We start from the raw sequence: 143,424 nt of genomic DNA, 5'->3' as shown, positions 1-143,424 counted from the left end.
GACATCTCCCTCAGCTCTCCCCCCTCCCCCACCCGCTCCCTAATGCCCCGACATCTCCCTCAGCCCCCCCTCCCCTACCCGCTCCCTAGTGCCCCAACATCCCCCGTCAGCTCCCCCCCTCCCCCACCCGCTCCCTAGTGCCCCGACATCCCCCTCAGCCCCCCCCACCCGCTCCCTAGTGCCCCGACATCCCCCTCAGCTCCCCCTCCCCCACCCGCTCCCTGGTGCCCCGACATCCCCCTCAGCCCCCATCCCCTCCCCCACCCGCTCCCTAGTGCCCCGACATCCCCCTCAGCCCCCATCCCCTCCCCCACCCGCTCCCTAGTGCCACGACATCCCCCTCAGCCCCCATCCCCCCCCACCCGCTCCCTAGTGCCACGACATCCCCCTCAGCCCCCATCCCCTCCCCACCCGCTACCTAGTGCCCCGACATCTCCCTCAGCTCCCCCCCTACCCCACACGCTCCCTAGTGCCCCGACATCCCCCTCAGCTCCCCCCCTCCCCCACCCGCTCCCTAGTGCCCCGACATCCCCCTCAGCTCCCATCCCCTCCCCCACCCGCTCCCTAGTGCCCCGACATCTCCCTCAGCCCCCATCCCCTCCCCCACCCGCTCCCTCGTGCCCCGACATCCCCCTCAGCCCCATCCCCTCCCCCACCCGCTACCTAGTGCCCCGACATCCCCCTCAGCCCCCATCCCCTCCCCCACCCGCTCCCTAGTGCCCCGACATCTCCCTCAGCCCCCCCTCCCCTCCCCCTCCCCGCTCCCTAGTGCCCCGACATCCCCCTCAGCTCCCATCTCCTCCCCCACCCGCTACCTAGTGCCCCGACATCCCCCTCAGCCCCCCCCTCCCCCACCCGCTCCCTAGTGCCCCGACATCCCCCTCAGCCCCCATCCCCTCCCCCACCCGCTCCCTCATGCCCCGACATCCCCCTCAGCTCTCCCCCCTCCCCCACCCGCTCCCTAGTGCCCCGACATCTCGCTCAGCTCCCCCCCTCCCCTACCCGCTCTCTAGTGCCCCGACATCCCCCGTCAGCTCCCCCCCCCCCACCCGCTCCCTAGTGCCCCGACATCCCGCTCAGCCCCCCCCACCCGCTCCCTAGTGCCCCGACATCCCCCTCAGCTCCCCCTCCCCCACCCGCTCCCTAGTGCCCCGACATCCCCCTGAGCCCCCATCCCCACCCCACCCGCTCCCTAGTGCCCCGACATCCCCCTCAGCCCCCCCTCCCTCACCCGCTCCCTAGTGCCCCGACATCCCCCTCAGCCCCCATCCCCTCCCCACCCGCTCCCTAGTGCCCCGACATCCCCCTCAGCCCCCCCTCCCTCACCCGCTCCCTAGTGCCCCGACATCCCCCTCAGCCCCCATCCCCTCCCCCACCCGCTCCCTAGTGCCCCGACATCCCCCGTCAGCTCCCCCCTCCCCCACCCGCTCCCTAGTGCCCCGACATCCCCCTCAGCCCCCCCCACCCGCTTCCTAGTGCCCCGACATCCCCCTCAGCTCCCCCTCCCCCACCCGCTCCCTGGTGCCCCGACATCCCCCTCAGCCCCCATCCCCTCCCCCACCCGCTCCCTAGTGCCCAGACATCCCCCTCAGCCCCCATCCCCTCCCCCACCCGCTCCCTAGTGCCACGACATCCCCCTCAGCCCCCATCCCCTCCCCACCCGCTACCTAGTGCCCCGACATCTCCCTCAGCTCCCCCCCTCCCCCACCCGCTCCCTGGTGCCCCGACATCCCCCTCAGCTCCCCCCCTCCCCCACCCGCTCCCTAGTGCCCCGACATCCCCCTCAGCTCACATCCCCTCCCCCACCCGCTCCCTAGTGCCCCGACATCTCCCTCAGCCCCCATCCCCTCCCCCACCCGCTACCTAGTGCCCCGACATCCCCCTCAGCCCCCATCCCTTCCCCCACCCGCTCCCTAGTGCCCCGACATCCGCCTCAGCCCCATCCCCTCCGCCACCCGCTCCCTAGTGCCCCGACATCCCCCTCAGCACCCCCCTCCCCCACCCACTCCCTAGTGCCCCGACATCCCCCTCAGCCCCCATCCCCTCCCCCACCCGCTCCCTAGTGCCCCGACATCTCCCTCAGCTCTCCCCCCTCCCCCACCCGCTCCCTAATGCCCCGACATCTCCCTCAGCCCCCCCTCCCCTACCCGCTCCCTAGTGCCCCAACATCCCCCGTCAGCTCCCCCCTCCCCCACCCGCTCCCTAGTGCCCCGACATCCCCCTCAGCCCCCCCCACCCGCTCCCTAGTGCCCCGACATCCCCCTCAGCTCCCCCTCCCCCACCCGCTCCCTGGTGCCCCGACATCCCCCTCAGCCCCCATCCCCTCCCCCACCCGCTCCCTAGTGCCCCGACATCCCCCTCAGCCCCCATCCCCTCCCCCACCCGCTCCCTAGTGCCACGACATCCCCCTCAGCCCCCATCCCCCCCCCACCCGCTCCCTAGTGCCACGACATCCCCCTCAGCCCCCATCCCCTCCCCACCCGCTACCTAGTGCCCCGACATCTCCCTCAGCTCCCCCCCTACCCCACACGCTCCCTAGTGCCCCGACATCCCCCTCAGCTCCCCCCCTCCCCCACCCGCTCCCTAGTGCCCCGACATCCCCCTCAGCTCCCATCCCCTCCCCCACCCGCTCCCTAGTGCCCCGACATCTCCCTCAGCCCCCATCCCCTCCCCCACCCGCTCCCTCGTGCCCCGACATCCCCCTCAGCCCCATCCCCTCCCCCACCCGCTACCTAGTGCCCCGACATCCCCCTCAGCCCCCATCCCCTCCCCAACCCGCTCCCTAGTGCCCCGGCATCTCCCTCAGCTCCCATCCCCTCCCCCACCCGCACCCCAGTGCCCCGACATCCCCCTCACCTCCCCCCCTCCCCCACCCGCTCCCTAGTGCCCCGACATCCCCCTCAGCTCCCCCCCTCCCCCACCCGCTCCCTAGTGCCCCGACATCCCCCTCAGCTCCCCCCCTCCCCCACCCGCTCCCTAGTGCCCCGACATCCCCCTCAGCCCCCACCCCTCCCCCACCCGCTCCCTAGTGCCCCGACATCCCCCTCAGCCCCATCCCCTCCGCCACCCGCTCCCTAGTGCCCCGACATCCCCCTCAGCACCCCCCCTCCCCCACCCACTCCCTAGTGCCCCGGCATCCCCCTCAGCCCCCATCCCCTCCCCCACCCGCTTCCTAGTGCCCCGACATCTCCCTCAGCTCTCCCCCCTCCCCCACCCGCTCCCTAATGCCCCGACATCTCCCTCAGCCCCCCCTCCCCTACCCGCTCCCTAGTGCCCCAACATCCCCCGTCAGCTCCCCCCTCCCCCACCCGCTCCCTAGTGCCCCGACATCCCCCTCAGCCCCCCCCACCCGCTCCCTAGTGCCCCGACATCCCCCTCAGCTCCCCCTCCCCCACCCGCTCCCTGGTGCCCCGACATCCCCCTCAGCCCCCATCCCCTCCCCCACCCGCTCCCTAGAGCCCCGACATCTCCCTCAGCCCCCATCCCCTCCACCACCCGCTCCCTCGTGCCCCGACATCCCCCTCAGCCCCATCCCCTCCCCCACCCGCTACCTAGTGCCCCGACATCCCCCTCAGCCCCCATCCCCTCCCCCACCCGCTCCCTAGTGCCCCGGCATCTCCCTCAGCTCCCATCCCCTCCCCCACCCGCTCCCCAGTGCCCCGACATCCCCCTCACCTCCCCCCCTCCCCCACCCGCTCCCTAGTGCCCCGACATCCCCCTCAGCTCCCCCCCTCCCCCACCCGCTCCCTAGTGCCCCGACATCCCCCTCAGCTCCCCCCCTCCCCCACCCGCTCCCTAGTGCCCCGACATCCCCTTCAGCCCCCACCCCTCCCCCACCCGCTCCCTAGTGCCCCGACATCCCCCTCAGCTCCCATCTCCTCCTCACCCGCTACCTAGTGGCCCGACATCCCCCTCAGCCCCCATCCCTTCCCCCACCCGCTCCCTAGTGCCCCGACATCCGCCTCAGCCCCATCCCCTCCGCCACCCGCTCCCTAGTGCCCCGACATCCCCCTCAGCACCCCCCTCCCCCACCCACTCCCTAGTGCCCCGACATCCCCCTCAGCCCCCATCCCCTCCCCCACCCGCTCCCTAGTGCCCCGACATCTCCCTCAGCTCTCCCCCCTCCCCCACCCGCTCCCTAATGCCCCGACATCTCCCTCAGCCCCCCCTCCCCTACCCGCTCCCTAGTGCCCCAACATCCCCCGTCAGCTCCCCCCTCCCCCACCCGCTCCCTAGTGCCCCGACATCCCCCTCAGCCCCCCGCACCCGCTCCCTAGTGCCCCGACATCCCCCTCAGCTCCCCCTCCCCCACCCGCTCCCTGGTGCCCCGACATCCCCCTCAGCCCCCATCCCCTCCCCCACCCGCTCCCTAGTGCCCCGACATCCCCCTCAGCCCCCATCCCCTCCCCCACCCGCTCCCTAGTGCCACGACATCCCCCTCAGCCCCCATCCCCCCCCACCCGCTCCCTAGTGCCACGACATCCCCCTCAGCCCCCATCCCCTCCCCACCCGCTACCTAGTGCCCCGACATCTCCCTCAGCTCCCCCCCTACCCCACACGCTCCCTAGTGCCCCGACATCCCCCTCAGCTCCCCCCCTCCCCCACCCGCTCCCTAGTGCCCCGACATCCCCCTCAGCTCCCATCCCCTCCCCCACCCGCTCCCTAGTGCCCCGACATCTCCCTCAGCCCCCATCCCCTCCCCCACCCGCTCCCTCGTGCCCCGACATCCCCCTCAGCCCCATCCCCTCCCCCACCCGCTACCTCGTGCCCCGACATCCCCCTCAGCCCCCATCCCCTCCCCCACCCGCTCCCTAGTGCCCCGGCATCTCCCTCAGCTCCCATCCCCTCCCCCACCCGCACCCCAGTGCCCCGACATCCCCCTCACCTCCCCCCCTCCCCCACCCGCTCCCTAGTGCCCCGACATCCCCCTCAGCTCCCCCCCTCCCCCACCCGCTCCCTAGTGCCCCGACATCCCCCTCAGCTCCCCCCCTCCCCCACCCGCTCCCTAGTGCCCCGACATCCCCCTCAGCCCCCACCCCTCCCCCACCCGCTCCCTAGTGCCCCGACATCCCCCTCAGCTCCCATCTCCTCCTCACCCGCTACCTAGTGGCCCGACATCCCCCTCAGCCCCCATCCCTTCCCCCACCCGCTCCCTAGTGCCCCGACATCCGCCTCAGCCCCATCCCCTCCGCCACCCGCTCCCTAGTGCCCCGACATCCCCCTCAGCACCCCCCCTCCCCCACCCACTCCCTAGTGCCCCGACATCCCCCTCAGTCCCCATCCCCTCCCCCACCCGCTCCCTAGTGCCCCGACATCTCCCTCAGCTCTCCCCCCTCCCCCACCCGCTCCCTAATGCCCCGACATCTCCCTCAGCCCCCCCTCCCCTACCCGCTCCCTAGTGCCCCAACATCCCCCGTCAGCTCCCCCCTCCCCCACCCGCTCCCTAGTGCCCCGACATCCCCCTCAGCCCCCCCCACCCGCTCCCTAGTGCCCCGACATCCCCCTCAGCTCCCCCTCCCCCACCCGCTCCCTGGTGCCCCGACATCCCCCTCAGCCCCCATCCCCTCCCCCACCCGCTCCCTAGTGCCCCGACATCCCCCTCAGCCCCCATCCCCTCCCCCACCCGCTCCCTAGTGCCACGACATCCCCCTCAGCCCCCATCCCCCCCCACCCGCTCCCTAGTGCCACGACATCCCCCTCAGCCCCCATCCCCTCCCCACCCGCTACCTAGTGCCCCGACATCTCCCTCAGCTCCCCCCCTACCCCACACGCTCCCTAGTGCCCCGACATCCCCCTCAGCTCCCCCCCTCCCCCACCCGCTCCCTAGTGCCCCGACATCCCCCTCAGCTCCCATCCCCTCCCCCACCCGCTCCCTAGTGCCCCGACATCTCCCTCAGTCCCCATCCCCTCCCCCACCCGCTCCCTCGTGCCCCGACATCCCCCTCAGCCCCATCCCCTCCCCCACCCGCTACCTAGTGCCCCGACATCCCCCTCAGCCCCCATCCCCTCCCCCACCCGCTCCCTAGTGCCCCGGCATCTCCCTCAGCTCCCATCCCCTCCCCCACCCGCACCCCAGTGCCCCGACATCCCCCTCACCTCCCCCCCTCCCCCACCCGCTCCCTAGTGCCCCGACATCCCCCTCAGCTCCCCCCCCTCCCCCACCCGCTCCCTAGTGCCCCGACATCCCCCTCAGCTCCCCCCCTCCCCCACCCGCTCCCTAGTGCCCCGACATCCCCCTCAGCCCCATCCCCTCCCCCACCCGCTCCCTAGTGCCCCGACATCCCTCTCAGCCCCCACCCCTCCCCCACCCGCTCCCTAGTGCCCCGACATCCCCCTCAGCTCCCATCTCCTCCTCACCCGCTACCTAGTGGCCCGACATCCCCCTCAGCACCCCCCCTCCCCCACCCACTCCCTAGTGCCCCGACATCTCCCTCAGCTCTCCCCCCTCCCCCACCCGCTCCCTAATGCCCCGACATCTCCCTCAGCTCCCCCCCCTCCCCTACCCGCTCCCTAGTGCCCCAACATCCCCCGTCAGCTCCGCCCTCCCCCACACACTCCCTAGTGCCCCGACATCCCCCTCAGCTCCCATCCCCTCCCCCACCCGCTCCCTAGTGCCCCGAAATCTCCCTCAGCCCCATCCCCTCCCCCACCCCCTCCGTAGTGCCCCGACATCCCCCCTGAGCTCCCATCCCCTCCCCCACCCGCTCCTTAGTGCCCCGACATCCCCCTCAGCCCCCATCCCCTCCCCCACCCGCTCCCTAGTGCCCCGACATCCCCCTCAGCCCCCATCCCCTCCCCCACCCGCTCCCTAGTGCCCCGACATCCCCCTCAGCCCCCATCCCCTCCCCCACCCGCTCCCTAGTGCCCCGACATCCCCCTCAGCTCCCATCGCCTCCCCCACCCGCTCCCTAGTGCCCCGACATCCCCCTCAGCTCCCCCCCTCCCCCACCCGCTCCCTAGTGCCCCTACATCCCCCTCAGCCCCATCCCCTCCCCCACCCGCTCCCTAGTGCCCCGACATCCCCCTCAGCTCCCCCCTCCCCCACCCGCTCCCTAGTGCCCCATCTCCCTCAGCCCCCATCCCCTCCCCACCCGCTCCCTAGTGCCCCGACATCCCCCTCAGCCCCCATCCCCTCCCCCACCCGCTACCCAGTGCACCGACATCCCCCTCAGCTATCATCTCCTCCCCCACCCGCTACCTAGTGCCCCGACATCCCCCTCAGCTCCCCCCTCCCCCACCCGCTCCCTAGTGCCCCGACATCCCCCTCAGCTCCCCCCCTCCCCCATCCGCTCCCTAGTGCCCTGACGTCCCCCTCAGCCCCCATCCCCTCCCTCACCCGCTCCCTAGAGCCCCGACATCCCCCTCAGCCCCCCCCTCCCCCACCCGCTCCCTAGTGCCCCGACATCCCCCTCAGCTCCCCCCCTCCCCCACCCGCTCCCTAGTGCCCCGACATCCCCCTCAGCCCCCCATCCCTCCCCCACCCGCTACCTAGTGCCCCGACATCCCCCTCAGCTCCCCCCCTCCCCCATCCGCTCCCTAGTGCCCTGACGTCCCCCTCAGCCCCCATCCCCTCTGCCACCCGCTCCCTAGTGCCCCGACATCCCCCTCAGCCCCCCCTCCCCTCCCCCAGCCGCTCCCTAGTGCCCCGACATCCCCCTCAGCTCCCATCTCCTTCCCCACCAGCTCCCTAGTGCCCCGACATCCCCCTCAGCCCCCATCCCTTCCCCCACCCGCTCCCTCGTGCCCCCGACATCCCCCTCAGCCCCCATCCCCTCCCCCACCCGCTTCCTCGTACCCCGACATCCCCCTCAGCTCCCCCCCTCCCCCACCCGCTCCCTAGTGCCACGACATCCCCCTCAGCTCCCCCCCTCCCCCACCCGCTCCCTAGTGCCACGACATCCCCCTCAGCCCCCATCCCCTCCCCCACCCGCTCCCTAGTGCCGCGACATCTCCCTCACCTCTCCCCCCTCCCCCACCCGCTCCCTAGTGCCCCCACATCTCCCTCAGCTCCCCGCCTCCCCTACCCGCTCCCTAGTGCCCCGACATCCCCCTCAGCCCCCCCCACCCGCTCCCTAGTGCCCCGACATCCCCCTCAGCTCCCCCTCCCCTCCCCCACCCGCTCCCTAGTGCCCCGACATCCCCCTCAGCCCCCATCCCCTCCCCCACCCGCTCCCTAGTGCCCCGACATCCCCCTCAGCCCCCCCTCCCTCACCCGCTCCCTAGTGCCCCGACATCCCCCTCAGCCCCCATCCCCTCCCCCACCCGCTCCCTAGTGCCCCGACATCCCCCTCAGCCCCCATCCCCTCCCGCACCCGCTCCCTAGTGCCCCGACATCCCACTCAGCCCCCATCCCCTCCCCCACCCGCTCCCTAGTGCCCCGACATCCCCCTCAGCCCCCCCTCCCCCACCCGCTCCCTGGTGCCCCGACATCCCCCTCAGCCCCCATCCCCTCCCCCACCCGCTCCCTAGTGCCCCGACTTCCCCCTCAGCCCCCATCCCCTCCCCCACCCGCTACCTAGTGCCCCGACATCCCCCTCAGCTCCCCCCCTCCCCCACCCGCTCCCTAGTGCCCTGACATCCCCCTCAGCCCCCATCCCCTCTGCCACCCGCTCCCTAGTGCCCCGACATCCCCCTCAGCTCCCCCCCTCCCCCACCCGCTCCCTAGTGCCACGACATCCCCCTCAGCCCCCATCCCCTCCCCCACCCGCTCCCTAGTGCCGCGACATCTCCCTCAGCTCCCCGCCTCCCCTACCCGCTCCCTAGTGCCCCGACATCCCCCTCAGCCCCCCCCACCCGCTCCCTAGTGCCCCGACATCCCCCTCAGCTCCCCCTCCCCTCCCCCACCCGCTCCCTAGTGCCCCGACATCCCCCTCAGCCCCCATCCCCTCCCCCACCCGCTCCCTAGTGCCCCGACATCCCCCTCAGCCCCCCCTCCCTCACCCGCTCCCTAGTGCCCCGACATCCCCCTCAGCCCCCATCCCCTCCCCCACCCGCTCCCTAGTGCCCCGACATCCCCCTCAGCCCCCATCCCCACCCGCTCCCTAGTGCCCCGACATCCCCCTCAGCCCCCATCCCCTCCCGCACCCGCTCCCTAGTGCCCCGACATCCCACTCAGCCCCCATCCCCTCCCCCACCCGCTCCCTAGTGCCCCGACATCCCCCTCAGCCCCCCCTCCCCCACCCGCTCCCTGGTGCCCCGACATCCCCCTCAGCCCCCATCCCCTCCCCCACCCGCTCCCTAGTGCCCCGACTTCCCCCTCAGCCCCCATCCCCTCCCCCACCCGCTACCTAGTGCCCCGACATCCCCCTCAGCTCCCCCCCTCCCCCACCCGCTCCCTAGTGCCCTGACATCCCCCTCAGCCCCCATCCCCTCTGCCACCCGCTCCCTAGTGCCCCGACATCTCCCTCAGCCCCCCTCCCCTCCCCCTCCCGCTCCCTAGTGCCCCGACATCCCCCTCAGCTCCCATCTCCTCCCCCACCCGCTCCCTAGTGCCCCGACATCCCCCTCAGCCCCCATCCCTTCCCCCACCCGCTCCCTAGTGCCCCGACATCCCCCTCAGCCCCCATCCCCTCCCCCACCCGCTCCCTCGTGCCCCGACATCCCCCTCAGCCCCCCCCTCCCCCACCCGCTCCCTAGTGCCCCGACATCCCCCTCAGCCCCCATCCCCTCCCCCACCCGCTCCCTCATGCCCCGACATCCCCCTCAGCTCTCCCCCCTCCCCCACCCGCTCCCTAGTGCCCCGACATCTCGCTCAGCTCCCCCCCTCCCCTACCCGCTCTCTAGTGCCCCGACATCCCCCGTCAGCTCCCCCCTCCCCCACCCGCTCCCTAGTGCCCCGACATCCCCCTCAGCCCCCATCCCCTCCCCCACCCGCTCCCTAGTGCCGCGACATCTCCCTCAGCTCTCCCCCCTCCCCCACCCGCTCCCTAGTGCCCCGACATCTCCCTCAGCTCCCCGCCTTCCCTACCCGCTCCCTAGTGCCCCGACATCCCCCTCAGCCCCCCCACCCGCTCCCTAGTGCCCCGACATCCCCCTCAGCTCCCCCTCCCCCACCCGCTCCCTAGTGCCCCGACATCCCCCTCAGCCCCCATCCCCTCCCCACCCGCTTCCTAGTGCCCCGACATCCCCCTCAGCCCCCCCTCCCTCACCCGCTCCCTAGTGCCCCGACATCCCCCTCAGCCCCCATCCCCTCCCCCACCCGCTCCCTAGTGCCCCGACATCCCCCTCAGCCCCCCCTCCCCCACCCGCTCCCTGGTGCCCCGACATCCCCCTCAGCTCCCCCCCTCCCTACCCGCTCTCTAGTGCCCCGACATCCCCCGTCAAATCCCCCCTCCCCCACCCGCTCCCTAGTGCCCCGACATCCCCCTCAGCCCCCCCCCACCCGCTCCCTAGTGCCCCGACATCCCCCTCAGCTCCCCCTCCCCCACCCGCTCCCTGGTGCCCCGACATCCCCCTCAGCCCCCATCCCCTCCCCCACCCGCTCCCTACTGCCCCGACATCCCCCTCAACCCCCATCCCCCCCCACCCGCTCCCTAGTGCCACGACATCCCCCTCAGCCCCCATCCCCCCCCCACCCGCTCCCTAGTGCCACGACATCCCCCTCAGCCCCCATCCCCTCCCCACCCGCTACCTAGTGCCCCGACATCTCCCTCAGCTCCCCCCTCCCCCACCCGCTCCCTAGTGCCCCGACATCCCCCTCAGCTCCCATCCCCTCCCCCACCCGCTCCCTAGTGCCCCGACATCTCCCTCAGCCCCCATCCCCTCCCCCACCCGCTCCCTAGTGCCCCGACATCCCCCTCAGCCCCATCCCCTCCCCCACCCGCTCCCTAGTGCCCCGACATCCCCCTCAGCCCCCATCCCCTCCCCCACCCGCTCCCTAGTGCCCCGGCATCTCCCTCAGCTCCCATCCCCTCCCCCACCCCCTCCCCAGTGCCCCGACATCCCCCTCACCTCCCCCCCTCCCCCACCCGCTCCCTAGTGCCCCGACATCCCCCTCAGCTCCCCCCCTCCCCCACCCGCTCCCTAGTGCCCCGACATCCCCCTCAGCTCCCCCCTCCCCCACCCGCTCCCTAGTACCCCGACATCCCCCTTAGCCCCATCCCCTCCCCCACCCGCTCCCTAGTGCCCCGACATCCCCCTCAGCCCCCACCCCTCCCCCACCCGCTCCCTAGTGCCCCGACATCCCCCTCAGCTCCCATCTCCTCCTCACCCGCTACCTAGTGGCCCGACATCCCCCTCAGCACCCCCCCTCCCCCACCCACTCCCTAGTGCCCCGACATCCCCCTCAGCCCCCATCCCCTCCCCCACCCGCTCCCTAGTGCCCCGACATCTCCCTCAGCTCTCCCCCCTCCCCCACCCGCTCCCTAGTGCCCCGACATCTCCCTCAGCTCCCCCCCCCTCCCCTACCCGCTCCCTAGTGCCCCAACATCCCCCGTCAGCTCCGCCCTCCCCCACCCACTCCCTAGTGCCCCGACATCCCCCTCAGCTCCCATCCCCTCCCCCACCCGCTCCCTAGTGCCCCGACATCTCCCTCAGCCCCATCCCCTCCCCCACCCCCTCCGTAGTGCCCCGACATCCCCCCTGAGCTCCCATCCCCTCCCACACCCGCTCCTTAGTGCCCTGACATCCCACTCAGCCCCCATCCCCTCCCCCACCCGCTCCCTAGTGCCCCGACATCCCCCTCAGCCCCCATCCCCTCCCCCACCCGCTCCCTAGTGCCCCGACATCCCCCTCAGCCCCCATCCCCTCCCCCACCCGCTCCCTAGTGCCCCGACATCCCCCTCAGCCCCCATCTCCTCCCCCACCCGCTCCCTAGTGCCCCGACATCCCCCTCAGCTCCCATCCCCTCCCCCACCCACTCCCTAGTGCCCCGACATCCCCCTCAGCCCCCATCCCCTCCCCCACCCGCTCCCTAGTGCCCCGACATCCCCCTCAGCTCCCATCGCCTCCCCCACCCGCTCCCTAGTGCCCCGACATCCCCCTCAGCTCCCCCCTCCCCCACCCGCTCCCTAGTGCCCCGACATCCCCCTCAGCCCCATCCCCTCCCCCACCCGCTCCCTAGTGCACCGACATCCCCCTCAGCTCCCCCCTCCCCCACCCGCTCCCTAGTGCCCCATCTCCCTCAGCCCCCATCCCCTCCCCACCCGCTCCCTAGTGCCCCGACATCCCCCTCAGCCCCCATCCCCTCCCCCACCCGCTACCTAGTGCACCGACATCCCCCTCAGCTATCATCTCCTCCCCCACCCGCTACCTAGTGCCCCGACATCCCCCTCAGCTCCCCCCTCCCCCACCCGCTCCCTAGTGCCCCGACATCCCCCTCAGCTCCCCCCATCCCCTCCCTCACCCGCTCCCTAGAGCCCCGACATCCCCCTCAGCCCCCCCCTCCCCCACCCGCTCCCTAGTGCCCCGACACCCCCTCAGCTCCCCCTCCCCTCCCCCACCCGCTCCCTAGTGCCCCGACATCCCCCTCAGCCCCCCATCCCCTCCCCCACCCGCTACCTAGGGCCCCGACATCCCCCTCAGCTCCCCCCCTCCCCCATCCGCTCCCTAGTGCCCTGACGTCCCCCTCAGCCCCCATCCCCTCTGCCACCCGCTCCCTAGTGCCCCGACATCCCCCTCAGCCCCCCATCCCCTCCCCCACCCGCTACCTAGTGCCCCGACATCCCCCTCAGCTCCCCCCCTCCCCCACCCGCTCCCTAGTGCCCTGACATCCCCCTCAGCCCCCATCCCCTCTGCCACCAGCTCCCTAGTGCCCCGACATCCCCCTCAGCCCCCCTCCCCTCCCCCACCCGCTCCCTAGTGCCCCGACATCCCCCTCAGCTCCCATCTCCTCCCCCACCCGCTCCCTAGTGCCCCGACATCCCCCTCAGCCCCCATCCCTTCCCCCACCCGCTCCCTAGTGCCCCGACATCCCCCTCAGCCCCCATCCCCTCCCCCACCCGCTCCCTCGTGCCCCGACATCCCCCTCAGCCCCCATCCCCTCCCCCACCCGCTCCCTAGTGCCCCGACATCCCCCTCTGCTCCCCCCTCCCCTCCCCCACCCGCTCCCTAGTGCCCCGACATCCCCCTCAGCCCCCCTCACCCGCTCCCTAGTGCCCCGACATCCCCCTCAGCTCCCCCCCTCCCCCACCTGCTCCCTAGTGCCCCGACATCCCCCTCAGCTCCCCCCCTCCCCCACACGCTCCCTAGTGCCCCGACATCCCCCTCAGCTCCCCCCCTCCCCCACCCGCTCCCTAGTGCCCCGACATCCCCCTCAGCCCCCATCCCCTCCCCCACCCGCTCCCTAGTGCCCCGACATCCCCCTCTGCTCCCCCCTTGTCACGGAGTATTGGGGGACTCAGGGCCCTGCACCCCCGGCTTCCTGCGATTCACCATGACTCTCAGCCAGCCAGTAAAGCAGAAGGTTTATTTGGATGACAGGAATACAGTCCAAGACAGGTCTTGCATGCACAGACAACAGGACCCCCTCAGTTAAGTCCAGCTTGGGGTCCCCGGGCATTCCAGCCCGCCCCCCTTCGGGGGGGGGTCAGAGCCATCTCTGTCTCCCAGCCATCTCTCCAGCTCGCTACCAGCACTCTCCCTTCAGCGACCCCTCCCACAGCCTTTGTTCAGTTTCCTGGGCTCAGGAGTCACCTGGCCTTCAACCCCTTCCTGGGTTCTCATGTTACACACCCAGGAATGCGCCCCCAGGCAGATCCCATCCTCCAATGCAGACTATCCCAGCACACTCCCCTGTCAGCATTCACAGACCACAGTGAGAACAGGCCCAGTTCGTCACATCTCCCCCCTTCGAGACCGAACTGAGCAGGGTCACTTTAGCCAGTGACCCGGGGAAGTTCGAACCTACCCCCGTTCCCATGGATGCCCCCGCATCCCTCCCATTCCTTGGTGAGAATTACACCAGGCCCCTCCAGTTTCACGTCCCCCCTTAGGTTGGGGTTGCTTGATGGCACTCGCAGTTCGCATGTGGGAAGGTTTATGCGGCCTGTGCCCTTTTCCCACCCCCCTACCTCTGGGGCTCCAACTGGGCTGTGGTCTTCTCCCAGCGCTCCAGTCTGGAGGTCTGTGCTTTGGGCTCTCTTGGTTCAGAGCCGCCCTTTTTACCTTGGCCACCCTCCGGAAAGGCTCCTCTATGCTGGGCAAGGGTCCTAAAGCTGTTTTCCCCTTGTCCCAGGCCTTCCTCCCCCTCTGACAGGGGTCACAGGATCCGCAGTACTGTCGGACAGTAACAAAGACCCCAGGCCAGTAAAAGCTCCGTAGCAGCCTCTGCTGGGTACGCCAGGTTCCCTGGTGCCCTGAGAGAGGAATGTCATGGGCCCGGCACAGCAGCTGGCGGCGATACTTCTGGGGTACCACCAGCTGCCTCCTGCTCCCCCCTGACTCCATTTTCCCTGGGGGAGCCCATTCTCGGTACAGGAACCCCTTCTCCCACAGGAACCTTTTCCGGCCACCTCGTCCCATGGTCTGTACCGCATTGAGGTCGGCCAGGTCCCTTATCTTCCGCAAGGAGGGATCTTTCTGCACCTCGGCCTGGAACTCAGCAGCTGGGACAGGGATGGCCACCTGCTCTTTCTCGCCCGCTGGGTCCGAAGCTGCAGCCTCCCTGAGCCGCGTCCCTGGGCGTTCCCTCCCCACCAGGTTAGGGTCCTGCGCCTCAGGCAAGGCACCCCCCCCAAGGCCAGGGCGCAGTGCCCCTCGCCGGCTCTGACCGCGGGTCACAACTAAGGCGGTCTGGGGGCTGCTTGGCCAGTCCTCTAGGTCCCCCCCCATCAACACCTCAGTGGGCAAATGGTGGTGCACTCCCACGTCCTTGGGGCCCTCCTTGGCCCCCCATTTCAGGTGTACCCTCGCTACGGGAACCTTGAATGGGGTCCCGCCCACCCCGGTCAGGGTCAGGAAGGTGTTGGGCACCACCCGATCTGGGGCCACCACCTCGGGCCGGGCCAGTGTCACCTCTGCGCCCGTGTCCCAGTAACCATAAACTTTCTTCCCATCCACCTCCAGGGGAACAAGGCACTCGCTCCGCAGGGACAGCCCCGCGCCAACCCTGTAAACGGAGAACTTTGAATCCGGAGCATCTGGCCCCCCAGAGAAGCTGGCCTGGGGCTCTCCTCCCTCCTTAGCAGGTGGTACTCTGCCAGCCCCCCTTTCCTGGGAATGCTGCCTCTCGCCGGGCTGGGTCTCTACCCAGTCAACCCTCTGTGGGTTCGGCCTGCTCAGTCTGTCCCTGAGCCTGGGGCACTGGGCCCGTATGTGGCCCTTTTGGCCACAGTGGTAGCAGCCCATGTCCCATGGGTCCCCTTGAGTGGGTCGGATGGTCCTGATGCCGGATGTTCCCCTCTGATGGGGTTTTTCTGTATTTTCCCACGGGGAGGTCCCATGGTGACTCTCTCTGTGCGTTGTGGTGGGATTGCTCCTTTGGGACTCCTCCCTTTTATCTCCTGACCGGCTCTTTACGAACTCATCGGCCAGCCGGCCTGCCTGTCGCGGGTTCTCTGGCTTTCTGTCCACCAACCACAGCCTCAGGTCAGATGGGCACCGCTCATACAGTTGCTCCAGTACCAGCAGTTTGACCAGGTCCTCCTTCGTCTGGGCCCCATCAGCCCACTTGCTGGCGTATCCTTCCATGCGGGCGGCTAGTTGCAGATATGAGATCTCAGGGGTTTTATCCTGACCCCGGAACCTTTCCCGGTACATCTCAGGAGTCAGCCCAAACTCTCGTAGCAGGGCCTTTTTGAATAGTTCGTAGTCCCCTTTCTCTGCCTCTTCCAGTTGGCGGTACAATGCCACGGATTTGGGGTCCAGTAAGGGGGTAAGGACCCGGAGTCTGTCCGCGGGATCAACCCGGTGCAGCTCGCAGGCCGTCTCAAAGGCCTCCAGGAAGTCATCCATGTCCTCCCCCTCCTTGTATGGGGCCATGATGCACTTATCAAAGCTCCGTGCAGTCCTGGGTCCCCCCTCACTCACCGCAGCCGGGGGTTCGCTGCCCTTCAATCTCGCCAGTTCCAGGTCATGCTGACGCTGTCTCTCATTCTCCTCCCGTTCATGCTGTCTCTGTCTCTCTTCACGCTGATGCTGTCTCTCTTTCTCCTCCCGTTCACGCTGATGCTGTCTCTCTTTCTCCTCCCGTTCATGCTGTCTCTGTTGTTCACGATCCTCCAGCTCTCTCAGTTTTAGCTCTTTCTCCCATTCCAGCCAATTCCGCTCCACGGATGCCGAACGTCGCCGGGGGGATCCCCTGCTGGACGGGAGGGTCACGGCGCCTTCGGTATTTGCTGGGCTCCTCCCCACCCTTCCCCTAGGCATAGGAAGGAGGGGTCTCGGGAAGCCCTCAGCAGCCGGCTGACCACTCCCAGCTGGGACAGACTCTGGTGCCTGCGCTGCATTTGCCAGGCTGCTTCCCTGAGACACAGGGATCAGTTCATTCGCGCGATCTTCCGCCTCCAGCCGGGCAATGAGCTGTTCTTTGGTGAGCCTCCCAATGCGCAGCCGCCTCTGCTTGCACAGCTCTCCAACCAGGTCGCTCTTAAGCCGCTTGGCATACATCTTCCTGCTGGCCACTCACCGGCCTGTGTGCTCACAGCTCCCCACAGTTCCCAGGGGGACCCCTAGTGTGCCAGCCCTTCTCGAGGTCACCACCTCTCTGCCAGGGTCGAGCTGCAGACTCCTCCGCCCCTGGGACCACTCGCTGCGATCCCCCCGGGGGACCCTGTTACTGCAAAAGTCCTTCTCGCTGGTCACACACTCCCAGGGGTAATAACCGTCTCTCTCCCACTCTTCAGCAGGCCTGGTCCCCGTCAATCCCCCTTCGTTTTACTGCTCCCCAGTCACTTACTGCAGGAAGTGCCGTCCACGGGGTGCAGTAGATCCCACCGCTGCCACCAGTTGTCACGGAGTATTGGGGGACTCAGGGCCCTGCACCCCCGGCTTCCTGCGATTCACCATGACTCTCAGCCAGCCAGTAAAGCAGAAGGTTTATTTGGATGACAGGAATACAGTCCAAGACAGGTCTTGCATGCACAGACAACAGGACCCCCTCAGTTAAGTCCAGCTTGGGGTCCCCGGGCATTCCAGCCCGCCCCCCTTCGGGGGGGGGTCAGAGCCATCTCTGTCTCCCAGCCATCTCTCCAGCTCGCTACCAGCACTCTCCCTTCAGCGACCCCTCCCACAGCCTTTGTTCAGTTTCCTGGGCTCAGGAGTCACCTGGCCTTCAACCCCTTCCTGGGTTCTCATGTTACACACCCAGGAATGCGCCCCCGGGCAGATCCCATCCTCCAATGCAGACTATCCCAGCATACTCCCCTGTCAGCATTCACAGACCACAGTGAGAACAGGCCCAGTTCGTCACACCCCTCCCCTCCCCCACCCGCTCCCTAGTGCCCCGACATCCCCCTCAGCCCCCCTCACCCGCTCCCTAGTGCCCCGACATCCCCCTCAGCTCCCCCCCTCCCCCACCTGCTCCCTAGTGCCCCGACATCCCCCTCAGCTCCCCCCCTCCCCCACACGCTCCCTAGTGCCCCGACATCCCCCTCAGCTCCCCCCCTCCCCCACCCGCTCCCTAGTGCCCCGACATCCCCCTCAGCCCCCATCCCCTCCCCCACCCGCTCCCTCGTGCCCCGACATCTCCCTCAGCTCCCCCCCTCCCCTACCCGCTCCCTAGTGCCCCGACATCCCCCGTCAGCTCCCATCCCCTCCCCCACCCGCTCCCTAGTGCCCCGACATCCCCCTCAGCCCCCATCCCCTCCCCCACCCCCTCCCTAGTGCCCCGACATCCCCCGTCAGCTCCCATCCCCTCCCCCACCCGCTCCCTAGTGCCCCGACATCCCCCTCAGCCCCCATCCCCTCCCGCACCCGCTCCCTAGTGCCCCGACATCCCCCTCAGCTCCCCCCCTCCCCCAACCGCTACCTAGTGCCCCGACATCCCCCTCAGCCCCCATCCCCTCCCCCACCCGCTCCCTAGTGCCCCGACATCCCCCTCAGCCCCCATCCCCTCCCCCACCCGCTCCCTAGTGCTCCGACATCCCCCTCAGCCCCCATCTCCTCCCCCACCCGCTCCCTAGTGCCCCGACATCCCCCTCAGCTCCCCCCTCCCCCACCCGCTCCCTAGTGCCCCGACATCCCCCTCAGCCCCATCCCCTCCCCCACCCGCTCCCTAGTGCACCGACATCCCCCTCAGCTCCCCCCTCCCCCACCCGCTCCCTAGTGCCCCATCTCCCTCAGCCCCCATCCCCTCCCCACCCGCTCCCTAGTGCCCCGACATCCCCCTCAGCCCCCATCCCCTCCCCCACCCGCTACCTAGTGCACCGACATCCCCCTCAGCTATCATCTCCTCCCCCACCCGCTACCTAGTGCCCCGACATCCCCCTCAGCTCCCCCCTCCCCCACCCGCTCCCTAGTGCCCCAACATCCCCCTCAGCTCCCCCCATCCCCTCCCTCACCCGCTCCCTAGTGCCCCGACATCCCCCTCAGCTCCCCCCATCCCCTCCCTCACCCGCTCCCTAGAGCCCCGACATCCCCCTCAGCCCCCCCTCCCCCACCCGCTCCCTAGTGCCCCGACACCCCCTCAGCTCCCCCTCCCCTACCCCACCCGCTCCCTAGTGCCCCGACATCCCCCTCAGCCCCCCATCCCCTCCCCCACCCGCTACCTAGTGCCCCGACATCCCCCTCAGCCCCCATCCCCTCTGCCACCCGCTCCCTAGTGCCCTGACGTCCCCCTCAGCCCCCATCCCCTCTGCCACCCGCTCCCTAGTGCCCCGACATCCCCCTCAGCCCCCCATCCCCTCCCCCACCCGCTACCTAGTGCCCCGACATCCCCCTCAGCTCCCCCCCTCCCCCACCCGCTCCCTAGTGCCCTGACATCCCCCTCAGCCCCCATCCCCTCTGCCACCAGCTCCCTAGTGCCCCGACATCCCCCTCAGCCCCCCCTCCCCTCCCCCACCCGCTCCCTAGTGCCCCGACATCCCCCTCAGCTCCCATCTCCTCCCCCACCCGCTCCCTAGTGCCCCGACATCCCCCTCAGCCCCCATCCCTTCCCCCACCCGCTCCCTAGTGCCCCGACATCCCCCTCAGCCCCCATCCCCTCCCCCACCCGCTCCCTCGTGCCCCGACATCCCCCTCAGCCCCCATCCCCTCCCCCACCCGCTAGCTAGTGCCCCGACATCCCCCTCTGCTCCCCCCTCCCCTCCCCCACCCGCTCCCTAGTGCCCCGACATCCCCCTCAGCCCCCCTCACCCGCTCCCTAGTGCCCCGACATCCCCCTCAGCTCCCCCCCTCCCCCACCTGCTCCCTAGTGCCCCGACATCCCCCTCAGCTTCCCCCCTCCCCCACCCGCTCCCTAGTGCCCCGACATCCCCCTCAGCTCCCCCCCTCCCCCACCCGCTCCCTAGTGCCCCGACATTCCCCTCAGCCCCCATCCCCTCCCCCACCCGCTCCCTAGTGCCCCGACATCCCCCTCAGCCCCCACCCCTCCCCACCCGCTCCCTAGTGCCCCGACATCCCCCTCAGCTCCCCCCCTCCCCCACCCGCTCCCTAGTGCCACGACATCCCCCTCAGCCCCCATCCCCTCCCCCACCCGCTCCCTAGTGCCCCGACATCTCCCTCAGCTCTCCCCCCTCCCCCACCCGCTCCCTAGTGCCCCGACATCTCCCTCAGCTCCCCCCCTCCCCTACCCGCTCCCTAGTGCCCCGACATCCCCCGTGAGCTCCCCCCTCCCCCACCCGCTCCCTAGTTCCCCGACATCCCCCTCAGCTCCCATCCCCTCCCCCACCCGCACCCTAGTGCCCCGACATCTCCCTCAGCCCCATCCCCTCCCCCACCCCCTCCCTAGTGCCCCGACATCCCCCGTCAGCTCCCATCCCCTCCCCCACCCGCTCCCTAGTGCCCCGACATCCCCCTCAGCCCCCATCCCCTCCCCCACGCGCTCCCTAGTGCCCCGACATCCCCCTCAGCCCCCACCCCTCCCCACCCGCTCCCTAGTGCCCCAACATCCTCCTCAGCTCCCATCCCCTCCCCACCTGCTACCTAGTGCCCCGACATCCCCCTCAGCTCCCCCCCTCCCCCACCCGCTCCCTAGTGCCCCGACATCCCCCTCAGCCCCCATCCCCTCCCCCACCCGCTCCCTAGTGCCCCGACATCTCCCTCAGCTCCCCCCCTCCCCTACCCGCTCCCTAGTGCCCCGACATCCCCCTCAGCCCCCATCCCCTCCCCTACCCGCTCCCTAGTGCCCCGACATCCCCCTCAGCCCCCATCCCCTCCCCCACCCGCTCCCTAGTGCCCCGACATCCGCCTCAGCTCCCATCCCCTCCCCCACCCGCTCCCTAGTGCCCCGACATCCCCCTCAGCTCCCCCCCTCCCCCACCCGCTCCCTAGTGCCCCGACATCCCCCTCAGCTCCCCCCTCCCCCACCCGCTCCCTAGTGCCCCGACATCCCCCTCAGCTCCCCCCCTCCCGCACCCGCTCCCTAGTGCCCCGACATCCCCCTCAGCCCCCATCCCCTCCCCCACCCGCTCCCTAGTGCCCCGACATCCCCCTCAGCTCCCATCTCCTCCTCACCCGCTACCTAGTGCCCCGACATCCCCCTCAGCTCCCATCCCCTCCCCACCCGCTCCCTAGTGCCCCGACATCCCCCTCAGCCCCCATCCCCTCCCTCACCCGCTCCCTACTGCCCCGACATCCCCCTCAGCCCCCATCCCCCCCCACCCGCTCCCTAGTGCCCCGACATCCCCCTCAGCCCCCACCCCTCCCCCACCCGCTCCCTAGTGCCCCGACATCCCCCTCAGCTCCCATTACCTCCCCACCCGCTACCTAGTGCCCCGACATCCCCCTCAGCCCCCACACCTCCCCACCCGCTCCCTAGTGCCCCAACATCCTCCTCAGCTCCCATCCCCTCCCCACCTGCTACCTAGTGCCCCGACATCCCCCTCAGCTCCCCCCCTCCCCCACCCGCTCCCTAGTGCCCCGACATCCCCCTCAGCCCCCATCCCCTCCCCCACCCGCTCCCTAGTGCCCCGACATCCCCCGTCAGCTCCCCCCTCCCCCACCCGCTCCCTAGTGCCCCGACATCCCCCTCAGCCCCCATCCCCTCCCCTACCCGCTCCCTAGTGCCCCAACATCCCCCTCAGCTCCCATCCCCTCCCCCACCCGCTCCCTAGTGCCCCGACATCCCCCTCAGCCCCCATCCCCTCCCCCACCCGCTCCCTAGTGCCGCGACATCCGCCTCAGCTCCCATCCCCTCCCCCACCCGCTCCCTAGTGCCCCGACATCCCCCTCAGCTCCCCCCCTCCCCCACCCGCTCCCTAGTGCCCCGACATCCCCCTCAGCTCCCCCCTCCCCCACCCGCTCCCTAGTGCCCCGACATCCCCCTCAGCCCCCACCCCTCCCCCACCCGCTCCCTAGTGCCCCGACATCCCCCTCAGCTCCCATCCCCTCCCCACCCGCTCCCTCGTGCCCCGACATCCCCCTCAGCCCCCATCCCCTCCCCCACCCGCTCCCTAGTGCCCCGACATCTCCCCCAGCTCTCCCCCCTCCCCTACCCGCTCCCTAGTGCCCCGACATCCCCCGTCAGCTCCCATCCCCTCCCCCACCCGCTCCCTAGTGCCCCGACATCCCCCTCAGCCCCCATCCCCTCCCCCACCCCCTCCCTAGTGTCCCGACATCCCCCGTCAGCTCCCATCCCCTCCCCCACCCGCTCCCTAGTGCCCCGACATCCCCCTCAGCCCCCATCCCCTCCCGCACCCGCTCCCTAGTGCCCCGACATCCCCCTCAGCTCCCCCCCTCCCCCACCCGCTACCTAGTGCCCCGACATCCCCCTCAGCCCCCATCCCCTCCCCCACCCGCTCCCTAGTGCCCCGACATCCCCCTCAGCCCCCATCCCCTCCCCCACCCGCTCCCTAGTGCTCCGACATCCCCCTCAGCCCCCATCTCCTCCCCCACCCGCTCCCTAGTGCCCCGAGATCCCCCTCAGCTCCCATCCCCTCCCCCACCCGCTCCCTAGTGCCCCGACATCCCCCTCAGCTCCCCCCCTCCCCCACCCGCTCCCTAGTGCCCCGACATCCCCCTCAGCCCCCATCCCCTCCCCCACCCGCTCCCTAGTGCCCCGACATCCCCCTCAGCTCCCATCGCCTCCCCCACCCGCTCCCTGGTGCCCCGACATCCCCCTCAGCTCCCCCCCTCCCCCACCCGCTTCCTAGTGCCCCGACATCCCCCTCAGCCCCATCCCCTCCCCCACCCGCTCCCTAGTGCCCCGACATCCCCCTCAGCTCCCCCCCCCCCACCGCTCCCTAGTGCCCCGACATCCCCCTCAGCCCCCCCACCCGCTCCCTAGTGCCCCGACATCCCCCTCAGCTCCCCCCCTCCCCACCCGCTACCTAGTGCCCCGACATCCCCCTCAGCCCCATCCCCTCCCCCACCCGCTCCCTAGTGCCCCGACATCTCCCTCAGCTCCCCCTCCCCTCCCCCACCCGCTCCCTAGTGCCCCGACATCTCCCTCAGCTCCCCCTCCCCTCCCCCACCCGCTCCCTAGTGCCCCGACATCCCCCTCAGCCCCATCCCCTCCCCCACCCCCTCCCTAGTGCCCCGACATCCCCCTCAGCCCCCATCCCCTCCCCCACCCGCTCCCTAGTGCCCCGACATCCCCCTCAGCCCCCATCCCCTCCCCCACCCGCTCCCTAGTGCCCCGACATCCCCCTCAGCTCCCCCCCTCCCCCACCCGCTCCCTTGTGCCCCGACATCTCCCTCAGCTCCCCCCCCGCCACCCGCTCCCTAGTGCCCCGACATCCCCCTCAGCCCCATCCCCTCCCCCACCCCCTCTCTAGTGCCCCGACATCCCCCTCAGCCCCCCTCCCCTCCCCCACCCGCTCCCTAGTGCCCCGACATCCCCCTCAGCCCCATCCCCTCCCCCACCCCCTCCCTAGTGCCCCGACATCCCCCTCAGCCCCCATCCCCTCCCCCACCCGCTCCCTAGTGCCCTGACATCCCCCTCAGCCCCCATCCCCTCCCCCACCCGCTCCCTAGTGCCCCGACATCCCCCTCAGCTCCCCCCCTCCCCCACCCGCTCCCTTGTGCCCCGACATCTCCCTCAGCTCCCCCCCCTCCGCCACCCCGCTCCCTAGTGCCCCGACATCCCCCTCAGCCCCATCCCCTCCCCCACCCCCTCCCTAGTGCCCCGACATCCCCCTCAGCCCCCATCCCCTCCCCCACCCGCTCCCTAGTGCCCCGACATCCCCCTCAGCCCCCATCCCCTCCCCCACCCGCTCCCTAGTGCCCCGACATCCCCCTCAGCTCCCCCCCTCCCCCACCCGCTCCCTTGTGCCCCGACATCTCCCTCAGCTCCCCCCCCTCCGCCACCCGTTCCCTAGTGCCCCGACATCCCCCTCAGCCCCCGTCCCCTCCCCACCCGCTACCTAGTGCTCCGACATCCCCCTCAGCTCCCCCCACCCGCTCCCTGCTCCCTAGTGCCCAGACATCTCCCTCAGCCCCCCAACTTACCCCACCCCCTCTGCCCCCGCCCCCCATCCACCCCATGCCCCCAGCCCCGCCCTGTGCCCCATCCACCCCCTGCCCCCCCACCCGCTCACTAGAGCTGTGACATCCCCCTAACCCCCCAACCTGCCCCGTCCGCCCCTGCCCCCAGCCCCCCATCCGCCCCCTGCGCCCATGGGGACCCCTCAACCCCTGCATTCCCTCCCCACCTGTTCCCTGGAGCCGCAACGTCCCCCTGAGCCCCCATCCCCTCACCCACCTGCTCCCTAGAGCCCTGACATCCTCCTCAGCCCTCCAACCTGCCCCGTCCCCCCTGCCCCACCACCCCCATCCACCCCATGCGCCCCATCCACCCCCTTGTCCCCTCCCCCACCCGCTCCCTGCTCCCTAGAGCCGTGACATCCCCCTCAGCCCCCAACCTGCCCCGTCCCCCCCAGCCCCCAACCACCCACTGCGCTCAGGCCCGCCCTGTGCCCCTGGGGACCCCTCAGCGCCCCCATCCCCTCCCCCACCCGCTCCCTGTTCTGTAGGGCCCTGACATTCTCTTCAGCTCCCCAACCTGCCCCGTCCCTGGGCCTCCCCAGCCCCCCCTCCACCCCCAGCCCTGCCCTGCGCCCATGGGGACCCCTCAGTCAGCAGCGAACCAGCTGAGCGGCGAACAGCAGAGGCTAACAGCAGGAGTTTGCCTGGGAGTTCGCGTGGGGAGAGCGCACTGAGGCTTTCATCTGCAGGTTTCTCTGAGTAGTTCCTGCAACAGTTGAGGAAGCTTCTAAGAGGACGGTGATATGGAAGGTGAGCGATCAGCTGTTGTAACCTGCACAGGTTGTGCCATGTTTGTCTTTCTTCCGCAGGACAGAAGTGACTTTGTCTGTACAAAGTGCAAGCTGGTCTCCATATTGGAGGAGAAGGTTCGAGGGCTGGAGAAACAAGTATCGACTCTGCGTTGCATAAGGGAAAATGAAGATTTCCTGGACAGACGTCAGGAGATGCTTCTACGGCCACAATGTTCTGAAGATTCAGAGCAGGCGCAGCAGAGACAGAAGGATTGTGAGGAGGTTTGGCAGCATGTGACCTCCAGAAGAAGAAAGAGGAGCGTCCATGAACCAGCAATGGAGATACAGGTGAGCAATCGTTTCCATGTTCTCTCTACAGGTACTAATGCGGAGAGTGGCCTAGATGGCCCATCTGAGGGAAGGGAGCAGAAGGAGACTCCACCGATTGGAAGGCAAAAGATGCACTGTCCTAGGGATGGGGGTTCCACGACCACCACTCCCAAGAGGAGGAGGAGGGTGGTGGTGGTCGGGGACTCCCTCCTCAGGGGGACTGAGTCATCTATCTGCCGCCCCGACCGGGAAAACCGAGAGGTCTGCTGCTTGCCAGGAGCTAGGATAAACGACGTGACGGAGAGACTGCCGAGACTCATCAAGCCCTCGGATCGCTACCCCTTCCTGCTTCTCCACGTGGGCACCAATGATACTGCCAAGAATGACCTTGAGCGGATCACTGCAGACTACGTGGCTCTGGGAAGAAGGATAAAGGAGTTTGAGGCGCAAGTGCTGTTCTCGTCCATCCTCCCTGTGCAAGGAAAAGGCCGGGGTAGAGACCGTCGAATCGTGGAAGTCAACGAATGGCTACGCAGGTGGTGTCGGAGAGAAGGCTTTGGATTCTTCGACCATGGGATGGTGTTCCAAGAAGAAGGAGTCCTAGGCAGAGACGGGGTCCACCTAACGAAGAGAGGGAAGAGCATCTTCGCCAGCAGGCTGGCTAACCTAGTGAGGAGGGCTTTAAACTAGGTTCACCGGGGGAAGGAGACCAAAGCCCTGAGGTAAGTGGGGAAATGGGATCCTGGGAGGAAGCACAAGCAGGAGAGCGCAAGAAGGGAGGACTCCTGTCTCATGCTGAGAAAGAGGGACGATCATTGAGTTATCTTAAGTGCCTATACACAAATGCAAGAAGCCTGGGAAACAAGCAGGGAGAACTGGAAGTCCTGGCACAGTCAGGGAACTATGATGTGATCGGAATAACAGAGACTTGGTGGGATAACTCACATGACTGGAGTACTGTCATGGATGGATATAAACTGTTCAGGAAGGACAGGCAGGGCAGAAAAGGTGGGGGAGTTGCGTTGTATGTAAGAGAGGAGTATGACTGCTCAGAGCTCCGGTATGATACTGCAGAAAAACCTGAGAGTCTCTGGATAAAGTTGAGAAGTGGGAGCAACAAGGGTGATGTCGTGGTTGGAGTCTGCTATAGACCACCAGACCAGGGGGATGAGGTGGACGAGGCTTTCTTCTGGCAACTAGCAGAAGTTGCTAGATCGCAGGCCCTGGTTCTCATGGGAGACTTGAATCACCCTGATATCTGCTGGGAGAGCAATACAGCGGTGCACAGGCAATCCAGGAAATTTTTGGAAAGCGTAGGGGACAATTTCCTGGTGCAAGTGCTGGAGGAACCAACTAGGGGCAAAGCTTTTCTTGACCTGCTGCTCACAAACAGGGAAGAACTAGTAGGGGAAGCAAAAGTGGATGGGAACCTGGGAGGCAGTGACCATGAGATGGTCGAGTTCAGGATCCTGACACAAGAAAGAAAGGAGAGCAGCAGAATATGGACCCTGGACTTCAGAAAAGCAGACTTTGACTCCCTCAGGGAACAGATGGGCAGGATCCCCTGGGAGAAAAACATGAAGGGCAAAGGGGTCCAGGAGAGCTGGCTGTATTTTAAAGAATCCTTATTGAGGTTGCAGGAACAAACCATCCCGATGTGTAGAAAGAATAGTAAATATGGCAGGCGACCAGCTTGGCTAAACAGTGAAATCCTTGCTGATCTTAAACGCAAAAGAGAGGCTTATAAGAAGTGGAAGATTGGACAAATGACCAGGGAGGAGTATAAAAATATTGCTCAGGCGTGCAGGAGTGAAATCAGGAAGGCCAAATCACACTTGGAGTTGCAGTTAGCAAGAGATGTTAAGAGTAACAAGAAGGGTTTCTTCAGGTATGTTAGCAACAAGAAGAAAATCAAGGAAAGTGTGGGCCCCTTACTGAATGAGGGAGGCAACCTAGTGACCGAGGATGTGGAAAAAGCTAATGTACTCAATGATTTTTTTGCCTCTGTCTTCACGCACAAGGTCAGCTCCCAGATTGCTGCACTGGGCAGTACAGCATGGGGAGAAGGTGACCAGCCCTCTGTGGAGAAAGAAGTGGTTCGGGACTATTTAGAAAAACTGGACGTGCACAAGTCCATGGGGCCGGATGCGCTGCATCCGAGGGTGCTAAAGGAGTTGGCGGGTGAGATTGCAGAGCCATTAGCCATTATTTTTGAAAACTCATGGCGATCGGGGGAGGTCCCAGATGACTGGGAAAAAGGCTAATGTAGTGCCCATCTTTAAAAAAGGGAAGGAGGAGGATCCGGGGAACTACAGGCCAGTCAGCCTCACCTCAGTCCCTGGAAAAATTATGGAGCAGGTCCTCAAGGAATCAATTATGAAACATTTAGAGGAAAGGAAAGTGATCAGGAACAGTCAGCATGGATTCACGAAGGGGAAGTCGTGCCTGACTAACCTAATTGCCTTCTATGATGAGATAACTGGCTCTGTGGATGAGGGGAAAGCAGTGGATGTGTTATTTCTTGACTTTAGCAAAGCTTTTGATACTGTCTCCCACAGTATTCTTGCCACCAAGTTAAAGAAGTATGGGCTGGATGAATGGACTGTAAGGTGGATAGAAAGCTGGCTGGATCGTCGGGCTCAACGGGTAGTGATCAATGGCTCCATGTCTAGTTGGCAGCCGGTTTCAAGTGGAGTGCCCCAAGGGTCGGTCCTGGGGCCGGTTTTGTTTAATATCTTTATTAATGATCTGGAGGATGGTGTGGACTGCACTCTCAGCAAGTTTGCAGATGACACTAAACTAGGAGGCGTGGTAGATACACTAGAGGGTAGGGATCGGATACAGAGGGACCTAGACAAATTAGAGGATTGGGCAGAAAAAAACCTGATGAGGTTCAACAAGGACAAGTGCAGAGTCCTGCACTTAGGACGGAAGAATCCCATGCACTGCTACAGACTAGGGACCGAATGGCTAGGTAGCAGTTCTGCTGAAAAGGACCTAGGGGTCACAGTGGACGAGAAGCTGGATATGAGTCAACAGTGTGCTCTTGTTGCCAAGAAGGCTAACGGCATTTTGGGCTGTATAAGTAGGGGCATTGCCAGGAGATCGAGGAACGTGATCGTTCCCCTTTATTCGACATTGGTGAGGCCTCATCTGGAATACTGTGTCCAGTTTTGGGCCCCACACTACAAGAAGGATGTGGAAAAATTGGAAAGAGTCCAGCGGAGGGCAACAAAAATGATTAGGGGTCTGGAGCACATGACTTATGAGGAGAGGCTGAGAGAACTGGGATTGTTTAGTCTCCAGAAGAGAAGAATGAGGGGGGATTTGATAGCAGCCTTCAACTACCTGAAGGGGGGTTCCAAAGAGGATGGAGCTCGGCTGTTCTCAGTGGTGGCAGATGACAGAACAAGGAGCAATGGTCTCAAGTTGCGGCGGGGGAGGTCCAGGGTGGATATCAGGAAAAACTATTTCACTAGGAGGGTGGTGAAACACTGGAATGCGTTACCTAGGGAGGTGGTGGAGTCTCCTTCCTTGGAGGTTTTTAAGGCCCGGCTTGACAAAGCCCTGGCTGGGATGATTTAGCTGGGAATTGGTCCTGCTTTGAGCAAGGGGTTGGACTAGATGACCTCTTGAGGTCCCTTCCAACTCTGATATTCTATGATTCTATGATTCCCCAAACTCCCCCTAGTTCACCCTCAGCCCCCCGTCATCCCCCAGTGCTCCCCTCCCCCACCTTGTCCTCTCTCCTTGGCCTTTCCCTTTGCCCTGCCGATGTGCTGCCTCCCCCAGCGTCCTCCTCCCACCCCGCCCCAATCGACTCCAGCCCATTTCTCCAGTGCTGGGCCCCACGTCCCTGTCACCCCATTGCCTTCTCCATCCCCAGTGTGCGAGTCCCTTATCTCCACTCTCTGCTACCCCCCAACCTGACGGATTCCCCTTTTCAGCCCCCGTGGGGCCCTCCAACTTGCCCCACCCGTCCTCTCTGGGCTCTCTAAATCCCCCAGTCCCACAGTGCACTTGGTAACCCTACTCTCCTATACTCCTAATCCCCCTAGGCCCTTACCTTGGGTCCTCCTGGACACCCCAACCCCACTGTCCCGCCCCCACATATATCCCAGTCCTTCATTCACACGCTGAGCCAGTCCCTCGGGGCCCCCACTGCCCACCAAACTTCTCCATCCATGAGGCCCGGGAAGGGGGGGCAAGCTCCCAATTTGGCTGGGCTTGGTGTGTATGTGTGTGCTGGGCTCACAAAGGCGTTTTGCTCCTTTGGGGTGGGGTGTGGTTTTTGGCACAAGGTGACATGGTTTAGTAGCCCTGTGGATGCCATGTGGTGTCTGGAATGGGGCATGTGTGTTCCCATGATGCCCCTTCCCCTCTGCCTGCAGAGCTGAGGACAGACAGGTCTGAGGAGCAGAGCAGGAGTTCTGGGAAGGAGAAGAGCAATATGAAGATGGAGTCTAAGATGACATCAGGTGACTTCTGTGGAGGGAGACATGCTGGACAGTGCCAAGGACTGGGGAGACAACCAGGTGTGAGCCCAGGGCGCAGAGAGAGCTGGGGGAGGGTCTCTGTGTCTGTAACACTTCCCAGTCCTCTCTCACAGATGGAGTCCAAGAGGGATAGGAAGGAGAGGACGAGAGCCCCAGTACTAAAGAAAAATAAGGTGCATCCTAGCTGGGCCTGGGGCTCTGTGGGGTTAAGACTAGTGGAAGGGACAAGAGTCTCCTGTGCCGAGTGATTATGTTGGGTGCAGGTGCAGTGGGGTGCTTTCTAATTGTAGCTCTGACAACATCATGGGAAGGGGGTTCAGGGTAGAGCCCTGGGGTGTGGGAGATGCGAGAAGGAGAGCCTGGCCATCACGGCAGATTGTGATGATAACTTTTGTTTTTCCTTCTTGTGTTGTGTTTGGCACCAAGGGAAAAGAAGTGTGTGGTGGGGGTGGGGGACAGAGTCCATCTCGGTGGTGAGATGGAAAGCGAGCGAGAGCGCAAGCGTTGTTGATGCCAGGCAAGACCTGTCCAGCTGGGAGCGGAGCAGCTGTCACTGTCTGTGAGATCAGTGTCTGGTTTGGTGAGGGCTCTGGTCACAGCCCCCCTGGCTCCAGGCAGGGACTTCCCGTTAGCTGGGTGTGGGTTTGTTTAAAAAAAGAACAAAAAAACAAGAAAAAGGGTTTCCTGACTAGCTGTGGATTCAAGGGAGTTGATGTTGCCATTTGCGGGGGCTGTTCATCTCTCTGGCCAGCAGTGGTGTTTGCTCCCTAGCAGTAGTTGGGTTCATGAGGGTGACTCCTTGTTCTGAGTTTTGTTCCTTCCTCCTAGGTTTCTCTCTCTCTCTCTTCTCTGTGTTGGCCAACTGACACTCCAACACTCTCTCTCTCCTTTCATGAGCACCTGTCATGTTCAGTTGCCTGCATCCTCTTCCTCTGCGCCTCCCCTCCCCCCCCCCCGTCTCCTATGGACTAATCTGGGTCTATCTGCCTATCAGGGTTGGAAGAGCCCTCAGGAGGTATCTAGTTCAACTCCCTGCCTAAATCAGGACCAATCCCCAACTAAATCATCCCAGCCAGGGCTTTGTCAACCCTGACCTTAAAAACCTCTAAGGAAGGAGATTGCACCATCTCCCTAGGTAACCCATTCCAGTGCTTCACCACCCTCCTAATGAAAAAGTTTTTCCTAATATCCAACCTAAACCTTCCCCACTGCAACTTGAGACCATTGCTCCTTGTTCTGTCATCTGCTACCACTGAGAACAGTCTAGATCCATCCTCTTTGCAACCCCCTTTCAGGTAGTTGAAAGCAGCTATCAAATCCCCCCTCATTCTTCTCTTCTGCAGACTAAACAATCCCAGTTCCCTCAGCCTCTCCTCATAAGTCATGTGCTCCAGCCCCCTATTCATTTTTGTTGCTCTCCACTGGATTCTTTCCAATTTTTCCACATCCTTCTTGTAGTGTGGGGCCCAAAACTGGACACAGTACTCCAGATGAGGCCTCACCAATGTCGAATAGAGGGGAATGATCATGTCCCTCTATCTGCTGGCAATGCCCCTACTTATACAGCCCAAAATGCCGTTAGCCTTCTTGGCAACAAGAGCACACTGCTGACTCATATCCAGCTTCTAGTCCACTGTAACCCCTAGGTCCTTTTCTGCAGAACTGCTGCCTAGCCATTCGGTCCCTAGTCTGTAGCGTTGCATGGGATTCTTCTGTCCTAAGTGCAGGACTCTGCACTTGTCCTTGTTGAACCTCATCAGATTTCTTTTGGCCTAATCCTCTAACTTGTCTAGGTCCCTCTGTATCCAGTCCAGCCCCGGCCGAGCACCTCCGGCACCAGCAGCTCCGACCCTGGGGCGCCGGTCCGGCCTGCTCGGCTCGGCTCCGGCCCAGGCCCCGCGGCCCGGTTCGGGCCCGGCCCGTGTCCGACCCCCCAGCTCGGCTCCGTCCCGGCCCCCGCAGCTCAGCTCGGCTCCGGCCCGGCCTGGCTCTGCTCAACTCCAGCCCGGCCCTGGCTGAGCGGCTCGGGCCCAGCCCCCACGGCTCGGCTCCGGGTCTGGCTCTAGCCCGGCCCCGGCTGAGCGGCTCCGGGTCCGGCCCGGCCCCCGCGGGCCCGGCCCGGCCCCCGCGGCTCGGCTCCGGGCCCGGCCCCCGCGGCTCGGCTCCGGGTCTGGCCCGGCTCGGGCCCGGCCCCCCAGTTCGGCTCCAGCCCGGCCCTGGCTGAACGGCTCCGGGCCAGACCCAAGCCCCACGACCCCGGCTGGAGCTCCGGCCGGAGCGGGGCCCGATTCCTGGGGGTGGGGCTTGCGGCAAGCCATGCCCCCAGGAATTGGGCCCCGCTCTTGCTAAAGCTGGCCCTGGGGGGAAGCTCCCCGCAGTGAGGCTTAAAGGCTCTCTGCTGCAATCGGGCCTGTGAGATATTAGTCTTGCAGTATTTGTTCAGTGCTGATGGATTGGCTGTAGGAGCTGTGTCTGGGGAGTCCCCACAGAACTGCCCGGCGGAAAGAGGGGGCTGTTCAGTTCTGCTGACTTTGCAGCTGGACGCAGCCTTTTGGGTCCTAGTGCCGGTGGTGTTCCCCGTCTGTGTGCTGGGAGGGGCCATCCTGTTCTCTGTACAGCAGGGAGTGCATGTGCTGGGGCGGGGTGGGGAGACTGGGGGAAATAAGCAGTAGGGAAGGAAGGGGGTGGGATGGGGAGGAGATGGGCAGTGGGGAAGGGGTATGGGATGGGGAAGAGAAGGGGATGAGGGATGCGGGGACAGGGGAGAACCGGGAGCCCAGCATGCAGCATCCCCTTGGCAGCAGCTGAGGCTCGCCCATTAAGCAGCCCCATCGAACCCTCCCCCTGACTAGCCCCACCTGCCCTGCATCTGTACCACCCACCCACAGAGCCCCAGCTAGCTTCACTTGGACCCCCACCCCAATGAGCCCCACCTCCCCTGCACCCGCCCTCCCACTGAGCTCCCCACACCTAGACACCCCCTGCTGAGCCCCAAGCACCTTCACCTGGACCCCTCTACAGAGTCCCACTGCCCCATCAACCCCCAACGAGCCCCTGTGTATCCAGATCCCCCACTGAGCCACCTGCACCCCGACTGCTCCACCCAGAACCCTGTTAGCCCCACCTGGATCCCCCCACACTGAGCCCCTCCACACTTGGATCCTGACGGGCTGAGCCTGCCTCCCACACCTGGTGCACCTGGCGCAGAGGGGCAGTGCCCAAAGGTGTTTCTGGGGCAGGCCCATCCCTTACAATGTGTCAGGGTCGGGTGCAGCCTCACTGTCGAGTCCCTGTCCTGGGAAGGGAGGTGGGAGGCTGCAGGGTGATCTCCCACCTCCAGGCAGCCAGTGGCCTGGGCTCCCCCTGCCAGGCTGCAGCTTCCACGTTTATTTATTGACAAATAACATTTGCAGAATTTTAAAATAGTGCACAGAATTTTTAATGTTTTGGTGCTGAATTCCCTCAGGAATATGGAGTGCTGGGCAGTTGTGGGGGGGCTGTGAGAGGGGCACTAGGCAGTGGGGGGTGCTGGTTATAGGGCTCTGTGGGCCAGAGGGGCACTGGGCATGGGAGTTGCCAGGCATAAGGGGGAGGGGGGAATGGGCAGGGGGTAGTATGGCAGAGCACACTGACAGCTGACAGCGCACTGGCGTGGCCACATTTGCGGCACTTGCAGCAGCATTGGGAGTGGTGCATTATGGGCAGCTATCCCAGCATTCAAGTGACTGCAACGTGCTTTTCAAATGGGAGGGGTGGGGTGGAGTGTGACAGGGAGTGTGTTGTGTGTATGTGGGGGGAGAGAGAATGGGGTTTTGGGGGGCTGAGCACGTCAGCATGCTGTCTTGTAAGTTCAGACAGCAGCAGACCCCCCCTCTCCCCTGCGTCTCTCTCTCACACAGCATTGCACAGTAACGGCTTGCATGCCGGCTGTCAGAAATGGGGCTTTGAAAGGGCATTTCCGCATTCCTACAGGAATTCAAAACAGTGACAAGAGTGGCCACTTGACTTAAGGGGATTATGGGACGCTCCGGAGGCCGATCAGAGCGCAGTAACGCAACACCTCGTTCACACTGATGCCCGGGCGTTGTAGCCAAGGCGCAGCAAACGTTATTCCTCTCACCGAGGTGGAGAACCAGGCGCGCTGTAGCCACAGAGTCAGAGCGCTCTACGTGCCATGCCAGTGTGGACGGGGAGTGAGCTAGTGCACCCAGGCTCCTTTATTGCGCTGTAACTCGCAAGTGTAGCCAAGCCCTGAGTGAGCAGTCTGTGCGTCAGGGTCCGCACTTGTGAACACACCTAGCCAGCAAAGGAATTCCTGTAAGCAGGAAGTTTCCGTTTTCAACCTTCTAGGCAAAAGGTGTGTGTGTGGGCGGGGGGGGGGGGGGGGGGAGGGGGAAGAACAACCCAATCCTGCTAAAGGGAAGAATGACTGTCCAGCCTTGAAATTGGTAGCAGCTGAGAATCTAAAAGCTAGTGTCTGTGTTGATGCAAATTACCTGGCTGGCAGGGAGAAAAAAGACTTGCTAATAGCTATTAGCACAGAGAGCCCACCCAATCAGCCAGTGAATTCTGTTAAGCAAGAAAAATCAGGGTTTGATCCTTCAGGACAAGGAGGAAAAAGAGTACTTGATTTTGCAAAGGAAAGCCACAGGTTAACCCTAAAATGCCAAAAACCCAATGGTTTTGGGCCAAAGGTGTGGCATGACAAAAATGATTGTAAATGGACACTTGCAATGGATTTGTTGTTATTGCTAATGGTAATTTTTGTAACTAATGTCTTGCTATTAGCAAGAACTGAAAAATGTACAATGTGCCTAATCTTTTGGAAAATCCCTTGAACACGTTAAGAGTAATACATAAGAACATACTTTATGTTCAAAGACCTTGTTATCCTAATGTTTCACAGTTAATGCCTGTAAACAGCATTGGAACTTTTCACAGGGGAAAAGACATTCCAGATCTGATGTGCTGTATGAAAAGGGAAACTAAGGCACACTACCATATTGCTTTCACGGCTAAATGCCAAGATTCCTATGCTACGAACAACATTAATATCTACATTGGCTTGATGTTAATTGGGTTCCAAACGTTTGCCAGAGCTTTTATGAATAAAGTAGCTATGTTCTTTAGCTCTTGGCAAGATCACATGAGACATACAGGAACCATGCTGCAAGAGCAGATTCAATCCACTATTGTTCTAACCAAGTTTTACCTTGAGTTTGTAAAGAGATTCAATCATGTTATTGAACATGACTTTGATAAACCATTTCTGTTATACACTGGTACGGCTTCTAACCCAAGACTAGCTGTAGTGAGACAGAACCCAGGATGGGGAGCTCTTGGGATGCAGTTAGGGATGTTTGTCATCCCTTCCTGCATCAACTTTGCATTTGGGGTGTGACGTTCTTGACATAATCTGTAACTGTATAGATCACTGTTGCAACCACTGTTCTATATCTGCAGCAAATATTGTATAAAGGTTGTCGTGTAAGGGGTCTATGGAGAGGTTATGGTTTGTTGGTTATGATTATGCTGTCTATATGTGTGTTTCATTTTTGTAGTTGAAGTTATGAATATTGGCTTTATATTGTCTGTATTTCAAACTTATGCTATGCTTCTGGGAGACACCCCAGACAAGTTGGTGTCAGCTCTGCCTAGCCTGCTTGATGGCCCATTAAGGACCATCAGCTATACAACTGACCCATTGAGAGAAGGCAGATACACCTTGTGACTCAGCAAAGTATGCAGGGACTTGCCCATGTGACTCCAAACTCCATTTTGCTGTAATTTTCCACAGTAAGGACAAAGAGGTGTCCTTGCACCTGGAAGAGACTATAAAAGGCAGATGCCTCATCTCCATCTTGTCTTCAATCCTGCTTCTTACCCGTGGAGGGACTTTGCTACAAATGGAAGCTCTACACAAAGGACTGATGACCCATCCCAGCTGGGGATGTTCCAGAGACTTGATTTGAACCTGCAGTTTATTCCATCATTGCTACAAGCCTGAACCAAGAACTTTCCCATTACTGTGTGTGTAATTGATTCCATTTAACCAATTCTAGCTCTCATCTATATCTTTTTCCTTTTATGAATAAACCTTTAGATTTTAGATTCTAAAGGATTGGCAACAGCGTGATTTGTGGGTAAGCTCTGATTTGGACGTTGAGCTGGGTCTGGGGCTTGGTCCTTTGGGATTGGGAGAACTTTTTTCTTTTATTGGAGTTGTCAAGGCTGGATCCCCACTTTGAACTTTAGGGTACAAATGTAGGGGCCTGCATGAAAACTTTTAAGCTTAACTACCAGCTTAGCTCTGGTTCCGCTGCCACCATTTTAATTTTTCCCTTTCTGAGAAGCCTTGAAAAACCTTCACCAATTCCCTGGTGAATACAGATCCAAACCCCTTGGATTTTAAAACAAGGAGAAATTAACCATCCCCCCTCCTTCCTCCCACCAACTCCTGGTGAACACAGATCCAATCCCCTTGGATTTAAAACAAGGAGAAATTAACCATTCCCCTCCTTCCTCCCACCAACTCCTGGTGAACACAGATCCAATCCCCTTGGATCTAAAACAAGGAGAAATTAACCATTCCCCTCCTTCCTCCCACCAACTCCTGGTGAATTAAGATCCAAACCCCTTGGATCTTAAAACAAGGAAAAATCAATCAGGTTCTTAAAAAGAAGGTTTTTAATTAAAGAAAAAGGTAAAAATTATCTTTGTAAAATTAGTATGGAAATTAACCTTACAGGGTAATTAAACTTAAAGAGCTTAGAGGATTCCCCTCTAGTCTTAGGTTCAAAGTACAGCAAACAAAGATAAACACTTTAGTAAAAGGTACATTTACAAGTTGAGAAAACAAAGGAAAACTAACACGCCTTGCCTGGCTATTTACTTACAAGTTTGAAATAGGAGAGACTTGTTTAGAAAGATGTGGAGAACCTGGATTGATGTCTGGTCCCTCTCAGTCCCGAGAACGAACACACTCCCAAACAAAGAACACAAACAACAACCTTCCCCCCCCCCCCAAGATTTGAAAGTATCTTGTCCCCTTATTGGTCCTTTAGGTCAGATGCCAGCCAGGTTACCTGAGCTTCTTAACCCTTTACAGGGAAAAGGATTTTGGAGTCTTTGGCCAGGAGGGATTTTATAGTACTGTACACAGGACAGCTGTTACCCTTCCCTTTATAGTTATGACACGCCCCCCCAAATCACAGATAGTGTTGGACGTTTGGTTTCACACTGGCTGTGATTTTTTTCTGGAGTTTTAGGAGAAAACAGAGTTAATAAGACACATGTACCTTTAGACATACTACTGATTATATAAAAACTAACAATATGTTTTATTTTAAGAACAATTGTTAATCAGTTAACTCTGGGAAACTTTTCCGGGAGAGTGCATTAGCCACTTTGTTAGAAGCTCCTGAAATGTGTTGTATTTTAAAATTAAAATTTTGGAGAGCTAAACTTCACCGAAGAAGTTTTTTGTTATTTCCCTTGGCGGTATGAAGCCACTGTAGCGCAGCATGGTCTGTTTGTAGTTGGAAACGCCGTTCCCAAACATATGGGCGTAGCTTTTCCAGCGCGTACACAATGGCATAGCATTTCTTTTTGCTGATTGACCAATGGCTTTCCCTCTCAGACAGTTTCTTACTGAGAAACACGACAGGATGGAATTTTTGATCCGGTCCTTCCTGCATTAAAACTGCTCCCACGCCTCGCTCGGACGCATTTGTGGTTACTAGGAACAGTTTGTTAAAGTTTGGGGCCCTTAGTACAGGGTCAGACATGAGTGTTGCCTTAAGCTGGTTAAAGGCCTTTTGACACTCATCAGTCCACTGAACTGCATTTGGCTGTTTCTTTTTGGTTAGGTCTGTCAGCGGGGCGGCGATTTGGCTGTAGTGGGGTACAAATTGCCTATAATATCCAGCCAAGCCTAAGAAGGATTGGACCTGTTTTTTAGACTTTGGAACCGGCCACTTTTGGATAGCATCCACTTTGGCCTGTAGGGGATTTATAGTTTCTTGACCCACCTGGTGCCCCAGGTAAGTTACTCTGTTTTGGCCTATTTGACACTTTTTAGCCTTAACAGTTAGTTCTGCCTGCTGGATGCGCTCGAAAACTTTTTTCAGGTGCTCCATGTGCTCTGCCCATGAATCAGAAAAAATGGCCACATTACTGAGGTAGGCAACTGCAGATTCTCCCAATCCCGCTAGGAGACCATCTACAAGTTTTTGGAAGGTGGCGGGTGCATTTCGCAACCCGAAAGGGAGTACATTGAATTCATACACCCCTGCCTGGGTGACGAAGGCTGACCTTTCCTTAGCGGGTTCATCTAGTGGTACTTGCCAGTACCCCTTGGTTAAGTTTAAAGTAGAGATGAATTGGGCATGTCCCAATTTCTTCAATAGCTCATCTGTGCGTGGCATTGGATAGTTGTCAGGACGAGTTACAGCATTTAGCTTACGGTAGTCCACGCAAAAGCGTATTTCCCCATCTGGTTTGGGAACTAGAACCACTGGAGATGCCCATGCACTCTTAGTGGGGCGACTTATACCCATCTGTAGCATGTCCTGGATCTCCTTTGTATAGCAGTTTTGGCATGAGGTGACTCCCGGTAGGGTGGGGTTCTAATAGGGTGAGCATTACCTGTGTCAATGGAGTGGTATGCCCGTTCTGTCCAGCCTGGAGTGGCTGAGAAAATTGGTGCAAAGCTTGTGCACAGCTCCTTGATCTGCTGTCGCTGCAGACGTCCAAGGGTCGTGGAGAGGTTCACCTCTTCTACGCCACCATCCTTTTTTTCTTCGTAGTAGACACCTTCAGGCCACTCCACGCCATCTGTTTCCTGGGCTGTAAACTGGCAAACGTTTAATTCTCTGGAATAAAAGGGCTTAAGGGAATTAACATGGTATACCTTAGGCTTTATGTTGGAGGTGGGGGAGGCTATGAGATTGTTAACAGCTTCTAGGCGCTCCTGGACCGTGAATGGTCCTTCCCACGATGCTTCCATTTTATGGGCCTGGAGCGCCTTTAAGACCATGACTTGGTCTCCTACTTTGAAGGACCGTTCTCTGGAATGTTTATCATACCAGGCCTTTTGCTCTTCCTGAGCATTCTTTAGGTTTTCTTTAGCAAGGGCTAAAGAGTGTCGGAGGGTGCTTTGTAGGTTGCTTACAAAGTCTAGAATGTTAGTTCCTGGAGAAGGCGTAAACCCCTCCCATTGCTGCTTTACCAACTGTAATGGCCCCTTAACCTCGCGGCCATACACAAGTTCAAATGGTGAAAACCCTAAACTGGGATGTGGTACAGCCCTGTAGGCAAAAAGCAACTGCTGCAACACTAGGTCCCAATCATTGGAGTGTTCATTTACGAATTTACGTATCATGGCCCCCAAAGTTCCATTAAACCTCTCCACCAGGCCATTGGTTTCATGGTGGTAAGGGGTGGCAACCAAGTGATTCACCCCATGAGCTTCCCACAGGTTTTCCATGGTCCCTGCCAGGAAATTAGTTCCCGAATCTGTAAGGATGTCGGAGGGCCAACCTACCCTGGCAAAAATGTCTGTTAATGCCTGGCACACACTTTTAGCCCTGGTGTTGCTTAAGGGTACTGCTTCCGGCCATCGGGTAGCAAAATCCATGAAAGTCAGTACGTACTGCTTTCCTCTGGGTGTCTTCTTTGGGAAAGGACCCAGAATATCCACAGCTACGCGCTGAAATGGGACCTCAATTATGCGTAGTGGCTGGAGAGGGGCTTTAACCTGGTCTTGGGGCTTTCCCACTCATTGGCACACCTCACAAGACCGGACATATTTAGCAACGTCCTTGCCCATTCCCTCCCAGTGGAAGGACTTCCCCAACCGGTCTTTGGTTCTGTTCACCCCAGAATGACCACTGGGATGATCATGGGCTAAGCTCAAGAGCTTTACCCGATACTTAGTGGGAACTACCAACTGTCTTTGAGGATGCCAATCTTCCTGGTGCCCACCAGAAAGAGTCTCCTTGTATAAAAGTCCTTGTTCTACAACAAACCGGGATTGGTTCGAAGAGCTGAGAGGCGTTGGGGTGCTCCGTGCCGCCACCCAAGCTTTCTGAAGGCTGTCATCTGCTTCCTGCTCGGCCTGGAACTGTTCCCTTGATGCTGGAGACATCAGTTCCTCCTTGGACTGTGGACTGGGGCTTGGTCCCTCTGGAAGTGATGCAGGTGCTGGGGCTGTTTCCATTGACTGTGGTCCGCTGGTGCACTATGTGGTATCTCAGGCTCTGGCTGAGCCTCTTGGGTAGGGTTATCTGCTGCTTCCGCCAGGTCAGGCTCGCTGGTGCCCTCTGGCGTTGGAGTTGTAGACGGGTTTGCAAGCGCTGGACTCAGTGCTGGCAATGGTCCTGGTGCTGGTTGCGTTGCCAGTTCCGGTTCTGGGACTGGCTTTGGCTGGGTCTCTGGGATTGGATCCACTACGGCTGTTGCAGTCGTTGGCAGGGGATCCTGTTCCACCACCTTTGTCTGGGTCTCTGGTAACCCAGACGGGGCCCTGGTGGACGGCTTAGGAACAGGGATGGGGGTGAAAGCTTGCTTAGCCTTGGCTAGTTCCAGTTCATGTTTCCTTTCTTTTTCTCTCTCCTCCATCTCTTTTTCTTTCATCTCCATCTCTCTCTTGTGGGCCTCCTCTTTGGCTTTCTCTTCTCTGTCTCTCAGCTCTATCTCTTTTTCTTTCAGCTCCATAGCTCTCTTGTGGGCCTCCTCTTTGGCTTTTTCTTCTTTTGTAGTCATTTTCCTGTTTTTTTGTGCTGGGTCACCCCCTCTGCAGTTGACTGAAACTGGGAAGCTCTCAGCTCTGGCTGCTGCTGAGTTAACAGAGACTTTCTAACTAGCTACTCCCGAGGATGTAAAAAGAAAAAAAAACAATTCAGCTTCTAAATTCCCTTTCCCTTTGTTTGCCCATTTGAACACTTCTCTTAACAAAGGACCTGTTAAAAAAACTTAACACCTCTGCCTTCAGGCAAGGAGAGATAAGATATGCATCTATCTACCTCCAGCTCGGCTTTCCAAGCAGCTAGAAGGAAAAAAAACCTCACTGGCTTTTGGGTTTAAAATGATCCCACCACTCTACCACCATGTCAAGGCTGGATCCCCACTTTGAACTTTAGGGTACAAATGTAGGGGCCTGCATGAAAACTTCTAAGCTTAACTACCAGCTTAGCTCTAGTTCCGCTGCCACCATTTCAATTTTTCCCTTTCTGAGAAGCCTTGAAAAACCTTCACCAATTCCCTGGTGAATACAGATCCAAACCCCTTGGATTTTAAAACAAGGAGAAATTAACCATCCCCCCTCCTTCCTCCCACCAACTCCTGGTGAATCAAGATCCAAACCCCTTGGATCTTAAAACAAGGAAAAATCAATCAGGTTCTTAAAAAGAAGGTTTTTAATTAAAGAAAAAGGTAAAAATCATCTCTGTAAAATCAGTATGGAAATTAACGTTACAGGGTAATCAAACTTAAAGAGCTCAGAGGACTCCCCTCTAGTTTTAGGTTCAAAGTACAGCAAACAAAGATAACCACTCTAGTAAAAGGTACATTTACAAGTTGAGAAAACAAAGGAAAACTAACACGCCTTGCCTGGCTATTTACTTACAAGTTTGAAATAGGAGAGACTTGTTTAGAAAGATGTGGAGAACCTGGATTGATGTCTGGTCCCTCTCAGTCCCGAGAACGAACACACTCCCAAACAAAGAACACAAACAACAACCTTCCCCCTCCCCCCCCCAAGATTTGAAAGTATCTTGTCCCCTTATTGGTCCTTTAGGTCAGATGCCAGCCAGGTTACCTGAGCTTCTTAACCCTTTACAGGGAAAAGGATTTTGGAGTCTCTGGCCAGGAGGGATTTTATAGTACTGTACACAGGACAGCTGTTACCCTTCCCTTTATAGTTATGACAGGGGTATTGGTTTTCATAACCATTCATCCCCATAACGAGTGGCACTGGTAGTGATACTGGGAAACTGGAGTGTCTAAGGGAATTGCTGGTGTGACTTGTGGTTAGCCAGTGGAGAAAAACCAAAGTCCTCTCTGTCTGGCTGGTTTGGTTTGCCTTAGAGGTGGGAAGACCCCAGCCCTGGGCTGTAAGTGCCCTGCTTGAAGCGATTTGTCCTGAACTGGCACTCTCCGTTGGGTCCCGCCAGAATCGCCTCGTCACAGCCTGGCTGAGAATTCCCAGCAGCAACAACTGAAGGGCAACACAGTCAGACTCCCCAATAGGCAGCGTTGGTTCTAGGAGCCCTGGCCAGGGTGTTCTCCTGGGTTCGATGGTAACCCTGCCCCACCGTGCAGGCTGGGGCAAGTCACGGAGCTCTCTGGGCTTCAGTTTCCCCAGGTGTCCAATGGGTAGAATTCCTACCTCCCAGGAGGGCGGTGGAGCTTCATTAATCAGGGGGAGTAAGTGATGCCAAGAGTCTCCTACCCAGGGGACGTAGAAATGAATTCTGCCAGAGATCTCCCTAGGCCAATCTAATTCACGGGGGAGGCACTCAGGTCTGTGGGGATGGGCAACAGGATCAGAGCTTGGGAGAGACAGAGAGAAAAGTGCAAAGCCAAATTCCCAGTTTGACTTTTTCTGTACTCTCCTGCAGCTTCACCTCCTCTGACTCCACCTGGGTCTCAGCTGCTTTATTCTTCAGGGACAAGTGCGTCCACCTTCTTGGTGAGGAAACTGTTCTCTCCTCATCGCTATCTGCCATCGAGGTGTCAGATTGGCTACAGACACAGAGTCTTTTCATGCCTGATAGGATGGTCCATGAGAATTTGCTTCTCTGGGGCTTCTCTGGCAAGGCCTGTTCTTGCTGGCTGAGGACAGAGCATGCCTCAATTGCTGCAGGTTGGACGAACACTTTGTGCACGTAGATCTCTCTCTGCAACCTAGAGGCGAGTCTTTGGAAAAAGGAACGAAGCCTGGAGTAGAAAGAAGGAGGAAATGGGTTTTTCTGTCATTCTCTAAAGGAAGGGAATTAGTTTGCCCAGGATTCACAGATCCAAGAGACTGGTCTTTTGAATCCATCTGCGCCTCTAATAGCCAGCACTGGTTCATACAACCAAGAACATAAGCAACACAAGACCGCCCAGACTGGGTCAAACCAAAGGTCCATCTAGTCCAGTATCCTGTCTTCCGACAGTAGCCAGTGCCCCAGAGGGAATGAATGATTTAGTTGGGAATTGGTCCTGCTTTGAGCAGGGGGTTGGACTAGATGACCTCCTGAGGTCCCTTCCAACCCTGATATTCTATGATTCTATGAATGAACAGGGAATCGTCAAGTGATCCATTCCTGTTGCTCATTTCCGGCTCCTCGCAAACAGAGGTTAGGGACACCATCCCTATCCATCCAGGCTAATAGCCATTAATAGACCTCTCCTGCATAAATTTATCGAGGTCATTTTTGAAAGCTGTTATAGTCTTGGCCTTCACAACGTCCTCCAGCAAAGAGTTCCACTGGTTAACTGTGCGTCGTTTGAAAAAATACTTCCTTTTGTTTGTGTGAAACCTGCTGCTTATTAACAAAGACTTCAAAGGGGGCACTAGGATGTGAACCAAGGACCACTCGATCTGCAGTCAAACACTCTACCCCTGAACTCTACCCCAGCTGAAGGTGAAGACACATGGGACCATGGTGAAACAGGAATTCTTCTGGGGACGTTCTAGGGCCTGAGTTATGCAGGGGGTCAGACTAGATGATCAGGGCTGGCCTTAGAGCCGTTGAAACTATGAATTTATGAAGCTAAAGTTGGCTGTAACTGCTAGTGTGAAGGTTGCTGCTCCTCTCCAAGAGGAGATGCTTTGTCTGAGGTTTCCTTGGGGAGAGGCACCAGGATCCCTGTTCCCTCTTTCTCATAACCTTCCTTGGACAGAGCACATCACAGGTTCTCCCCTTTTGTTCTCTAACAGGAAACCTCCATCCACCAGATCTGTAATTCCTCCCATCCTAGCACAGTCGCTGGCTACATTTCCTAGCCTGACTCTCACCCCATGGATCTCACACCTCCTCTGCCATTGGGCAGACATTGAAACAACAAAGGTCAGTTTCTATTTTCTTTGGTCATTGCCTGAGTCTAGTTGCAAAACTGCTTCATTATTAACCCCACTCCTTTGTGCACAGAATGTTGGGACTCTGGGAACAGATAGGGCCAAGCTGAAAACCAATAAACCTCTGTTCCCAGAGAACCCAGGAAAAGGAACAAAAGATTGTCATCCAGAAGGTTTGAGGGTCTGGAAGGATGGATTAGCAGCTGCAAATATGTTGACTGATTTTAGTAGCGTGGGGAAAATAACCAGTAAACTTTAAATGTAGAACTTCCCATACTATTTATAACATCCAGTCAGAAGTTGGGCCACCAACACAATAACAAAGAAATCACACCGAGACCCATGACAAATGTAGGCTACAGTTTATTTAAACCCCGTTCCTGGAAAGGAATTGCAGGGGGGAATTTACACATCTATTGTATATAGCCCAATGGGGGCATAGTAGAATTTGTAGAGAGTTTTGAAGTCTATCTCCATGAGATTATTTCTGAGAGAACTGCCAAGATGACAGCCAGGGGATGGGAGTGGAGCCGTATCACTTTCAATAGCTTAAGATTTCTTTCTTCTGCATTATTTGATCTCATTTATGTGTGTTTCAGTCATGTAAATTCTGAGATAGATATTGTCTCAATACACATACATTAGCCAATCATTACATGAGACAAAAGGTTTAGATTCACAACTTGAAGGCAAGGAGTGTATTGAGGCAACTCCAAGGAAAATACTATTTATGGAGATATCAATCTAAATTCTACACGAGTTTTGTTATCTTCCCTTTAGGTTCTATCCATGGAAATTCACCCATACTCGTCTGCTGAAAGATCAAATAATGGAAATCTGCCTCCAGAGAACGTGGAAGGCTAACGCAGAAGGGGAACTGAAAGATGCCCACATTCAAATCAAAACGGGATGTTGAGAACTGACTGTTGCAACGCTGGCCCCCACCAGTCCCTAGGACAGGGGTGGCCAACCTGAGCCTGAGAAGGAGCCAGAATTTACCAATGAACATTGCCAAAGAGCCACAGGAATATGTCAGCAGCCCCCATCCACTAACCCCCTCCAGCCCCCAGCACCTCCCGCCCACCGCCAGCCCCGCCAATCACCCGCAACAATCAGCTGTTTTGCAGTGCACAGGAGGCTCTGGTGAGGAGGGGGGAGGAGCGAGGGCATGGCAGGCTCGGGGGAAGGGGCTGGGGCCTTGGGGGAAGGGGTGGGGTGGTGGCAGGACCTGGGGCAGAGCAGGGGGTTGAGCAGTGAGCACCCCGCAGCATATTGGAAAGTTAGCAGTTGTAGCTCCAGCCTCGGAGTCAGCGCCTATGCACGGAGCCACAAAGTAACCTCTGAAGAACCGCATGTGGCTCCGGAGGCACAGGTTGGTCACCCCTGCCCTAGGAAAAGGAGACACCAACCTGTCGTGTGCGATCTAATGAGCAGGAAAAGAATCTGGGAGCCTAGAGCACCCAGAAGGAAAAATTAGTGGGTGTTTAGCACCCACTGGCAGCGAAGCTCTGCCCTGCCCGCAGTGCATCTCGCCCGCCAGCGGCCCCACTGAGCAAGTCCTCCCGCTCCCTCCCAGCACTTCCTGCCCACTGCAAAACAGCTCTTTCATGGAATTCAGGATGCTCCGGGAGGGTAGGGGAGGAGCGGGGACATGGCATACTTGGGGGAGGAGATGGGGAAGAGGCGGGGTGGGGGTTGGGGAAAGGGGTGGGATAGAAGCGGGACGGGGGTGGAGCAGGGGCAAGAAGAGAGGGGGCCGGGGGTTAGAGGAAGAGGTTGATTTGGGGGTGCGGCCGGGGCAGAGCAGGGGCGGGAAAAGGTGGGGCGGAGCTTTGGGGAAGGGGTGGAGTGGGGGCGGGGCCTGGGGCAGAGCGGGAGTTGAGCACCCACTGGCCAGAGGGGAAGTCGGTGCCTACTGAGGGGATGGACAAAGGACTGATAGAATCATAGAATATCCGGGTTGGAAGGGACCTCAGGAGGTATCTAGTCTAACCCCCTGCTCATGGCAGGACCAATCCCCAACTAAATCATCCCAGCCAGGGCTTTGTGAAGCCTGACCTTAAAAATCTCTAAGCATGGAGATTCCACCACCTCCCTAGAGAACCCAGTCCAGTGCTTCACCACCCTCCTATTAGGAAATTGTGTTTCCTAATATCCAACCTAGACCTCCCCCACTGCAACTTGAGACCATTGCTCCTTGTTCTGTCATCTGCCACCACTGAGAACAGCCGAGCTCCATCCTCTTTGGAACCCCCCTTTCAGGTAGTTGAAAGCAGCTATCAAATCCCCCCTCACTCTTCTCTTCTGTAGACTAAATAAGCCCAGTTCCCTCAGCCAATCCTCATATGTCATATGCCCCAGCCCCCTAATCATTTTCCTTCCCCTCCGCTGGACTCTCTCCAATTTGTCCACATCCTTTCTGTAGTGAGGGGCCCCAAACTGGACACAATACTCCAGGCGTGGCCTCACCAGTGCCGAATAGAGGGGAATGATCACCTCCCTCGATCTGCTGGCAATGCTCCTACTAATGCAGCCCAATATGCCGTTAGCCTTCTTGGCAACAAGGGCACACTGCTGACTCAAATCCAGCTGCTTGTGCATTGTAATCCTCAGGTCCCTTTCTGCAGAACTGCTGCTTAGCCAGTCAGTCCCCAGCCTGTAGCGGGGCATGGGATTCTTCCGTCCAAAATGCAGGACTCTGCACAACCTCATCAGATTTTTTTTGGCCCAATCCAGTTTGTGTAGGTCACTCTGGACCCTATCCCTACCCTCCAGGGTATCTACCTCTCCCCCAAGCTTAGTGTCATCTGCGAACTTGCTGAGGGTGCAATCCATGCCATCATCCAGATCATTAATGAAGATGTTGACTAAAACCAGCCCCAGGACTGACCCATGGGAAAGCAGGGGAGGGAGTGGAGGAGAGGAGGCACAGGGTGAGCGGAAGGGACTCCACAGAGCGGCAGTGTAGTGCAGGAGAGGGGGAACTCAGCCTAGCAGCGATGGGGGCTGGGAGAAGGGGCTAAGCAGATACAGGAAGAGATGGAGCACAGGAGCTGCCCCCCCCCCAGCCCTGTGCTCCTCGCCGCACCCCCGTGCCGCCCCAGCCCTGGGCTCTCCCCCCACACACACCCTGCCACCCCAGCTCTGGACTCCCCCCTACCCCTCCACCATTGCCCCCCACACACCTCCTGCCGCCCCAGCCCTGGGCTCTCCCCCCGCACCTGCATCTTCCTTCCGCCACAGCCCTGGGTCATTGGTAACTCGCTCCCAGGGCAGGTCATTCAGCAGGAATTTTGGATGTGCACAGAACACAGACAGGATTGGTTCCCATATGGTTACAGAACTGCAGTAAAGTGGAACAATTTTCAGCTTGTGTGATTGGAGGATATCTGGATGCATATTATAAGACTGTCCTACATAAATGAGGAAAAGTTGAGGTGCCTTTATTATTCTTTTGTTCCACTCTTTGATTCTATGGGGAATTTGCCAATGCAATATCACTGTCTTCCTTTTAAACAAACAAACAAACAAACAAACAAAAGGCAATGGCTGTTGAAAATAGCAATTCCAGTCCTAATAACCACTGGGAAGCATTTCTTGCTCAATTTTATCCTACTTTCTCTACAGCAAGTTCCAGTGGATCAGTATATTTGATTTGGGAGAAATGAAGTAACAGCTGCCCAAACTGAGCTTGAGCACTCCTGAATTTTGAGGTATTCAAATCTGGAAGGCAGGTGCTGGGGACAGGAGGGCTGTAGCTCCACAGGGGAGCACGGCAGCATGTATGCAGCAGCGTGTCTGGCGCTGCGCTAAGCCAGACATACTGGTCTGAGTGGCACAGTAAGGGGGCTGGGGGGTTGGAGAAGGGGTAGGGGGCTCTGGGGGGGGCAGTCAAGGGACAGGGAGCGGGGGGGTTGGATGGGTTGGAGGTTTGGGGGGGCAGTCAGGGGCAGGGAGAAGGGGGGGTTAGATGGGTCAGGGGTTTGGAGGGGCAGTCAGGGGGACAGGCAGCAGTTGGATAGGCATGGGAGTCCCAGGGGTTTGTCAGGGGACAGGTAGGGGGTGGGGTCCTAGAGGGGAAGTTGGGGGGGTCTCAGGAGGGGGCAGTTGGGGACAAGGAGAAGGGAGGCTTAGATAGGGGGTAGGGTCCCGGGAGGGGGCAATCAGGGGACAAGGACCAGTGGGGTTTAGATAGGGGGTGAGGTCCTGGGGGGCAGTTGGGGCAAGGGTCGAATGGGTTGGGGTTTCTGGGGGGGCAGTTGGAGGGAGTGGATGGTGGCAGGGTGGGGCTACCTTCCCTCCCCGTGGAGTGTCCTATTTTTTTGAATGTTAAAATATGGTATCCCTACTCCCAGTGCAGCTCTCCATTCATAGCAGGCTGCAGTATGAGGTCTCAGCTTCCTCACTCCCTCCCCCTCTTTCCTGTTGGTAGTGGCCAAGGGAATGCTGGGAAATGTAGTTCTTTCCCTGCTCCTGGGCTGGCTCTATAGGCAGGGAGCTAACCAAGGAACTACAGCTCCCAGGGCCCCCTGCTGGTTCTCAGCTCCCAGGCTGGCTCCCTGCCGCCCCTGCAAATGGGCTGCCCCAAGCACCTGCTTGCTTTGCTGGTGCCTAGAGCCGCCCCGGCCCGGGAGCATGTAACAATGAGTAGATTTGTTTATGATTGGCATAGTCAGGAGGATTGAATTCCCCCTGTGATCCCTGAGGGCTGATGGAAGTCTTGGTTGTTGAAGGAAGGGTCTGTCCACCGAAGTGGGTGTATCGAAGGACCAAGCTGGTCACTGGATTTCCCACTTCAGTTCCAGGGACTGGTTAAGCAGCCAAAGCAGTTCTAGGGGGTTCTCCAGCAGCTCCTAGAAAAAGCAGAAGGAAGTGCATGCACAGCAGCAGCAATACCTGTGAGAGATCCTGCAAAGGGAAATCAACCCAGGGTCTGCTATGCCAATGGACAAAAAGAGCAGAGAAGGAGAGCGCGCCTGGGCTGTGCCGAGAAGGTTAGCCCAGGGAGAAGGGCATGAGAAAGTGTACAAGCATGGCCTAATACCAAGATGGGGACAAGAGTTCTTTGTTTTGGGTGCAGAGAAACAGGCCATATCAAAAGACAGGGCCCGCTTAGGAAATTGCTGAGTGGCAAAATGAGGGGCCAAAGCCCCAAGAAGGTAGAAAGAAAGGAGGTGTCCTCTGACACAAACCCACATGCGGCAGGCAAGGTGGAGGTGGCAGGGATGGCCGTGAACCTTGCAGACCCTCCACCAACACACCCTGTCGAGTGCTGCAAGGGGTGAAGGACGAAATGGTTGGCCCAGAGATGAAGCAGACTGAAGTAGGGACAAACACAAGGATGGAGCAGTCCATGGTGGGTTTTCAGACCCTGTGACAGGGTCTGCTTACCCCGCACTAGCCCAGACAGGGTTAAGCCCATATTATTGACAGCGGAAGTCCCGCCTCCCCGGCGAGACTGGGTGTGCTCCAAGTGCTCTAGCAGTAGAAAGGGAGGAAGCCCAGCTTATTCTGGGCTGGAGGCTGCAGGGGAATGACCTGTCTGGGAAGCTCCTGCGAAGGGCCAGCCACAGCCCCTGACTGCGCCAGGATTCAGAGCCTCCCTGGGCCCACCTGCACCCCGGCGACTGGAGGAGCCACCGGAGGTGACCAGACCCACTGACCACAGAGAACCCAGCATCTCATGGGAGATCCCAATACAGACTCTGGTAGGAAGTGACTCAGGGAGGGTGACGGAGTGGTACCTCCCACCCAGGAAACCTCAGCATGTTTCGGTAGGCTGAGTCAGTGGCAAGTCGCTATGCTACTGTTAGGGCCCTGGGTTGGTGTCTGGTGGAGTTGGGGGCCCAGGCCCCGCTTCCGGGGCCACCACAACCCTTGGTGGGTGCCCCACCATTATAGACTCTGGCCGTTAGGCCCCACTGCCCCGCACCGAAGGGCGGCTTTATAGACTCTGGCCACTAGGCCCCGCTACCCTGCACCGAAGGGTTTCTTTATAATCTCTGTGTGGGAGATGATGTTGCCCCTCTGTGGGGAATCCCTTCCTTGCAGATGGTGTGCTTTGGTTCCTGGACTCTGCCAGGAAGCCCAGCTCCCATCCCTAGCAGCTTGGCTGTTCCCTATCATGCTGTGCACCAGGCCCTCTGCAGAGAGCTGCTCTGGGCAAGGACTGCAGAGCCAGCTATCATCCTGGCCGGTGTAGCTCCAGGTTCCATAACCCTGACCCATGGTCTCCCTCCGCTGACAGGCTCTGAAGAAGGCCTGCCCAGAGACATGGATGACATGCTGAAGAGCTTGCTGACAGCAACCCCCAGCACAGACAAACTCCAGCACATCTTGGAGATGAGCAGAATGGGCAGGGGCAGCAGGACTTTTACCTTAGCCATGTGGAGGCCCGGAAATGAGCGACTGGATGATCCATGTTTCTATTGTGTCCTGCTGCCTGAGAGCCATTGGGCCACCGTGGTCAGGGCAGTCAGTGCAGAGCAGTGTTGGGGCCCTTCCTCCTTCAGGGACAGAGGGAAGGCGCTGGTGCTTGACAACAGGTCTCTGCCTGGTTCTGTTGAGCACTAACTCCAAGGCTCCAGGCAGGCTTGCAGAGTGAGAGCATCAGACCCCTGTGAGGTCCAGGAGAAGGTCCTCAGAGAAGAGCACTGGCTCCTTCCTAGGAAGCTGCTGAGATTCTCAAGGAGGGATTCATCTCTTCTCTCCCATGGACACAGAGGATTGTAAGGAGCAGGGCGTTGTCCTTTGTCCAACAGAGACCTGTCCTCGCTCTAGCCATTGATGGACCTATCCTCTATGAACTTACCTAATTCTTTGTTGAACCCTGTTATAGTCTTGGTCTTCACAACATCCTCTGGCAAGGAGTTCCACAGGTTGACTGTGCGTTGTGTAAACAAACAAATACTTCCTTTTTTTAGTTTTAAACCTGCTGCTTATTAATTTCATTTGGTGACCCCCAGTTCTTGAATGATGAGAAGGAGTAAATAACACTTCCTTATTTACTTTCTCCACACCAGTCATCATTTTATAGACCTCTATCATATCCCCCCTTAGTCGTCTCTTTTCTAAGCTGAAAAGTCCCTGTCTTCTTAATCTTTCCTCATTTGGCCGCTGTTCCATACCCCTAATAATTTTTGTTGCCCTTTTCTGAACCCAATTCCATTATATCTTTCAAAGACGGGGAGACCACATCTGCACACAGTGGGAGTACCATGAATTTATAGAGAGGCAATATGATATTTTCTGTCTTATCTATCCCTTTCTTAATGATTCCCAACATTTTGTTCAAATTTGTTGACTGCCACTGCACACTGAGTGGATGTTTTCAGAGAACTATCCACAATGACTCCAAGATCTCTTTCTTGAGTGATAACAGCTCACAGGAGCAGCCACACTCCAGCACTCCACCTGGCAGCCTGCTGAAAATTGCTTAGCGAGGACCCATGAAGTTCAGCCCCAGTTTAAGGCTCCACTCCTGAGGTCCTATTGGAGGAGTCCCAGAGAAGCTAATTGGCCCCTGGCCCTGCTTAAGGCAGCAGCAGGAACAGGAAGCTGACTGAACACCAGGACTGCTCCCTGTTCTGGACCGTGCGCTGCCCCTTTCTGCTGCCGCTCCCCTGGCTTGATTTCCTGGCATCTGATTTGTGGTTGTGTGTATTATCCACCAGGCAAAGTATTAACAACTTCAACAGAACTTTATTTACAGTGCAAGTCTCTTCTCCAAGCTGTAGCTGCACACTCTGTAACTCTCCCAGCCTCCTCAACTCCTCCCCCCTCCTTCCTGATTCCTGTCCTTTCAGACTCCCAACAGCCAGTGCTCCCAGTTCTAATAATTACAAGCAGCATCTAAACACCACATTCCCTCCTCTCTTAAGAAACTTTCCAAATTAAAATAAACATTGTTGTTCTAACCAGAGGAACAAATATGAAACAAGACACTATACTGTTGGCAGGAATATTACACTGAAAACACTGTAGATACTACATAACATAGTCTTTAGTCCAGGCAGGTGGTCGTCTGGGTCTGACAGGCCGTCTCTCAAGCCCCGGTTCCAGTGCAATGTCTTGTTGTGTTGGTTCTACAGTGAAGTCATCCAATGCAGACTGGGTATTGGCATAATCTCCTCTTGGTGCATGGGCAGGTGCAAGATAAGAAGCATTCCATACCTGCCCATCAGAAAGTCGATAGGTGTAAGGTCCCTTCTTCTTTATGATTTTAAGAGGAGCTGTGAATTTATGGTTCCCTTTGCGTAAGATTCCAGGTTTTCGTATTCTAACGAAGGAACCACACTCAAACTTTGGTTCCTTAGCACCCCGCCGTTTGTCTGTGAAAGCCTTAGACTTTGCTTGGTTTTGTTCAATTGTCTTTCTCACATCACCCCTGTTTGGGGCATCAGGTCCAGCCTGTGAAATTGTATGCCCCAGAAAGGAGAGTTCAGTTTGTCTAAATTTGCATTTGGACCTATTGAGCTTGAGGCCTGCTTTGCTGATGCAGTTTAGTACAGACTGCAGTTTATTGTCATGCTCCTCAGTAGTATTTCCAAACACAATAATATCATCCAAATAGCACTGAACTCCATGTTGATTCTTCAGAATCAATGACATCATTTTTTGAAAGGCACTTGGGGCTCATGCGAGACCGTATGGAACACGTTTAAAACGAAATAGTCCCTCATGTGTAATAATTGCTGTGAGGTCTCTGCTACCTTCATGCAACATAACCTGGTGGTATGTTCTACTCTGCAAATCAAGAGTAGAAAACATCTTTGCTCCGCGGAGTTCTGCAAATACTTCCTCTATGTGAGGAAGAGGATGACTGTCAATCACAATAGCTTTATTTGGCTCCCTTAAGTCCACACAAAGGCGAATGTCTCCACCCTTCTTCTGCATCATTACTATAGGTGAAACCCATTCCGAGGAGTTAATCTCTTCAATAATGTCCTTTTGAACAAGTTTTCTACGTTCCTCTGAAACAGCTTCCCTGACTGAAAATGGTAAGCGCCGTAATTTCTGTCGTACAGGCAACACATTATTCCGCATTTTAACTTTATGCAGAAACCCATAAGCACAGCTGAGTTTCTCCTCAACCTGGAGTTGGGTCCCAGCTGAAACTGGTGTGTGTACCGCAAGAGTGCTTTGCTGAGGAAGATCAATTCGTCCATTAACTACCCTGAGATTTAAAGCAGCTAATAAATCTCTGCCAAGGATAGCAGTGCCTTTGTGGACAATGTAGAACTCCACAGTTACACAGCGATCACCAAAAGTACCTATTGCTGGCAGGCAGCCATGTACTGGAATATGGTTTTTCAAATAGCATACCAAGTGAAGTTTGGGTTCAGTAAGAGGCACATCTTTAACGTAATGCAAATAGATGGAATCAGGTAGTATAGATACTGCTGAGCCAGTGTCCAACATTAGCTGAATAGAGTGTGATTTGCCTGAAGGTATGGCAGAAACATTTACAGTGCACTTGATCTGTTCTGGAATATGTGCAGTAGTGATTTTGTCTACACTCAGCACAGTAACATCTGGCATTGTAACTGCATGCACCTGTTGATTGAACTGGCTACTGCAACATACTTTAGCAAAATGCCCAATCTTTTTGCAATGATTGCACCGAGCTACTTTTGCTGGACATCCTGTGTAGCTTGCAAGATGTCATGGGGATCCACAGCGAAAGCATGCTTTTACTGTATTTTGCATTCGCTGATTCAGTGGCTTTTCATTAGTTTTCCTTTTGCAATTGTTTGTCTGCAGTGATAGTGAACTTTTCTGCAAAGGAGTCACAGCCTGGACTGGGCCTCTTGTACCCTGACTCATTATTTTGGCTTCAGCTGTAGCTGACTCAATCTGAGTAGCAATGGTTATTGCTTTTTCTAGTGTAAGTTGTGGTTCTAGAAGTAAGCGTTCTCTTACATGAAGCACTGTTGTTTTCTCAATGAGCTGGTCTCTAATCATCTCATCTGCCATATTCCCAAAGTCACAAGTTACAATCAGACTCCTCAGGGAAGCCATATACTGCATTATAGTCTCCCCTGGTTTCTGCTCACGCTGGCGAAATCTATAGCGATTAGCTACTACATTCACTTTTGGCACAAAAAAGTTCTTTAATGCAGTGAGTGCAGTCTCATATTTATCATCTGCAAGGGGAAAAGTGTAAAATATACACTGCCCTTCTGCTCCAAGGCAGTGGATTAGCAGAGCACGCTTTCTTACTTCAGAAATCTCTGTAGCACTGATTGTAAGCAGATAAGTCTCAAACATACGGATCCAGGCAGTAAAAGCAGTTGGAGGCTCACCTGGGCTTTGCAGAAAGGGTGCAGGTGGGTTCAGAGGCAGAAGATCCATCCTCATCGCCAAAATGTTGTATCCACCAGGCAAAGTATTAACAACTTCAACAGAACTTTATTTACAGTGCAAGTCTCTTCTCCAAGCTGAAGCTGCACCCTCTGTAACTCTCCCAGCCTCCTCAACTCCGCCCCCTCCTTCCTGTTTCCTGTCCTTTCAGACCCCCCAACAGCCAGTGCTCCCAGTTCTAATAATTACAAGCAGCATCTAAACACCACATTGTGATCACAAGTTTCTTTTGCTTCTGATCTTCCAGTATCCTGACCGAGCTGACTCTCGACTCCTGTCATGTGAGTGTGGACTCTGGCTCTGACCAGTAGGTCTGGCTGCCCTTGACCCAGCTGTGACATTGACTTTTGTACAATTTCTCCAATGCCCTTTTCTGCTCTCCAGCAAGATACACCAGTACCTTGCCTCCCAAAGTCCTAGTTGCCGGCTATTCAAGGGTGAGAGGGGTAGTGCTTGTATTTCCCCCACCCCCAGCCCAGCGGCTTTTCCTATGGGAATCTCCCTAGAGCAGAGGAGAAATGTGCTCTTCTCTTAGGATCAGTCCCAGCAGTAATTCCACCCACCCTGGCCTCAGCTCAGCTACTGTGTTTACCTGGGATCAGGGACCAATTTTGAAGCCCTTACTGTTAGAGGTGGGAGCAGAGCCTGAAGCTCCAGCAGTTTTCACCAAAGCACACCATCCAGTCTTTCTGTGGTCTGACTAGGGCTCCCCATCCATCTTGGAGCTGAACACCAGATGGGAGCTGATCAGGGCCAGCTCCAGGCACCAGCCGAGCAAGCTCGTGCTTGGGGCAGCAGATTCTAAGGGGCGGCATTCCGTCCGCCTTTTTTTTTTTCTTTTTCGTTTTGGTTTGCCGCTCCAGCCGCCCTGTAGGGGGCGGCGGCGTGGAGGAGGGGAGTGCCCTGCAGCAAACTCGGCAGGGCAGCCCGCGTCCTTCCCTCCCAGCCGACTGGAGTGGCGCAGAGCCCTCCCGGCAGGTGGCGCGGCAGGAAGGGCCGCGTGGTGAGTGCCCCGCTGAAGCCCTGGCCGCCCCACTTCTGTCTCTCCCCCCCACTCCCTCTCCTTCCCCTCCCCGCTAGACCAAGCGTGCACTCTGCTGCACGTCTGCAGCACAGGGAATCCTCCTGCACCCTGGCTCCGGCTGCCCTGCCGTTTTGGGTTTTTTTTTTTCTGCTTTGCTGCTCCGGCCACCCCACAGGTGGTTTTTGTGTGTGTGTGTGTGCTTTGCCGCTCTGGCCACCCTGCAGGGGTGTGTGTGGGGGCGTGCGCGCTTGGCCGGTCCGCAGGTGTGGTTTTTTTTTTTTTTTTGCTTCGCTACTCCGCCCACACACCCCCGCAGGTTTTTTTGTTTTTTGCTTGGGGTTGCAAAAAAGCCAGAGCCGGCCCTGGAGCTGATAGATTGTCCTTGGTGGGCCATGTTCTTGTGTGTGATGGTGCTGTGTGCCAGAGAGGGCCAGGAGCAGATGCACCACGCATGGCCAGGACCGGGCTAAACAGCCTGTAATGCTAGGTGAGTCAACCATGGCCACATATAGACACCTTGGGCATCCATGGGGACTGAATCTGGGTGCTTCACTGCTAAGAGCACAACTCACCCCAGTTTGAGTCATTACGGTAGTGACCCCTGCCAGCCCCTCTGAGGGGGGTCCGTATTGTCTCTCTAAGCTGGCGCACTGGGATGGAAAGCAATTGGCTGCAAGGTCACACACAAGGTCATGCCAGAGGCAGGAACGAAGCATGGTACTGATACCAGTCCAGCTCCAACCACTAGATACCACCCACTTCCAAAGCCAGAGAACCCAGGAGCCCTGACTCGGACAGCTAGGCCTTAAATGACAAGACCAACCCCCCTCCCACTCAGGAAGCCATAGAAGGGACCATCTGCTGAGCTCCCCTTTGCAATGCTGCTGTCAGAGACCATTGCTAGTGGATGCCAAGTGACTGAGCAGGGAACTCCTTGAGAGACTCCTAGAGACTTGCAGGTGTTTCACTGTGACCCTCTGGGAGCCATGGAAAGAGCGCTGCATTGAAGAGACTCTCCTGCTCTAACAAAGGGTTTCTGTTCTCCTAACTAGTCAGCCAGTGAGGCCAGTTTGCAGAATGTGGAAGAGCTGTTTGGCGATGGGTTGAAGGATTCACTGTGTAGATGGCAGCAGCTGCAGTGCCTGGGGTGTCCATGGGCCAAGCCTCCACTCCTGACACTCCAAGCTAATTTCCCACTGCTCTCAGTGGGGCTTTGGCTTTAGCTGCTGGGCCTGCGTGCCTAGACAGAAGACTCAGGTATTTCCACAGGTTGCTCAATGGCAAATGCAGCCACCCAAAGAAGTGAAGAAGAATGGAAATGAAAGAGCAAAGCTGGACCATCCGCTGAGCTGCTGCAATCAAGTGAGCAGAGCCGGGGAGAGAAGAGGGAGAACTCGAAGGTAGCTGGCAGCAGTAGGGAGGAAAAGCCAGGAGAGTAGAAATAAAGAGTTAATGATGCGGGCTTTGTCTTGTGTGGTGAAGGGTTGAAAACGGGTCTCTACTATCACACTAAACTTTGAAATAGCCGTGTGTGATGAAAGGGCAGGACTATAAAGGGAAGAGGTAACTCTAGGGGCTTGAATTCCCAGATCCTGTCGCTATTGCGTGCTTCTACCAGCCGATCTCAACCCAACAAATCCCTGAGGTGGTAGCAGTAGTGAGCTCTTGTCCTCTTTTTCTGGACTAGCCACCAGAAAAAGAACACGATACATGTGGCCAAGGAAATAGAGAGGCATGGGGGTCACTTGCAGTGTTGCCTGTTAACATGGCTCTTGTGGGGGAGCACCGCAGGTTATATTAGACTAGGTAGGAGCCACATGTCTCCAAACCTGCACATCCCGAGACTCCAGAGACCTCTCTCCAGATCCCAGAGTTTCCTCAGAGTCCTAAGGAGCCAGATGGAATCTGGCCTCTCCCCTCTCCCCCCCACCCCCCAGCTCAGCAGTCCAGAAAAAGCTATTTGTAGACATGTTGTGTGTCCTCTGCCACACTCACCTGTTGCTGACTAATGCAGTCACAGAGTCCAGGCTCAGTGTCATGCATTCCTCTGGGCTGTGACAAGCAGGAGGACGTGAGCTGCAATGGATCCCCCTGTGCATTGGCTGAGTGGGTAACCTCTCTACTGCCATATCTGGTTTCCAGCCCACACGCACTAAGGAGGAGGGTGAGGGACTTACCCCAAAAGTGGGTGTGGGAAGAAGCAGAGTGAAGAGGTGATCAGAGAACCATCCCATAGCATTCCTCCTAGAGTCACTCCAACAACCCCCTGGCTCCTTCCTGCCGTAGGCCACAGCCCCTAGGTTCCATAGGGAATTTCTGAATTAACCCTCTAGAAAGCTGCCTCTGGCTCTACAAGCTCTCACACAGCCCTGTCACCAGAGGTAAGGAATAAGGTCCTGCCCCCCGCAACTGCTTGGGGGAATCCGCTCAGAGAAATCAGTGCAGGGCTTTATGCATCTCTACAAACAGATCACTTTGTGTGGTGTTGTCAAGAAGCTGCACACTCCTTGGCAGCTCTTTTTAGAGCAACATTAACTCCCACAGGGATTTCTGCTCTAAATGCTCTGGGCCTGAGGGAAAGATTCTGTGGAAAACAGGCCTTTCCCTTGCTCCAATCCAGGCTCTGCTGTTCTGATGCTGCAGAGCCGATAGGGAAGGTGTGAGGGTTCCTGGGCAGCATGGTTCTCTTTCTTTCCCGGTACTTTCCAATGGAGGGAAGAAAGGGAGACATGAGATGGAGTCTCTCCCTGGCTTACAGATAACCCATTCTGCAGTAACACAAGTGTGGACTCAGGGGAATGCTGTGCTGCGGAGCATGTGCCCTGCAAGATATCACTCATGAAGGGAAGCAACACTGCTCTTGGCACTGGAATCTGGGCAATAAGGAAGAGAAGTTGGAAATTCTCCCTGGGGAGGGGAAATGGGGAAACCCAGTGGGATGATGTGTATGACTGGAATGTTCGTGTCGCTGTGACGTTCCCTTCTGGTGTTATCTGGACCAGTGATATACTAGGCCACTCCAATCCTTGACTCTGGGAGCCAGCCTTACCCTGCTCTGCAGTGAAAACCCCACTCCTGGGCTTTTCACCCACAGCCTCTCGCATGTAAGCTGCTCCCAGCTACTCGCAAGCGAATGACACCAGCCAATATCTCCGGTCCCAGACGCAACCCTAGAAACCTCCATCTTGCAGTGTCCAGTTATGCCCACTGGATGCTGCAAGGTTATATAAGTTCGTCAATTTAACAAAGAAATTGATATGCACCAGGCTTGCTATCACAAGGGGAGCCTCCGACACACTTCAAACCAAACACACTGCTTCACGTAGAATAAACAAACAGATTTATTAACTATAAGTGATTATAAGTCAAAGCATAACAAGTCAGATTTGGTCAAATGAAATAAAAGCAAAACGCTGATCTTAACACTTTCAATGTCCTTAAAAATGCTTCTCACCACAGGCTGGCTGATTACTTTTCAGTCAGGCTCTCCCCTTTGATCAACATTTCAGTTGCTTGATGGTAGTGGTGTCTGTAGATGTAGGTGGAAGAGAGAGAGCATGGCCTTTCTTTCCTTCTGACTTTGCTCCCCGTCCCCTTCAGAGTCAGGTGAGCATTACCTCATCGCAGTCCCAACCTGCCTAAAGGAACAGGGTGACTCCCTTGAGGGTCTAATAACAGATTATTTTGTTGCTGCCTGCCTAAGCCAGTTTCCATTGTTCCTGTGAGGCTGGGCTGGAGCTATCTCTAGACCAGATCCTGCATTCCCTGGGCACTCTAATTCCCTTTGGCTTTGGGAGGTGCACAAGGAAAGTAGGTGCAGGTCTGAAAAGCAAATTCATATTCCCCCAGCAACACCAAAACCACAGCAGTACTCAGAAATTCGAAAGCCACTAACAGTGGGGAAACCTCGGGAAAAGTTCCCCAAAGCCCTAGCTACAAAATAAAATATTGATCATTATTAATGCAGTTTGTTAAAGAACAAAGGCCCAGTGAGGAATCAACTGCAGGAGACATAAGCCATTCAAAACTACATAAAGTACAGTGAATATGATCCAGGCGTAAATCAACATCTCTTCATTTCCATGGCATTAGCATGATTTACACCCGCTGAGAATCTGGCCCATTATGTGTTTGCACATGTTTGATGGGAGGTTGGATTGGTAAACAAAAGCACAATGTTGTCAAGGGGGTAATAATTACTAGGAAATTACTAGTTCTAAAATACATGGCTGGCAATGTGCTCCCTTGCCTCTCTTAACAGCTGTATGGAACTAACAAATCTTAAAAAAAGGCAACATATCAGTGAAATCAGTCGGGGGGAGGGTCAAAAGTTATCCAAAAAAACTGTTTTTTGATGGAAACAGGTTTTCAACTAATAAGCATTTTTCACAAAAAGGATCTGCTTTCTGTGGAAAAACTCAAATACTGCAAACTCAAAAGATTTTGGCCCAAAAACAGATGATTTTGGGCGTGGATCAAATTTTGGGAGGGGTTTCAGCTGAAAATTATCAGGTTTTGAATTTTTGCAGGAAAAAATATCAAAATTTTCTGCAAGAAGCAAACCAGCCCATTTTTCTTTCAGACAGGGCTGGCTCTGCCCAAGTGCTGGCAAAGTCCACAGTTCCCACTGACTTCAATACGACAGTGGGCACTCAACTCTGGAAAAATCAAGCCCTTAGAGCTGCTCCTAGAGCTGCTCCTGTATCTAAACCCGCTACGGTTTTCTAGCCATGTATTTTTTTAATGAGAAAATAAAAAAAATTTGCAAGGAAGGGAGCTTGCAGGGACCGCCCCACGAGCCCTGAGCTCAGCGTTACGCGGGGGCTCGCTGTCTGCCAGGGAACTGAGTCTTTGAGTTCACTTGGCTGCTGCCAGGGGGACGGGACAGCTCCTCTGCACTGGGCATCTCTGGAGCTGCAGGCGCCTGGCGTGGCCTTGGGGCTCTGGCTGCCCCTGGCTCCCGGCTCTGCCTGGCCCTGGGGCTCTGGCTGCCCCTGTGTTCTCCACACGTTGGGTGGCCCCCGCTCACCTTGAAGCCTGGCGGCTCCCGCAGGTCCCACCGGCAGGCACAGCAGCAGGATGCCCATGATGCCGGTCACCTTCCTGGCCATGGTGTTCAGTCCCCGCAGGACTGGAACCCGCCGGGCTGGGGCTGGGCCTGGGGCTGCTGCATTAGCAGGCGGGGCTTCCTCCTCCTTCCTGGTGCGCTGCCCGGGGCCTGAGATGGGCCAGGAGCCCGGATGCTGCGGCAGGGGGCACAGGTGATCGGCCCATGGCTCCTCCTCCCGGGACTGCTGCAGCGTCGGTGTTTGACACAGGCCATTGGAAATTGGAAAGGTGCAGGAAAGAGCCACAAATACGATCCAAGGGGCTGGAGAAAATGTCTGATGGGGAGAGATTTACAGAGCTGAATCTATTGAATATCACAAAAAGAAGATCAGAAGTGACTTGATTACAGAGCATAAATACCATCCCAGGGAGAGACTCCCGGGTACTAAAAGGCTCTTTAGCCCAGCAGAGACCACCAGAACAAAAACCAATGGCTGGAAGTTAGAGCCAGACTAATTCAAATGAGAAATAAGCATATACGCTGACTTTTATTTTTCCTGGTGGGTGCTCCATCCTCACTGCACCCCAAGGCCCCCCCACTCCACCTCCTCCCTCGAGGCCCCGCCCTCACTCTGCCTCTTCCTGCCTCTGCTCTGCCCTCTCCTCCGAGGCCCCATGCCAGCTGCCAAACAGCTGAATGGCAGCCCAGCTGTGACTGGTGGGTGTTGACCACCCCTGCTATTTTTTTCCATGGGTGCTTGAGCCCTGGAGCACCAATGGAGTCAGTGCCTATGCCTGATTCTCTTCTCACTTGTAGCCGTGTAAATCAGGAGCAACCCTAAGGAAATCAGTTAATGAACCCCAGCGGTTCACCAGCCTGGGAAGAGCCTAATGAGTGGCTGTGGTTCAATAACAGATATAAACCCAATCTGACAAGCCAGAGAAGGCACGTCAGACTGGCAGTGCCAGCAGGAATCTGAAACACACTTCTTGAGTTGAAGAGGGTACTCAGCAGGGGTAAGGCTGACTGGCATAGCTATACTGGCAAAGACGCTATAGTGTAAACAAGACCTGCATTAACCACGTTTTCAGGCAGTTAATTTCCCTTGTTTCCTGAGGAAGTGGTGTTAGTGAGGGGGCATGATTGGAGGGCACCTGTGGGAGGGGAATGATCTGCCACTTTAGCTACCAGCTCTGAGCAGAGCAGCTTGGCACGCACAGAATTGGGGAAAGGCAGTGGCAGTGAGTCTGCATGCCCCCCACCCCCAAACTGCACCCATGGTGGAACTCCCCATCCCCCCCCAACACTGCAGCATCACCACCCCCGCCAGGCTCCCTCTGCCTGAAACAGGACTCACCTAGTGGTGCCTGCAGTTGGCACTGGCTGGGAGCTGGAGCTTGCCCAGGAGATCTAGGTAGCAGGCGGGGCGACCCAGGAGAGCAGGGTCTCACCACTGCTGATCAGACTGGGTTTTTGCAGAGCAGAGGGAGCCTGCTGCTCCCCCCTTACCCACCTCTAACCCTAGCTGGAGCAGTGGAGCAGCTCCCTGAGGCTGCTGGAGGAGGAGCCCCACCCTCCACCGAAGTCTGACTCAGGCCTGGGTCAGCCTTTGCTGCAGCAAGCCCAGGGGGGCTACAAAAGTTGAACAGCTAATAGGTGATTAATGCAGCCATCTACCAGCTGATCGGTGGGGGTGGGGCTACTTATCCCTGGCTGGGGCTGCAGCTCTATTGCTGGTGGGTGTTAAGCACCCGCTAATTTTTTTCACTGAGTTCTCCAGCTCTGGAGCACCCATGCAGTTGGCACCTATGGAAATAAGGCCCAACATTATGACAGTGGGGGGTGATTAACCACTAGAACAACCGGCCAATGGAAGCATTTGATTACCCAGATTCTGATTCCTCCAGATCCAACCTGGAAGCCCTGCTGGAAGGTGCTTTCGCCAAACATAAGTCATTGGGTCAATATAGGGGTAACTGGGAGAAATTCTCTGACCTGTGCTATACAGGGGGTCAAAGTCAATGTTCTAATGTTCCCCTCTGGCCTTCAAATCTCTGGACCTATGAAGCTGCTGCCAGGCAGCACTAGGTATGACGGCTTGAGTGTGTGCCAGGCGCTGGGAACAGGCCTGCTCAGTGCATGGCACAGGCCCACATTGCAGAGACTGGGGTGTGGAGCTGAGAACAGAGAGAACTGTCATTGTAGGCTGTGTTCAGGATGGGATTGGAAGGGACAACAGGTGTCTGGAGTTGCCCGTGTCTGGGGTCTTGGACAGACAGCAGAGGGGAAGCTGTGTGTGGTGTACATTGCCCTGGTACAGTTTCTAGTAGCAGGGAAGGGAGAGAGATGAGGAGCCAGAGAGGGTTTCTGGAGGCAGGTTGGGTGGGGACTGTGAACCTGGGACAACAGGGGGTGTTTTCATCAGAAGGATGTGAGTTGTGTCAGGTCCTTCCAGAAAGATCCAGACTGCTGACCCCAGCTTTGTGACCTGGGATCTTTCTGTGTGGGACACAATTCCTCATTTCTCAGTCTAGTCATCTAGACATCTGAATTCCCATCACAATTAAAAACAGACTGTGTCTCCTGTTCATAGAATCATAGAAGATTGGGGTTGGAAGAGACCTCAGTAGGTCATCTAGTCCAACCCCCTGCTCAAAGCAGGACCAACACCAACTAAATCATCGGAGCCAGGGCTTTGTCAAGCCGGGCCTTAAAAACTTCTAAGGATGGAGATTCCACCACGTCCCTAGGTAACCCATTCCAGTGCTTCACCAACTTCCTAGTGAAATAGTGTTTCCTAATATCCAACCTAGACAGGCAGGAGTATAAAAAATATTGCTCGAGCATGCAGGGATGTAATCAGAAAGGCCAAAACACAACTGGAGTTGCAGCTATCATGAGATGTGAAGGGTAACAAGAAGGATTTCTACAGGTATATTAGCAACATGAAAAAGGTCAGGGAAAGTGTGGGACCCTTAATGAATGGTGGAGGCAACCTAGTGACAGATGATGTGGAAAAAGCTGAAGAACTCAATGTTTTTTTTGACTTGGTCTTAGCAGACAAGGTCAGCTCCCAGACAGCTATCCTGGGCAAAACAGTATGAGGAGGAGGTGAGCAGCCCTCAGTGGTGAAAGAACAGGTTAAGGACTATTTAGTCGATTTAGTTGGTGTTGGTCCTGCTTTGAGCAGGGGGTTGGACTAGATGACCTCCTGAGGTCTCTTCTAACCCTAATCGTCTCTGATTCTATGATTGTTTTTCTATTTTTCCCAGTCATCCTCCACCCCTTTCTAGTCAATGTCATTTTACTGGTGCCAGGGGCAGTGTCTTCATGTGACCAGACCAGGCTCCACACTGAGATTTCTGGGATTACACTCGGCTGTTTGCAGACTACGAATAGTGTCATGATACAAATCACTCACCTATATTACCATCATAACTGGAACTGGTATCACAGATCCTAGTGAGTGCTCCTTCCTGGCTACCCGCTAAGGCTGCTGTCAGGGCCGGCTCCAGGTTTTTTGCTGCCCCAAGCAAAAAAAAAAAAAAAAACAACCGGAGAGCCACCGCCGAAGCAAAAAAAAAATCTACACAAAACCCCCCGGAATGCCGCCCCTTGAAAAGTGCCGCCCCAAGCACATGCTTGGAATGCTGGTGCCTAGAGCCGGCCCTGGCTCTGTATTCCCAGGGGTGTTTCAAGCTCATGGAGCATGAGCAGAGTCCAATCACACCCCCAGTTTTGGGGTCCTTGGCGCAGTCTCTTGCCACTTAGGACTTGGTCAGATAAAAGAAAGACTTTGAAGCTTCTCCATTCTGATTCTCCTTCCATATGTTTGTGTTCTTCCAGCATCCAGCGAGTCTCCTTTTGAGCCTCCAAGGAGAGGCATGTGTGTAGTAAAGGTTGGCTTTTCAGCCTGGATTATCACACACACATCGCCAGAGGAGCAGAGGGGAGTGAAAAAGTCAACAGACAGATTGGAAACATTGTTTGTTGATGTTTTTTAACTCTCATGGTTTGTGGGGCCAATCTGATGGTTTTTTAGGATCTGACTCATGATTTTTGATCTCTGAGGCTGACAGTCCTGCCCCAGTGTGTCAGAAGTGAGTGAAATCTGCTCTCCAAAGCAGGAGTAAAGGAAGAAAATGGCCAGAGTGGTGAGTGAGTGGGGACAGTGGCGACTCAGGGTGGAGAGCTGTGGGAGCTGCAGCAGGAGGAGGCAGAGTCGTGTCTCAGCGCAGCACTGCAGTCCCTAGTGCAAACGGCTCTGCGACAGAAATGTGATTGTGGCAAATCAGGCAGCTGGTCTTGCTGGAAGCAGAGATTTGAGCAATTCCAGACGACTGCTGGTTTAATAGAGGAAGCCCAAGAATACCAGGTAAATGCCTGGCCATTTGCCATGGGTGATGCTGCTGATGACATCCTGTGTGCCAGACTCCTCACTCTGAGGAGAGGAAAGACTACGCCAAAGGGAAAGAGGTGTTTAAGGCCCATTTCCTGGGCACATAGAATGTTATCTAGGAAAAGGCCAGTTTGAATAGCAGGTGCCAGGAACCAGAGGAAACAGCTGAGATTTTCATTACTGCAGTTCATAGTCTGGCTGAACGTTGGAAATATGGAACATTTAAAGATGAACTAATAGGAGATGGGCTAGTTATAGGGTGACCAGACGTCCCGATTTTATCGGGACCGTCCCGATATTTCCTTGTTTGTCCCGCGTCCCGACCGACATGCGGTCGGGACAACCGGACAAACAAGGAAATGCCCCGGAGCCTGGAGCCCGGAAGTGCTCGCACCCCACCCCACGCCCCGACTCCACCCCCTCCTCCCCCGATTGGCTCCCTCCCCGAATCCCCACCTCTTCCCCAGGCTCACCATTCCTCCCCCCTCCACAAGTGCTGGAGGGAGGCCCGGGAGACTCAGGGGAAGCGCGGGACCAGGGTGAGTAAGAGTCCGGCCTGGCCCCGAACAGGCAGGACTCAGTCGGGTGGTAGGGAGAGGAGGGGGGGCGGCCCGCGGGGCCAAGCGGCGGCTGTTGTTCTCCCCCCCGGGCAGCGGGACACAGGAGCAGCTGCTGCTGCAGCTCCCACTGCCGCGGGGGGAGGAAGCGGCCATGGCGCTCGGCGGCTGCGGCGCCCCCGAACCCCCCGAGCCCGGGCCTGCTGCGGGGACCCAGCAGCGCGCACGCTGGGCCCAGCCCCTGGCCAGTCGCGTCTGGGCTGCTGCCCAGCTGGTGCTATCCCGCGGAGGCATCGGCAGCCCAGCCCCGTTCGTTCCCCTGCGGGACCCGAGCGAGACGGGGGGGCTGGGGCCTGCTGCCCCCACTCCGGGGCCGCCGCGGGATAGCACCAGCTGGGCAGCAGCCCAGACGCGACTGGCCAGGGGCTGGGCGCAGCGTGCGCGCTGCTGGGTCCCCGCAGCAGGCCCGGGCTCGGGGGCTTCGGGGGCGCCAGAGCCGCGGAGCGCCGTGGCCGCTTCCTCCCCCGCGGCAGTGGGAGCTGCAGCAGCGGCTGCTCCCGAGTCCCGCTGCCCGGGGGTGAGAACAGCCGCCGCCTGGCCCCGCGGGCCGCCCCCCTCCTCGCCCTACCACCCAACTGAGTCCTGCCTGCTCGGGGCCAGGCCGGACTCTCACTACCCCGGCCCCGCGCTTCCCCTGAGTCTCCCGGGCCTCCCTCCAGCGCTTGCGGAGGAAGGGTTTTTTTTTTTTTTTTTGGCCCCGCCCCCCGCCATGCCCCCCCCCACGTCAGCCCCCCCCCGCGTCCCGATATTTGTCTTTGGTGATCTGGTCACCCTAGCTAGTTATAAGAGACACTGACTGATCAACACAGCTTGAGTTAGACCCAGACTGCACACCAGCAAGTGTGATAGCAAAAGTGAGAATGGTGATGTAAGCAGAGTCTGAATGAATGAGCTCTTCTCTGATTTCTAGTGATGAGCTGGAACAGGAGTAGTCAATTATTTTTTGTCAAGGGCCAAATTTCTTGGTCAAGGTATAGTCAAGGTCCAGACTCCGGAGAAAATAATAAAGACATTATAACAACAATGATAATTATAAGATTTTGGGTCTGTTCAAAAACATCTGGTGGTCCGGATTTGGCCCGCCATCATCTGCCCATTGACTGCTCCTGGGGGGAAAAGACTTCAGGAGCAGATTGTATTTGCACAGACACACCTACACTGCCTAGGCATGCAGCAGAGGGAGCTGCTCTGCCAAAATGATCAGTTTTGGCTGGTTTTGGGTTACAAATCACTCTAGTATTTGAGTGGAAGGGCAATGAAATGTTGTTATCCTGAGTGTGTGAGCAAAGGGCATCAGAACTGTGATTTGCAGGCCCCTGACTGAGTGGGTCACGCAGGGATTCTCACTTGCTAAGCAGGGGGTAGAGTTGCCAAATCCCAGTGAAAGAGAGACAAGGGTGGAGGCGGGAATTCTTTTCCGGTGGTGTGGGCTCTGGCTAAGAGTGGTCTCTCCCTTGTTTAAAGACAGAGCTGGTTAGTCTCAGTGGTGAGCCCTTGTTTTGTTCCGTGGTCACTACCCCTGCAATCACTGCTAACCAGCTGTAGGTGCTGAGCCTTAGACCTGGTGTGGGGCCATGTTACAGTGAAAGGGACTGTCCAGCCTGCACCAGCAGGGAGGTTCCCCACTACTGGCTGAAATCCCTGAGAGCTGGGTAAGTGACAGAACCTCCGAATGTGGCAGCGGAGAAAGTGGTGGCAGCAGCGGGCCATGACAAAAATGGGTGGAGCAGCAGAGTGAACAACAGCAGTGGTGGGTGACAGCAGCGAGTGAATGCTAGCAACTGTGAGCCAATTGCAGAGGCAGCAGCTGAAGCATTGCTCAATGCCTCCCCCCACACCCATGGTGGGAGGTTGTAACGGGGTCCCTGAGGTGTAACGTGGACTGTGGGACTGCTGAGCCCTCCAACCCCACCTGCCTGGGCCGTCCCTCACACTGCGGTGCTAATGTCAAGCTACAAGCCTCGGACAGGCCCTGCACTCACACAGCCATCCACAGGCAGGGACACACCTGTTACCCGAAATTGGGTCAGCTAGTGAGCTTAGGGAGGACTAATGACCCACCAGAGTTTGGCAGAAAGCAGTACGTTTATTATATTGATAGCTAAGCTCAAAATAGAGGGTGGTGTCACATTCACACTTGCATACTCATGCTCCCAGGACAGGCATGGCACTGGAGATGTCAGGATCCTTCAACGTAAGTGTCCCACAGCATAGCGATGGATTGTGCGATGAAGGTAAGTCTTCCCGAGGCATGATGGAATGCAATGCGGTGAACCACTGGCCAGGCGGTCCGGGCGAAGGGCCTTCACGGGAGGTACAAGCTTGTGAGTGCACTGCTGAGCACATGGCCCCTTCCCCTTTTAAGGACCTGCTCCTCATGGCCTGTGACTAGAGATGACTTGGCTGCATCTGGTTGGTCACACTCCACCTCAGCCAGTGTCCATGCAGTGTCCATGCATTGGGTGTGTGAACGCTGCCTAATTAGAGTCCCAGACACCTTGTGGAGCTTGGGGGCGGAGGCTCGACTGATTAGGGGGCCTATAAAAGCGGCCGCCCAGCCAGGCAGCGGCACAGCTGTGAGCAGCGGCACAGGAGGCTGCTAACAGGGGAGTTTGAGTGGGAGTCTCATTGGAGGAGAAGGTATCTGTACTTGTGTCTGTCTTTGTAGTGCTTGTGTGTGTAGAGGCCTGTAGGGGCACTGTGCTGGGAGGGCAGCCGAGCCCTGAGTAGGGGGCGGAGCTTGGCTGATTAGGGGGCCTATAAAAGCAGCCGCCCAGCCAGGCAGCGGCACAGGAGGCAGTGAACAGGGCTGCTAACTGGGGAGTTTGAGTGGGAGTTTGCAGGGGGAGGTGGAAGGGGAGGCAGGAGGGCGCGGTGTCCCGTGTGCTCTGTTTCCCCAGGTGCACTGGGCAGAGACTACAGCGGCCATGAGCCAAGCAGCAGGGGACACAATGCAGATGATTGCATGTGGAAGCTGCGGTATGTACATGGTACTAGAAGGGGGAAGCCTAAACAGAGGTATGTCTGTATGAAGTGCCGTCTAATAGAGCTGCTGGAAGAAAAGATCCGAGGGTTGGAGATGCAGGTAGATACCCGGGTAGAGTTTAGAAGGGGGTTCGAGCAGCTGATGGAGGAAAGGCAAGGAGGGGCTGAAGGGGAATGCTCAGGGGTTCAGGTGGAAGCAGGGGCTAAGGTCTGTGAGGGGGGAATATCTGAGGGAGAACAAGGGCAGTGGAAGCATGTGACCATGAGAAGCAGGCCAAGGAAAAGGAGGGCTAGTGAAGGGGAAATAGAACTCAGGAACAGGTTTGGGTGTTTGGATAGCGAGGAGGGGGGGCAGCAGGTGGTAACTGAAGGTGGGAGGGTGAGGAAGAAGAGAAGAGCAGCTAGCCCAATAGAGAGAGGGGAGGAGTTGATGGAGACAGCACCAAATCTGGGCCCCGGGAGGATACAGGATGGCACAAGGGGGAGTATAAAGGAAAATAGGAACGGACACGGGTTACGACTAGAGGGAACAGAGGATAGATTAGTAGATCGCACTGTTGCCAGGCAAAGGCAGGTTTACGTGATTGGGGACTCCTTACTGAGGAGGCTAGACAGGCCTGTGACCAGGGCGGACCCAGAGAACAGAAGGGTGTGCTGTCTACCGGGTGCTAAGATACGGGATGTGGACCTGCGGTTGAAAACGATCCTCAAAGGAGCAGGTAAGAACCCCTTGATAATCCTTCACGTAGGAACAAATGACACAGCTAGGTTCTCGTTAGAGAGAATCAAGGGAGATTATGCCAGACTGGGGAAGACGCTCAAGGAAATCGAGGCTCAGATCATCTTCAGTGGGATTCTGCCTGTTCCTAGAGAAGGGCAGCAAAGGGCTGACAGGATTGTGAGGATAAATAGCTGGCTAAGGGAGTAGTGCTATAAGGAGGGCTTTGGGATGTATGGTCACTGGGAGGCTTTCGGGGACAGACAACTGTTCTCACGGGATGGACTTCACCTGAGTAGGGAAGGAAATAGACTTCTGGGAGGGACGCTGGCTCATCTCATCAAAAGAGTTTTAAACTAGGAATCTGGGGGAGACGGTTGGGAGATGTCCAGTTAAACTCCACGCCAGATTCCAACATTGAAAAGGAGGGTGATGAGATAAGAACAGATATGTCCAAACCCTTCCCCCCGGCTATAAGAAGGAGAGGGGGGATGAACAGCAAGGGGTCCATACCAAATTGCATAACTGATGGGAGACAGGCTAAACGGCATACATTAAGATGTTTATACACCAATGTGAGAAGCCTAGGTAACAAAATGGAGGAATTGGAGCTCCTGGTCCGAGAAATGAAACCGGATATCGTAGGAATAACCGAAACCTGGTGGAACAGTAGTCATGACTGGAGTACAGATATGGAAGGGTATGAGCTGTTTAGGAACGATAGGAACAAAGGTAAAGGTGTGGGGGGGTAGCATTGTATGAGGTAAACTGTAAAGAAATAATAACTGATGGAATGGATAAGACGGAGTCTGTCTGGGCAATACTCACACTGGGTAAAAGAACTACTAGAGCCTCCCCGGGATAGTGCTTGGGGTGTGCTATAGACCGCCGGGACTACCCTGGATATGGACAGAGAACTATTTAATGTTTTTAGGGAAGTAAATACTAATAGGAACTGTGTAATCATTGGAGACTTTAACTTCCCGGATATAGATTGGGGGACAAATGCTAGCAACAATAATAGGGCTCAGATGTTGCTAGACGTGCTAGCTGATGAATTCCTTCATCAAGTAGTAGCTGAACCGACGAGGGGGGAGGCCATTTTAGATTTGGTTTTGGTGAGTAGTGAGGACCTCGTTGAGGAAATGGTTGTAGGGGACAACCTTGGCTTGAGTGATCATGAGCTAATTCGATTTAAACTAAATGGAAAGATTAACAGAATTATATCAGAGACTAGGGTTTACAATTTCAAAAAGGCTAATTTTAATAAATTAAGGGGACTGGTAAGGGAAGTGGATTGGGCTAACATATTTATGGATCTAAAGGCGGATGGCGCCTGGGATTATTTTAAGTTGAAGTTGCAGGAGCTGTCGGAGGCCTGTATCCCGAGAAAGGGAAAACGGTTAGTAGGAAAGAGATTTAGACCAAACTCGGGGGTGGTACCGTTGGACTGGAGAATAGCTAATGTGGTTCCTATTTTCAAGAAAGGGAAAAAAAGTGACCTGGGTAACTACAGGCCTGTTAGTTTAACATCTGTAGTATGTAAGGTCCTGGAAAAAATTTTGAAGGAGAAAGTAGTTAAGGACCTTGAGGTCAATGGCAATTGCGACAAATTACAACATGGTTTTACGAAAAGCAGATCGTGCCAAACCAGCCTGATCTCCTTCTTTGAGAAAGTAACAGACTTTTTAGATAAGGAAAATGCAGTGGACCTAATATACCTCGATTTCAGTAAAGCGTTTGATACGGTACCGCACGAGGAATTATTGGTTAAATTGGAAAAGATGGAGATCGATATGAAAATCCAGAGGTGGATAAGGAACTGGTTAAAGGGGAGACTGCAGTGGGTCATACTGAAAGGTGAACTGTCAGGTTGGAGGGAGGTCACCAGTGGAGTTCCTCAAGGTTCGGTTTTGGGTCCCATTTTATTTAATGTATTTATTACTGACCTCGGAACCAAATGTAGGAGTGGGCTGATAAAGTTTGCGGATGACACAAAGTTGGGAGGTATTGCCAATTCGGAGAAGGATTGGGATATTCTGCAGGGAGACTTGGATGACCTTGTAAATTGGAGTAATAGAAATAGGATGAAATTTAATAGTGAAAAGTGTAAGGTGATGCATTTAGGGATGACTAACAAGAATTTTAGTTATAAGCTGGGGACGCATCGGTTGGAAGTAACGGAGGAGGAGAAAGACCTCGGAGTCCTGGTTGACCGCAGGATGACTATGAGTCGGCAATGTGACGTGGCCGTGAAAAAAGCTAATGCAGTCTTGAGATGCATTAGGCGAGGTATATCTGGTAGGGATAAGGAGGTGCTGCTTCCGTTATACAAGGCACTGGTGAGACCTCATTTGGAGTACTGTGTGCAAGTTCTTGTCTCCCATGTTTAAAAGGGAACTCAAACTGGAATGGGTACAGAGAAGGGCCACTAGGATGATCAGAGGAATGGAAACCTGTCGTATGAAAGGAGACTCGAGGAGCTCGGTTTGTTTACCCTAACCAAAAGAAGGCTGAGGGGGGATATGATTGCTCTCTTTAAATATATCAGAGGGATAAATTCCAGGGAGGGAGAGGAATTATTTCAGCTCAGTACTAATGTGGACACGAGAAGGAATGGATATAAACTGGTGGTGGGGAAGTTTAGGCTTGAAATTAGACAAAGGTTTCTAACCATCAGAGGGGTGAAATTTTGGAACAGCCTTCCGAGGGAAACAGTGGGGGAGAAAGACCTCTTTGGCTTTAAGATTAAGCTTGATAAGTTTATGGAGGGGATGGTTTGATGGGATAACATGATTTTAGTCAATTAATCAACAGCGTGCCATCACTGGTAAATAGTATCAATGGTCAATGAGGGTCTGGCTAGAGAATCTTGCCTGCATGCTTGGGGTTCTACTGATTGCCATATTTGGGGTCGGGAAGGAATTTTCCTCCAGGGTAGATTGGCAGAGGCCCTGGAGGTTTTTTGCCTTCCTCCGCAGCATGGGGCGGGGGTCGCTAGCTGGAGGTTTCTCTGCGACTTGAAGTCCTTAAATCACAGGATTCGGGGACTTCAACAGCTGAGTCAAGGGAAAGGGGGTGGGTCAGCTTTTGTGGCCTGCATCATGCGGGAGGTCAGACTAGATGATCATACTGGTCCCTTCTGACCTTAAAGTCTATGAGTCTACCTGGGAGCTCTCCTGATCTTCCAGCTGTTCAACCAATCCATTCATCCCACAAGCATTCCAGGAGGGAGGGGTGGGGGAAAGTGTAACAGACCTTTTGAGCATACAGGTTATACATAGCATACAGATCACTGCTGCTCCTACAACAACACCCAACTGCATTACATGAATACTCTCCCAGCCACTCATGAGCCATAGTAGGGAGGCTCCAGTCAATTCCCCCCAGCTCCCCAGCCTTGCACCCCAGGATTGTACCATTGTGCACTTGTCAGCAGCCTAGCCAGTGTAAGCTCATTACCTAGTTCACCACACCCTCAGTGTGGAATGGACACACATCAGCCTTTGTAGTCTGAGCTGCAATTCCCCAAGCACGTCAAACAAAACACACTGTTTGAGGTAACATATCAAACAGGTTTATTAACTACAGAACAGTTGATTTAAGTGATTATAAGTAGCAGATGCAGAGGTCTTAATTCTAACTTAAAGAGGCTAAGCAAGATTTGAATCAAGCAGTGTCTCACCCTAAGAGCTGGTACAAGCAGCTTCCACTTCTCCAATACACAGACTGAACCCCTTTCCAGCTTGGGACCAAACTCCCTCCTTCAAAGTCTTCGGCTACACTACGGACCTTACAGCGGCACAGCTGTACCGCTACAGATGTGCCGCTGTAAGGTCTCCCATGTAGCCACGCTTTGCCGATAGGAGAGAGTTCTCCTGCTGGCATGATTAAACCGCCCCCAATGAGCGGCGTTAGCTATTTCTGCAGGAGAGCCTCTACTGCCAACATAGCGCTGTCCATATCAGCACTTCTGTCTGTGACAGTTGTCTGTCAGGGCTTTCTTTTTTCGCACCCCTGACCGACAGAAATTTTACCAACAGAAGTGGTGTTGACAAAGCCTTTGTCTTTCAGACAATCTTCCAGGTGTTGAGCTGAGCGGGGAGAGAGGCCAAGTAATGATGTCACTCTTCCTCTTTTATACTTTTTTCCGGCTGCTCGAAAGATTCTTGCTGTGACGTGGGTTAGCGTATCCCCATGGCATACGTGCCTTCTCCGAAAAGTCTCTGGGATAGTGGATTGAGTGTTGATGAGCCCTTAACTCCTGTCTGGCCACTGATGGCTGCTCCTTTGTCCCTACTGAAAGGCTGGCTTTGGGCATCTCCCAACCCCATGACCTATTTCAGTAACACAAAAGGCAATACCTCATAACTTCACACACAATGATAGCAGAGACAATCCAACAGGATATTACGGTTCAACAGATCATAAAGTAATCGTTCTAGATTACTACATTTTTAATTGACTGAAACAAAGACATTATTTTAAATTAATCAGTCACAGAGGTTTAGTATGTTCATAACAATGTTCATTGCTTTTAGAAAAAGGGAACACTAATTTATTTTGTGTTATCTCCATAACCAGACATGTTTATGAAATTTCACCAACTTTATGTTTCCAAAGATTTTAGGCATAACAAAGGATTTTAAATCTTACTAAGGTACTGATTGTGCTGGAGGGTTCTCTTAAAACTAGTTAATCAAATAGTTCAGAGGTAAAGAAAGGGAAACTTGTTTGTCCAGCTATCTGGAAGGAAAGCGTTGTCCCTTTAAGGGCTAGCCTCTCTTCAACAGGGGGGTGAAGGGAGAAAGGGATGGACAGAAAGGACAGGGAGACTTTGGAAGCAAGTTTTTTGTACTATAGTAACTAAAATTAAAATATGTATTTTAGATAAGAGTGGTCTTTTGAAGGATTTATTTTAAAAACTATATGTCTGAAGAGCCAAGCATGTGAGGCTAAAGGTGAATACTCAGATCGTGGATCTAAAACTCTATGCAAGGATTTTTTAGAGATGTGATTTCATAATCTTCAGCAATCTTCTAATGAAATAGTTTAAAATTTGCTTTAAAAATAAGGTCCCGTAGACTAACATATTCTGAGTAAATATTACAGTAATGCACAACTGTTTTTGTCAGTAAATTCAGAAACTGAGACCTGGTCCACACTAACCCCCCCACTTCGGACTAAGGTACGCTAATAACGTAGCTGAATTCGAAGTACCTTAGTCCGAACTTACCGCGGGTCCAGACGCGGCAGGCAGGCTCCCCTGTCGATGCCACGTACTCCTCTCGCCGAGCTGGAGTACCGGCGTCGACGGCAAGCACTTCCGGGATCGATCCCAGAAGATCGATCGCTTACATCCGGACCAGGAAGTAAGTATAGACGTACCCTGACAGTATATACCTAGGGGTTGGCAAATGCCTGTTAAATGGCTTCATTACCACTCGAATGGCTCTTTAACAGTTTCAATGTTGTGCTAATAGGATTGGCAGGCTGGAGGCTTTTTCACTTTTAAGTTACTAGCTCCCTTCCGGAGTAAGAGACACCAGGCTGCAGCAGCCAGCTGTGGGAGCCTGCAGGAAGGGTCAGAACAGGGATAGGAAGGTGGGGGGGTGGACACTAAGACCCAGGAGGTGCCCCGAATTTTCCGGTGCCCTACACAGCTGTGTATGCTGAGTATGCCTAAGGACGGCCCTGGGTGAATGTCACCCCCGTCCCTCCATCTCAGGGACCCAGTCTGAGCTGGGAGTTCATCTGAAAGAAAGGACGGATTCTCTCCCCAGCGAAGGAGGCCTCAGTGAAAGTGAAGATCGGGGCCTCATTATCAGCACTGAAAAATGCCACCTGCCCCTGTTCATAGTCCAGACAGACCCGAACCTGCCGGTGCCAGCTGCTCTGGGGCAGGGTGCTCTGAGGGGCAGGTTGAACCTTAGACACCCATCCCCACCAATTCATGGCCCAGATCCCCTCCTCAGGGGAAATGCCGATCCAGCCTTTCCTCCACACAGACTCCCTGGCCACCCCGATGGCCCAGAATTCCTCATCCCCCACCTCCACCTCCCAGTACCAACTCCCCGTGGTGAACCCTGGAGAGCCCAGCACACAGTGCCAACGATCAAATCGCTCAGGATTGTTGGGCAGGTCCTGCCGTGTGTCTCCCCATCTCACACCCCGCCGATCCTCAGACAGGATGAGTTCAGGATGAGCTGTGTCTGGATCCAGAGTCACATGCACTGTGGGGAATTCAAGGGAATGGGTTAAAAAACCTCGGGACAGGAAGGGGGACAGCAGCTGAAGGGGGGGGTAGGGAGTGGGGGGAAGGGGAAGGACTGCAGTAGAGGACAGTAGGAGCTGAAATAGGGGGCAGAGAATGGGGAGGGGATAGGTAATTTTAAGTTGAAAAGATCGTAAATGTGTTATAAGACTGAAAACTATTATAACTGTACTTGTCATGAACCCCCCTTTCAGTGACAGGTGGGTCCCCCTTGCCGTCCCTTCATTCCCCATATTCGTCTCCTCACCAAGGGGTGAAGGCAGAAACCCCCCCTCCCTTCAACCCCCGTTGTGATAACTGTCCCTACAGGCTGACCCTGACTGTGAGCGCCGCTGGCAGACGTGAGTGAGAGCTCATCAAAAGTCACAGTAACCCATGGTAATAAATGTTGAAAGTAGGGTGACCAGAGAGCAAATGTGAAAAACGGGACCAGGGGTGGGGGGTAATAGGAGCCTATATAAGAAAATGTCCCAAAAATCAGGACTGTCCCTATAAAATCGGGACATCTGGTCACCCTAGTTGAGAGGAAAGGGGTTGAAAGGGGAGTGAAACAGACTGAAATAGCCCAGACAAAGAGACCTCCTGCTATAACTCAAGGATTGAGTTAAGCTCATGCCTGGTGAACAAGCGACGTGTGGGACTGGTACTAAGGAGACCAAAATTGGTGTGTCAGAAACTGGGTGTAATTGGTGGACAATATAATGAGTGAACAGAGCTATTCCACCTCTCCCTTCCCTGTGGGGTTCTTGAAAGAAAAGCCTGTGGCAGGAGAGTCTGAGACTCACTGCTGATGGGGGGAGGGGTGACTGAATGGAGTGAGCTGCATCATCATGGCTGCCACCCCCACTGTCCCCTGGAACCCCGGGATCCCCCATGACACCGTTGGATCTTTGTCATCCTGAGCCTGAAAGGCACCTGACCAGACCAGGCCAGAATGTGGGACCCAGATGACATCACTACCTCCATTGGGTCTGGCTAAAACCCACCACCACCTGGGATGTGAGACTTTGCCCCTCACTTCCTGTGTCCTCTTCCTCCCTCACGTCTTCTCTTTCCTATAGCCAGGGCTGCCTGGGGGGGCAAGTGGGGCAATTTGCCCCAGGCCCCGCAGAGGCCCCCACGAGAACGTCATAGGCTCCCCCCCGCCTCTGCCTTCCCCCATCCCCCAGCGCCACGGCACGCCGCATCCAGGAGCAGCCCTGGACAGCGCTGCAGCGGCATGGCTCGGGCGGGGCCTGAGCTCCTCCCGCTCAGAGCCGCGAGGTAAGGGGCGGGATTGCGAGTTGCGGCCGAGCGGCGGGAGCTCAGGCCCTGCTGGAGCCACGCCGCTGCAGCACTGTCCAGGGCTGGGCTGTGTTTCTCCAGCAAGGGTCACACTCCACTTCTGAGCATCTCTCATTGCCTAGTTTGTGTGAATCACATTCATAGGCCTCACGTCTCCCCACACATGGTATCAGGGGCCTAGGTGCCTGACTGAGGCTTTGTAGATGCCACGGGGGGGGAGGGGAGGGGCTAGCTGAAAGTTAGGCATAGTGCCCAAGTTCCTTTGTGGATCTGGGCCTGAGTGCAGAAGGCTCTGGGTGTGTTATATTTCACCCAAACCCACAGGGCTGCACTAATGATAATTCTTTAAACTTATCCCAGACCTTTTTCCCACCATCCTGTTTGTTTCCTACAGCAGTCTGAGGTGCACTCAGAGTTTGCTTCTGAGCTTCAAAGTGAACTTAGTGCCAGAGATAAAAGGAGGATTCAAACTCCTTTGAAATCCCTGGGTATAATAATAAATAATCTCAGAACAACAGTTTCTTCCACCAACAAAGCAGATCTCTGGAAGGGCAATGTCTAGAGAAAGGTTTCTCTCCCTAGCTGATTTAGCCAATATTCTGCAAATCAGTCAGATACACCTCTACCTCGATATAATGCTGTCCTCAGGAGCGAAAAAAATCTTACCGCGTTATAGGTGACACCGCGTTATATCGAACTTGCTTTGATCTGCCGGAGTGTGCAGCCCCCTTTCCCCCCGGAGCACAAGGGGGAATGATGTTAGCTAAGGTGATGGAAGCACTCTTCCACTGGCCTGGAAGACTTTCATACCCCTGACCAATGTAGCTACACTGATAGAATTTTCATGTGTAGACCAAGCCTTAGCTAGACTCTTATTTTAAGCTCTTAAGTGGTGCTATATATATAGCTATACTTTTTCCAGTTCATTGTAGAAAAAGTGGAACTATGCTTTTCATTCATCTCTTCAATCTCTCACACATTTAAAAAACATAACAATGAATACATTTCAAATATTGCTATATTTGAAAACAAAACAGCTTGTGGAGGTGTCAGCAAGAAGAGGTGTCAGCAAACATTTCTAACAAGACCTTTTAACTTATTTATTTCTAGTTTTTTAATCAGATTCTTAAATGTGTAGAAATAAAATGTTAAGGTTCCACATTAAAAACAATTTTCAAAAGATCATACAACTCCCATCCCTTAGTGGGAGGTGTTTCTCTGTACTCCAGGTAGAAGGAAGAGGGAAAATGGAACTTACCAGATTTAGCAAGAATTTCCTCTAAAAGACAAATAAAGAAAAATAAATAATGTATGAAAATGATGATAGTTGTTAAGATGTTTCATAATAGAGGTATTTTTTCTCCCCTGTCCTTTTTTGTATTTTTGCAAAGTCAAATGGTCAAATATGGATCAGTAATAGAAACCTGTGTTCCCAGGAGCCACATCATATGTCAGGGCAATCCAAGGAACCACGCTGATTTTAGAGCAGTTAGGAAAGACCAGCTTCAAACACAGGCCTGATCTAAACCTTAACTCTGGCAGGGCTGTCACCTTTATATGTTTAATACTTAATATACCTTAGAGAATATTTATGAAAATACTTATGTACCTTAATATTTAATACTCATTGGCCCAGAAAGCAAGTGTAGGCTCTGTAGGGTAGGGATTAGGATGGTCACTGGGGAGGGGTGAGCTCCTGGGTTTCAGTCTCTGTGCCTAAGACTATTTAATGATTTATACCACCTAGAACAGCTTCGACAGAGAGATTGAGAGAGACCCACTTAGAATAGCCAGCAGCCCTGCAGTTAGGGCACTCGCCTAGGAAAGGGGAGAGCAGGGATTCAAAGCTGGGCCGCCGCAGTTCGTCTGAGTGACTTAATAACTGGGCTATCGGTGATCAGAGGGACATCATCTCTGCAGTGCTGTACATGTAGACAAGCCATGACGCATCATTCGAAAAACTAAGGAGGTGCTCCTTAGTTTTTAGAATGACGCGTCATGGCTTGTCTACATGTACAGCACTGCAGAGATGAAGAAGCTCTCTCGTCAACAAAGCGCTGTCTACACCAGGGTTAGGTCGGTATAATTTTTCACATCCCTGAGTGACGTAGTTATACCGAGATGTTTGTGGTGTAGATCTGGCCTAAGGCACCTTGTGAAACCTAACAACATAGGACTGGAAGGAACCACCTGAATCATTGAGCCAGTCCCCTGCTATCACTGACCACCTCTTTAAATCTAGCCCTTCATTTCCAAACTGACTTAGCTTTTAATTTAAACAATGTTTTCAAAAGCCCCAAATCACAATGAAATAGTTTTGAAGTTTTTATAACTACCAGACAAACAAAAAATCAATTATTTCAACAGCTCTTTCTCTGACTCTGTCATTCACCAACCAGTCTGCCTGCACAGACCAGGGAGCAGAGGCGTTAAGTTGGAGAGGTTGTAGCTGATAGACTTTTTGACCTTTGTTACATCTGAATACCTCAGCTCTTTGACTAAGCAATGGCACTGTTATAAAATAACTGTGCTCTCTGATGCTCAACCATTGCTATTCTCCTGAATTTCAAAAGGTGTGAAGTAAACTTTCTTGTCTGAAATTACAGCACGTTGCTTTGAATATACAGCAGGGAAACAGATTTCCTCCATTCGATGGAAAATTTTATCTCTTCCACTGTCTGACTGAAAACGACAACATGTACTCAGTAAATCCATTGTACCCTGCTTTGCTGCTATTTGAAATGACAGCTGTGTCAGAGATGATGGTGCACACCTTGGGCTGGACTGTACACTGCGCTAACACCTCTGAAATCCAGGAAATACAAAGTTAAGTTACATGCCACCTGTTCAAAGCATCCTTAGTTCTGCCCCTTTTAAGCTGTGTCCCACCATGTCCACAACATACCATTCCCATCAGGCAGAGCAGTTTTCAATCAGTTTTAGCTCAGTGAGAAAAGTTATCTTTTCAACTGCGAGTCTCAATCCTAACTACAGCAGAGTTGCTGCTCCATTATCAGACTTCACTGTTAGCTACATCCATGCAGCCTACCTTGATATACACCTGGACCTTTTCCCTAGTGAAGCCTGCACTTACTCCAGTCCCCTGCTCTCACAGACAGCTCCTGTGGCACTTTGTACCTCAAAGCAGCCCCCTGAAATCCCTATATTCACCCCATCATATAATTATGAGATGTTTCCTACAAAGTATCCATTGTAAAGTATCATTTTAAAATTCTTGATCTGTTTAACATTAATATCCTGTTGGATTGTATGTGCTATGATTGTATGTGAAGTTATGAAGTTTTGCTAGGTGTGTGTTACTGAAATATGTTGTGAGGTTGGAAACATCCACAACCAGCCTTTCAGGTGCAACAATGGAGTAGCCAGATGTGCTGATGGGCCATTAAAGGGAATTCACTTTCCCAGCAGCCATCCCAGAAGATTTCTCAGAGAGGTCACGTAGACAATGGAGATTACTTGACCAATGGAGGCAGACCCCCACCTCGCAAGCATAGATCTTTGCAGCAAACTGGAAGAAACTATAAAAGAAGGGATGTGACATCGTGATTGGCTTCACTCCTGCCACAACTCAACACCTGGAAGAAACATCTAGCGGACAAAGACTTTGAACTGTGGAGGGTGGTCCGGTGCTGGAGGAGAGACCCAGCCACTGTATTGAAGATCTGTGACCTGTTTGTACCATCTGTCAGGGTGAGACACTGCTTGATTCAAATCCTGTTTAGTTTATAGAACTCAGATTGCAAATTTACTTTTCTTTCTTAGGTAACCAACTTTGATCTCTATGTCTGCTACTTATAATAACTTAAAATCTATCTTTCTGTAGTTATTAAATCTGTTTTATATTTTACATAAAATAGTTGAAGTGCTTGGAAAATCTCAGCTCAGGATACAAAGGTTAGTGTGTGTCCTCTCCACATTGAGGGAGGGGCAGACTGGGTAATGAACTTACATTGCTCAGGCTTCTGACCAGCGCAAGACACTTCAGCTCTGGGGTCCTAGGCTGGGGAGCTGTGAGGATTGGCTGGAGCCTCTCTGCTGACGATTCATGAGTGGCTGGGAGAAGCATTCATGTAACTCAGCTAGGTGTGTCCCTTCCTGTGGATATCCGTGTAAATGCAGAACCTGCCAGAGGTCTGTAGCTTGCCAACAACCACCCAGTGGTGGGACAGAGGGCTCAGCAGTCCCCCAGTCCAGGTGACATCCTGGGATCCCCATCACAGCCCCTTCATAAAATCCTATTAAAAAACTTAGCAAGTTCCATTTTAACATTAGTTCTGTTTCATAGATTCATAGATTCTAGGACTGGAAGGGACCTCGAGAGGTCATCGAGTCCAGTCCCCTGCCCGCATGGCAGGACCAAATACTGTCTAGACCATCCCTGATAGACATTTATCTAACCTACTCTTAAATATCTCCAGAGATGGAGATTCCACAACCTCCCTCGGCAATTTATTCCAGTGTTTAACCACCCTGACCGTTAGGAACTTTTTCCTCGTGTCCAACCTAGACCTCCCTTGCTGCAGTTTAAACCCATTGCTTCTTGTTCTATCCTTAGAGTCTAAGGTGAACAAGTTTTCTCCCTCCTCCTTATGACACCCTTTTAAATACCTGAAAATACCTGTTGTTTTCTCTCACAACACTTCCTGGCAGTCTGCTCCAGAACCTCACTCCTCTGATGGGTAGAAACCTTTAGTTCCCAGCCTGAATTGAATTCAAGGCCAGATAATCCCCATTTCTTCTTGATCGATTTGATTGTTAGCTTCAACAGTTCATCTCTCTCCATGTTGTTTACTCCCCTGATGCATTCGCAAAGAGCAATCACATCCCCTCTCAGCCTTCCCTTTGCTACCCAAAACAAGCTCAGTTTTTTTAGTCTCCTCTCTTACGGCAGGCCCTCCATGACCCTGATCATCCTGGGAGCCCATCTCTGAACCTGAAATTCATCCACCTCTGGCTGAGGTTGTGGGACACCCCACAGATGCCAGGACAGGAGAGCAGCCCCTCTTACAAAATATCCAGCTCCTGGGTGCTGATCCTTGGCATTGAGGAGAAGCTACAATTTGCTGCAGAAGTAGAAGAGGAGCCAGGGGAGGGATTTGAGTAGGGAGCGGACGACATGGTTGGAGAACAATTGAGGCAGCTGATTTTGCTGGCACAATGTTCGATCAGGCTCTTCATTTCTCTGGTGGGAGAGAAGAGCTTGAGAAGCAACAAAAGCACCTGGTGCCAGGGCTGAGACCCAACCAGAGTCCCCCTGACCACAGGGGAACCAGCCCCATGTAACCTCCTTGCCCAGCCACATGGCGATGGGGGAAATGACAGCAGGAAAACTTAGAGGTGTTCCAAGCCCCTGCAGCCAGAAGGATTCCTCCAGCAGTAGCCGGCAAAGCAGCAATAGCCTGCTGCCCAGACAGCCTCTGGCCTTTTCAGTTTGCTGGTTTCCTCTTTGCTCTGCTCCGTTCCCTGCCTCCCTCTGCCCTCCATGGTCCTAGGCAGGACCTGAATTGCTAATATATTGAACAATCACATTCTAAAAAACAGTGTTTCAGCCCTTCTTCTTTCATCTTAAAGGAAGAGCAGAAGCTGTGTTTATTTCCCCTTTGCTAGTCTTTTGAATACACCCCACTGGTCCCAGAAATTACCTTTGTCTTTCTTCATTTCAGATCGCAAGGTTGCTAGAAGGAGAAAAAGGCAAATTATGAGCTTTCGTTCTGCCATGGTTATGGTGATATTCCAACGGTTGAACACAATGTGTTGTGCTTGTGAAAGAGAGGGACAGATTTACAGTCAGTGGTTTAAAACACACCTGTCTCAAATGCACCGTGTGATCAAGTGGGGTCAAGTGAAGGCAGGGAGGAGTCGGCTATGTGGGATGAGGATAGAACTTGGGGGCAGAGAGGTGTGATGATCTGGCAGAATTGGGAGGGGAAAGATGAGGAAAGGAAGGAGATGTAGGACTGTTGTTTTTTTGGGGGGATGCACAGGTCAGGAAAGCCTCATCCCTTAGTGGGAGAGGTTTCAGGGGACTCCAGAAACAAGGAATAGGAAAAATTGAACTTACCAAGTTCAGCAAGAATTTCTTCTAAAAGACAAAAAAGAGGAATTAATAATGTGTAATAGCTGTTAAAAATTTTAGTACAGTGGTTCTCTCCCCACCCCTGCTACCTTCATCCATTTCGTTATGTTTGCAAAGTCAAACACAGGCAGTTTTTGTTTGTTTGTTTCCTGTTTTGGGCATGCTCTCTTGTGACGTTTTTTATCACTAGAGTTGGGCAACATTTTTCAGCTGAAATCATCATCATCGGCAGTTCCTTGGTTCGCGGATGATCTCTACCACAGATTTACTTATGGGTCCTGAGATATCTCAGGAGTCCAATCCTGGAACCACAGATCTGCCCGCAGTAGGTACAGACATTTCCTAGCGGGTCAGCTCCCCATTGTGAGAAAGTTCTTTTTCCTTCCTTCAGCTTTGAGGGAAAGGCGCTTCTCCTCGAAGCGGGCCACTACCTGATGGAGGCTGACCACTGAGGTCAGTTGGTGGCTTGCTCCTCCCAGCTTGTGATGTCCACATCAGTTTTCTTGAGATACATTTTCAGTGTCTATTTGTAGCGTTTCCTCTGACCACCACGGGATCTCTGACCATGGGTGATCTGAGAGTAGATGGCTTGTTTTGGGAGGCGAGAGTATGGCATCCGCACACAATGTTCAGCCCAATGAAGCTGGTTCATGAGAATCATTGCTTAGTGCTGGTGACATTGGCTTCAGTGAGGATGCTGGCGTTAGCGTAGCAATCTTCCCATTTGATGCGAAGGATCTTCCAGAAGCATTGTCGGTGGTACCTCTCCAGACAGTTGGGTTTGCATCCCTAAAGGAGTGTAGGAGTCATATTTGTCTTATGGGTTATGTAAAAGGCCTGAGGCAGGCTGATGGAGCACTTTAGTCTTCCGAATATTGAGTCAGAGTCCTAGGCTTCGATGAGCTTGTGCAAAAAAATCCAGTGTGGACTGAAGGTCAGTCTTAGTGTGCACGAGGATGTCATCAGCATCTGGCCCTGCTGCCTTGCTGTTCTTCATTTGCATGATGGATCATGTTACTTCTTCAAGGGCAGGAGGATCAGCAAGAGATTCTCTTTCATGTCACTGAGGTATAGATTCGATGGTGGCATTAGAGACGGTTGACTCACGATTCAGGAGTGACTCAAAATGCTCCTTCCATCTGGCTTTGATGGCTTCATTGTCCTTAAAATATGTCAACCCGTCTTAGGCTCGGAGTGGTGTAGGACCATGGGATCATGGATTGTAGACTTGTTCATTTAAATTGCACAGATTACAGCTAATAGCCTTTTTGACTATTGGTACATCTGAATCAGGGCCGGCTCCAGGCACCAGCTTCTCAAGCAGGTGCTTGGGGCGGCCGTTCCGGACAGGGGCGGCAGTTCCAGGTATTCGGCAGCAATTCGGTGGAGGGTCCGTCACTCCGCCTGGGAGTGAAGGACCTCCCGCCGAATTGCCGCCGCAGATCGCGATTGCGGCTTTTTTTTTTTTTTTTTTTTTTGGTACAAAGGCCCATGGTTCAGAAATCCCTTTCCTAGGCCAGTGTTCTCGACTCGGCTGACACATTGTCCCTGAAAGGGTCAGTTGAGAACTCAGCGTGCGCACAGCAAGCTGGAAATCTGCACAGTGTGTGGAGCGTGTGTATGTGACTTGGAGCTTGGCAGGGCAGCAGCACTGGTTCGTGGGGTTAAGGCAGCTGGGCTGTGCAGGAGCACTCCACAAAGCAGGGTGGCAGACATGGGGTCTGCAGCTGGGAGTGTGTCTGAGAGGCCCAGAAGCACATGGGATCCTGGGGTTAGGCCCACCCACAGCAGACTGGCGTCAGTCCAGAGAGGGGGTGACACAGGGCCTTGAAGTGATTTAATTAGCTAGCAAAACACCCCTACCTTGGACCCATGAGCAGCCTTTGCCATGGGAATCACAGCGTGAGAGCGGTGAGTCGGGGATCCTTTGCAATCTTCACAAAGAGCTTTGGCAATCTCCTTACAGAACCATGTGAGCTCCTTGCCATGTTCCCCACAGACATTCCCTTCCCTTCCCCTTTTTCCTGGTTTTAACCCCAGTTGTTTGATGAACTCTGCTATGCTGTCCAGCTGAGTGTTGGAAAGGTCTTTTCCAGAATGTGCATTTGGATGTTTAAAAGCGCGCTGGCGCAGCTTACTGACTCGCTCAGACCTCAGCAAAAAGAATATCCCCATTGTTATTGCTGCTTGCTGTGCACTCCACAATATCTGTGAGTGTAAGGGGGAGACATTTATGTCGGAGTGAGAGATTGAGGCAAATCGCCTGGCTGCTGATTACGTGCAGCCAGACACCAGGATGGTTAGAAGAGCACAGCAGGGCGCGGTGCGCATCAGAGAAGCTTTGAAAATGAGTTTTGTGACTGGCCAGGCTACGGAGTGAAACTTCTGTTTGTTTCTCCTTGATGAACCGTCCGCCCCCACCCCACCCGGTTCACTCTACTTCCCTGTAAACCAACCACCCCACCCTCCCCTCCCACCCTCGAGCAGCACATGCAGAGGCAATAAAGTCATGGTTACTTCACATTCATGCATTCTTTATGAATTCATCACACAACTAGGGGGATAATTGCCAAGGTAGCCCGGGATGGGTGGGGGAGTAGGGAAGGAAAAGGACACACTACAGTTTAAAACTTTAACTCTTATTGAAGGCCAACCTTCTGATGCTCGGGCAATCATCTGGGGTGGAGTGACTGGGTGGCCGGAGGCCCCCCCCCACCGTGTTCTTGGGCGTCTGGTTGAGGAGGCTATGGAACTTGGGGAGGTGGGCTGTTGGTTACACAGGGGCTGTAGCGGCGGTCTCTGCTCCTGCTGCCTTTCCTGCAGCTCAACCATACGCTGGAGCACATCAGTTTGATGCTCCAGTAGACAGAGCATTGACTCTTGCCTTCTGTCTGCAAGCTGACGCCACCTATCATCTTCAGCCCGCCACTTGCTCTGTTCATCCCGCGATTCAGCCCGCCACCTCTCCTCTCGTTCATATTGTGCTTTTCTGTAGTCTGACATTGACTGCCTCCATGCGTTCTGCTGTGCTCTGTCAGCGTGGGAGGACATCTGGAGCTCCGAGAACATATCATCCCGAGTCTGCCGTTTTCTCCTTCTAATCTTCACTAGCCTCTGTGAAGGAGAAACATTTGCAGCTGGTGGAGGAGAAGGGAGAGGTGGTTAAAAAAGACACATTTTAGAGAACAATGGGTACACTCTTTCACGTTAAATTTTGCTGTTCACATTACACAGCACATGTACTTTCGTTACAAGGTCACATTTTTCCTCTTATATTGAGGGCCTGCCGGTTTGGTGTGAGAGATCACTCACGCAGTGCCAGGCAACAGATTTCGGCTTGCAGGCAGCCATGGTAAGCCACAGTCTTTTGGCTTTTTTAACCTTCTTAACATGTGGGAATGGTTTCAAACAGTAGCACCCTCCTTTCCCATACCAAGCACCCGTTGGGTTGGCCATTTAAAAGGGGCTGCGGTTTCCGGGTTAACATGCAGCACAAACCCAACTAACACCCCCCCCAAATCTCTGGGATGATCACTTCACCCCTCCCCCCCACGGCGTGGCTAACAGTGGGGAACATTTCTGTTCAGCAGAGCAGGAACGGGCACCTCTGAATGTCCCCTTAATAAAATCGCCCCATTTCAACCAGGTGACCGTGAATGATATCACTCTCCTGTGGATAACAAAGAGCGATAAGGAATGGATGTTGTCTGCATGCCAGCAAACACCGAGAACATATGCTGCCATGCTTTGTTATGCAATGATTCCAGACTATGTGCTACTGGCCTGGCATGGTAAAGTGTCCTACCATGGCGGACGGGATAAGGCAGCCCTCCCCAAAAAACCTTTTGCAAAGGCTTTGGGAGTACATGAAGGAGAGCTTTCTGGAGATGTCCCTGGAGGATTTCCGCTCCATCCTCATACACGTTAACAGACTTTTCCAGTAGCTGTACTGGCCGCGATTGCCAGGGCAAATTAATCATTAATCATTAAACACGCTTGCTTTTAAACCATGTGTAATATTTACAAAGGTACACTCACCAGAGGTCCCCTGTGTGCCCTCAGGGTCTGGGACCACGCCTTGGGTGAGTTCGGGGGTTACTGGTTCCAGGTCCAGGGTGATAAACATATCCTGGCTGTTGGGGAAACCGGTTTCTCCGCTTCCTTGCTGCTGTGAGCTATCTACATTATCTTCATCCTCATCTTCCTCATAGCCCGAACCTGCTTACCTGTGTGTTTCTCCATTGAAGGAGTCAAAGCACATGGTTGGGGTAGTGGTGGCTGCACCCCCTAGCATGGCATGCAGCTCTGCGTAGAAGCGGCATGTTTGCGGCTCTGCCCCGGACCTTCTGTTTGCCTCTCTGGCTTTGTGGTAGGCTTGTCTTAGCTCCTTAATTTTCACGCGGCACTGCTGTGCATCCCTGTTATGGCCTCTGTCCTTCATGGCCTTGGAGACCTTTTCTAATATTTTGCCATTTCGTTTACTGCTACGGAGTTCAGCTAGCACTGATTCATCTCCCCATATGGCGAGCAGATCCCGTACCTCCCGTTCGGTCCATGATGGAGCTCTTTTGCGATCCTAGGACTCCATCCATGGTTACCTGTGCTGATGAGCTCTGCGTGGTCACCTGTGCTCTCCACACTGGGCAAACAGGAAATGAAATTCAAACATTCGCGGGGCTTTTCCTATCTACCTGGTCAGTGCATCTGAGTTGAGAGTGCTGTCCAGAGCAGTCACAATGAAGCACTGTGGGATAGCTCCTGGAGGCCAATAACGTCGAATTCCGTTCACACTACCCCAATTCCGACCTGCTAAGGCCGATTTTATTGCTAATCCCCTCGTTGGAGGTGGAGTAAAGAAATCGGTTTAAAGGGCCCTTTAAGTCGAAAAAAGGGACTTAGCCGTGTGAACGTGTCCAGGCTTAATTCAATTTAACGCTACTAAATTCGACCTAAACTCGTAGTGTAGACCAGGCCTCACTCCTGTTGTGTCTGTTGTGTAGATTGTGAGCTCTCTGGGCCAGGGAGTCTCTTGTTACACATCTGTGACTGGGGTTCCTAGGCACTAACACACCATCACTGATACTGATAACCATTAACAGCGAACAGGGGAATAAACAAATGTGCTGACTATACTGTGGCCTTCATCGCTCCTTCATCACTAACCCACCTCAGAGTAATACAGCACCACCCACCCCTCCTGAACTTCCCAGAGAGGGGCCACCAGTACAGATGTGGACAAGGGAGCGGGGTTGGGCAGAGGGAAGGTATTAGAGGGAATTACTGGAGACAGGCCCATCCAGCTCAGCATATCGGGGGGACCAGTAAAGGGCAGGGAGCCATTAGCTCAGCTGTAAATAGGGCCAGAGATCTCCTGCTGTTACCACTGGGCATGCTGCCTCTGCCTAATCCTTTCTAGCAAAGTTACACAGACAACACACATGGTGACAGCCCAGCCTGGCACACCCACTCTGGCTGCCACCCCTTCCCCCACACACTGCTCGGCCTCGCTCCTATTGAATGTGGCAGTTGCGTTATAGACACACGTTACAGCTTAGCAATATCGCCTGTGTGCCCAGCACCACGTGTCCCTGCTGGGCTCCCCACTCAGCCCCTCTCCCTTCCCTTCCACTGTTCTCTGCTGCCCTTGGCTTGCCCAGCATCGCCTCGGGTTAGAAGCAAAACGAGGTCTGCATGAAGCATGGTCTGAGTATGCCTCTGCCCCACCCAGAGACCAGGGTGAAGCCCTGCCAGTCAGGTTTACTGGACCCTGCTTTAGCGCAGGGGGCTGGACTTGGTGACTTCTCCAGGGCCTATCCAGCCTGACATTTCTATCCATGAGCTCTGCTCTGTTTGAGACGCTCTGGGACTTGGAGCCTGACCAATTGCAATCAATGGTGAGATTCCCATTGGCTGCTGGGTTTGTCCCTAGGGCACATCTCATCACCCTGTGTATTGCAGTGTGTGTTGTTAGGGTCCTAGAGACCCCTGGGTTATTGTTATGGGGGCCACTGAGCTGAGCTCACAGAGTTCTGTCTCCTCTGTGACATCTCCTCTGGGTTTTGCTATCCTGCCCCTGAAAATGAAATTGTCAGAAAGTAACAACATAGATCAATGTATTTGACAAACGTATTTAGCAACTATTTATGATCAGTTCTTGGGCAGCTGACAAACCAGAATGGAGGTTGAGCTCACTGGACACATCACATGCTGCACATTATTCCCCCAGCTCTGCTTTTCAGCCCTTCTGTCCCTCCCCCACAATCTCCCCTGCCCCCCCCCCCACACACACATACACTCTCTGGGTCTTGGTCTCCTGACTTGTATTTACCCCTTAGCTCTGCCTGAGGAATTACTAGGGTTACTCCCATGTTATTTCTGTAGCCCCCTCAGTGCCCTGGGCATGTTCTATGGTTCCTGCCCTGGGAGCTTCCAGGCTGGGCTGGGTTTAGGGGCTCACTAATGGGTGTAAGCAGGGAGGAGGAGGAGACATCTGCAGGCCCAGGGCAGTAGGTCAGGGTGGGTGTTCCAGGCATGGAGGAAGATGCAAAGATAGAAGGACATTGGGCAGGGGCAGGCAAGAGGCTGGCATGGACTAACACATAGGGTGAGGGGCAAAAAGCTTCCTGGGTTCTTTCCTCTATCCCCTTCCCCTGGCCCAGCTACCAGATTCCCTTCCCCAGCTCTCCCCATTCCCCATCCCCTCTCTATTGTGCTGGGACCAACTCCCCTCACACGGCTGAGTCTGCAGCACAGAGCAGACCATCTATTCGACACTGGTGACGCCGCACCTGGAGTATTGTGTCCAGTTTTGGTCCCTCCACTACAGAAGAGATGTGGACAAATTGGAGACAGTCCAGCGGAGGGCAATGAAAATGATTAGGGTGCTAGTGCACATGACTTATGAGGAGAGGCTGAGGGAACTGGGCTTGTTTAGTCTGCAGAAGAGAAGAGTGAGGGGGGATTTGATAGCAGCCTTCAACTATCTGAAGGGGGGTTCCATAGAGAATGGAGCTAGGCTGTTCTCAATGGTGGCAGATGACAGAACAAGAAGCAATGGTCTCAAGTTGCAGTGGGGGAGGTCTGGGTTGGATATTAGGAAACACTATTTCACTAGGAGGGTGGTGAAGCACTGGACTGGGTTATCTAGGGAGATGGTGGAATCTCCATCTGTCAGGGTTCCCTCCCCACGCTGAACTCTAGGGGACAGACATGGGGACCCGCATGAAGACCCCCTAAGCTTATTTCTACCAGCTTAGGTTAAAAACTCCCCAAGGCACAAATCCTTCCTTGTACCTTGGATTAGGTAACGCTGCCACCACCAAGTGATTTAAACAAAGATTTAGGGAGGGCCACTTGGAGACCTACCTTCCCCAAATATCTCCCCAAGCCCCTACACCCCTTTTCCTGGGCAGGCTTGAGAATATATCCTCACCAATTGGTACAGGTGAACACAGACCCAAACCCTAGGATCTTAAAACAATGAAAAATCAATCAGGTTCTTAAAAGAAGGATTTTAATTAAAGAAAAGGTAAAAGAATTACCTCTGTAAAATCAGGATGGTAAGTACTTTACAGAATAACAAAAGACTCAAGAACACAGAGGATCTCCCCTCTAAGCAAAACCTTAAAGTTACAAAACCAGGCATAGTATCAGAGGGGTAGCCGTGTTAGTCTGAATCTGTAAAAAGCAACAGAGGGTCCTGTGGCACCTTTGAGACTAACAGAAGTATTGGGAGCATAAGCTTTCGTGGGTAAGAACCTCACTTCTTCAGATGCAAAACCAGGCATAAACCTCCTCTTACACAAAGGAAAACACAAGCCAAAATAAAAGTAAACTAACACATTTCCTTGCTAAATACTTACTAACTCTATAGGAGTTGGATTGCTTGCTTCCTTGATCTGACTCCAGCAAGCACACAGAACAGACAGACAAAGCCTTCCCCCCCACCCAGATTTGAAAGTATCTTGTCCCTTTATTGATCCTTTTGGTCAGGTGCCAGCTTGAGCTTCTTAACCCTTTACAGGTAAGAGGATTTTGTGCCTCTGGCCAGGAGGGACCCCATAGCACTGTATACAGAAAGGTGGTCACCCTTCCCTTTATATTCATGACACCATCCTTTTAAGGCCCAGCTTGACAAAGCCTTGGCTGGGATGATTTATTTGGTGTTGGTCCTATTTTGAGCAGGGGGTTGGACTAGATGACTTCCTGAGGTCTCTTCCAACCCTGATATTCTATGATTCCATGATGGGTACAGCAACGCTTTGGTGGTCTCAGTCCTGCTCCCTGTGGCTGTTTCACTCCTCCTCATGAGCAAAGAGTCCCTAGGGCAGTAAATGGCAGGACGTTCCCTAACACTCACTGGCCACGTCGCACTCACTGGGCCCCCGGGACTGGCTTCCTTTGGGAGTGGCCCTGAGGGAATCTGGGAATCCCCCTGACTTGGAGCTGATGCCACTGGGATGCTCTTGGAGATTGTGTGGGAGGTGCTAAAATGAGGGGCCCTAGGCCCCAGGACATTCTGAAATCCTGCTGCAATTCTCTGAATTTTATACGATTTAAAAAAAAATTGAGGACAAAAATTGCAAGTGCCCATGTGGGACTCTGTGAGTGTGTGTGTGGGGGGGCAGCCTTCGTTGAGCTGGCCTAGTCGTTCTTGTTCTGAAAGGGCCTCACCACTGTACCGAGTCCCTTACAATGGACAGTGTCAGTGTTATGGAGGCCCCGAGAGATTGTGGCTTGGTCTACAGATAAATGTTGTGTTGGCAAAGCTAGCTTGCTTAGGAGTTTGAACCCGCCTCACCCCCAGCCCACATAGGTATGCCAGAAAAAGCCGCCCTGTGGCCCTTTTGTTGGTACAATTTGTTCCCGTCAGGGAGCTGGTGTCATCTCTCCTGGGGAAAGCATTCTCTGCTACTATCCGCTGCATCTCCACTTGGCAGGAGGGGCTGCTGCTCATCTTGCTGCATAGACGAGGCTGAACCATCTCCTCAGCCCACAGCCTCCCAGCCTACCCATTGCAGCAGCTGCCCCCCACAGGCGCTCCCTTGCATACAGGTACATGGGGCTCCCTGCGCAGCTCCAATCCACAGCCAGGCCGTGTCAGCAACTAGCACACGATGTTCTCACGGTGATGTGATTCTGGACAGTCTGGAACCTGTCCCTTGATAATACAGGAAGCTCCATCCCTCCACCACGCTGCTCTTCCCACATCCTGGGGCTGAACAGTTGATCAGGGCTGCCACAGGAAGAGCTCCCCTTCCCCTCCCCCAGCATCCCGAAGCCGTTCTCACGGGAGGGGAGCTGCCGCCTCTGACATTACAAGAGGGTGACACAAGAGGCGATACAAGAGGCTGCTGATCTGGGCCAGGGTTACTGACCAGTGTGTGCTCTAGGGGGCCCAGAGACATTGGGGTCCCATACAGCCCCGCGGTACCAGTACAACCCTTGCCCTCCTCACATGACATACACACACCACACACACACACTGCATTTGGGGCCAGCAAATGAGTGAGGGCCAACACCTGAATGAGAAGCAGGAGGCAATGGGATTTCGGGGAGGGGAGAGATATAATACCTTTGTGTCACATGTGGATTCTTCAGCCACCCCCTCTCCTGCCTGCAGCCACTGCCCCCTCTCCTCCCCACCCAGAGAAGGGCCGTAGGCCTGGCTGCTTCCCCCCAGCCTGGCTGGCCAAACTCGGCAGTACAGCCAGTGTAGACATGCCCCAGAGCCAGGCAGGCCTGGAGTTATTGCCTGGGCAGATTCCTGGCACATGGCTCTGCTGGCTTCTGCCTTCAGCCACCCCCACGCCCCCACAGATTCCCTGCAGCAGTGGATCCTTCCCAGAGATCTCCTGCTCTAACTACTGGGCCTGCTGCCTCTGCCTAATCCCTTTCTAGCAAGGTCTCACCGAAAATGCACATGGTGACAGCCCAGCCTGGCACACCAACTCTGGCTGCCCCCTCCCCCCCCACCACACACACACATACCCCTCTTCCCCTGTGCTATACTCTGCCTTGCTCCTATTGAATGTGGCAGCTGCATTATAGACAAACACGTTACATCTCAGCAATAGTACCTGTGTGCCCAGCACCCCATGTCCCTGCTGGGCTCCCTGCTGAGTCCCTCTCCCTTCCCTCCTGCTGTTCTCTGCTGCCCTCGGCTTACCCAGCATTGCCTCCTGTGAGCAGCAAAATGAGGTCTGCACAAAGCCTTGTCTGAGGATGCCCCTCCCCCACTGCACCCAGAGACAAGGGTGAACCCCTGTCAGTTTATTGGACCTTGCCTCAGTGCAGGGGGCTGGACTTGGCAGGGCCACCCGGGGTGGGGGAGAAGTGGGGCAATTTGCCCCAGGCCCTGCAAGGGCCCCGCGAGCCCTGGCCCGGTGGTGGTCCAGGTCTTTGGTGGCATTTCGGCGGTGGGGGGTCCTTCAGTGCTGCCGAAGACGCGGAGCGACTGAAGGGCCCCCCGCCGCCGAAATGCCACTGAAGACCCGGACCGCCGCCGGGTGAGTACAAGTGCTGCAGCTCCCCCGCTTTGCCCAAGGCTCCCTGAATCCTCTGGGCGGCCCTGGGACTTGTTGACATCTCCAGGGCCCTTCCAATCCCACATTTGGAACTAGTGGTCACCAAATGAAATTAATAGGCAGCAGGTTTAAAACTAATATAAGGAAGTATTTCTTCACACAATGCACAATCAACCTGTGGAACTCCTTGCCAGAGGATATTGTAAAGGCCAAGACTATAACAGGGTTCAGAAAAGAACTAGATAAGTTAATGGAGGATAGATCTATCAATGGCTATTAGCCAGGGTGGGCAGGGATACAAAACCATGCTCTTGAAGTGTCCCTAGCCTCTGTTTGCCAGAGGCTGGGAATGGGCAACAGGGGATGGATCACTTGATGATTACCTGTTCTGTTCATTCGCTCTGGGACACCTGGCATTGGCCACTGTTGGAAGACAGGATACTGGGCTAGATGGACCACCGGTCTGACCCAAAGTGGCCAGTTTTATGTTCTTATGACATTTCTTATCAGTGGGCTCTGATGTATCTGAGACTCTCTGGGCCTTGGAACTGACCCTAGCGCACAGCTCATCACCTGTGTATTGCTATGTGCATTGTTAGGGTCCTAGCAACCCCTGGGCTATTGTTACAGGGGGGCACTGAGCTGAGCTCACAAAGTTCTGTCTCCTCTGTGAAATCTCCTCTGGGTTTCCGCCACCCTGTCCCTGAAAATGAAAATGTCAGAAAGTAACAACAGCCCTTGCGCTGACCCGAGTGATTCTGCAGGGACACGGTGGTCCAGAGTCTGACGTTCACAGCCCAGCCCAATCCAGGCTCAGATAAGACTCAGGTGCAGCTTTCACTTTGAATGTGGCAAACCCCAAGTTCCTGAAGAGGAAGGAGCAAAGAGAAACTAACAATGTGATTTTATCAGCTGTTCTTTTATGTGGCCATATTATTGTTTCCAAGGAAAGAGGTGAGAATGGGAGAGAAAAATCCTATTTAAAAATTAAGGGGAAAAGCTATCAAGACACCCTAGTTACTGTCCAACTGTTCCCGATCATTACTCAGGGCATTCTCCCCTCCCCCATCATTTACAATCCAGCTGAGATGATGACCTTGGATAACAGCAGCAGAAAGGGGCAAGTGACGAGCATCAGGGACAAAGGGTAACAATAAGCATCAGTTGATTGAGCTGCAGAGGGGAGCGATGTCCAGTGGGAGCCTCTGGGGGTCAGAGTCTCCTTTTTTATTGCACATCATTGAACTCTTATCTGACAGAGAGGCCCTGAGTTGGGGTAATAGCAAGGCTGAGCCCATGTGCTCCAGAAAACACTGATAGGAAATGATAATTAAACACTCCACTGCCTGTGCTGACAGAGCTCAGGGGCTCTGAGATGCTTCAGGTGCAGCTCTGAAAGAAGTTCCAGTGTCAGGCTGCACAATTCCTTGCCCTGCTACAGACGCCCTGGGTGGCCTTAGGCAAGTCACTTGGGCCCAAAGTTTCAAAGGTGTTTTGATGTCTAAAGATGCAGATAGGTATCTAGTGGGATTTTCAAAGGTGTCTGGGCACTGAGCTTCCAATGGGAGTTAGGCACCTCGATGCTGTTGAAAATCCCACTAGACACCCAACTGCATCTTTAGGTGCCCACAGACCTTCCAAACTCTGCCCTTAGTCTCTGTCCCAGGTTTGTAAAGCTATTTAGGCACTTAAAGATTCAGACAGAAGCCGAGTGGTATTTTCAAGAGTGCCTGTGTGAGTGAGGTGCCTGGCTCCCATGAACTCCCTTCAGCTGTGATCCTGCCCCTTCTCTATTCGCCCCAGGTATAATCAGTCGAAGGCGCTTCCTGGTAGGAATGGCCATGCAAACCAGGGATTTCTGCTGAATGTTATAAAATATTCATGGGAAGCAATGTTTGAAAATTAAGGCCCTAATCTAACAAGCACATGCATAACTCTCACAATGCAAGGAAACCCACCAAAGCCTGAATCACAAATATTTGCACCAAAATCCTGTTTATAAGAATTAAATTCATCCATTCAGGACTCAGAAACAATCCCATGTGACCTGTGTGTCCAATCAGAACTAACCCATGCAGATCAATGTATTTGACAAACGTATTTAGCAAATATTTTTGAATAACAAATAAATCTGAAAAAATTGTGGTCAGTTTGTGGGCAGCTGAGAAACTGGAACAGAAGCTGAGCTCACTGGATACAACACATGCAGTACATTATTTCCCCCAGCTCCGCTTTCAGCCCTTCTGTCTCTCCCCCACCCCCACACTCTCTGGGTCTTGGTTTATTTACCCCTTTGCTCTGTCTGAAGAATTACTGGGGTTACTCCCATGTTATTTCTGTAGCCCCCTCAGTGCCCTGGGCATGTCGTATGGTCCCTGTCCTGGGAGCTTCCAGGCTGGGCTGGGTTTAGGGGCTCACTAATGGGTGTAAGCAAGGAGGAGGAGGAGAAGTCTGCAGGCCTGGGGCAGTAGGTCAGGGTGGGCGTTCCAGGCATGGAGGAAGGTGCAAAGATAGAAGGGGTAGGCAAGAGGCTGGGGTGGAGCTAACATGGAGAGGGGCAAAAAGCTGCATGGCTCCTTCCTGTGAGTGGGTTTCCTTCACCCAGCCAGGGCCTATTGCTCACACAGTCCTGGGGCAGGGGTCTCACTCCCCTTCCCCTGGCCCAGCTACCAGATCCCCTTCCCCAGCTCTCCCCATTCCCCCTCCATAGGGTTACCATATTTCAGCAAGCAAAAAAGAGGACGGGAGGAGCCCCGCCCTAGCCCCGCCCCTGCCCCTCCCACTTCCCACCCCCCAGAACCCCCAACCCTCCCCCCGTTCCTTGTCCCCTGACTGCCCCCTCCTGGGACCTCTGCCCCTAACTGCACCCCAGGACTCCACCCCCTATCTAAGCCTCCCTGCCTCTTATCCCCTGACTGCCCCAACCCTTATCCACACTCCCACCCCCAGACAGACCCCTGGGACTCCCACGCCCCATCCAACCACTCCCCACCCCCTGACAGCCCCCCCAGAACTCCCAACCCATCTAAACCCCTCTGCTCCCTGTCCCCTGACTGCTCCGATCCCTCTCCCCCCTCCTGCTCCCTGACAGCTCCCCCCCAGAACTCCCAACCCCCCACCCCTCCCGCTCCTTGTCCCCTGACTGCCTCCTCCTGGGACCCCTGCTCCTAACTGCCCTCCAGAACCCCACCTCCTACCTAAGCCTCCCTGTTCCTTATCCCCTAACTGCTCCTTCCTAAGACCCCCCCCAACTGCCCCCCAGGACCCTACCCCCTACCTGTACCCTGACTGCCCAAAACTTTCTCCACTCCCCCCAAAAAGCCCCCCCGAACTCCCGACCCCCCCCCCGTTTCTTGACTGCCCCCTCCAGAACCTCCCTGCCCCTTCTCCTGCCCCCCTGGCCCCCTTACCCTGCTGCTCAGAACAGGGTGTTGGGCTCTGCGCGAGCCGGAGATGTGGCTGCGCTCCCCAGCACAACACACAACACGGTCCCTGGCCCTGCACAGTGCTGCTGGAGCCGGGCGCGGGGCTGCCGGGGAGGAGCTGCCGGCTCAGAATGCAGGGAGGGAGGGAGGAGGAGGAGCTCCTCTACAGCTGCTCCGGAGTCCAGCCCGTGACTTTCCTGCAGCCCTCCCAGCCGCTCGCTCTGCTCTGCCGGGGGGGGGGGGAAATGCCGGACATTTTGAGTGATTTACAAATTCCCCCCGGACGCTATTTTTAGCACAAAAAGGAGGACATGTCCGGGTAAATCCGGACGAATGGTAACCCTAGCCGACCCAGGCTGGAGACGCGCCTCCTCCCCCCACACCCTCCTTACCTGCTTCAGGCTTTCCGTGAATCAAATATTCGTGGGAAGCAGGGGAGGGGGCGGAGTTGGGGCGGGGGGGCATGGGCGGGGCCCCGTGGAGTGTCCTCCTTTTGGAGGCTCAAAATATGGTAACCCTAGACCGGGTCGGCCCGCCCAGCACTGCCAGTCCCCGGCCGAGCACCCGCGGCCCAGCCTCGCCGACCGCCGGCCCCCGGCCCGGCACCGCCGACCGCCGGCCCCCCGGCCCGGCACCGCCGGCCCCCGAGCCCCCGGCCCGGCCCGGCCGACCTCCGTCCCCCGAGCCCCCGACCCCCGAGTCCCCGGCCCGGCACCGCTGGCTCCCGAGCCCCCGAGCCCCCGGCCCGGCACCGCTGACCGCCGGCCGCCGGCCCGCATGTCCCGATTTTCCCAGACATGTCCGGCTTTTGGGGATTTCCCCCCGGACGGGAATTTGGAGCCCAAAAAGCCGGACGTGTCCGGGAAAATCCGGACGTATGGTAACCCTACCCCTCCATCACACTGAGACCAGCTCCTCTCACAAGGCTGAGTCTGCAGCACAGAGCAGCCCTTGCAGCAGAGCCTGGTGCTCTCACACCTGCCTCCTGTGCCGTTTCACTCCTTGCCATGGGCACAGAGTCCCTAGGACAGTAAATGCCGAGGCGTTGGGACTGGCTTCTTTTGGGCGTCAGATCAGGCAGTTAATGGCCCTGAGGTGACCTGGGAATCTCTTCAAACCTAGCTTACAGCTGACCCTGCTGGGAGGCTCTGGGAGGCTGTGGGGGAGACACTAAAATGAGGGCACCTAGGTCTGCTCCACTAGGACAGTCTGAAATTTTGCTGCCATTTTATACAATTAAAAACAAAGTTGAAGCCATAAATTGTACGTGCCCATGCGGGATGCTGTGTGGGGCAAGCAGCCTGTGGTGAGTTGGTCTAGTCATTCTAGCTATTGTAATGAAACGGCTTCACTGCCATACTGCGCCCCTTGCAATCACTAACAAGACAGACAGGCAGAAATCAGCAATTTCTCAAAAGGACAATTTCCCTCTGCTTTGCACAGTCTCCTCCCCTCCCCTCTGTCCGGCTGACAGCCCCAAATCCTCCTACCACCCTGCCTACCCCCATAGGAAGATACTCAGCAGCATTCTGGTTGTAGAAGAGGGATTTGAAATACCAGTATAACCAACCACAAGCATAGGAGCACAGAAAATCATGAGCCTGGCCCCCAAAAGATAAAAAATAAATCATGCCTTCTGGTCTGCTTGGGGATTTTTGAACTCCTACTCCTCCACTCCGTCCCCTATCCAGCCCCTGATGTTCCCAGCCACATCCATCCCCTGAGGAGACCCCTTGCATTTGCCCCCTGGCAGGAGAAACCAGGCAAGCCAGCTGGTAAATAGATGATATGGTGGACTGGCTATTTGGACCAGGATCAGTTATGGTTGGCATCATGTTACCAGGATTGCTGACCCCAAATGTTAGAAAGTCATGAACCTGGCCCCCAAAACACCATGAAATTTATTTTAAAAAACCGAAACAAAACACATTTTCTCCCAAGACTTCTGGCCGCACTCACTTTCAAGCTTCTGTCTGCAACCAGGAGGGCTTAAAAACTAACTTTTTTTGTTTAAATAAAAACTGAGTCTCTCACCTAGTCACCTGACTCCAGGAGCTGGGGTTCTCTGTCAAACACCAAGTATCACGAGACTCACAATAAAATCGCAGGAGCCGGTGACATTGTGTTAGCTCGCTCTGTTGTTCACTTTGTGGCGCAGAGCAGGTCTGTTTGGGCCCCTCCTAGACCTTTCCCCACATCATCGCATGGGGGGAGTGGGCAGGGTTGGCCCTTTGTGAAAAGGCTGCAGGACCTATCCACAAACCAGTGACAGCCTCAGGCACCTGCACTGATCCTAGCCATCTGTGCAGAGCCCCTGGGCTTGATCACTTGATCATTGCCTATTAGGTTCACTCCCTCTGGGGCACCTGGCATTGGCCACTATCAGCAGGCAGGATGCTGGGCTGGATGGACCCTTGGTCTGACCCAGTATGGCCGTTCTTACGTTCGTATGTTCTACACTGACTCTGCTCCCTGATGCCCATCCTAGCTCCATAGCAGCATCAGTCCATTGGAGCCGCACTGCCAGGGCTCCCCTTGCCCATGGCTGCCCTGGCTCACTTGCTGAGGGGCAGGAGCTGGACTCTGAAGGAAAAATGATGCAGCACAGATTGAAAAATCCCTCCCAGGCTAGGTCTCTTCCTGGGGCCTTCATTCTTCCCCTCCCTTGGCCTGAGCCTGCCAGACAGCAGTGCCCACTCCCCCCCCCCCCCGAGGAAGGGAAGGGTGAGAAAAAAGGAACAAAGATCAACTAATTACTGGGGAGAACACAAGAAGGACAGGGCTAAGCCAGAGAGTGCCAGTGGGGTCATCAGGCAGAGAACCATGAATTATGCCTGCTGCTCTGAGGAGATGTCTGGGGAGTGACTGGATGCTGCCTGGGGAGCTCTGCCTGGACTTGTGAGTGAATGAGGAAAAGGAGAGAGCTGCATAGGCTGAGCTGGGCCAATGCCAGGCCAAGCTTATGAAGAGGTCCCTGGGCTTCCTGAGGCTTTGGGCAGGGTGACCATAAATAACCAGGGGAGGGGAGAAGAGAAGCCAGATCTGAAGGGGATGGTCGAGGTGCTGAACCCCAGCTGCAGAAGGGGCAGGGATGTGTGAGAGGCAGGCCACTGCTGTCTGTGAACACCTCAGGGCTCCATGAAGGAGCCTCCAGCTCATGTTGCCAGTGGGCTGTGGAACCCAGGTGCAGTGGGGTCTCTCCCAGGGATTCATTTGTGCCAGGGCTTGCCAGGATTGAGCCCCAGCACCTCTAGGCTGGCCGCATCAGTTATGAAATTAAAAAAATTGCTTGAGCCCAGGCACCTTTTCATTTCAAATGACCAGTCTGCCAACGATTCTTAAACATAAACATCAGCCATAGCACAATGCTCACTGGGTGCACCAAAGTGCAAAGGAGGAACAGAAAATCAGGAATTGATACTGTTTATCCCCAAAAATGGCTTTTTGTATGAAAAAAAGAATATTTGCTTCCCTCTTTAATTTGTGAATGTGGTGAGTCCTCCATCCCATTTATTTAAAATATATAAAATTGTATTTTTATTTACAAATGTTTGCATGAAAGATATAAAACAAAATCTGAATGCCGAACACTGACGTTTTATAGCAAAGATACTATTCATTCACCAGTATAGCTCATGACCCCTATTAATCACTGAAGTATTGGTTATTCAATTATTCAATGATTAATTAGTAAGCAGGAATTGCTGCACATTGATGGTAACATGCTACTTCAGACACTGAATGAACCCAGCAGAAATGGGCTTCATTGCTGTAAACACTATGATAAAAATGTGAGAACTAGTGGCAGTACAATTAGGCAAAGAGTCAGACCTTAGTTATGTAAGTCATAACTTAGTTTCATTTTTATATTCCAATACACTAGTGATTCTCCAGAATCCAAGAATAAAACAGTTGATGACCCAAGCACTTGGGACCAGTAGCTTTAGAGAGACGCTGGTCCATGAGGGATTCTCTGGTGAAGTGATCCATGGACTGAAAGAAAGGGAGAAACACTGATCTGCAATCATTCAGCGTCAAGGTAATGTATTGAATTCAACTCGAAGGCTGTTGATGTTTACTGACTTTAATATGTTCACTGTTGTTATATCTATTTCTAGTCATAATTCTATTTTTAAATCTATTTTGCTATGTCTTCATAGTACACAGGCAAAAAAAAAAAACCTCTATGTTGAAGGCAAAAGTGAGAATAAATATAATTAATTTCAAGGTAAAAATCCTGACAAGATCATTATAGTTAAGGGGGGAAATCTGTCAAATGTTAAGAATTTCATGATCTTGGTGGTCTTGAATATATTTATCAATAACTTCGACTTGTTATTTAACAGTTCTATTTCTGTAAGGAATTGTAGCAGGGTACTGATGCAAAAGCACCTCATTATCATGTTCTTTCTTCCCTCTGGGGGTACGTCTTCACTACCCGCTGTATTGGTGGGTAGCAATCGATTTATCTGGGATCGATATATCACATCTCGTTAAGACGCGATATATCGATCCCCGAACGGGCTCACCGTGGACTCCGGAACTCCACCAGAGCGAGCGGCGGTAGCGCAGTCGACGGGGGAGCCGCGGCCGTCGATCCCGCGCCGTCTGGACCCCAGGTAATTCGATCCAAGATACTTCGACTTCAGCTATGCTATTCGCGTAGCTGAAGTTCCGTATCTTGGATCGATCCCCCCCCAGTGTAGACCAGCCCTTGGCTTTGCCCCCACCCCCCCTTCAGAGTCAGGTGAGCATTACCTCATCGTAGTCCCAAACTGACCAAAGGAAGGGAAAGGGGGTGACTCACTTGAGAGTCCAACAGATCCTTTGTTGCTGCCTAGGCCAGTGTCCTTTGTTCCTGTGAGGCTGGGCTGGGTTCATCCCATATATGCCTCGATGAGGTGTGAACTGCCCCTCTGTTCCTGGAGAGTTTTGCCTGGGCTTGTTTTAAGCCATGAGGACACATTTTCAGCCTCACAACTATATAGATGAAATTACTACCTATAACATTATTGTAACAACAATGCTCAGTGCATCATAAACCTTCTGAAGACACCCGACATGACAAACTTTGCATTGGATACCACGCAATTATATTACAAGGATGAACATGGGGTTGCAGGGTGTTCCCCCGAGATACAGAGTGTCACACCTACACAAAAGAGGAAATAGTTCTTATATAGCAATTCCCATCACTAGATCTCAAAGGGAACATTTACACGGCAACAAAAGACCCACGGCAGGGCAGCAGGAGGCACAAATCAGCTCACAGGGCTCTATCTCCAGGATTACAAATTGCAGGGCAGACGTTTTGGCTTGGTCTGGAATCCAGGCTGTGAAAGCCCACAAGGAGGGAGGGTCTCAGAGCCTGGGGTCTAGTCTGATCCCAAATGTTTACACAGCAGTATTTAGCTCCACAGTCCGAGCCCTAGTCAATTGACCATGGCTCTCAGACTTGGTGCCGGGAATTATTTATTGCAGTGTAGACATACTCAAAGTGTCCTACAAAGGAGGTCAGGGAGTAATTATCATCAATTTACAGATTAAAAGCCTTTAAAATGGCTCATCTAAGAAACTGAAAAGTATCTAATGGTTATTTCCCTCCCTCTGCTCCAGAAAAAAAATCACGTTATGCCATGAAATTGGACAGTTTTAGCACTGGCTCAAGCAGGTGGCTGGTTTTAATGATCAGAATATTAAAAGGATGCTGAAATTGCCATTATTTGAAACACTACCTATGATTCCCGGTGAGGAAAATGTAGCTCATATAAAAAATCTTTGTCAACAAAGCTGTGAGATTCATTTTCCCTGTTGAATTGATAGAGGGCGTATGTTGGGGCCAGCAATGGTTGAGGAGATTGAAGGCTCTTGTATATAGTTGCAGCACTAAACACTTACTTATGGTAAGCGGGTTTGTGTCAGAATTATTACTGATCACTGCCCCTTTTCCATTAAAGGGCGGGGAGAGAACATAAATCCTTTTAACCTTCTATTAAAAACACAGGGGAAGGAGAAGGGAAAGGAAAACTCTTAAAGCATTTACAACTGAAAGAACTAAATAAGACTTTCATTGTGGCTGCTTCCCATACTCCCTTTCTCTGTACAGCATTTTCTTTAGTGGAAAATCTCCTCACCTTTGTCTAAACTAGAGATTTTGGCCATATCAGACAAGTGACTTGTTTGCCAGCTATAGCAGGGGTGTAAATGGTCATCTAGACACTCTAGAAATGTTTGTTCCTGGCTGGACTATCCTTGGGCTCTGGTGCTGAAGAAGGATTGAATGACCTTGTTGGGGACATGAGGTAGATACAGTAAGATGGTTGCTTTGGGGGTGTTGAATTCCAGTCCTGTTTCTTTTAAAGACAAGACAAAACAAAGCAGACACACACAGGAGAAGAAATATAAGAAGGCCCAGCTTCTGTCCCTATTATTTGCCATTTAGCAGCTGCAAATTCCAAGAGTTTTATTAGTAGAGCAGTGCAAAGAACTGACTTTTAATTTTGCTGGCAGTTCCAAAAAATTTGGCGGGGGGGAATGTTTTAGGTAACCCTGAATGAAAAAAAATTCAAAATTTTGGCCTATAAAAATTTTTTTTCAGTGACATGAAGTGTTTGAAATGAAATGTAACATTTCATTTTGTTTTGGAGCTTTTAAAATGTTTTTATATATTTTAAATAAAATTGAAGAAAATTTAAAAAAAAAGTCATTTTGAATTGAGAAATCAAATGTTTCCATTCAACAATGTCAAAACAAAACAATTTCCTTTTTTCTGCATGTTTGTTGGTTTGTTTTTCACCAAAATAATTCTGCAAAATTAACATGAATTCGCAAAATGTTTTAGTCAGCCTAAATCTGCATTTTTTACTGGAAAAAGAGGTTCAGACAAAAGGTTTCACGCAGCTCTACTTATTAACCTGAGATTTAGCTGTTACTGGCTGGGGTGAAAGCATGGCTCTCAGGTTGTCTCTTTCAGTACAGCAGAGTTGCAAAGGTGGAGTTTTTCTGGCTGCCTAAGCTAGACTCTCATGAGACGGAAGGCAAAACAAGAAAAAGAGGAAGCGTAATGTGGAGTGCTCCTGTGTGGGAAGGAAAAATGATGTGCTAGAGCATGGGTGATATTAGGAACTTCAGGTTCTCATCATCCCAGGCATTGCCCAGGATTCAGCTGAACCCAATGGAGATTGTCCCAGTTTTGGGGTTAACTGCACCTGTTCCCCCTTCCTGGCCTCCAGCCATCATCCCACTATGAGCAGGATGATTTAGTTGGGGTTGGTCCTGCTTTGAGCAGGGGGTTGGACTAGATGACCTCCTGAGGTCCTTCCAATCCTGATATTCTATGATTCTATAACCCCTGTCCCTCTCCCTCCAGACCACAATTTTAGGGCTGCAGTCCCCCGGCAATTCCCTGTGACTACCCTAGCAGGTCTGACTTTAGGTTAGCACCTGCAGTTCTGCTCTCCCCCAGGGATAATGACAGGGTTACCAGTGACTAGCCAGCTTTCACAGAACACAGTATCTTGATTTAGTACAAGTGTATGTCAAAGAAAACCTATCCTAAAACAATAGACAGCACAGATATTAACCTTAGCCAGTGTCACCCATCATCCACAGGGAGTCCTGGTAGGTCCATACACTGGTCCAGAGTGAGTCTGACCTAAGTCAGATCAGGCTGAATCGTTATACTATTTGGGGCCTTTGTCGTCAGGCCTCCAGGACCAGGTAAAACCAATCAGTGCTACTTCTCCCCAGGACCAAAGCTTCAAAGGTGCTGGGTGTCTGAGTAACTGGCATTGGGACTTGCATTCATTACCCTCCCCACCCCGCAGTGAGTCCAGATTCTGCTGAAAACTCACTCAGCGAGCCAGAAACACACAGCTGCATATACCGATTATTGATACAGCAGTCTGTGAACATCCCCTGTGCCCATAGTGGCTATCACATCTCAGTAGAACAGTCTTTGAAGTTTCCATGCTTGCAAGGTCTCACGTTTGTCACAGTGATCTTGTCTGGTTGCTTCCTCTTGTCTGGTCAGGACGTCTTTCAAGATGTGATGGCTAAATGAGTGGGCTGATTTTCGGAGATGCCAAGCTCCCATAATTACTTCTGAAATCAATGGGGACTGTAGGTTCTCAGCACCTCTGAGAATAAAGCCACTTACTTTGATACCTAAGTAAAGATTTAGGTGCCTAATTTTAGACACTAAGAGTAACATTTTCAAAAGTATCTAAGTGATTTCAGTGTCTAAGTCCCATTGAAAGTCTAGAACAATATTTTTGGAATAAGAAATTACAATATGAATATTAGTACTAGAAGTTCTCATATTAATTATGATATTAAAATGAATATAGAATCCTAGAATATCAGGGTTGGAAGGGACCTCAAGAGGTCATCTAGACCTACCTCCTGCTCAAAGCAGGACCAATTCCCAGCTAAATCATCCCAGCCAGGGCTTTGTCAAGCCGGGCCTTAAAAACCTCCAAGAAAGGAGACTCCACCTCCTCCCTAGGTAACGCATTCCAGTGCTTCACCACCCTTCTAGTGAAATAGTGTTTCCTAATATCCAACCTGGACCTCCCCCACTGCAACTTGAGACCATTGCTCCTTGTTCTGTCATCTGCCACCACTGAGAACAGCCGAGCTCCATCCTCTTTGGAACCCCCCTTCAGGTAGTTGAAGGCTGCTATCAAATCCCCCCTCATTCTTCTCTTCTGCAGACTAAGCAATCCCAGTTCCCTCAGCCTCTCCTCGTAAGTCACGTGCTCCAGCCCCCTAATTTGTCTAGGTCCCGCTGTATCCGATCCCTACCCTCTAATGTATCTACCACGCCTCCTAGTTTAGTGTCATCTGCAAACTTGCTGAGAGTGCAGTCCACACCATCCTCCAGATCATTAATAAAGATATCAAACAAACCGGCCCCAGGACCGACCCTTGGGGCACTCCGCTTGAAACCGGCTGCCAGCTAGACATGGAGTCATTGATCACTTCCCGTTGAGCCCGACGATCTAGACAGCTTTCTATCCACCTTACAGTCCATTCATCCAGCCCATACTTCTTTAACTTGGTGGCAAGAATATTGTGGGAGTCCGTATCAAAAGCTTTGCTAAAGTCAAGGAATAACACATCCACTGCTTTCCCCTCATCCACAGAGCCAGTTATCTCATCATAGAAGGCAATTAGGTTAGTCAGGCACGACTTCCCCTTCGTGAATCCCTGCTGACTGTTCCTGATCACTTTCCTCTCCTCTAAATGTTTCATAATTGATTCCTTGAGGACCTGCTCCATGATTTTTCCAGGGACGGAGGTGAGGCTGACTGGCCTGTAGTTCCCCGGATCCTCCTCCTTCCCTTTTTTAAAGATGGGCACTACATTAGCCTTTTTCCAGTCATCCGGGACCTCCCCCGATCACCATGAGTTTTCAAAAATAATGGCTAATGGCTCTGCAATCTCACCCGCCTACTCCTTTAGCACCCTCGGATGCAGCGCATCCGGCCCCATGGACTTGTGCACGTCCAGTTTTTCTAAATAGTCCTGAACCACTTCTTTCTCCACAGAGGGCTGGTCACCTTCTCCCCATATTGTGCTGCCCAGTGCAGCAGTCTGGGAGCTGACCTTGTGCGTGAAGACAGAGGCAAAAAAAGCATTGAGTACATTAGCTTTTTCCACATCCTCGGTCACTAGGTTGCCTCCCTCATTCAGTAAGGGGCCCACACTTTCCTTGACTTTCTTCTTGTTGCTAACATACCTGTAGAAACCCTTCTTGTTACTCTTAACATCTCTTGCTAACTGCAACTCCAAGAGTGATTTGGCCTTCCTGATTTCACTCCTGCATGCCTGAGCAATATTTTTATACTCCTCCCTGGTCACTTGTCCAATCTTCCACTTCTTGTAAGCTTCTTTTTTGCGTTTAAGATCAGCAAGGATTTCACTGTTTAGCCAAGCTGGTCGCCTGCCATATTTACTATTCTTTCTACACATCGGGATGGTTTGTTCCTGCGACCGCAATAAGGATTCTTTAAAATACAGCCAGCTCTCCTGGACCCCTTTGCCCTTCATGTTATTCTCCCAGGGGATCCTGCCCATCTGTTCCCTGAGGGAGTCAAAGTCTGCTTTTCTGAAGTCCAGGGTCCGTATTCTGCTGATCTCCTTTCTTCCTTGTGTCAGGATCCTGAACTCGACCATCTCATGGTCACTGCCTCCCAGGTTCCCATCCACTTTTGCTTCCCCTACTAATTCTTCCCTGTTTGTGAGCAGCAGGTCAAGAAAAGCTCTGCCCCTAGTTGGTTCCTCCAGCACTTGCACCAGGAAATTGTCCCCTACACTTTCCAAAAATTTCCTGGATTGTCTGTGCACCGCTGTATTGCTCTCCCAGCAGATATCAGGGTGATTAAAGTCTCCCATGAGAACCAGGGCCTGCGATCTAGCAACTTCTGCTAGTTGCCAGAAGAAAGCCTCGTCCACCTCATCCCCCTGGTCTGGTGGTCTATAGCAGACTCCAACCATGACATCACCCTTGTTACTCACACTTCTCAACTTTATCCAGAGACTCTCAGGTTTTTCTGCAGTTTCATACAGGAGCTCTGAGCAGTCATACTCCTCTCTTACATACAACGCAACTCCCCCACCTTTTCTGCCCTGCCTGTCCTTCCTGAACAGTTTATATCCATCCATGACAGTACTCCAGTCATGTGAGTTATCCCACCAAGTCTCTGTTATTCCAATCGCATCATAGTTCCCTGACTGTGCCAGGACTTCCAGTTCTCCCTGCTTGTTTCCCAGGCTTCTTGCATTTGTGTATAGGCACTTAAGATAACTCATCGATCGTCCCTCTTTCTCAGCATGAGACAGGAGTCCTCCCCTCTTGCGCTCTCCTACTCGTGCTTCCTCCCAGGATCCCATTTCCCCACTTACCTCAGGGCTTTGGTCTCCTTTCCCTTATGCAACGCAGAGTCGATACTCGTTTCTCCAGGCCTTGAACCTTCTCTTCCAATATGGAGACCAGCTTGCCCTTCGTACAGACAAAGTCGCTTCTGTCCTGTGGAAGAAAGACAAACATGGCACAACCTGTGCAGGTGACAACAGCTGATCGCTCACCTTCCATATCACCGTCCTCTTAAGAGCTTCCTCAACTGTTGCAGGAACTACTCAGAGAAACCCATAGATGAAAGCCTCAGTGGGCTCTGCCCAGGCAAACTCCCGCTTTTAGCCTCTGCTGTTCGCCGCTCAGCTGGTTCGCTGCTGACTGGCCTTATATACCAGTCAGGCCCCCTCAAGGCCCACCTGGAACAAAGCACTCCCAATTCACACTTTTCAAACAACCAAGCAAGCAATCAAGCACACGGTCAAACTGACCAACTGTCCCAGCAGCAGACACTCAGATACTCACCAACACAGCCCCCCTAATGCAGCACTTAGCGTACCTCCTCTCGGACAGCTCCCAGGCAAACTTCCTCTGTTAGCCTCTGCTGTTCGCCGCTCAGCTGGTTTGCTGCTGACTGCCCTTATATACCAGTTAGGCCCCATTATATAATAAATATATAATATATATAATAAAAAAATAATAAAATATTGTGCTTAGCTGTCGGTTAATTTTAGATAGCAATTGGATTTTTAAATTAAATTGGTAGAAGAAGAACCATCCTTTGAATTTGCACTGGCCTTTCTGTCTCTGTCATATATTCCTAGAGCAGCTTCTCTCGATGGAGTGACACTTCTGGGCCTAGCCAGTGAGCACAGTCATGGGATCAAATAGCTCTTAAGTCTTGGCATGACCAGCAATGGTCCTAAAACTTTAGGATGCAGAAAGTCACCTTCCTGGAGCTGTGAGCCAAACATTGTCTTGACCTGCAGTGCTAGAACACCAATTAGCATGGAGACATGCGTGGCAATTGCAGTGTGGAGCTTATCTCTTCAGATTGCTGCCACTTGGTGGTGAACCAGTTTGGTGTGGGGAAATCCACAGTGAGGGAAGTTGATGGAGGTGTGCAAAGCTCTTCCCTCCATATATGCTGTTGCATAAGGTGATCAGGCTAGGTAATATTCAAACCAAGTAGCTCAGGTTTTCCAGCTGCGGTGAGGCTAGCGTTGTGATCACTTTGCCCATTCTTTGCCTATCTCATCAAGCATTTGTCCATGAACAAGATGGGGTAATTCTCCATGGTTTTGCAGGCCTCATTGGATCACTGGAGCAAATTCACGGACATTAATGTTGGATGGCTGGGAAAAGCACTGTGTTTTCATAATTATCGTGTGGTAATTGAATTGTGTGGTTTCTATACTTGTGATAAAATATATCAGTCTGTGAGCTATTCATAGATGTTAAGGTCCCAACAGAACATTACATCATCTATTCTGACCTCCCTTCTATCAATCCCATACCATTAAATTTCACCAAGTTAGCTCTGTATGGAACCCAATAATTTGTGTTTGACTAAAGCGTCTTTCAGAAAGGAATCTAGGCTTGATTTGACGACATCAAGAGATTGAAAAACCACCACTTCCTTTAGTAGTTTGTTCCAATGGTTAATCACCCTCACTGTTAAAAATGTGAGCTATTATTTCTAATCTGAATTGTTCTGGCTTTTACTTCTAGTCATTGGTCGTTGTTAGGACTTTCTCTGCTAGATTAAAGAGCTCTTTAATACGCAGTATTTTCTCCCCACAAATGTTCTTGTGCAGTGTATTCACACTGTATTCACATCACCTCTCAATCTTCTTTTCGATAAGCGCAACAGATTCAGCTCTTTAAATGTGTCCTTTTCAGTCATTTTCTCCTGCCCTTGAATTATAGTTCCAGCTCTTTTCTGTGCCCTCTCCAATTTTTCATAATCCTTTTTAAAATGTGGACCCCAGAATTGGATGCAGTATTTCAATATCAGTCTCTCCAAGGCTGGATACAGAGGTAAAAATCACTACCCCCCTGTTTTACACCCCAGGGTCACATTAGCTCTTTTTGAAACAGCATTACAGTGGGAGATCATGTTAAGTTATTTGGCCACTGTCACCAGCTGAATCCTTTTCAGAGTCACTGCAGTACCTGTTTGCTTGCCCTTTGAACAATCATATAACTATAGCTGATTAATAAATCCTTCCATTCTTATAACAACCAAAGCAAATACTTGTGTTTTTATTGCTAGAAAAAAACGTCTTCAACATTGAGTAAAGTTTTCAAAAGTGCCTAAGAGCCAGATTTTCAAATATATTTAGGTGCCTAAACATGCAGCTCGGTGCATAGCAAGATTTTCAAAAGAACCTGGGCACTTAATTTCCATTATCAGAGCTGTATATGAGAAGATGAGAATCAGGTCCAAGAGTCTTCAAACTTGAAACTGTTCACTGCCAGCCTATCAGACCTGAAGAACTGAGTCTGTTAGCACTAATGCTGCCTTTTTAACAACACTGTGTGTTTATTATTCTTTAAGGGGATTTTGATCTCCGCCCTGTAGTCAGCACTTGGTATGGATTTACATTAGTATAACTCTCCAGTATTCTTCTGCTCTCATTCCAGGAATAGGTGAAAGCAGCACAAGGGAGGATATTTCAGTTCAGTTAAATGCATTACATTAAAAAAGAAAACAACTTATGGACAGTTTAATATCAAGATCTACTGCTATGCGATGAGACAGCTTCAGAAAGTGAAGCTGGATACAGAAGTTAAAACTGTCAACTGAAAACAGACTCTCCTTAAGTAATGGACTATTAGAGAACTGAGAGCCCCTCAGAGTCTCTGAAACTGCTCAAAACAGTTTTTCAGGGTTCAGCAGGTAACTGAAACCTGAACCTTAACTATAGCATGGATATCACACTTGTATACTTAAATACTTAATATATTTTAGAGAAGACTTACAAAAATACCGAAAACCCTAATATTTAATACTAATTGGGCCAGAAAGCAAGTGCAAATGGCTCTGTAGGCCAGGGACTAGGATGCTCACCAGGGAGGGCTGCACATCTGGGTCTCAGACTCTGTGCATATGGCTATTTAATTATTTATACAAGGATAGCTTCGACAGGAGAGATTGCAAAGCACCCCCTTAGAAGAGCCAGCAGCCCTGCAGTTAGGTCACTTGCCTAGGAAAGGGGAGAGGAGGGATTCAAAGCTGGGCTGCCTGCAGTTCTTCTGAGTGACTTATTAACTGGGCTATCAGTGATCAGAGGGGCACCGCCTCCTCCTCAGTGATTAGAATGATTGGAAAAAGGCAACTATAGTGCCCATCTTTAAAAAAGGGAAGAAGGAGCACCCGGGGAACTACAGGTGGTCAGTCTCACCTCACTACCTGGAAAAATCATGGAGTAGGTCCTGAAGGAATCAATTTTGAAGCACTTGGAGGAGAGGAAGGTTATCAGGAACAGTCAACATAGATTCACCAAAGGCAAGTCAACCTGATTGCCTTCTATGATAAGATAAATGGCTCTGTGGATATGGGGAAATCAGTGGACGTGATATAGCTTGACTTTAGCAAAGCTTTTGATACAGTCTCCCACAGTAGTCTTGCCAGCAAGTTAAAAAAGTATGGATTGGATATATGGACAATAAGGTGGATAGAAAGCTGGCTGGATTGTCGGGCTTAACAGGTAGTGTCTATTTGGCAGCCGGTAGCAAATGTGGAGTGCCCCAGGGGTTGGTCCTGGGGCAGGTTTTGTTTAGTATCCTCATTAATGATATGGATGATGGTCTGGATTGCACACTCAGCAAGTTCATGGATGACACTAAGCTGGGGGGATAGGTAGATACTCTGGAGGGTAGGGATAGGATACAGAAGGACCTAGAGATATTGGAGGATTGGACCAAAAGAAATCTGATGAGGTTCAACAATGACAAGTGCAGAGTCCTGCACTTAGGACGGAAGAATACCAAGCACTGCTACAGACTAGGGACCAAATGGCTAGACAGCAGTTCAGCAGAAAAGGACCTAGGGGTTACAGTGGACGAGAAACTGGAATTGAGTCCACAATGTGCCCTTGTTGCCAAGAAGGCTAACAGCATTTTGGGCTGTATAACTAGGAGCATTGCCAGCAGATTGAGGGATGCGATCATTCCCCTCTATTCAGCATTGATGAGGCCTCATCTGGAATACTGTGTCCAGTTTTCAGCCCCACACCACAAGAAGGATGTGGACAAATTGGAAAGGGTCCTGGAGAGGGCAACAAAAAGAATCAGAGAGCTGGGGCACATGACTTACGAGGAGAGGCTAAGGGACCTGGGCTTGTTTAATCTGCAGAAGAGAAGAGTGAGGGGGATTTGATAGCAGCCTTCAACTATCTGAAGGGGGGGTTCCAAAGAGGATGGAACTAGGCTATTTTCAGGGGTGGTAGATGACAGAACAAGGAGCAATGGTCTCAAGTTGCAGTGGAGGAGGTTTAGGTTGGATATTAGGAAACACTGTTTCACTAGGAAGGTGGTGAAGCACTGGAATGGATTACCAAGGGAGGTGGTGGAATCTGCTTCCTTAGAGGTTTTTAAGTTCCGCCTTGACAAAGCCCTGGCTGGGATGATTTAGTTAGTGTTGGTCCTGCTTTGAGCAGGGAGTTGGACTAGATGACCTCCTGAGGTTTCTTCCAACCCTAATCTTCTATGATTCTATGATAACCATGCTCAGAAACTTATCAAATTCCATTTTCCAACTCATTCTGTTGCTTACCCCACAACTCCTGCGGGGACGCTGCTCCAGAATCTCCCTCCTCTGATCATAGAATCCTAGAATATCAGGGTTGGAAGGGACCTCAGAAGGTCATCTAGTCCAACCCCTTGCTCAAAGCAGGACCAATTCCCAACTAAATCATCCCAGCCAGGGCTTTGTCAAGCCTAACCTTAAAAACCTCTAATGAAGGAGATTCCACCACCTCCCTAGGTAACCCATTCCAGTGCTTCACCACCCTCCTAGTGAAATAGTGTTTCCTAATATCCAACCTAAACCTCCCCAACTGCAACTTGAGACCATTGCTCCTTGTTCTGTCATCTGCCACCACTGAGAACAGCCGAGCTCCATCCTCTTTGGAACCCCCCTTCAGGTAGTTGAAGGCTGCTATCAAATCCCCCCTCATTCTTCTCTTCTGCAGACTAAGCAATCCCAGTTCCCTCAGCCTTTCCTCATAAGTCATGTGCTCCAGCCCCCTAATCATTTTTGTTGCCCTCCGCTGGACTCTTTCCAATTTTTCCACATCCTTCTTGTAGTGTGGGGCCCAAAACTGGACACAGTACTCGAGATGAGGCCTCACCAATGTCGAATAGAGAGGAACGATCACGTTCCTCGATCTGCTGGCAATGCCCCTACTTATACAGCCCAAAATGCCGTTAGCCTTCTTGGCAACAAGGGCACACTGTTGACTCATATCCAGCTTTTTGTCCACTGTAACCCTTAGGTCCTTTTCTGCAGAACTGCTGCCTAGCCACTCAGTTCCTAGTCTGTAGCAGTGCATGGGATTCTTCCGTCCTAAGTGCAGGACTCTGCACTTGTCCTTGTTGAACCTCATCAGGTTTCTTTTGGCCCAATCCTCTAATTTGTCTAGGTCCCTCTGTATCCTATCCCTACCCTCCAGCTTATCTACCACTCCTCCCAGTTTAGTGTCATCTGCAAACTTGCTGAGAGTGCAGTCCATGCCATCCTCCAGACCATTAATGAAGATATTGAACAAAACCTGCCCCAGGACCGACATGGAGCCGTTGATCACTACCTGTTGAGCCCGACGATCTAGCCAGCTTTCTAGATGGGCACAAAGCTTCAGTTTCCAGCCTGAATTTCATTCAGGGCCAGTTATACTCCATTTATTCTTTTGACAAATTTGTTCATTAACTCCAGTTCCTCCTCTCCCTCTCTGGTGTTCTCTTCCCCAGTACATTTACACAGAGCTAGCACATCCCCTCTCAGCCCTTCCTTTGCTAGGTAAATCAAGCTCAGTTCTTTTAGTCTCCTCTCCTAAAGGTACGTCTTCACTACCCGCCGTATTGGTGGGTAGCAATTGATTTATCCGGGATCGATATATCGCGTCTCGTTAAGACGCGATATATCGATCCCCAAACGCGCTCACCGTCGACTCCGGAACTCCACCAGAGCGAGCGGCGATAGCGCAGTCGACGGGGGAGCCGCGGCCGTCGATCCCGCGCTGTCTGGACTCCAGGTAATTTGATCCAAGATACTTCGATCCAAGATATTCGCGTAGCTGAAGTTGCGTATCTTGGATCGATCCCCCCCACAATGTAGACCAGCCCTTAGACAGTCACTCCATGTTTCTGATCATCCTGGGAGCCCATCTCTGCACCTTTCCAGTTTGAATTAATTCCCCTCTGGCTGAGGTTGTGGAACAGCCCACAAACCCCAGGGCAGTAGAGCAGCCCCTCTGACAAAGTATGCAGTTCCTGGGTGTTGAGCCTTGAAGTTGAGGAAAAGCTATAATTTTTGCAGAAGTAGAGAAGGAGCCAGGGGAGGGATTTGAGTAGGGAGGGGATGACATGGTTGGAGCACAATTGAGGCAGCTGATTTTGTTGTCACAATGTTTGATCAGGCTCTTCATTGTTCTGGTGGGAGAGGCGATCTTGAGAAGCAACAAAAGAAGATGGTGCAAGGGGTGAGACTCAAGCAGAGTGCCCCTGGACACAGGGGAAACAACCCATGTAACCTCCTTGCCTACCACATGGGCATGAGGAAGATGAAAGCAGGAAAACTTTCCAAGCCCCTGCAGCCAGAAGGATTCTCCAGCAGTAGCCTTTGCTTCTCCCTTGAACACACCCCTTTGGTCCCAGAAATTACCTTTGTCTTCATTTCAGATCACACAGAGGAAGAAAAAAAGGCAAATTATGAGCTTTCATTCTGCCATGTTCATGGCGATAGTCCAACTGTTGAACACAATGTGCTGGGCTTGTGAAAGAGAGGGACAGATTTACAATCAGTGGTTTAAAACACACCTGTCTTCAATATGCCGTGTGATCCGGTGGGATCCAGGGGAGGCAGGGAGAAGTCATTGGCTGTGGGGATGACGATAGAACTTGGAGGCAGAGAGGTGTGATGGGCTGGGGGAGTTGGGAGAGGGAAGCATAGGAAAGGGAGTCACAGTAGGAGTCTTTGTTGGGTGGGAGGGTCATGGGCGAGGGAAGCCCCGTCCCTTAGTGGGAGGTGTTTCAGGGGACTATGGAAGAAGGAAGAGGGAAAATGGAACTTAAAAATTTCAGCAAGAATTTCCTCTAAAAGAGAAAAAAAATTACTAATGTCTGTTAGCTGTTATGAAGTTGTAGTATAGTGGTCCGTTCCCTGCCCTCTCACTCTGTACGATTTTCAAATTTTTGCAAAGTCAAACACTAGTAATTGTCATATGTTTCTTTGTTTGTTGGTTTTCTGGTTTTGGAATGCACTTTTCTGCCATTGTTTCATTTTTCCCTTGAAATATTTTTTGTATGAAAATGCATATTTGGGTCAACCAAAACATTTCATGACTTCATGTTGTTTTTTATCATTGTTTCAGTGGAGAACAAAAAAAAGCCTTTTTGGGGGGAATATTAAAACATTCATTTTGAGATTTGCAAATTGAAAGATCAGTTTTGGCGCTAGATTCGCAGGGGAATTACACACCATACACCAAATAGGGATAATGGTGCCTCCTTATACCAACAGACCAGTGATTTTTTTTCAATCAACAATCTGTAAGTGAGGAGGCAATTGATCGACTGCCCCAGTTTGATATCACCATATCTCTTACTGACTGAAACTGCGAAAGCAATTGACCTGCTGTCAAATGGTAAAGAACCTGGAGCAGAAGTGATACCAGCAGAAGTCTACAAGGTCAGAGGCTTGCACATGGCTCTGAAACTGACTGAATTTTTCCAGTCAATGTGGGCTCTAAAACTATACCCCAGGAACAAAAGGCTGCATCTATCGTCCACTTGTACAAGTGGAAAGATAACAGACAGACCTGCAACAACTGTTAGGGCATCTCCTTATCAAGATCCAGCAAAATTCTTGCCAGAATTGCCTTGAACAAGGGCTCCTGCCTGCGTGTCAGTGTGGCTTCAGAAAAAGGTGCGGAACCACAGATATGGTGTCTGCTGCGTCTCAACTTCAGGAGAAATGTCAGGAACAGAACTCCAACCTGTATATGACTTTCTGTAGAGGGGCGGACTCACCCCTGCGGCGCCTCCTGCTGGTCTCTTCTGGGAATTAGCTCGATTTCCAGCCCAGAGCACCCTCTGCAGGCCGGTGATCCGCCTGTCCTTTGGCCCCCGTGTCCTTCCCGGACACTGGTGCCCTTTTATCTGGGGTGCTGCCCCCTGGCAGTACACCCCTCAGTACTAGGGTCTCCCCTCCCCGGGGAACGCCCACCCACTAGCCTTACCTTGCCTCCGAATAAGGCCACTGCCAGTCACCAACTAGCCCCCGCTCCCTGGGGCAGACTGCAGTATAGGCCACTCATCTCAGGCAAGGTTAGGTTTGGACCTGCTGCCTGGGCCTACCCCTGGGCTGCCCTCTGCAACCCCCAGTACTCCTTGGCCTCCTACTAGGCCGCAGCCTGGGGCTTTCCTTGGGCTGTTTTAAGCCCTTCAGGGCAGGAGCGAGGTAACCACCCCGCTACACTTTCATTGACCTGACAAAGCATTGGATGCAGTCAGTCGGGAGGGCCTTTGGAAAATCATGGCAAAATTCAGTTTCCCAGAGAAATTCATTGCAGTGGTTCATCAATTTCATGATGGCTCGTGCTGTGGAAGATGGTGAGTCATCTGAACCATTCCCAGTCACCAAGGGAGTCAAGCAGGGCTGTGTGCTGGCACCAGCGCTCTTCAGTATGATGTTTTCTGGCATATTACAGATGCGTTTGGTGACTGTGACGTCTGGATTGGCATCAGATACCGGACTGATGGGAAACTCTTCAATCTGAGGAAACTACAGGCAAAGCCAAAGGTACAGGAAGTGGCTGTTCATGATCTGTTTGCTGATGACTGTTCCCTGAATGCCAGATTTGAGTCTGACATGTAGCAAAGTGTGGACTAGTTCTCTTCAGCCTGTGACACTTTTGGTCTCACAATCAACATCAAGAAGAGAAAAGTGATGTCCAGCCTGCTGCACCAGGAAAGCCTGATATAGGGCCTGCTATTACAGTGAATGGCCAAGCCCTCCGGGCAGTGGACAAGTTCAGCTATCTGGGCAGTGCACTGTTGTGTGAAGTTCACATGGATAATTAAACCAACACCAGAATTGACAAAGCAAGTGTAGCCTTTGGGAGCACAGAGACATTAGCCAACAAACAAAACTGAACATCTACAAAGTCATCATGTTGCCAACTCTGAGGTATCCATGCAAAACCTGGACAGTGTACCTGAATTACTTTCACATGGGCTGTCTGAGGAAATTGATGAGGATAAGATGGTAAGACAACGTTCCAGATATTGAGGTTCTCAGATGGGTAGGCACTCCAAGCATGAAATCACAGGGGAGATGGGCAGGCCATGTCACCAGACTGTCAGATGAGTCATTGTCAGAGAAGATCTTTTATGGTGAGTTAAAGGAGAGAAAGTGCTCTCAGGGAGGCCAGAATAAAAGTTTCAAAGATTCCCTCAAATTATCCTTGAGGTGTTTCAACATTGACCCAGAGTTTTGGGAAGATCTCGCTCATGCTCGTTCTACCTGGTGAAGTCTCATGCATTCTGGAGCTACCGTCTATGAGCAGAGGAGAACTGCTGAGGCGGAGCAGAAGTGCCAGCAAGGTAACTCTCGTAAGAGCAGCATGTCCATTGTTAATCTAGTTACTCACAGTGGCATTTCTTGTTCAGTTTGCCATAGACAGTTCAAAGCTCTAATTGACCTGATCAGCCACTCACGTGTTCCCAGAAACCAAACCAACCAGTGATGTCATGGTCATCTCCAAACTCGAAGGACAAACAACAGGAAGCCACCCCGGGGCAGAGCGCGGCACAGGCAGCGGCACTGCGATCAATTCTGCTGCCACCGGCACCGATACAAGACTTGCTACCGCCTAACAAGCTGAATCCAGCACCGGTCAGTGCTCCAACAGTTGACTGCAACCCCAAGGCGGGACCAGCGCAACTCCTGTGTCCTGCTCACATAGCAGTTTCTTCGGCACCACAGTCGCCACTGCTCGACACCGAACACACCCCGAGCTACATAGCATGGTACCATCCTTTATCTCCTGCACCATGCATAGTGGTGAGGAAGGATATGTTCAGGACAACGCTCATCCCCATCAGAGATGAGACCTACATGGAATGGAAAGCCTAAGCCTCATTCCTCCGAGCATTCACTGCCCTGGTATGCACAGCAGTAGCCTTACCCATTACCACCTTACCCCATGCAATGGCCACAATGGGGTCCTTGGCCCACATACCAGATCCCCTATCTTTCCCCAGCAACAGGAGGTTCCAGAGTACATCCATCATTACCACACAGAGAAACCTCTTACCCTCCTGAGACAGAGATAGAAGAGAAGAAATACTATCTCAGGCAGACCCGGATGATTCACCACCTGCCCCTTACTCATCTTCTGCACCAGACAAAGCGGTGACGCCGTCTATCCCTACGACACCAGATGACCTGAAACAGTTCCAAGAACTCTTCAAAAGAGTAGCAAATAGCCAAGAAATTTCCTTACATGAGGTGCAGAAGAAACAACATAGGTTGTTAAAAAACTTACAACCAGCATCATTGACCAAGATTGCCCTCCCCATTGAAGAGGCTATAATAGAGCCTGCGGAGGTAATATGGCAAACAGTGGCATCGGTATCCCCGACTAACAAAAGATCTGACAGAAAATACTTCGTTCCAGCCAAAGACATGGAATTTTTGTTTTCACACCATCAAGCCTGCTTTCTAGTAGTAGAGGCTGCTAATCAGTGTAGCAAACAGCCTCATTTACGCTCCTCACTGCCAGATAAAGAACACAAGAGATTGAACCTCTTTGGGCGGAAAGTTTACTCGTCAGCCACTCTTCTGCTTAGAGTTGCTAACTATTCTGCTCTACTAGCAAATTACGACTACTCTAACTATGGTAAAATACAAGAGCTCGTGGAAGACCTCCCCAAGCATAAACGTCCTCAACTCAACGCCATTATCAACGAGGGTCAGTTAATATCAATGGATCAATGGATGTAGCGGACATAGCTGCCTAAAGAACCACAACAGCTGTGGTTATGAGAAGAACATCATGGTTGCAGACTTTGGGAATTCCAAAAGAACTACAGCTAAAAGTGGAGGACCTCCCCTTCGATAGGGATAAACTATTCTCGTCTCCATACCATGAAGGCCTTCTGAACAATGCTGCATACACTAGGCAAACACCCACCGCCTGACAAACGCCCTCACTTTACACCAAACCAGGTCACGAGACACCTCATTTAACCGTCAACAACCACGATACTTCACTCAGAACAGACCCAAACAACGGGCTCAGAGATGACGAGCTACACAGAACCAGACCTCGTCCACCCGTCCATTTACATCTAAGCCACAATTTTGAGGTCTTGGTCGAGGGTATGCACCACCTCCCATATCTCTAGTGCCAACAGATACCCCATTCCACAGTTTTGGTCACCGCCTACGCCCATTTTACCATGCCTCAGCTGCGATAACCACAGATCAATGGGTTTTGGAGATCATACAATCCGGCTACACCAGTCCTTTCACAGCCATTCCCCCTACCCTCCCTCGTATCCCATCCTTCTTCAGGGACCCCTATCACGATCACCTTCTACAACAGGAAGTAGACTACCTCCTACTGCTGGGTGCTGTAGAACCAGCACCACATCAATACCAAGGGAGGGGTTCTTATTCCAAATATTTCCTGACAGAGAAGAAAGGAGGGGATGGAGACCAATCTTAGATCTCCGAAAACTCAACAGGTTCGTATGCAACCACAGGTACAAAAATGATCACTCTGGCCACAATAATCCCAGCGCTAGATGGTTTGCAGCCCTTAACCTCCAAGATGCATACTTCCATATTACAATACATCCTGCCCACAGATGGTTCCTGAGGTTCACAGGCGGACCCAATCACTACCAATACAGGGTCTTTCCCTTCGGACTGTCCACTGTTCCCTGCGTAGTCTCAAAAACGCTCGTGGTAGTAGCAGCACATTTATGACACAATGGAGTCATAATCTTTCCCTATTTGGATGATTGTCTTCTCAGAGGTGCAAACCGAGAAGAAACGGCAGGCATGCTGAAGACCACAATAGACCCGGTTCACCAACTAGATCTACAGATGAACGAAAAGAAATCCACCCTGGAACCAACCCAGCAATTGGAGTTTATTGTAGCCGACCTAGACTCCATACAAGCCAAGGCAATATTGCCAAACCACAGTTTCACTGCATTGACCAATCTTATTTACACGGTGATCATCAGACCACAAACTTCAGTGAGGACATGCCTTCAGATTCTGGGACATATGTCAGCTACAACTTTCGTAGTAAAGTATGCCAGACTCCATATACGCTGTCTGCAGCACTGGTTGAACATGGTCTATGCACCCAGCAAACACTATCTCAACAGATGTGTGACACTACCACCAAATATTATCCTCACCCTACAATGGTGGACACAGCCAGGGAATGTATGCTCCGGGATTCCCTTTCAACAAGACACCCCCCGCATCAGTGACTATTACAACAGATGCCTCCCGTGACAGTGCCCCCTATAAGGCTTTATGGAATATGCTTATGAATGTATATATGACATAACTAGAATATGTTTTATGCTACATATGTCATGTAACATATCTCTGTAAAGGTTATGATAGACACAATCTATTAATCCTATTTGTATGCATGTATCATTTTTGTACTTGAAGTTAGGAATATTGGCGGTATACTTGCTTGATTTCTATTGAGAAGGGAATGTGCAAATTAAATGCCCAATCAAGAACCACTTAAGCCAACAACGAACTCGAAGATGCCAATCCACATTGAAGCTTTCCCAGGAATGTGGCTTGTCTGGTAAGAAATTCAGTCATGAATGCACATGTGACTTGCCCATGTGACTCCAAAACTCCATCTTGGAGCTGGATTTTGCATAGGAGAGAGGAAGGGGGTCTCCCCCCACAAGGGAAAGTCTAGTTAAGCCTTTGGGAGACCCCTCAATTTTGTCTTCAGCTGGCTAAAGAGAGAGCCTCTCTACTCCCAAGGATACCTGAAAGAAATTGGAACAAAGGACAGTAACTACAGGGGGTGAGAATGATTGTTGGACCCAGACTAGAAGGAGACTAGTCTGTAAAAGGAAGCTTATTGAAACTGGTGAGGTTTCATCTGTATTCAGATTTCTTAGACATAGACTTGCGTGTTCTATTTTATTTTGCTTGGAAATTGACTTTGTTCTCTCTGTTACTACTTGGAACCACTTAAATCCTACTTTCTGTATTTAATAAAATCACTTTGTACTTATTAATTAACTCAGAGTATGTATTAATACCTGGGGGGCAAACAGCTGTGCATATCTCTCTATCAGTGTTATAGAGGCGAACAATTTATGAGTTTACCCTGTATACGTTTTATACAGGGTAAAATGGATTTATTTGGGGTTTGGACCGCATTGGCACTTTGGCATCTGAGTGGTAAAAGACAGGAGCACTTCTGTAAGTTTCTTTCAGTTAAGTCTGCAGCTCTGGGGCAAGTAATTCAGACCCTGGGTCTGTGTTGGAGCAGACTGGCATGTCTGGCTCAACAAGACAGGGTGCTGGAGTCCTAAGCTGTCAGGGCAGGAAAGTCTTGGCACATCGGTTGGCAAGTCCTAAGGGAGTTTTCTGTGATCCAATCCGTCACACCTACCTGATGGGTTGGGGTACCCACTTGGGTCATCACAATGTACAAGGCAAGTTGTCTGCGATGGAAAATCACCTACATTTCAATCTCCTGGAACTCTGGACGGTACACAATGGATGCCGACACTTCCTTCCACTCACACATGAGCCCTCAATCTCTATTCTCACCGACAATGTGGAGTGCATGTTTTATATCAATCGCCAAGGAGGAGCCAGGTCTCACTCGCTATGTGTAAAAGCCATGAATTTATGGAGCTTCTGCATCCGCAACAATATAAACATCACAGCATCATACCTACCAAGGTGCCAAAACACTACAGCCGACAACCTCAGCAGGCACTTCTCACAGGAACACGAGTGGGAAATCCACAACAGGGTTCTCAACACACTATTCCGAAAATGGGGTCACCCAGTAATCGACCTTTTCGCCTCAGCAACAAATCACAAATGTCCACTATTTTGCTCCAGGGCATGGAATGCCTTCCTCATCCCATGGAATGTGTCACTCATGTATGTCTTCCCGCCGTTACCACTGATCCCATGGGTCATCCGCAAGATACGACTCGACACCGCATACATCATTCTCATTGTCCCCACATGGCCCAGACAGACTTGGTTTCCGTACCTCTCACGTCTAGCAGTCTGTGCCCCACAACTGCTGCCTTTCCAGATGGACTTCCTGTCCCAGAACAAGGGCCTGACGCTCCATCCAGACCCAGCGAAACTCCATCTCAAAGCGTGGCTCCTCTTTGGTTCCAACATGGGGAATTGAACTGTTCGGAGAAAGTAAAATAGGTAAAAAAAAGTTGCCTCACCACTAACAATACTTACTGCCACAAGTGAAGAAGATTCTCCCTTTGGTGTCACCAATGACAGCTGGATGCAACCAAGGCGCTTCTATCGATGATCCTAGGCTACCTACTAGAAATGAAGGAAACGGGGTTAGCCATAAGCTCTATTAAAGTACACCTCGCTGCCATTACGGCCCTCCATGAACAGAGAGAAGGGGCTTCAATATTCATTCACCCGATTACACGGTGCTTTCTAGCAGGTATACAGAACATGTACCCAGAAGTACACCAACCTGCACCACCATGGGCTCTCAATCTTGTGTTCAAATGTTTCACAAGACCACCCTTTGAGCCTCTAACAACCTACTCGCTCCTTCACGTGTCACTGAAGGTCGTATTACTAGTGGCAATCACGTCTGCCAGACGTGTCAGCAAAATAGGAGCATTGATGACTGAATGACTGTACACTGTATTTACCAAAGACAAAATCATGTCATGTCCTCACCCAAAATTCTTGCCCAAAGTGGCTACAAATGTTCATATTACCCAAACCATACACTTACCTGCCTTCCAGCCCAAGCCACATAATGACTCCCGAGAAGCAACATTGCACATGCTGGATGTCAGACTGGCTGTAGCCTTCTACTTGGACAGAACTAAACCATTTCGCAAGTCACCAAGACTATTCGTCTCTACAGCAGAGTGCTCCAAGGGCTCTACAATATCGACGCAGAGACTGTCTAAAATGGGTCTCTACCTGTATTCAAACTTGCTACCACCTGCATCACAAAGAACCCACCGTGGGCATCAGATCCCACTCAACGCGAGCCACGGTGACATCGATTGCACTCTTGAACAATGTCCCCTTAATAGATGTTTGTAGAGCTGCAACCTGGACATCGGAGCTCACTTTTGTAAAGCATTACGCTATCACCCAAGGCCTAGTCTCAGACTCTATTGTTGGCCTTACAATGCTCTCATAACACACTTATACATAACTCCTAACCCCTACCACCCTGGAGGGGTACTGCTTTACAAGCACCTTGAGTGGCGCACCCACAGGGACACCACTCGATGAAGAAGAAGAAGTTACTCACCATGTGCAATAACTATGGTTCTTTGAGTTGTGTGTCCCTGTGGGTATTCCACTACCCACTCTCCTCTCATCTACTTCCAGTAGAGAAGGAACTGAGGGGACAGTCAGGGGGGCGCACGCTATAGGAGGTGCCAGTGGCTGCCCTTCCCCCTACCCAGTACTGCTGCGAGAAATCTCTGATCTCCAGCGCACAGACGCACCGACACCTAGAGTGGAGCACCCACAGGGACACACATCTCGAAGAACCATCGTTACTGCACAAGATGAGTAATTTCTTCTTACACTAAATCGATATCATCACACAGTAAAAATCACAGTACACTGGCCAAAACACAGTATTCACAAGGCCTCTCATTTTCAGTTTTTATTTTAAAATGTCCTGGGAATTTATTTAATGTAAAAGTGGGTGAAAATTGGTGCAAAAAAAATAACTTCACAGTTTCCTGGGACAATAATGGGGGCCGGGAGGACAGAAGAAAAGTCAGAGTATTGAAAGTAAAAACAGTTTAATGCTTTAATGTATTTAATAACTGTATTTAGCTGATAGCTGAAAATACAGTCCAGCTTGAGAGAATGCTTAAAGAACTGACTGCGAAAAGTAGTCAAATAGGATTAAAAATGAACCAGTTGAAAACAAAATATATGAGATCAGATGTTCTGCCAAGAACCCAAATTACTCAGGGAGAAGAGCAGATCCAAGAGGCTGACAAATACGTTTATTTGGGCCAGGAAGTCAAGATGCGCCACGATCAGAAAGGCAAACTGTCGCGCAGGAAAAAAAGCTGGATGGTGCACATTCAACGACATCAGGGACATCTTCCAAGGAAAGATCAGCAAAACAACTCGTGCAAATCTTTTTAACTTGACCGTGCTTCCAGCGATGCTATATGGCAGCGAAACACGGTCGCTGATGAAGACTGAAAAATATCAACTGTCTGTCACACAGAGGGCAATGGAATGAACATTTTTGGGCATTTCGCTCCGCAATCGCATCCCCAATGAAATAATTAGGCAGCAGTCTGGAGTCTGAGATGTTGTCAAAAGCAAGCTCCACAAAATGCGGTGGGCGGGACATGTGGCCTGACTCAGTGACAACAGATGGACTGCAGCTATATCTGAGTGGCATCCGCGAGAACTGAAACAGCCATGCGATTGGCCTCCGGTGGGATGATTTCTTAACAAGGACCTATGGACAAACATGGTGAAGGATGGCCAGAGCAAGAGAAGATTAGAAGATGTGTTGTGATCGGCTCAGTCTTAAAGCAACTAGTATGTACAAGTATGCAAGTGGAACCCTTCTGCCAGTCAATACAACACAAAACTGGTTTGAGCCTCCACCCAGTGACCTGGGCACCTCTAGAGGAAATACTGCCCCTCTCACAAACAGAGTCTGAGTGTAGCAGAGAAACTTTTAATGAAAGGAGGGAAGTAACTCAGCATTAATTTGGGAAAATGGAGGGTTCATAACATAAACCATGAGCAAAAGACCCACCTACAAATAAGTTGGGCTGTGTCCTTCTCCCTCAGGTTCTTAAGTCCAGCAACCCAAAAGTCCCTTTCACGTGTCCGTCCCTTTTCTGCACACCACACTACCCGCCGGCTCAGCGGGTAGCAATCGATGTATCGGGGATTGATTTATCGTGTGTAGTATAGACATGATAAATTGATCCCTGATTGTTCTCCCGTCGACTGCTGAACTCCAGCTTGGCGAGAGGCGGAAACAAAGTCGACGGGGGAGCCGCGGCCATCGATCCCGCGCCGCAAGGACGCGAAGTAATTCTAAGTTGATCTAGGATATGTCGACTTCAGCTACACTATTCTCGTAGCTGAAGTTCCGTATCTTAGATCGACCCCCCGTCCCCCAATGTGGACCAGGCCTTACAGTGCAGACCCAGAGTCCAGAGGTGCATCTGCAGAATTCACCTCCCACCCTGGGTGGAGGGCGCGGGTAAAAGAGGCACATTACTCGCTCTGTTGCCCGAGCACTTGCGTGCCGCTCCTCTTTGCCAGCTGCATTGACAGCCGATTGGTGCCCCGCTCTTCTTCGTCACTGCGCCTCACCTCCGGGCTCTGCCAATTGCCACCTCGCCAGCTGACTGTCAGTCACCTTCTACTGCCACCTGCCTCTCATGCTGTGACGTCTGCAGGTCAGTCTCTTAGTGATTTTCAGCTCTGGGCACAAACACGGTCCCACCACAAGCAATTTTAGCTCTCAGTGATTTTTAGCTCTTAGCAGGGTGGGCAGAGACACTGCCCAACCACAACTGATTTCAGCTCCAACTGAGATTTTAAAATAATGAAGGGGCTCCTAATGAAGTCTATTTAGCTCTCTCTTTGAACAGTGGGGAGGAACAGGTTAAACCAGACCAGAGACCCTTAAGAAGACTCCACACTTCCTGATTGGTACATCTGTCCCCCCTTACTTTCATAGGCCTCTGGCATTCCAGGCCCTGGCTTAACAAGCTGGTCAGCTGATGGTGACCCCCCCTCATTTGGGACAGGTTAAGCACAGTTCTGCTCCCCGTTGTTCCTACAATAATGACATCATTGAAACAATATTTCACTACTCCTTCATTCAGTACTAGAGTGATTTGTAACCCAGCACCAGCCAAAGTTGATTTATTTGAGCAACACAGCTCCATCTGCTGTATATCTAGGCAGAGTAGGGGCATGGCTACACTCGAAACTCCAAGGCGCCGCTGCAGGAGCGCTCCCACGGCAGCGCTTTGAAGTGCGAGTGTGGTCGCGGCGCCAGCACTGGGAGAGAGCTCTCCCACCGCTGCAGGTACTCCACCTCCCCAAGGGGATTAGCTTACAGCGCTGGGAGCGCAGCTCCCAGTGATGGGGCACTGTTTACACTGGCATTTTACAGCGCTGTAACTTGCTGCACTCAGGGGGGTGTTTTTTCACACCCCTGAGCGAGAAAGTTGCAGCGCTGTAAAGCGCCAGTGTAGCCATAGCCTAGGTGTGTTCATGTAAACAGTTTTTTCCTGAACTCTCTCCCACTCCCAGCTAGCTGTCGGGAATTCATTCAGACCCTGCTTACATATGTGGATGCGTGTGTGTGTGTAGATCTTCCACTACATTGCCTTATTTTAACAGACAGCATCACCTTTCCATTTAGGCTAATTTGTTATTGACATAAACACATTTATCTAATATAATGTATTGGCTGTTCTTAACATAATCTGTATTTTCATATACTGGAGAGGTCCAAAAATTGGATGAAAATAGTAAAAACTGAATAACAGCTTTTGTAAAACCCAGGCAATTAAAAAAAATTTGAAAAACTAAAACCGAAGGGCCTTAAGTATTCATAGATTATTACAGGAAGCTCCAAGTGCTTCACACACCTTCAGTCTGGAGAGTCACTACAGCAGCCTAATGAGGCCAGGAGGACTAGATAATGAGGTGAAAGCTGAAGAATAAAAGCCCATCTTTGGAGATACTGGATTACAGCTGCCCTCATCTCAGAGCTTCGCGCCTTCAGCGTTAGCCTCCAAGAGATTCAGTAGCTTGTGTCAGTTCTCTGAGGGACTGGCAGTTGAGCCAGTTCTCTGGGCTAGGGCCCTGTCTCTACACTCTTTGTTTGGGATGCCTCTGAGTTCTGGCCAGGAGTGAATCTGCATTAGCCTATTGACCATGGAGTTACTCAAGGCATCCAGACAATATTTGCACAGCTACACTCTGTTCAGAAGAGAATGAATCCCTCCCTCTTCCCATATGAAGGGGTGGTCCATCGTTCAGTCTGTTTCAGAGCACTCCCCTGTCTAGACTGTGACTGTTCCCAGTCCATCTCCTGTAACTCACATTTCCAGGTGTCTGTCATCCTGTGTGGGGATCCAGGAATGATACGCACCCTGGGCCCCAATGACATTTATTGCCTGTTAAAGGCTCTCTGCACTAGGGCCCTTGAAGGCCTTTCCATGAACTGTGAGACAACTGGCCAGTCTCTCCCAGTCTAGGCCAAGCATTTCCCCACTTGTCTAACAGTTTTCAACACCACCAAACCCAGGTCAGATCCAATCTCCTTTTGTGGTAGGGGCAAAACATCCTTCAAGTTTATTCCTTTGGCTCTGGATGAACGTCGGTTCTTCTCAGGGGAGGAGGTTGGCGTTTGGTGAAAGCAGCGGCGTGTGTCTTACATACTGTGAGGATGTTCCTTACTGCAGTATTTATAACATACCCACATGTGTCCCCAGCTGGGACAGGATTGTACCAGCTGGGAAAAGGTTGGGACTGGCAGGTGGCGTCACTGTCACGATTTTCTAAGTATTCTCCATCAATTTCCCGTTTGTTCAATGTGCCACATCTCAGTCCCTCACCTGCTCTCATATATTCATTGCTCTGTCACATTCCTGATGTGGGTGTTTCCCGAGGACTGTGATTGCTGGTTCAGGATTTGCGGATAGTGTAGGCAGATATCTGTTTATCATCATAAATGAGACACAGCTATTCTGGGGGACCAGTAGCGATTCTGCCCCTGTGAGGATGGCAATAGGAACTGGGAATATGGCAGCACCTCACAGCTCCTCCACCTAACTGCCCTTGTCTCTGTGCCTTACTGAGCTCCAGATCAGTGCTCCCATTCATAACATCCCATGGACCCTGGCGGTGCCTGAGTAGCACCATTGAGCTGGGAGATACTTGATGCTGGTTGGCAGAGGTGGAGGGAGGGTAAAGTAATGCAATCTCCCTGAGGGACCACTGAGGGCAGGGATTGAAGGGGGCACCGTTAAGTTTGTCTGTCTGTGTTGGGGGCAGGGGTCCTCTTGACAGCAAAGCAGAAAATGCTGAATGTAGAGTGCTGAGAATTAAACTCTCCCATTTGGGAAGGGCATGAGGGCCCCCCCCCAAAATCCTGCCTCCCTACTTCAGCATTGGTGTGAGGGTGAAAGGGGTTTGAAGTACGGCAGAGCATATGCTGTGGCAGGTCTTACCAAGCTGAGATGGTGTTGAGCTAGCCTCCAGGGTAGTAGGTAGTCTGACCATACCTCTATTAAGCTAGGGCAACCTGGCCAAAGTGGAGGGGGTACCGCAGCTACAGGACACAAGGGTTGGCACCCCGAATGCACTGCTGCAAGATTCTCCTGCCAAACAAGCCACACAATGCAGAATAAACTGGAAAACAGCTCAGACTCATGCGTCAGCCTGACCTGGGATAACACAGGACGAAAAACAGAGGCTAGTCTAACTATTTGTTGCAAGTCACAACACAAGAACACTGTCATCCGATTCATATATCGATATTTACATTGAAGTCAGAAAATCAATAAAAGCCGAGGTCATAGGGTTATGTGAAACAAGAATAAAAGACATGCATCTGATGAAGTGGGCATTCACCCACAAAAGCTTATGCTCCACTACATCTGTTAGTCTTTAAGGTGCCACAGGACTCTTTGTTGCTTTTTACAGATCCAGACTAACACGGCTACCCCTCTGACACAAGAATAAAAGACCTCATTGCACAATGGAAAAGCTGAGAGCAAGTATTCCTAGGAAGATCACTTGACAATAGAGCAAGGATTGGCGGTGTAGGAGTCATTGTCAGGAAAGAAACAGTTCCAAGGATAGTTAGCGGCAACATCGTGTCACCCCAAATAGCAGGTCTCACGCTTCAGATAAAATGAAGGAGAACGATTCAAATTATTCAGGTGTATGCTCCCACGCAGCAAGAGGAAGATGAAGAAATGGACCATATCTACGAAGAGCTGGAGGAGGTAATGCAGAAAAGATCCACCTACACAATTATCCAAGGGGACTTCAATGCAATAGTAAGTGGAAAAAAGATTGAAAAAGAAAAGTATGTGAGAAAATTCAGTAAAGGTGTAAGAAATGATTGTCTGGTTGCATTCAGAGAGGCAAACCATCTCCACATAATGAACACAATATTTGAAAAAGAACCTTGTCGGCAGTGGACAAGGAAACATCTGGATGGAGTCGCACTGAATCAGATTGATTATATAAAGACGGATACCAGAAGAATCTTTAATGATGTAGCGACAATACGAGAACGAATCATTTTCACAGGATCAGCCCGCTCAAAATATGTTCCGCTCAAAATATGTGTTGACAATGTCTATGAAGTTGAGAGATAGCCAGAAACTGAAGCAAAAATGGCACTTCAACGAAGAGGCATTTGTACAGGAAGTGAGTGAAATGAACCTTGAGTATAAAGGTCAACAAGGACATCGATGAGGCCTCTGAATAGTTTATCTCACAGCTAATCTCAGCAGCTAAGAAGGGAAAAGCATTGAAAATGTTGGGATGCAAGCAGAGGATCAGTGAGGAAATTGTGAATCTGATGGCAAGGACGGTGCGCATGAAATTAGAAGGAAAAATGGGCAAAGAATACAGAACACTGTGCAAAGGAATTTGTGTGAAGATCAAAGAAGACTACAAAGACTTTAGAAAAGAGAAATTCATAGAGGCGGCTGAAAAGAGTGAGTCTGAAGAAGGTAGAAAGAGATGTTAGACTGAAACGGATAATCCCAGAAGCGCTGTTGTATAGCACATGATTGGATTTTTGGTGTCCTAAGAGATTTGTGCACATGTTTAATTAACTGGTGGCAACAGCTAATTTCCTTTGTTTTCTTTCTCAGCTCTTCCCCAAAGGGGGCGGAGGTGAAAGGGCTTGAGGGTACCTCACCAGAAGGAATTCCCAAGGGTGTCTTCTTGGGTTCCAAAAAGGGTTTTGCATTTGGTTGATGGCAGTGTTTACCAAGCCAAGGTCAGAGAGAAACTGTAACCTTGGGAGTTTAGAAGCCTGGAGTGGCCAGTATTAACTTTTAAAATCCTTGCGGGCCCCCACCCTCTGCACTCAAAGTGCCGGAATGGGGAATCAGCCTTGACAAGGCAATATCAGGTTGCGCGTGCAAACCATCCCCCAAGTATATCTGCTTCTGATCTACCACAGTAGCTTGTATCTTTTTATTAGTCAGTTTGTTAGGTATTTGTTCTCCATTTGATAGAAAATAAAGGTATATATATTGTGATACAGCATGGCCAGATGGCAGCAGGAGAGTGATAGATGGGCTATATGGAAGCCCCAGGATGTTGAGAACCATATTTCCTGTAGAGGGAAGAGACGCTGCTACAGTTTAATTAGTGCACCTGAAGCCAATTAGACCAATTAGAGCACCTGAAGCCAGTCACCTGATAAAAAACCCCCTGCTTCAATCAGACAGTTGGAGGAACTGAAGCAGAGTGCTTTGTTGTTGGAGCAGAGAGCAGTTTGAAGGAGAGCAGTTTGGAGGGAAGCAGAGGAGAGTTTGGAAAAGTGCAGTGGCGGGCCAGAAGCCCAAGACCCTTGGTAAAGGGAAACCCAGCTTGTACCGAGCAGAGGAACTCCACAGACACAAGGGGTTGGGAGAAACTTAGCCCAAGCAGAGAGAGGGCAGGAAGCTCCACAAGCTGAAGGGCCAGAGAGGAAAGTAGCCCAGGGGAAGGAATCACTAGTTCAAGTGGTTTGCCACTATACCAAGAGCCCCTGGGCTGGGACCCGGAGTAGAGGTCGGGCTGGGGTCCCTCCCTCTCCACTCCCTTTTCTGGGATACTAGTGGGACAGTTAATACCCCAGATCAAGGGCGAGAAATGGCGCCCTGAACACCCTCACAAGAAGAGAAAGTGCGGGATCCATCACAGACTCCCCTGTAAGGGGCATGTCCGCTTCATTCAGCTCAAATGCTGCCTCTCTTGTAAAGATGCCTGGGTGAATCATACATGCTGCAGAAGTGCAATGTATGCCTAGGCCTGAACTATGGGGCTGGGAAGAACCAGGCAGTCAAACTTTGACACCTTATGATGGAGAATTCCCTCCAGCCTGCTCCTGAGCCAGGTCAGGAAACCCCTGGACGTCAGTTACCAGGGGCAAATAGGGCCCTTCCACCTCAGCTCAGCATTCTTCTGGGAAGGAGAAATTCTCAGAGCCTTCCTCTGAAGTCTCCCAGAAGAGCAAATCTAGTGCCCTTCCCAGGGGTTCCTCCACAAAAAGAATTCACTCCAGCCAGATCTACAGCCTCTGAGAGGTTTTCCTCAAGGTGGAAGAGGCTCCTCCAATATGGTGGACATGGGAAAATGCCACGATTCTAAGTCCAACCAGAGCTCTGGGAAGACCCTGGTAGCACCAAACAAGAAGGAGCAGTACTGTCATCTCAGACTCCACTCTCAATATCCTTACCAACTGCTGAGGTACCATGAAAGCCTTCAACCTCATCTGCACCAGCCCCGTGGCACCCCAGGACTCCATTGCCATCAGAAAAGGACAGACACCTCTCGGTACCACAAAAGCTCTCGGTACCTCAGGACGTCAGACTACAAAAGGAATTGGTGATGAGTGCTGAACCTCAGTCTCTGTTGGTAGCAGCCACAGAGCACCTTTCGGTATCGAGAATCCCCCATCTCCAGATCCCTTTGCCTCCCCGGTGCCATTGTCCCGCCAGTCCCATTCTCTGGGAGCTGCTCCAGATGACCTTCCCTCTACCTCCTCTCTTTTTGTGCAAGGTTCTCCAAAGCATCCTCACACACACACACCCCTTTCCCGAAGGGGCAGGGGAGATGTTTTGGGACCTCATCGATCCTGGTGGGAGCAGCTCCGGATGCTACCCCCTTCCCAGTAATGGCCTCAAGGGACATATTGGAATCCCTATACTGCCTATTGTCAGCAGTTCTCTAGGTCCCAGCCCCATCCCATTGGGATGACAGGGAGACCCAAACTTCCCCTCCCCAGCAGCAAGAGGAAACATTTCAGGAACAGCAGTCCAGGGCAGACAAAGAAGCCACATCTCAGACCTCCTTCCCAGATGAGGCCCTGATGCCTTTCTGCTAGTTCATGATTTTTGCCAGTTCCAGGACCACATTAAGCCAGTGCCAGAATCTGCAGATACCACTGGAAGATCTTGGAGAACTCCAACACAAGCTGCTGGATATTCTGCACTCTGTGACGCCATCAGGAGTCACCTTTCCCATTAATGAGGCTCTATGGGAACCCACTAGAACCATCTGGCAAATCCCAGCTACGGTGACACCCACTTGTAGGAGGGCTAACAAATAATACTATGTCCCCTCCAAGGACTCTGAATTGCTGTTTTCCAACCTCTCTTTGTTGATGTGGTGAACACCATTACAAATCCACCCCATATGACAGAGACCAAAAGCATTTTGACCCCACTAGGCTGGAAGGCCTATTCATCAGCTATGCTGCAATTCCTCTATGCAAATTACCCAGCATTTATGGCCAAATACTTTACCAACTATACATAATTTGAGTCATTTATTGAATGCCTTCACTCGGATCAAAGAGAACAATTCCAGGCAATTGTTGCTGAGGGTCAGTTGTTGGCAAGAATGTCTTTGCAGGCAGCTCTTGATGATACAGACACTGCATCTCTGTGGCGGCAGTTCTGTGCCGGGCTTCCTGGCTGATATTGTCTGGCTTCCCCAGGGAAATTCAGAATACAGTTGAGGCTCTTCAATTTGGCAGCTGAAAGTTGTTTGCAGAGAACACTGACAAGTCATTAAATCCCCTTAAAGATTCCAGGACCATATTATGCACTTTGGGCATCTACACTCCTGCAAACAAACAGCGATTCAGTGGATCACCAATGGCTCAAAAATCCCTTTCATACTTATACCTCAGCTCACAGAGTCAGCGAGATTGGTGCATTCATGGCAGCCCCTCCCCACACCCCCTTTCAATGTTTCACAAGGAGAAGGTCTCCTTCCGACTGCATCCCAGCTTTCTTCCTAACGTGACTTCCAATTTTCACCTGAATCAGACCATATAGCTGCCAGTTTTCTTCCCAAAACCACATACTTCCCACCAGGAGACAGTTCTCCACACTCCAGATGTCAGGAGGGCAGAAGCCTTCTACCTCGACAGAACTAAACCATTTCACAAATCCAATAGACTATTCATTTTGATTGCAGATAGATTTAAGGGATTTGTCATTTCCATCCAGAGACTTTTGAATCACAACTTGATACCAAGCTGTCGCCATTACACTCCCTATCAGTATTTTGGCACATTCAACCAGATCACAGTCTACATCTATAGATCTACTTTAAAATGTGCCCATTTCAGACAGCTGCAGGACCGATATGTGGTCTTCAGTAGATATTTTCGCTAGACACTATGCATTAGTCGATGTCTCCAGGTCTGATGCTGCAGTCAGCAACGCAATTTTCTCTTCTGTTCTGGACTCCATTCCAAAGCTTCTTCCTCCTACTGGGGATACTGCTCAGAAATCACCCTGAGCGGTAGTAGGGATAGGACTTGAAGAAGAAAAAGGGGTTACTCCCCCTGTGTAGTAACTGTAGTTCTTTGAGATGTGTCCCCCTCTGGATGCCCCACTACCCGTCCGCCTCCCCTCTGCTTCAGAGTTTCTGCTCAGACTTGGTGGTGCAGAAGGAACTCAGCGGACTGTTTGGCCATGCAGCCTGATATGGCCTAGACCAGGGGTTCTCAAACTGGGGTCAGGACCCCTCAGGGAGTCGCGAGGTTATTACATGGGAGGTCGTGAGCTGTCAACCTCCACCCCAAATCCCGGTTTGCCTCCAGCATTTATAATGGTTAATTTAAAAAAAATAAATTTTAATTTATAGGGGAGGGGGTCGCACTCAGAAGCTTGCTATGTGAAAGGGGTCACCAGTACAAAAGTTTGAGAGCCACTGGCCTAGATTCAGGGCACAAGGGGCACACGCAGGCCCAGTGTGGTGCACCCCTAGGGACACACCCTCTAGAAGAACTACAGTTACTGCACAGGAGAGTAACCCCTTCTTTTGGTTTCGTGGGTTTCCTTAAAGCTGATTTGACTTGTGATGTGCTGCCACTTTGCTTTAATCTGATTCACATGCAGCAGTTCACAGAGAAAATCAAGTTCACCCAGGGCTCCATGTCTAAACTCTAAGCACAAGATTATGATATTGTGCTGCCATTACAAAATGAGATTAGGCCCAGCTCCACAAAGGGACGTTGGCCCGACGGTCTGAATACACAACAGGAGTTAGGCACAGTGATGCTGAGCGTCACAACACTTCACTTCTAGGCACCTAGAAAAATCACTGGGATTCACAAAGCCTGAGTTAGGCGCCTGAGCTCCTGCACAACAAATGGGGGAGAGACTGACGCCTTAGACTGTGAGTCACAAAACCCTGCAGAAGGCAGGTGTGACATACCCAGGGGACAATCTAGACTAGTGCGTAGCTGTGTCACCCTTTCCCCCTAACCTGGGGTTCCCTTTTCACTGCTTTGCTGCTGTACGCACCAGTCAGGACTGCTCACAAACAGCCTCCAGCATGCAAGTCCCTCCCAGCTACGTCTGTGTGTGTGCAGCAGCCAGCCAGTAGGGTTGCCAGGCAGCCAGTTTTCCACCAGAACGCCTGGTCGAAAAGGGCCCGTGGTGGCTCTGGTGGACTGTTAAAAGTCCAGTCGGCGGTGCAGCAGGGGCTTGGGACTAAGGCAGGCTCCTTGCCTGCCCCAGCGCCACGTGGCTCCTAGAAGTGGCCACTAAGTCCCTGTGGCCCCTAAGTGCTCCAATGTGTAGAGGGTACAGTGACCAATGTGTAGAGCTGCAGGACCACCCATGTGCCCAGAGGCTGCAGGGTCTTGGCAGCTGCTTCCTCGCAGCTGCAGTAACTGCAGCTGGAACCCCGCACCCCTCATCCCTGGCCCCACCCCAGAGCCTGCACCCCCCAGGCCAGAGTCCTCGCCTCCCCCTCCAATCCTCTGCCCCAGCCCGGTGAAAGTGAATGAGGGTGAAGAAGAGTGAGCAACGATTGGAGAGGGGCATGAAGCAAGCAGAGGCGGGGCCTCGGAGAAGGAGCAGGGCATAGGCGGGGCCTCGAAGAAGAGAGAGGACAGGGCAGAGGTGTTCTGTTTTGTGTGATTAGAAATCTGGCAATCCTACCAGCCAGCCACACCTTGGTTATATTTCAGGGTGTTCCCCCAGCAATATCTGTCCTGTAATGCCAAGCCCTCTCTGCACAAGACAAATTCATAAAAAGTCCATATTTCTTTAAAAGAAATAATATGCACAATTTGTTACACCAAATTGAGTTTCCCAGACACTTCAATTTAATCACACTCGATTAGATATAACAATTAAACAAGTTTATTAACTACAAAGAGAGTGATTTTAAGTGAATACAAGTAAGGAGGCATAAACGTCCAAAATGGTTAGAAGAAAAATGACGATAAAACACAATTGGCGCCTAACTTAACAAATTGTGTTACATTCAAAGCAAAGCTCTCAACAGTCTTACTGGCCAAATTTCATCCAGGATCTAGTCTTCTGTTTAATGGCTGCTTCCTTTGTCCCTTCTCTTACCGTGCATAGAGTAGGGTTACCATACGTCTGGATTTTCCCGGACATGTCCGGCTTTTTGGGCTCCAAATCCCCGTCCGGGGGGAAATCCCCCAAAGCCGGACATGTCCGGGAAAATCGGGACATGCGGGCCGGTGGCCGGCGGTCAGCGGTGCCGGGCCGGGGGCTCGGGAGCCAGCGGTGCCGGGCCGGGGGCTCGGGGGCCGGCGGCTCGGGGGCTCGGGGAACGGAGGTCGGCCGGGCCGGGCCGGGGGCTCGGGGGACGGAGGTCGGCCGGGCCGGGCCGGGCCGGGGGCTCGGGGGCCGGCGGTCGGCGAGGCTGGGCCGGGGGTGCTCGGCCGGGGGCCGGCAGTGCTGGGCGGGCCGGAGGTGCTCGGCCGGGGGCCGGGCCGGGGACTGGCAGTGCTGGGCGGGCCGACCCTAGGGTTACCATATTTTGAGCCTCCAAAAGGAGGACACTCCACGGGGCCCCGCCCATGCCCCCCCGCCCCAACTCTGCCCCTTCCCCAAAGTCCCCGCCCCAACTCCGCCCCCTCCCCTGCTTCCCACGAATATTTGATTCGCGGGAAGCCTGAAGCAGGTAAGGAGGGTGTGGGGGGAGGAGGCGCGTCTCCAGCCTGGGTCGGCTAGGGTTACCATTCGTCCGGATTTACCCGGACATGTCCTCCTTTTTGTGCTAAAAATAGCGTCCGGGGGGAATTTGTAAATCACTCAAAATGTCCGGGATTTCCCCCCCCCCCCCGGCAGAGCAGAGCGAGCGGCTGGGAGGGCTGCAGGAAAGTCACGGGCTGGACTCCGGAGCAGCTGTAGAGGAGCTCCTCCTCCTCCCTCCCTCCCTGCATTCTGAGCCGGCAGCTCCTCCCCGGCAGCCCCGCGCCCGGCTCCAGCAGCACTGTGCAGGGCCAGGGACCGTGTTGTGTGTTGTGCTGGGGAGCGCAGCCACATCTCCGGCTCGCGCAGAGCCCAACACCCTGTTCTGAGCAGCAGGGTAAGGGGGCCAGGGGGGCAGGAGAAGGGGCAGGGAGGTTCTGGAGGGGGCAGTCAAGAAACGGGGGGGGTCGGGAGTTCAGGGGGGGGCTTTTTGGGGGGAGTGGAGAAAGTTTTGGGCAGTCAGGGTACAGGTAGGGGGTAGGGTCCTGGGGGGCAGTTGGGGGGGGGTCTTAGGAAGGAGCAGTTAGGGGATAAGGAACAGGGAGGCTTAGGTAGGGGGTGGAGTCCTGGGGGGCAGTTAGGGGCAGGGGTCCCAGGAGGGGGCAGTCAGGGGACAAGGAACGGGGGGAGGGTTGGGGGTTCTGGGGGGTGGGAAGTGGGAGGGACAGGGGCGGGGCTCCTCCCGTCCTCTGTTTTGCTTGCTGAAATATGGTAACCCTAGCTAAGCAGAACTCAAGTTTTACTATATAGTCTGCAGTCAATCAGGAAGTAAGGGGGGAATGGGAACAGAGACTGTGGGTGGGGGAATTGGGATCATGTTTTGCTAAGGGCAGGAATGGGAACAGGGAATGGGAACAGGAACAGGGACACAGGCAAGGCTCTGTGGTGTCAGAGCTGGGAAGGGGGACACTAGGGTACGTCTTCACTACGCGCCGTATCGGCGGGTAGCAATCGATTTATCTGGGATCGATATATCGATCCCCGAACGTGCACACCGTCGACTCCGGAACTCCACCAGAGTGAGCGGCGGTAGTGCAGTTGACGGGGGAGCCACGGCCACCGATCCCGCGCTGTCTGGACCCCAGGTAATTCGATCCAAGATACTTCGACTTCAGCTATGCTATTCACGTAGCTGAAGTTGCGTATCTTGGATTGAGAAGGAAACTGGAATCATGCTTCCTGGAAGTTCATCGAATTGTTTGCACCTTCGGACTTTGGGTATTGTTACTCTCTGTTCATGCGAGAAGGACCAGGGAAGTGAGAGGGTGAAGGAATAAGCCCCCTAACAATGTTCCCTCAGTTATTGCCAGGCATGAATGTACATTAGCCTACTCAGTTTTGAATTACACAGAGCATCAGCATCCCTCCCTCCCCCTTTTCCAGTACGATGTCCATCATTCACTTGGTGAGGAAAGCTTCCTTGTCCATCGTGATTACCCCGCATTGCCTCCCCGTAACTCACATTTCCAGGTGTGTGGGGAACCATGTTTGGCCTGCTGGGTGCACAGCTCGGCCCCAGTTACATTTGTCTGCCTATTGACTGATCTTCCTTCAGTGGCTCCCGAAGGCCTCTCGATGAAGTGTCAGACAAATGTCTGCTCTATTTCTATCAGTGTCATAGCTTTCAACAACACTGAATCCGATAAGATACAATGTCTTGGCAGATGGTATCCAAGCCATCAGAGTGTTCTTCTCCTTAAAGTATTGAGTCAGGGTAAATGGTGATTCTGAATTGCTTTATATGGCGTATTCTGTATTATTGATTCTATCTAAATAATCTTCATTCCTGGGGAGTGAAGATTCTTGGTAATCAGAATGCAGGTCAAGATAAAACCCATACAGTTTATCTGATTTTTATTTATCTTGCCTCTTGTTAGGTGTTGAGGTTGGGGGTTCTGTCGAAAGCAGCTGTGTGTGTTACATACTGTGAGAATGTTCTTGACTTGTAATATTTATAACATACCCATACGTGTTCATATTAGGGGTCAGGAATGTACCAGCTGGGGGAAGGATAGGATTGGAAATTTAGTTGAAATTTCAGATATTTAGTGGTTTGGTTTGGTTTAATATTTATATAACACATTCGTCTAGTGTGTGTTTTTTCTAATATTAAACCTGACACAAAGTTAACAGAGTTGTCAGTTTGAGATGCTTTGAAGGGAAGGATTTTCATGGGAACAAGGGACACTTCGGTACCCAACTCCCACTATTTAAATTTGAGAAGGCTCTGAATAGAGATTGACTGAAACATATTTTTAAGGACTTTATTTGAGTGTTAGAGTAGAAGCTCCCAGGTAATTTACTGTCTATTCATTTCTGCTTGTTTGTTTGTACCGCGATCCTGCCCAAATTTTGTAAATCTCATTAATTCCTAATATAGACTGAAAGTGCATACTATTCAGAGTGTCTATGTTCAGGGGAGTTCTCATCGCTCACTTTCTCCTTGTTTCAGGGAGGAGCAGAGCCACAAGACACCAAGGTAAGTTCAGGGCCGCCCAGAGGATTCAGGGGGCCTGGGGCAAAGCAATTTTGGGGGCCCCTTCCATAAAAAAAAGTTGCAATACTTATAGAATACTATATTCTCGTGGGGACCCCTGTGGCCCTGGGGCAAATTGCCCCATTTGCCTCCCCCCACCCCCCGGGTGGCCCTGGGAAAAATAAACATTTAAAAACCTTCCACATCTCAGCACAAACTCAGTTTTGAGAAAACTTCTTTTCAAGTCACCTTTACAAGGTATCACTGGTTCTCAGCATCAGCTAGTGCTAAAAGGCACTAAAAGGGTTGGGAAAATATTTTCCGTCAAAACTTTTTTTGGATCGAAAACTTAGGGGTTTTTAAAAAGCAGAAAAAATCACGGACAATGTCTGCTTTCCTTCAAAATTTGTTGTGGTTTTTTTTTAATTGAAAAGCTGAAATTAGTCTGCCAAAACCTGAACATGGTTTGGGGTTTCAGAAATGTGTGGCCAAATATTTGCTGCTTGCTGTGTTTGATTGTTTAAAGAAACAATAAAAAATTCTGCTTAAAAAAAATCCAAAACTTTTGAACCACCTCAGCTTGTGACCAAACGCCTGAGCCCATCCAGTCAGAGATTCTTCCAGGTTTCTAATACTCTGCTGGCTTCCTTGACTCATATCTGTCTCCAGAACTTTGGGTTCATTTAGATTAGAACATAAGAAAGGCCGTACTGGGTCAGACCAAAGGTCCGTCCAGCCCAGTATCCTGTCTACCGACAGTGGCCAAAGCCAAGTGCCCCAGAGGGAGTGAACCTAACACGTAATGATCAAGTGATCTCTCTCCTGCCATCCATCTCCACCCTCTGACAAACAGAGGCTAGGGACACCATTTGAGAAGTGAAAGGGATGGTAGCCCTAAGGGAAAAGATAACAGCTTGACTCATTGTGTTAAATAGCTGTCTGCAAGCCTCCAACTGCTGAATGAGCTTTAGGGTAGGGAAGGCTGTGCCTCCCCAAACAGCCTGGCCCTGCCCCCTATCTGACCCCCACCCACTTCCTGCCCCCCAACTGCCCCCTCAGAATCCCTGACCTATCCTTCTCCTTGTCCCCCCAACGCCCTCCCCAACCAGATGGATCAGACTGAGTAGGTTCCAAAATCTCTTGGAGGCTCTTACCTTGTAAACTGGGACGTCTGTTTTCTAGTAAAATCAGTAAAAGGAAAGGAGAAAACTCGAAAGAGGCTCCTGCTCGCACTCACGTATGTGAACCCTAATACTCTCTCAGTCCTCAAAGAGAGACCTCGAGAAGGAGACTTGCTGAAGCAAAGCCACAGGGGTCTCTGAGGTTTCCCTGGTCCTGCGCCCCTGTCCTGCCTGGCTGATGTCAGCATCTCTCTCTGAGGTCACCACCTCCCTAACACCTTTGACCAATAGGCTGAGGTCCTGCAAAAGGCCTTTGTGATGTCACTGCCACACCCACCCATCCCGTGAAGTGCTAATCACCTGCTGCTGAACAGACACTTTGAAGGTTTGAGCTACTCTCTACAGATCACCCCACTCAATGCGTCTTCATTCTAGGAAGCAAGCCGGCTAGACGGTAAAACATCAGAGGCTGCTCTCAATGCTACACTCAGTGTTTCCAAAATTAGTAGACTTTATGGCCAGCAGAGACCTTTAGAGCATCTCATCTAACCCCCTGCATATCATGGGCTTCCTGTATAGTACAATAGTTACTTTTTGGGCACACACATTCCAGAAAGGCATCTAGTCTTCAATCAATGACATCAAGAGATGGAGAATCCACCACTTTCCCATTTAGTGAGTGCCAGGGGGCTCCATTTCCACTTCCACTAGCTCCCCATTTACAGTGAGCCAGAGCAGTACCTGCAGCAGGGAGCGGGAGTTGCTGATGGCCCCGCAACCCAGTGAAGTGGGTTGCGGGGAAGTTGAGATCTTGCCCCAAGTCATCCCAGACACTAATGCCAAGCCACAGGATGGCAGCATCTAGTGTCAGTGGAGTCCAAACACTATTTCAACCCCACAGTTTTCGATGAACTTCCCACAAGGGGAGGTGATGAGCACCCCCAGCAACACACACACACACACCACTCCTGGTGGTGGGAGGGGAACAGGAGAAAGGACAAAAGAAGTAAGAGATGAAGAGAAAGGAAGGAGGGATGGAGGAAAAGGTAAAACAAAAAGGACAAACCCTAATGTCCCCAGTGATTCTACGGCACAAAATCCAAGGGATGGAATAAAATTCTGCCATCTTAAACTACTGTTTTCCATGCCTAGAATTCAGCTGGCACCACGTGGATCAGACTGAGCAGCTGCCAAAACCTCTTGGAGGCTCTTACCTTCTAAACAGGGACGTCTGTTTTCTAGTAAAATCAGTAAAAGGAAAGGAGAAAACTCGAAAGAGGCTCCTGCACTCACTCACGTACGTGAACCCTAATACTCTCTCAGTCCTCAAAGAAAGACCTCGAGAAGGAGACTTGCTGAAGCAAAGCCACAGGGTCTCTGAGGTTTCCCTGGCCCTGTGCTCCTGTCCTGCCAGGCTGATGTCAGCATCTCTCTCGGAGGTCACCACCTCCCTAACACATTTGACCAATAAGCTGACATCCTGCAAAAGGCCTTTGTGATGTCACTGACACACCCAACCAAACCCTGAAGTGCTAATGTCCTGCTGCTGGCCGGACACTTTGAAGCTTTGAGGTTGTCATAACTATAAAGGTAAGGGTAACAGCTGTCCTGTGTACAGTACTATAAAATCCTCCTGGCCAGAGACTCCAAAATTCTTTTCCCTCTAAAGGGTTAAGAAGCTCAGGTAACCTGGCTGGCATCTGACCTAAAGGACCAATAAGGGGACAAGATACTTTCAAATCTTGGGGAGGGGAAGGCTTTTGTGTGTGTTCTTTGTTTGTGTGGGTGTTCGTCCTCGGGACTGAGAGGGACCAGACATCAATCCAGGTTCTCCACATCTTTCTAAACAAGTCTCTCCTATTTCAAACAAGGCGTGTTAGTTTTCCTTTGTTTTCTCAACTTGTAAATGTACCTTTTCCTAGAGTGTTTATCTTTGTTTGCTGTACTTTGAACCGAAGACTAGAGGGGAGTCCTCTGAGCTCTTTAAGTTTGATTACCCTGTAAGGTTAATTTCCATACTGATTTTACAGAGATGATTTTTACCTTTTTCTTTAATTAAAAGCCTTATTTTTAAGAACCTGATTGATTTTTCCTTGTTTTAAGATCCAAGGAGTTTGGATCTTGATTCACCAGGAGTTGGTGGGAGGAAGGAGGGGAATGGTTAATTTCTCCTTCTTTTAGATCCAAGGGGGTTGGATCTGTATTCACCAGAAGTTGGTGGGAGGAAGGAGGGGGGATGGTTAATTTCTCCTTGTTTTAAGATCCAAGGGGTTTGGATCTGTATTCACCAGGGAATTGGTGAAAGGTTTCTCAAGGCTACCCAGGGGAGGAAATTAGCCTTGGGATGGTGGTTAAGCTTACAAGTTTTCATGCAGGCCCCTACATTTGTACCCTAAACTTCAAAGTGGGGATACAGCCTTGACACAGGTACTCTCTGTGGATCACCCCACTCAATGCGTCTTCATTCTAGGAAGCAATCCGGCTAGACAGTAAAACATCAGACGCTGCTCCCAATACTACACTCAGTGTTTCCAAAATTAGTAGACTTTATGGCCACAAGAGACCTTTACAGCATCTCATCTAAGCCCCTGCATATCATAGGCCTCCTGTATAGTACAATAGTTACTTTTTGGGCACACACATTCCAGAAAGGCATCTAGTCTTCATTCAATGACATCAAGAGATGGAGAATCCACCACTTTCCCTTTTAGTGAGTGCCAGGGGGCTCCATTTCCCCTTCCACTAGCTCGCCATTTACAGGGAGACAGAGCAGTACCTGCAGCAGGGAGCGGGAGTTGCTGAAGGCCTCGGAGGCGCAGCCCCTGCAGTGTCTCAGGCACCTGGCGCAAGTGGCGGATGATGCGGGTGCATCACTTTGGCCGTGACGTCCTCCTCCTGCAAAGGAACGAGAACCTGTCAGAGACTCAAACGCCCCGAGGAATCAGGGGGAATTAAGGGCACCTGGAACCAGCAGTATTTAAACTGACTACCTGCCCACCACTGAGGGATGAATTCACCTCCTGAACCCCAGAATGGAGTCGTCTTCTCCTTTCTAGTAATTTCCAGTGCCAACCCCCGTCCTTGTAGGGTGAGCTCCTGCTACCTCTCCCTCAGTATCCTTGACAGCTGTTCTACCTCCAAACCACAGCTCAAGTTATCAGAACCCTCTTCTCCACCCCCACCCAGGTTGGGCAGGGAGGCGGCTCTTGCAGGGGGGGCAGGTGGGATTCTGGCAGCAGTGAAGTGGGTTGCGGGGAGGTTGAGATCTTGCCCCAAGTCATCCCAGACACTAATGCTAAACCACACGATGGCAGCATCTAGTGTCAGTGGAGTCCAAGTACTATTTCAACCATACAGTTTTGGATCAACTCCCAACAAGGGGAGGTGAAGAGCACCCCCAGCAACACACACACACACATATACCACTCCTGGTGGTGGGAGGGGAACAAGAGAAAGGACAAAAGAAGTAAGAGATAAAGAGAAAGGAAGGAGGGATGGAGGAAAAGGTAAAACGAAAAGGACAAACCCTAATGTCCCCAGTGATTTCACCAGACAAAATCACAGGGAGGGATTAAAATTCTGCCACCTTGAACTAGTGTTTTCCATGCCTAGAATTCAGCTGGCACCAGATGGATCAGACTGAGCAGGTTCCAAAACCTCTAGGAGGCTCTTACTTTCTAAACAGGGATGTCTGTTTTCTAGTAAAATCAGTAAAAGGAAAGGAGACAACTCGAAAGAGGCTCCTGCTCTCACTCAAATACGTGAATCCTAATACTCTCTCAGTCCTCAAGAGAAACCTCGAGAAGGAGACTTGCTGAAGCAAAGCCACAGGGGTCTCTGAGGTTTCCCTGGCCATGCGCCCCTGTCCTGCCTCGCTGATGGCAGCATCTCTCTCTGAGGTTACCACCTCCCTGACACCTTTGACCAATATGCAGAGGTCCTGCAAAAGACCTTTGTGATATCACTGCCACCAATCAAACCCTTAAGTGCTAATGTCCTGCTGCTGGCCTGACACTATGAAGGTTTGGGCTACTCTCTGTGGATCACCCCACTCAATGCGTCTTCATTCTAGGAAGCAAGTGGGCTAGACAGTAAAACATCAGAGGCTGCTCCCAATGCTACACTCAGTGTTTCCAAAATTAGTAGACTTTATGGCCACAAGAGACCTTTAGAGCATCTAATCTAAGCCCCTGCATATCATAGGCTTCCTGTATAGTACAATAGTTACTCTTTGGGCACACACATTCCAGAAAGGCATCTAGTCTTCATTCAATGACATCAAGAGATGGAGAATCCACCACTTTCCCTTTT

The 143,424-nt window shown here is 53.1% G+C and overlaps 1 long non-coding RNA gene across 1 annotated transcript; it reads right to left on the bottom strand.

Annotated features, from left to right (window-relative positions):
* Window positions 1-56,634: 56,634 nt before the first annotated feature.
* On the bottom strand, window positions 56,635-124,234 carry LOC135977771 (uncharacterized). Its single transcript, XR_010595216.1, has 6 exons — window positions 121,281-124,234; window positions 106,812-106,935; window positions 84,607-86,591; window positions 81,938-81,958; window positions 81,519-81,551; window positions 56,635-59,941 (listed from the first exon to the last, which is right to left on the bottom strand). It is a non-coding gene; the product is annotated as an uncharacterized LOC135977771 (long non-coding RNA).
* Between the last annotated feature and the right edge of the window lie 19,190 nt (window positions 124,235-143,424).

This window comes from Chrysemys picta, unplaced genomic scaffold (genome assembly GCF_011386835.1).
Source record: "Chrysemys picta bellii isolate R12L10 unplaced genomic scaffold, ASM1138683v2 scaf33, whole genome shotgun sequence".
NCBI classification, from domain to species: Eukaryota; Metazoa; Chordata; order Testudines; family Emydidae; genus Chrysemys; species Chrysemys picta.
The sequence above is the reverse complement of the archived record's forward strand: the minus strand, read 5'-3'. Positions and strand labels throughout refer to the sequence as shown.